General features: G+C 43.5%; 2 protein-coding genes and 2 long non-coding RNA genes across 12 annotated transcripts; 2 read left to right on the top strand and 2 right to left on the bottom strand.

Annotated features, from left to right (window-relative positions):
- Window positions 1-2900: 2900 nt before the first annotated feature.
- CLTA (clathrin light chain A) lies at window positions 2901-16121 on the top strand. Of its 4 annotated transcripts, XM_038170925.2 has the most exons (7): window positions 2901-3174; window positions 8774-8811; window positions 10659-10776; window positions 11817-11928; window positions 13316-13369; window positions 14601-14636; window positions 15685-16121. In XM_038170925.2, exons 1-7 carry the CDS (start codon window positions 2961-2963, stop codon window positions 15854-15856), a joined length of 744 nt encoding a protein of 247 aa, XP_038026853.1. In that variant the 5' UTR covers window positions 2901-2960; the 3' UTR covers window positions 15857-16121. The 4 variants fall into 4 exon arrangements, with proteins under 4 accessions (XP_038026853.1, XP_038026855.1, XP_038026854.1 ...); XM_038170927.2 differs by lacking the exon at window positions 13316-13369 and having other exon boundaries at window positions 2902-3174; XM_038170926.2 differs by lacking the exon at window positions 14601-14636 and having other exon boundaries at window positions 2902-3174.
- A 4750-nt stretch (window positions 16122-20871) lies between these two features.
- Window positions 20872-49758, bottom strand: GNE (glucosamine (UDP-N-acetyl)-2-epimerase/N-acetylmannosamine kinase). Of its 6 annotated transcripts, none has more exons than XM_072030732.1 (13): window positions 42415-42449; window positions 40964-41033; window positions 36061-36269; window positions 34284-34735; window positions 32845-32997; window positions 32197-32409; window positions 31374-31461; window positions 30064-30274; window positions 28831-28960; window positions 25778-25999; window positions 24586-24768; window positions 23804-23920; window positions 20872-23101 (listed from the first exon to the last, which is right to left on the bottom strand). In XM_072030732.1, exons 3-13 carry the CDS (start codon window positions 36222-36224, stop codon window positions 22866-22868), a joined length of 2169 nt encoding a protein of 722 aa, XP_071886833.1. In that variant the 5' UTR covers window positions 36225-36269; window positions 40964-41033; window positions 42415-42449; the 3' UTR covers window positions 20872-22865. The 6 variants fall into 6 exon arrangements, with proteins under 6 accessions (XP_071886833.1, XP_027302128.1, XP_027302127.1 ...); XM_027446327.3 differs by lacking the exon at window positions 42415-42449 and adding an exon at window positions 37013-39316 and having other exon boundaries at window positions 40964-41565; XM_027446326.3 differs by lacking the exons at window positions 40964-41033; window positions 42415-42449 and adding an exon at window positions 49559-49758.
- Window positions 49759-58054: 8296 nt separating this feature from the next.
- Window positions 58055-71997, bottom strand: LOC119714478 (uncharacterized). Its single transcript, XR_005261728.2, has 3 exons — window positions 71754-71997; window positions 60501-60678; window positions 58055-60414 (listed from the first exon to the last, which is right to left on the bottom strand). It is a non-coding gene; the product is annotated as an uncharacterized lncRNA (long non-coding RNA).
- On the top strand, window positions 70319-99733 carry LOC106019582 (uncharacterized). The gene is made up of 5 exons (XR_005261725.2): window positions 70319-70469; window positions 79794-79959; window positions 81293-81367; window positions 84651-84787; window positions 97294-99733. It is a non-coding gene; the product is annotated as an uncharacterized lncRNA (long non-coding RNA).
- The last annotated feature ends 22163 nt before the right edge of the window (window positions 99734-121896 follow it).

Genomic DNA, 121896 nt, shown 5'->3' with positions numbered 1-121896 from the left:
GGGAGGGGACAGACCCAGGACAGGTGACCCCAACTGGCCAAAGGGGTATTCCGTACTGTATGGGGTCATGCTGAGTAATATTTAGGGGTGGCTAGCCAGGGGAGTGGGGTCAGCTGCTTTGGTATTGGTGGGGCATCGGTCAGCGGGTGGTAAGCAATTGTATTGTGCATCACTCGTTTCGTACCCATTATTATTAGTAGTACTATTATCATCATTACTGTTATTATTATTATTATTGCTATTATTATTTTCCTGACTTAATAAACTGTCTTTATCTCAACTCACAGGCTTCACTTTCCCGTTTCTCTCCCCCATCCCAGCAAGGGAGCAGGGAGTGTGAGCGAACGGCTGTGTGGTGTTTAGCTGCTGGCTGGGTTAAACCACAAAACTACGTTGAGTCAGTGATGATTCCCGCAGCCTTTGCTGAAGATTCGCTGGGTGATGCTGTGCAAGTTACTAATTTAAGCTTTTCACAGAAGATTTCAAATTTGAATTCCTCGCTTTGTGTCTGCGTGATTTGAGGCATTATGATTTAGTCTATCCAAGTGCTGATTTTGTGCAGCTACAAATCAATAGAAGTGTGCTGAACTACACAATGATCATAAAATACCAGTCTTTGACATCTCTAAATAGGCATTGGGAATAAATAGACACTTTCTACCCTCATCTCATTGTATTTTAGTTCTGCCCTGTGTGTGTGAGTGTACTCTCTGTAAATTGAGGACAGGGAGGGGAGGAGTAGTTCTCTCTCTCCTTGCTGAGAGGTGTGTAAAAGTAAATTATTACTTCAAAAATCCTCCACACCCCTGTGAAAGGTGCAAAGGAGAGGCACAGGGGAGCAATTAAGAAATCTGTTGTCAGAGCAGTGTTTGAAAGGTATCTAGTGCAGAAAGCCTTTGTGACATGCAAAAAAAACCCACATTGAGAATAAACTTAGAAATACTAATTAGTGTCAGAGTCCAGGAGCCCAGCAGCATCAGCTTAGCCTGGGGGCCTCAGTCCTGCCCTAGTGAGAGCTGGGACAGTTTAGCCTGGAGAAGCGATGGTTCAGGGAGATCTTACCAATGTGTGTGACAGCCTGATGAGGCTGCAGGGAGAAGGGACATCCAGGATCTTCTCCCTAGGGCCTACTGACAGGACAGGAACCAACAGGCACAAATAAACATAAAAATATAAGAGCATTCAATCTAAACACAAGAAGACACTTTCTTACTGTGAAGATGGTCGAACAATCAAAGAGATTCCCAGAAAGGCTGCATTCTCCATCTGGGGAACTACTGAAACCGCAATTGGACACAGTCCTGAAGATGGAGTTCTTGGTGATGCTGCTTGAACAGGCATGTCAGAGTAGACAACCTCAGGAGGTCCCTTTGAAGCTAAACAATTCTGTGATTCATCTGCCACTTCTTTTGATACAAAAAAGCAACTCCTAATGTCTCGTTCCTTACAAAAACCTCTACATTGCGTTCTATTCTCTGGGCTGTTTAGCCTCAGTCATTCCATTAAAAACAAGGTCTCATAACCTCATGTTCCTCAGACTTCAATTTCATGGTTTTACATCTGTCAGTTGTATCATTTCAAGCATTTTGTGCCCATCATTGCAAAGATGGCTTCTATACCACTCCTGCCCTGCCTGTTGTCATAAGACTTTTCTGCTTCAACAGTCTGTCCCTCTCTCTGTACAGTTCATCTTTGTACAGCTCTGAGCTTCCCTTAGGCACTGGACAACCTCTGTCCTCTACACTCTACTTATTTGTTTTTTTTCTGAATACCATGCACTGGTTGTGGGGGCCTTGTAGAAGGCGACAACATGTCTGTCAGTGTGCATATGAAGTAAAGGCGAGACACTTCAGGCCTGCTTGCCTGGCTGGCGAGCCAGTGCTCCCCATGGAGTACACCTCATGCTCTCAGCTCCATGTGCCTCTCCGGCCCGTTCTCCTTGGCTCCTGTGACTTGTGGAGGTGCAGCAAGCAAAGTAGCTGTCACCTTTCAGACGCAGGAGTCTAGTTGTAAAAGATTAGGTTAATTTAAATGGAAAAAAATGATTATTTTTTTCAAACTCCTGTCTGTAGCTTGGTGGTTGCGAGCCACCAGCAGGTCGAGGGAGTCTTTTCATTGATTTCAATGGACTTGGAGCAGACGCCAGGCAGCGTGTGTGTGCCCTGCCCTTCTCATCACGGGAACCACCAGCTCCCAGCAGGGAGGCTGCAGCTGGAGAGGCTCCCTGAGAGCCGCTTCCTGCCCAGATGTCAGTGGACGCTGCCTGTCTCATCTGCATGCTGAACGGGTTAACGGGCAGCTGAAAGCACTTGCAATTTTACACTTTCTGTGCTGGAGAGGTCTGTTCTACCAAATCTTTAATTTCAGAAATCGAAACTGTTCTGGAATAGTCAATGGGGATCCCGTCACGCTGTTGAAATCATTTCCTTAAAGCGCTAGAAGTGACTGTAGTCCCTTATTTTGGTTAAGTGCTTGGAAACACCTTGTGAAACAGAGCACGGTCGGTTTGGGAATGAGACTTATGCCTCATCCCAGCGCACAGAACGGGGAGAAGCTGCTCTGTACGGGCGGTGTTTCGCAGTCTGGTGGTTGTTGGGTCCTTTTTGTTTATTTATTCCCCTGCCGAACTCCCCTCAGCGTGACACAGGAATTACAAAGGGCGCTTAAAATAGCGCAAAAGGCGCAGCGATCCCAATGGAGACCCCCCCCTCACCCCCCTGCTCCCCCTCAGGGGCAGCCCAGCGCCAACGGCCGCTCCCCTCAGCCCTCCACCCCCGCGGTGGCGGCCGTTAACGGCCGCCAACGGCCGGCCCCGCCCCCTGCCTCACCGCCCATTGGCCCCTCCCCGGGGCGGTGCCGCCCTCCCATTGGCTGCGGCGGAGGCCCCGCCCCTTCCGCGCCGCTGAGTGGCCGGGGCGCGGTGCCGGAAGCCCATTGCCGCCGCCGCCGCCGCCGCAGCAATGTCGTCGTCGGAGGCGGAGGCGCTGGGCGCCCAGGCGGCCGGGAACGGCAACGGCACGCTGCTGCTGGACGGCGCCGAGGAGGACCCGGCCGCCGCCTTCCTGGCGCAGCAGGAGAACGAGATCGCGGGCATCGAGAGCGACGAGGGCTACGGCATCCTGGAGAGCGGCGAGGTGCCGCCCGCGCTGCAGGCCGCCGACGGGTTCGCAGCCGGTACGGCGCCGCCTCAGGGCCGGCCGCGGGGGCCACGCCGCGACCTTCGTACCCGGCGGCGAGGCCTGCCCCTGGGGGGGCGGTGCGGGACTCGGGAGGAGGTTGGATCGGAGGGTTTGGGGCGGGGGGTGCGAGGGGGGTCGTCAGGAAACTATCCTGGGCTGGTAGGTGCAGCTTGGCTCCCTTCTAGATAGGGCAGAAACATCGCCCGGCTCCCCCTTCCATACACCTCACACCCCACTTTTTGCCCCCCTCATAAAGCCCTTACCTACCCTTTATATTCAAAACAGATGCCAGAATATAAAAACAGCTCCGTGAGGACTGAGTGCTTTAAGGGAAGTTGTGGGATGCTGGCTTCTGCCAGCTGCTAGAGCCATCTAGCCCCACCACCTTCCCCAAACGTGTGCAGTGTGGCTCATGCAGTCTGATTTATTCTCAAAAAGTCAGCTCGCTAAATGCTTCCAGATCGGGTTGAAATGTTAAAGTAGTTAAGCTGTGTTTGAAGAAGCAAAACTGCTATTGGAGAACTTGTAGAAAAAAGGTAATCATAATGGATACAATAACTTGACCTGCAAAGTCTAGGTGTGATCAGTATGTGGTCTTGCTGCGTAACATGTCTTGGGATTGTGTTTGTCCTCTGGCCTGTTACATAGGCATAGCAGATTGTGCTTCTGAACCTTTGGTGGTCTTCTTTTTAACACAACCTTCATTTGTTCATTGTTGGAGCTTGTACTCTACCAGTTAAAAAAAAAAAAGTGCAGATGGCAGCAATGCAAAATGTGCTTGTTCAGCCATGGGGACGTATGAATTAATGACTTATGTTGGCATTTGTCTTTGGGATTTCTTGTGATCTAGTCAGCATCCTAACAAACATCAGACAGCTCTAGTCCATGCTAGTTTATTAAACAATTTTGTAATTAAGTTAATTGAATGCAATTTTCTTCTTGATTTTATTATAAGTCCTTAAGTAAGTCCTTAAGCACTGTGGTCAGGGATTTGTGGATTTACTTTTTTTAACCTTCTTGAACTCCTGACATATGGATCTGCTGCTGGATAAATTTTCTTATTGATAGCACGGCAAGAGCTGTAGCAGAGGCAACCCTCAAGCGGAGTTTGAAGACCTTAACTAGATCTTAACTTCAACTATTGAGAAGCAGTCACAACTCCATGTAATGTACTTCTGAGGGATGTGCTATCTCACACAACAATGTGTTTACACTGCAGCCTGTTTAAAAAAAAAAAAAAGAACAAAACAAAAACATTCACAAGGACAGTGGTGAACTCCAGGAACTTATGCCCCTGCAAACAGGTATTAGTGTGTAGTCCTGTTAATTGTAGTTACATTGAATACTGAGTGAGTATGGGGGAAATGGCAGAATGTTGCCAGGCTCACTAGGTCTCACAGAGCACCACTTCATAGTGCTGTGGTCAGGCTGGACTGCTGGCCTGTCCCATTTGACCACTTACCATATAAGTAGCTGTTCTGTCAAGCTTCCTGGGCGCATGAAAATTAATCTCGTTTTCCCTTGAAAGGGGAAGCATAATCACCACTTCAGAAGACAAGATATTATAAAGTAATATAAAGCTGTTGTCTAGGTATTAGTATCTTGGTCTCTTGTGGGATCCCCTTCTCTGTGATAAATCAGTTACAGCAATTCACTTGCAGGGTTCTTTCATCAGGAGTGGATGTGTTTGGGTTGAAGTGTCTGCCTTTTGGACCCTGTGTGTCAGTGTAAAGATCCCATGACAGCTTGTCAGGTAGTTTCTTATTGAGAAGAGCATTCAAAGGCAAGTGTTTTTGTGTGTTAACAATAATGAAAATATTACTCAAGTTTGATGTAGGCTGCCTAGTCTCAAACAGCTTCAGTTTTGAGCTCTGTCACTTTTATGTGAACTTGAATGAATGATGCCTCTCCACCTCTGGGAGAGGCTCATATTCCTCTCTAGGAATGAAGGAACTTAATTGCATTTGGTGGTTTGTCCATAAACCATAAGAGCTCATAACATTTAATGTTCTCTCAGGGACTGAATATGAATTTGCTTGAAAATATCATTAGGGAAAGAATTGTTTCCTCCTTTCTCTATTTAGCACCACAGACCAAATGAGTTGGTGACTGTTGATACTTCTTAACAGTTTCAACAGTCATTGCTGTAGATTTTGTTCTGCAATCACCGTCTTTAGGCTTCAAGATACTGTAAGATAGCATTGAGAAAGGTGTAATGTATTTGGAGAGGTATCTATATTGCTTGTATTTGCAATTTTGTGGTTATAGTATGTGATTGTGAATTTCATGGTAGAAAAATCTATTTTGCCTTTTATAAGGGAATGCTGTGCCTACTGGAAAGTTTGGCACATTGTTACTGCACGTAGATGTGTGCAGCATTACTGCCTGGAAGTGTGATCTAGGATCAGCCTATTAAATATATTGGAAGTGACTCTAATTATTTTCGCTGTGACAGCAGCCTAGAACTAACAAGGAAATAAGCCCTCTCCCTGACCCATTTGTCTTTATCTATTTCTCAAGCCTGTGTGTGAGATAGAAAACGTATTTTTTCCTCAGTTTCTTGCATCACTAACTTAAAATCCAACAACCAAACCAAAGCAACCACTTTTTAGAAGATTGTTTTTATACTCTTCTGGATGAGAGATAGGTGAAAGGGAAGTTACGTTCTTCAGTTTTAACGATTGCTGCGAGCTCACTTGAAGTAGCAGTGAAGAAGCAGAATACTCAGTGTCTAAAAGGGATATCAAAAGTAGCTTGTAAGTACTACTTTTATATGTATAGTCATACTGAAGTTGATTTCTTCTGCATGCAGGACGTTGCCCAAAGTGTAGCCAAATACAAGGACTTCAGGAGGGGCTAATCCATGAGGTAGGAGCTGCTTGGACTTGTTACAAGTGATAACTCTGCACAGTCCTGCCTCTGACACTTCTGGTAGCACACATCTATTGCATCATCAATAAAACTTAGGGAGGCTAGTCAGTAAGGCTAAGCAAACGGTTTTATACCAGGCAGAGTGTAATATTACTTAAAAGCAATTCCTTGCAGTAGCTGATGGCCATTACAGCAGCTTGTTTACTGTCCACATTCAGTATTAAGTTAATATGAAAGGAGGAGCATGTTAGCTAGCCGTTGGCTAAACCTGTCTTGGAACTGGTCTGTAGCTCTTGCATAGTTCTACCAGAAAGAGCTCAATGCCGAAGGAATAACTTGTATCCAAATCCAGGGTCAACTGTTTGGTCTGCCCTGTTAAGTTGCATTAACTTCCTTGGCTGTTCCTTTCAGCTAGAAGCTTAATCTGGCAAATTCGCTGCTTGTTGACTTGTAGACCTAAAGGGACAAAACCGGTGTGTTCCTCTTCAGGCTACCCAGACCTTTCTTCAGTAAGCTGTAGGACATGTGGAGGGCATTGATGCTAGCTGTATGTCTGGCAAGCTTGGCTGCTGTTTGTCTCCTGTCTCTGCAGATTGCTGATACGGCTGAAGCTCTCACCACCAGCCCAGACTCTGAAAACGTCTGGGAAGTTGGTTACCCTGTTGTCAGCACCTTGCAGAACCACAGAGGCTTGGACATGTTCTGTGGTTATCTCAAGTCCAGAAGCAAACACTGAGGAATGTGGGATATTTATTCCTAATTTTTTTTAAGTGTGATGTTAACTTCATGAGCTTTAAGATGCAGTACTGTGTTGGGGTTGGATGGACTCTGAAGCCAGTAGAGAACTCATTGTTCGTGGTTGAAGAAAGCATGATAGTGATAATGGCATTTAGGCTTTGTCTGGAGGAAGCCAGGTACAAAAAAACATATTTGGTTTGGAAATCTGGTATGTATCTAGCTTTGCTTACTGAGATTAAGTAATTCAGACTGAATTACATGAACACCAAGACTGGAGAGCTGAAAAGAGAATATTTGACCATTGGTTCTGTTCCAGTTAGTGTGCTTGTCTTGGCATGTGATAGGATGTTGATACAGAACCATCTCATCTTCAGCTGGCAGTATGCACAGTCAGCATGCTGACTCGGCATCTTAATCACAAGTTCTAGGGAGCTTAAAACAGATGGGAAGTTTGTTTTAGTATTTTTAATGCTTCTGACTCGTGTACTCTCTGAAAGCACTTTCTGCAGCACCAATTAGCTGCTGTTTCCAAGCAGAAGAAAGCAGTCCTAAGACAAACACATCTGTTCCTCAGCTGCAGCTCTCAGCAAGAATGTTTTTCCTTTCACCTACGTGGTCTACCAGCCTGAGTGCTAAAGACATTGATGAATGCTTTCTCTTTGTTAGGGTAACAAGACTTACTTGTATTCTCATGGTTCTTTGAAAAATCTTCAAGACTAAACCCACTTGCCTAGCTGGTGAGTCTGTGCTCCCCATGGAGTACGCCTCATGGAGCAGCTGCCTTCGTGCTGGAGAGGAGAACCACCTCTAGTTAAAGGCTAACCTGTTTTGGGTGTCGAGGCAACCAAATTCTGACTGCAGAGTGACTGTCTGAAGGGGTGAGCTGCTCTCTGCTTCTCCCAGGTCAGGCAGAGTGGGCAGCTGGCTGAGCCAAGCTGCTCCCGTCGGAACGAGTTACGGACCCTGGCTTAGCTCTAATTCCAGCTCAGCAGAAAAAGGTGAACAGCTGTGGCATGTTTAAGTGGTGTGGAGTGTCAGTGTATTTCCTTTGTGGGTTGTAGTCATCCTAGACCTATTCAGCAGCGTTGTTACTTGCAGCTGACACTGCCCAAGTCAGCGCGTGCTGGATATCATGTGTGAGGCGAAGCTGTTAGCGACATGACTTATTTTACACAGACAGGTGTAATGTACCAGTATTCCAGAAAGGTGCCTTGCTGAGACTTAGCAGCTACTGAAAATCTTAGTGCCTTTTGCATAGTCTGGTGATTTAAATGGTTTCATAAACTCAAATGTTTGTCTCAAAATTGATGTTCTCACATCTTTGTTTCAAGATGAAAGTCTGAGCTTCCATGGCAAAGATTGCAGCTGGTCAAGTTCCTCAGGCTGTGCTGCCAATGTCACTTTGGAAGGAATAACGCTGCAGCTGAAGTAGAGAGCTATAAAACATGATAGCAAAAGATAGCTGAGTTGTTTTTTGGTAGGAATGTTAGCTGTAACTTCTGAATTAATTGGGAATCAGGAAGTATCCAAATGATGCTAATATTTACAAAATGTTGCCATACTGGATTGTTAGTTTTCCAGGTTGATGTATGAGTAGGTCATGCTGCTTAGCTACTGAACAGTTGTCTAGTACTCATTTTCGAAGACAGGAGAGAAAGTGGGAATAATTTGTGGACATTCCCTGTAGCAGCTGTTCAGTAATACCAGTTCTGCTCTTCATGTGGCCTGTGGTGTGATCTTGTGGTGAAGAGCTGACTTTGTATTGTTGGTTTCAAAGGATGATGGGTCACTGTCCCTTGTGCCCCTCTGGAAGAGGAGTAGAAGTGCAGAGATAAGGAAATGACCCTGTGAGGTATCAAATGACAAGCATTTACGTAACTCCCACATTGGATACTGCAGTATAGCTTTCCCTCAAGTTACAGTAGTCAATAAATCCAGTGGTATTGTTTTTCTCGAGTAGCTAAACTACAGTTATTTCTTTACAGGTGCAGTTGATGGAGTGATTAATGGAGATGTCTATCAGGTAAGGTAGAATTAGTCTTTATTTTGAATGTGCTGTTCTGCTGTAAGCATTTTACCTCAGAATAGGCTCATGCTTCCCATTGCCCTTATCTAATTTGCTTGTACCTCATGTCTGAAGAGGAGCTTCTATTCTGATAGCTCATCTCATGTTATGCACATATTGTGCTCTCCTCTGAGCTTGCAGTCAACTTAAATCAAAATGGACAGCTGCTTCATGTCTGAACCACTCTGAGCAAGTTGACATGTTGTAGGATGGCTTAACATTGACTTGCCACTGGCTAATAAACTGAACAATGCATGTTCTGACTACTTTAAAGCAGAGATTTCTAAATTGCTTATTTTTTAAGGATAGCTCATATATCCTGGTTCTCTTATCAGCCCTGGTCTTATAAGGAACTGATTGAAAACACTGCACACTTCTTAGTGACATAAAGTTGCATGAAACTGAACTGCTGGCTAGATAGCTCTTTCGTATTATGAAAGCATGTTATGCATGGTAAACAAAAGGAGATGCTTGCTTTATCAGTGTCAGGAAAAAACAGGGCATGTTAAGGCAACTGCTGCATTGTAGCTGAATTTAAGACAAGTTTGGCTAAAGCATGGTTGCTTCCTGCTGTGGGAGTTGCTTGGATAGTGCTGCTTAAGTGAATGCTTGGAAAGGACACAGCGTATGAGCTATTTTTCCATAGACTTTTAAGTGAACACAGACTTCTGGAGACATAAGCTACTTTCACTGCTACTAATATTTTTGTCCCCACTGTTGCTGTGAGATTGGTAGGAAAACTGCTTCTTAATGTTCCTCTGTGCCTAAAAGGTAGATGAAGTATTTTGATTACTTGCAGTTCTAATCAATTGACTGCTTTATTTGATGGAGCCTCCTCTTAATGTGGAGGAACAGACTGAATGGGCTATATGTAACTTCTTTCAGCCACCTGTAACTCATTTATCCCTGTGACTGGCCAATTTATTTTGTTTTGAATTCAGTGTGAAACCTGGTGCTGTTGTACCAACCTTCCTCATTATCTTTGCAATATTCCTTCATTTTGAGGACTATAAGAGGCCCAAAGAAAGCAGGATGTAGCCACACCTGCCATGAACTGCAATCTAGTACTATCAGCAGTGGTATTTCATCTGTTCAGAGTAGAGTGAACCAGTAAAAACTGCTGGAGTATGCTCTGCAGCAAAAAGCACCATATTCATTAGTTTTGGAAGTCTGGTGCTTTAATAACACTATTCATTACAAGTCTTTGAACTATTGTATGGTAAAAAGTATGTTAGTACTTGCACTGTTTTGTTGCTTAAGTGTTAAACTGTGTCCTGTTTAACATAGCTGCTTACAACAATACAAATTCTGTAATTCCTTTGACTGATATTAAAAGCCAATGTCCTTCAAGGTTTACACATTTTTTCTGAGGCAGACAAATGCAAGTTACAGAGAACACTTTAAACTCCTGTACACAAAACCAATAAAAACTGAAAAATTACTGTTATAGCATGTATTTAAGGTGAAATGAGCTGCAGGATCTGTAGGCCTGCGACTGCATGCTGAGGCACTAGGCACTGTCTTCTGCTTTCTTCAGGCATAGAGCTCTGGTACAGTTTGAATTCCTCGTCAACTTGAATTTGTTTGATCCTAAATTCCCAGAGGCAGCCCTATATTAATTTGCATCAATCCTGCTGTAATTTGTGGCAAGGAAATTTTCATTGTAATGGTGAAGATGTGGTATAGTGTAAGATGAACGTCATGTGCTCAGTTCAGATGGTGTCTACTTTTATGTAGCTTGCAGGCAATTACCTGAAAAATTCAGCTGTAATGAGTAAATGACGTGATTATTTCTTCCCTTAAAGGAGAGTAACGGTCCAACAGACTGCTATGCTGCCATATCACAAGTAGATCGACTGCAGTCAGAGCCAGAGAGCATTCGTAAGTGGAGAGAGGAGCAAAAGGAGCGCCTGGAGCAGCTTGGTAAGGAGGGTGTTTGTTGCAGTAGTGTTCTTGCTGGTGACTCAGAAGTGGCAGTTTCTCCAGAAGGTGAACTTCTCAAACTGGGGTTTCTAGCTCTTCAGAGTGTAACTTGCCTCTTGAGCTTGAGCAGGAAGCTTGGGGGATGAGTCTTCCGGTAAGGAGACTGTTAATAGTGGTGTAGGTGGGATCCAGCAAGCAAGTGTATCGCTGAACCTTGATCCAAGAATGTTCAAGTGGCTTGCCCTTTAGTAACCAATAAGCTGTTCCTCAGTCCTGTAACAGAAAACTATCAGCTTTTATCAGCAGAAAACAGTGAGTTAATGCAACAACCATCAGCACTTGTTTTTCTTTTTGCAAGGGAGAAGATTGCTCTTGCTCTTTGAGCAAGGGAGAAGAATTTTGTCATGGAGGCCATCTGTTATGTAGCTTTAACCTAATAGCTAACTTAAGTAATGGACTTGTAACTAAACCACATTATCAAATTAAGTGACACCTACCTGTGGACAGCTTTTAAGAGCCACCAAACTGGTGTGCTTTACAGTTCGGTTTGGGAGGAGACACTGCCTTGAAACTGTTAGGAAAACTTTGTATACAATGTGATTCCAGATAGAGCTGAGCCTGTTGTTTCTCTTCTGTACTGGTTACAGCAGATGAGTTTGTCCTGAACAAATGGGCTGGGTGTAAAAGCAAGCTGAGTGTCACGCTCCCTCACTTTGTCTAATGCAGAGGCTTTATTCTAGTACTACTATAGCAAAGTGACTGTTTCTGAACAGTTTGCAGACTTACTGAATCTGAATTAGTCTATGGATTCTTAGCCTAAGCTGAAGTAGGCTGTCTGCAACACAGGCATTCTGTTTAGCTAACCCTCTGAATTCTGAGGGCATTGGACTTATCATGGCATAAGTCAGAAACCTTCTAACCCTTATTTGAATGGATCAAGCAACACTCTGCATTAGGGTGCACTCTGAACGATCAGCTGGAATGTCTGCAAGATCTAAGTGGAACAAGTGTGTCTGACAGATCAATTCTTAAATCTTTAGATGCTAACTCACGAAAGCAGGAAGCAGAATGGAAAGAGAAAGCAATAAAGGAGTTGGAGGAGTGGTATGCCAGGCAAGATGAAAAGCTCCAGAAAACAAAAGCCAGCAACAGGTAAGATTTCTCCAGCCATTTGAAGACCTATGCTACTGTGAAAGTAATTGGGTGGGGGGAGAAGTTAGAATGTCTAGCACTAATCCTTCATCCCACTTCAGTAACCTCTCTAATTAAGAGATGGGTGTCCAGTGTTAGACTCTTCTCTAAGTTATCTTAAAGTCTAGATGTTGTGTCCAAGAATAGTAAGTGAAAGTGTTAAGATAATGAACCAGAATATTTATGTCCTTAGGACAAAATGTTTGAACTTGGCCAGATATTATCAATCTGCCTCCTTATTTGCATGTACCTGGCTGCACAGGTCTTCAGTGACTACCATGCAACTAGCAATCTTACTTGCAACCTCTCAAAAACACAGAAGTGGCCTTCTAGTTACTCTGCTGCCACTTGTTCCATTAGATATCTTAAAACCTCAGACTGTTTCATGTGGAAGTGTTTGAGAAATACACAGAGTACTGCTAGTAAAGAACTAAATGATGACTATTTAAAATATTACATTTAAGGCTTGAATTGTTATGTGCTGTGGAGCAGAAACTAATGGCTTAGCTGCAGTCTAGTCAATTCTTACATGTTCCTTAGAAGCTCCTTGCAGAATTTTGACTTCTGCCTACATAAAGGTAAATATGATAGTCCTGACTTAGATCTTTACTTCTGACTTAGGGCTGCCAGTGTCATTTTGTCCAGGTAATCATCAGGGCTACTTTATACATTGGGAACCCACAGTCATCAGGCTGAACTGTTTTTTGAAATGCCGTTTTTCCTATCTAAATTGCCAGCAGGCTTGTCAGAAGTAGTCCTAGTGTACCTAGGACTACTAGACTTCCTAAAGGAAGAAAGGAGGCCTATGTATCCTACAAAATTATGGATTTGATGTTTTCATTCCCTGAGGTACGGTTTTTCTGATAGGTTGAAGAGGAAACAGGATTGCCACTCGTACAAGCAGTGGCAAGATCTCATGATATCCCCATAGCTTTATCTTGATGCAGTTTGAGCTCATGGTGTGCGTTCAGGAGAAAGGCCCATCTAACGAGCTGCGATCACAAAAGCACAGCGTTTCTCTGAGGGTGTTTGATATTCTCATCAGCCTGGTGAGACCTCCCTAATTAGTCTCTGTCCACTGGAGGTAGTTTAATGCTAACACTGGGGCTAGCCCTAGGCTAGCTGGTCCCAGTTTCTTAGGTTATAGAGCTTTTATGCTGCCCCTGTGAGTCAGTGGCCTTACTGGTACATTCTAGGTGGTGGAAGTGGCCTCCCTGTGAGAGTGAGGTCTAGGCAATATGAGATTAATGCACTTTTTAAAAACTGCCTTCAGCTGTGTTCTGTACTTCTCATCCTTATCTCTTTTCTCCTGCCTGCTTGCCTGCCTGTTGGACTACTTGCTACCTAGGGTGGCAGATGAAGCTTTCTACAAACAACCCTTCGCTGATGTGATTGGTTATGTGTATGTTGCTTAACTACTAATTCTGTTTGCTAGTAACTAGGTAATGAGGAGGATCAGACATGGTGCTGAATGACCAAGTGTGACTTCTGCTGAATATCTCAGGCCAGTAGAAGCTAGAATACATGAACAGCCTCTACTTTCACACAGCACTTAATGCTGCAGGTCAGAGTCAGTTTTCCTGTGGGAATCTGCACAACACCCAGCACCTTTAAATTAAGTCATGTAGTACACATACCACTGGCATTTTGCTAGTGAGTTCAGTAGTCTGTAAGGTACAGTACTTCACAGTTCACTGGTTTTATAGGCCAGTGAATGCTGCTTAGCACGATGCTTTGTATGTACGGGTTAATGTCACATGTAGCCTCATGTGGGTGCTGTATTTAGCTACCACAATGAAGTACAATGTTTAACTCTGCATTCTGTGTAGTAGGCATTGTGCTCCTGGTCTGTGCCATTTGCCTATATAATCAGAAAAATATTCAAGCAAGCCTTGCATGTAATGCTCTGCAAACCAAAGAAGATGGGAAGGACTCAGCTGCCAAAAATCAGGATAGAAAAGGTGCCTGTAGAACTTAGGGTGCTGTTAGAACAGATGAGAAGGACAAGAAGGTGGTATTGGAAAATCAGCATTAGCTGCTGGCAGAACATTTATGAGCACTTATTTGTAGACCTGTTGCCAGACTAATGACCAGTGAGAATTCAGCCATGACTTTCAAGCCCCAGTGAGTATGCGAGTTTCTGCAGGGTGGAAGGATTGCAATGTTCATTGGCTTGTTCATGTCTTTTAATTTCTTCCCTTAATTTGTAGACTTGAATTGAAAGATGGCCATGTCACAGATTCTAAGGTGACACCTTTAGAAGGTGTACTGGTGAGCCATGGTGTGGCCTTGAGTGCATTTATATTGAAGGTCCCCTGTGGAACTTATTACCTAATTGTAGATGGATGTAAAGCAAGACTTGTGAAATGATGGATTTACAGGTGGTGTTTGACTTTGTTCTGAAGTCTTCTGGAGCTGACTTAGACCTTCTAATAAAACACTTATTTTCCTGTAGCCATTGCAAATGCGCATTGCAAGTGCTGCAGAATAAAATTGGCAGCATGTTTCCTGAATGTAGGCCGAGCTACTAGTGCATGTTGAGCCAGCTGACCATCTGCATTAAACTCATTCTCATTTTCTATATCTGACTTAAACTTTCTCTCCTTGTTTCTTTTCTTCTCTTCACCTTTAAGCACAAACATAAATCATCCTTGCTACAGCCTAGAACAGTTAAGTAAAAAATCTTCACTGCCCCTTAAAAGTGTCATGTCACATAAAGTAGCAGTGTTGTAGTGACCCTTGTCTTCGGTGGTGTCTGTAACCTTACCATCCCTGTGAACAGTGCTGAACCCTCATGGGAGAGTCATCCTCACTGCTTTCTCTGTACCGCTTGTTGGAGTAGATGGATTTGGTTTGATCTCTCGATGCTTACTGCTCTTGCACTCAGGCAGCCACCAGGGCCCCACAGATCACCTAAACTGGATGCTGGAGTGTTACACATGCGTTGAAGCAATGCTGTTGGCAGCATAGAAAAACCAAAAGGATACCGCTGGGAAGGCACTGTCACTAACCTGTCCGTGTTGCAAAAAGCCTCCTTAGAGTATCCTTCGGGTGAGAGGGAGCAGACGAAATGTGTTTATCCTGCTAGCTGACTCCAGATGAGTCACCCTCTCTGCCGAGATGTGCTTTAGACTACAGCACCCAGAGGCGTGGGATTTGTGACTTAAATTCCTTTTGATTCATGCTGTTTCACGACAGCATTGGGAATCATCAGCAGATAGTTTTTTGATGGCCTGGAGGCCTTGGGGCTGATCTAAATCCTCAAATGGAATCTGTTGTAAGACGTGCTTGCAGGGAACTGTAAATTTCTAGTTGGCAAGTGTCCAAAGCAAGCCATCAAGTGGCAGAGGCTTCAATAGTTGAGACTTGGGCATTTCTTCATAAATACATGTAAAATGCCTACATAGGAGTACCTTGCTTCCTGGCGGTTTGTGTGGTGACTCCTGTAGGCAAAGACTCGATAACTACTCTTAAAACCAAACACCTGTATTCCAACATTTTACACAGCAATCCTCTGCACTGCTTGTGCACAGCATACTATTGCAACCTACTTCCATCTCCAGGGTTGGGGCAGTGGGAGCTTAAATAGCCATAATGTTCACAAGCAGCTGTCAGGTCACATTTCTTACAAAACATACTGAAAGAAACTGCATCCTGTAAGAGGGAAGGAGTGCCTTATGCTGGGCATTAACACGAGGTGCATTGCGTTGCTTTCAGGGCAGCTGAAGAAGCCTTTGTGAACGATGCAGAAGATGTATTTCCGGGCACTGAGTGGGAACGCGTGGCTCAGCTCTGTGACTTTAATCCCAAGTCTAGTAAGCAGGCTAAAGACGTGTCCCGCATGCGTTCAGTCCTCATCTCACTCAAGCAGGCTCCGCTGGTTCGCTGAAGGAAAGCACAATGGAAACACTACAAATGCAATATCTTAACCTTACTCAGAGAAGCTGTGTTTGCAGTAATTGGGTTAATTGTTTCAATGTTTTTTTTGGACCAAACCTCATGATGTATCTAGAGCTGATCTTTGTTTGATTGCATGTTCTTCCTCATGTTTCTTTTGTGTCTGGGAGGACCTCCAGAACTGTAGCCTCTGTGCTGTTTGCACTGAGATGTCACTTCCAAAAGTACTGATATTAAAGATCTGTTAAACTGCAAAATGTGTTGACTTTGGATGAATTGAGAAGTTGTCCTGCACCTTTTCCACGGGGAGTCTTTACATTGTGTGTGAGTAAACATATCTATCAATTGATGGGGATTTTACTGTGCTGGTGAATGACTAGCCAGCAGCCACTCCTCCTGGTTTCTTAGAGGAGTCCTGCTTGTCTCTGAGTGTTCTTAAAGCTCCTGAGAGCTTTAGTTAGAACTGCTTCCTTATCCAATTTATTACACAAGACAGGAGCTTTGGGAAACTGGAGCAGCAGGCTTGTTAAGGAGCTTACTTCTCTTTTAGTGGAACTGAGGACACTACCTTCTGCAGGTAAGCAGTTCTGGGTAGTCTTCTGCTAAGTGATTCACTCCAGATATAGATCTTTGGCTAGAAATGCAGTACAGGGCACTGAACAGTTAAAGCTGCTGACACTTCTGCTTGTTAGACTGCCCATTTCACTGAGTAAGTATTCAACACTGGTTCCATATGCAAAGCTCTGCTGTGTGGAGGCTGTCTAAGCTGAGCTGTCAAGGAGGGAGGCAACGCTGTGCTCTGTGGCTGTAATGAAGTTGTGTGTCTGCAACTGTGTCCTTGTCCATACTGACTTGCAGATGCTTTTATCGTGGTGCTGGACAGGAGATTCAAAATGTGCTCCTGCTGCTGCTTCTGTACCAACTAGACTGGAGCTCTCCCAAAGTGGTTTGAAACAAACACATCCGCAGTTTGTCCTGTTCCTTCCTTGGCTCTCCAGCCTCATTCTGCATTCAGAGGAGCTGTTTTCAATCATTTTCTGGCAGATACACCACCTTAGCTAGTGTGTAGGAGGGCTACTTTAATACATTCTGGCATGAGCTGGAAGCTTAGTACAGACAGTGTGAAGGGGGCTCCAGATGCTGACTAAAACTTGCTGAGTTGTGGAGTTGTTGCACAGCAACTGGTTTATTAGCAGCTCGTTGCCTTGGTGGATAATACACTGAAGAAATGGTTGCCAGTTGGGCCTCTAGTTGAAGTATGCTGTGTCCTAGCGTTAACTACAGTAGCTGGGACTGTTCTCATGTTTGTGAGTGTGCCCACAAGGTACAGCTGAGCAGTGATGGATGAAAGTGATAGCAGACTACAGCTGTGAAAGCTTAATACCGTACAAGATTAAAGGAAGAAAATATTCTCTAAACTACATGGGAATTCCACAGGTGAGTTTTAAAGGACTAGCAAACAGAGGAAGCTCTTTGAACACTGATACAAGGTGCTAGCCTTGACCAATTATGCATTCAGCTTGACTAAAATCCTCATTTCTTCCCATTACCCCAACATTCTACAAACATGGGCTTTTAAAATAAAATGGCAATTTAATAGTGAAAACTTCATTGCATAAAATACACACATCTACAATGTGCTATGCTAAAATAGATGCTCATTGGAATTTACTGTCATGTGAAAGAATGAGCTATGGAGCTAGTTGATCACCACATGGATCCCATCAGACGTTTTAACAGTGGTAAGTGCATAGCATAGCTTTGTGCTGTAATTGATAAAAACTGCCAATGGCTCCCAGATCTGAGGCCAAAACAATATTACAAGAGTTAAAGTAGTGTTTTATGAGCTGAGTGCTATCAAGGGGTCTGCAGTTCTTGTGTATACCATCCAACTGGGACACTCAATGAGCATCTTTTTTTTGGATTTGGTTAGCTTTTCTAGCTCTTACATTGAGTTTCTGTTAATTCCATCATTTTCCTTGATTTTTTTTTTTTATTCAGTTATACAAGCTCACTGCCTTTCTCTGCACCTATGCATAAGCGGGGCCACCCAGAGCTGGCTGCCCAGGACTGTTTCCAGATGCCTTTTGAAGATCTCCATGGAGGAGACTCATAGTCTCTCTGGGCAGCCTGTGCCAGTGCTCAGCACCTGCACAGCACAGAAATGCTGCCTGTGTTCGGAGGGAACTTCCCGTGCTCCAGTGTGTGCCCACTGCCTCTTGTCCTGGTGCTGGGCACCACTGAAGGTAGCCTGGCTCTGTACTCCCTTCAGGTATGTGTGCACACTGATAGATGCCCATGAGCCTGCAGGCTGAGCAGCCCCAGCTCTCTCAGCGTTTCCTCACAGGAGAGGTGCTGCAGTCCCTCAGTCACCTCTGTGGTACTCTCTCCGCTATGTCCATGTTTTCTCTTCTACTGGGAAGCCAAGACCTGGAGTCAGTGCTCTGGGTGGGGCCTTACCAGTGCCATGCTCAGGCTGTGTCTGGGAATTATTTTAGTTACTACTCGTGACACTGAACAGAACAGCGAGCTTTATTTGGGTGAATCCAACCCCTTGTCTGTTTCTAAACACTGGCATTGTTGTTCTGGAGCCAGCTTCTGTCACCGTGCTGTGACTACACGTGACGACGCTGTGCTGCATCTGGCCTCGCTGAGCGACTCAGTGCTGCTCACTGCCCTCCCCGCCTTGATGCTTATCTCAACAGCAGTGATGTGGCTGACAGGAAGGGCTGTGGAAGGGCTACTCAACGCTGCTGAGCAGTTTAATTTGGTGTTGCATCAGTTCAGGGAGTGTCACTGGTGGTTGGGTGTGATGACAATGACTGCAGTGCCTGCGGACTACGGGTATTTGCTTTTGCCTCCTCTGGCAGCTGTTCACCAGCTGCAGGTATTTCACCCAGCACAGTCAGGTGAAAAAAGGCATGAGGTATGGATGGGATAAAAATCTTACCAAGCATTTTAAACAGTACTGTAACCATACTGATATCACATGCTTGTGAAACTGATAAATGAAGGAACCTCTGGAAATTAAAAACAGGATATTTCTTTAAAGTTTCATCTTAAATATACTCTTCATGCACTTCTTAAACACAGGTTTAGCACCTCACACAGGAATTTTAAATGCTGATAATGTGCTACATGCAAAGAAAGAGCTGGAAAGTCTAGTTTGGAAGACATTTAGCTACAGGAATTTGTAGCAATGGTGGTCTCATTTTAAAAGCAAGGCAGAAATGGTGTAGAGAAGTATTTATCTCTTTTTAGACCTATGGAAAAAATGTGAGTTTTCACATGAGGCCTTCTTCAACTGAAGTAAAAGCCCAGTATTAGATTTGGTAAGGATACTACTGACATCTTCATGAGATCAGCAGGAGGGCTGTGTGCCCAAAAGCTTCCCTCAGTTATGATAGCAGCAGCAAACTGTCTGCCTCCTATATTCTTGTTGCCTTGTTCATTCTGAAAAAGTGGTCATCTTACTCTGATTTTATACCAGAGCACAGTGTACAGGCAGCGAGTGTTTTGGGCTATAGAAATTGTATATATGAAATTGTATGAAAAGTATACAATTTCACTGTGTTTTGTGTGTTCTTGCCAGACGAATCAATCTGGAAGTGCTACACTGGTGTGTGAAAACTTAATCCAGGGTCTTTTGCTTTGTGTCTTCTTCAGAACATCACGACCATTTTAAAACACTTCATGGGCCCACAGTGCACAGCATTTGCTTTCAGATTATGAAATAAACATAGCTTGGTGCCAAACTAAAACATAGCTGCACTAAATACATGGCATTGGCAGGTGTTTCAGTTAACAATTTCTTCTGCCAAGTTCTTCTCCCAGCCTGTCCTCATGTTTGTGATTGCCCCAGCCCAGGTGCAGCACCTTGCACTTGGCCTTATTGAACCTCATTAGGTTCACGTGGGCCCAAACCTCAAGCTTCTCCAGGTCCCTTTGGATAGCATCCCTTCCTTCTGCTGTATCAGCTGCAACACTCAGCTGGGTGTTTGCAAACCTGCTGAGGGTGCGCTTGATCCCACTGTCAATGTCATTGATAAAGACAGTAAAAAGCACAGGTCCCGTGACAGACCCCACAGGGACACCACTCATCACTCGCCTCCACCTGGACATTGAGACATTGACCACCACCCTGTCTGTGGCTGTCAGGCCAATGCATTGAGTATCAGAACATAAAGCCTGTCTGTGCTTTACTGTCCAGTACCTTATGTGTTTCTGTGATACAACGTGACAGTTTCTCTGCTGGTAACACATGCAACTTCCTGACCATTTCGGTACATTTAAGTTGAGGAAAGACACTAGGAGAAGGCTGAGGCGTTTGTGAGTCTTCAGTCTCTAGACAGTGGATCAGAGACAGAAAATAGTAACTAAATTTGCTGCTCAGGAGACCAAACAAAAACAAACCAACTTAGCTCTGTAGCTTGCAGTGTATCAGCACAGATGTGCAAGACAGCTGGCAAAACTCAGCCGGCCTGCTCACAGACCCAAGTCCTGGCTCTCAGTGGCCTTGTGCTTTGCCAGGACTGTGGTGGACAAAGCAGTCTTTTTCCCCCAGGTGCAAGGATGAGGAGCAGTGCAGCATATGCACTGTTAGAGGTCTTCTGCAGCAGGTGGTTGTAACAGACGATGCCCATAAGGTAATGAGAAGGCAGTGCAGGATGTCTTACACGTCTGTAGTGTCTGTTAACAGCTGGGGACAGAATGTCAGCTGCTCGCTTCTGCTTTTACTCCCCTTCTGCCCTCCTGGCAGTGGATACAAAGGCTGGTTTGCCCTCTTTGACTTTCAAGGTGTGGGGTGCCTTGAAGTGCACAGGGTCAGCAGCAATGAACCAGACACCACAACACTGCTGATGTTCTCCCCCTGGGAGTGTGTACAACTGCGAGTCAATGTCCAGAAAACCTTTGGTACACAATGATGTGTCTGAAGCATGGGGGGTGTTTCTGAACATGGAATGAAGAAGTAATAAAAAAAGCAGAACAAAAATCACCACTACACTCTTAAATATGAACTTTTTTTTTTAATTTTACAAACCCACAGATGTCGCAGGGAAAACCAAGGACTTCTACACCACTTGCCCCAATGCAGCAAGTTCTTGTTCAGTTGCCAGAAAAAAAAATTAATTCAAAGGCATTTGAAGAACAATTTTCTTGAAGAGAATAGACTTTAAAATGTTTAGTGTTATTTTTTTTTTTTCAAGTATTTTAAAATGTTTAAATACCTTTCATGTTTTCTATCTGCCTCAAACATCCCTTCACCTGATAGGGAAAAAACATGTCTGGAGTCTGAGCTATCAAAATGCTGTTTGCATCAGGAGGTCTGAAAAGCAAAAGCCTGGTCCCACTTTTAATCAGACATCCCTGTGATGGGAGGAGGATGGAAAGGTCAAACGACAGGGATCCTCTCTGTTAGAGCCTCAGCGCTGTTACCCCTGCCATGAGATGCTATCACTGTGGAGCAAAGCACATTTCTCCTCGACTTGCTCATGGAGCTACTGCTCTGGTATTGAAGTTACTGGGATTCACTGAGTAAATAAAGGAAAAGGAACACTAAGAGACCTTGGTGACATAACTTTGCTATGTTGTAGTAGGCTCTAAGAACCAGTGCATCCCTACTTGCTGATTCTGTGAAAGAATGTGGCACAGAGGGTTTAGGTCACTACGTGAAGGACCCAGGACTGTTTCTCTGGCAGGTGTCTTCTTTCTGGGATAGCCGGTCAGCTAGATTGTTCTGTTTCTCAGTTTCTCCTTCTGTGAACTAATTGTCATTACTAGAATAACTTTAAAGTGTGCTAAAAAAGCGGATAGATAAAGGCAGAATTATGAATCAAGAAGAACTAGCTAAAGAAACCACCTCCCTTAAATGTGGAACACGACTACGCTGTGTCATCTTAAGCCTCTCCCTAGGTCAGCAAGCCTTTGCTGGTAGTTATATACTCTGCTCCAAGGCCACTGGGTGCCTTGAACACGAGAATGAGGCTCAGATTTGACTTTCCATCCGTGAGATGATGGTGAAAGCAGGACAGTGATACCGTACCTGCAGCCACCAGCACTGCTGAGGAGACGCACCGTGTCGCTCTGCAGTGGATGAGATTTCTCAAAAGGTAGTCTTTACGCTCAGATGCAATTTAAAATCCATTACCGCATTTTAGCTAACTGGCCGCTACAGAAGAAAGTCCCCTCTCTGCTAATCTGGGAGACAAAGTGGTGGACTAAGTCCCTTGAGGAAACCCCATAAAATAAAATTAACCCCAACAATACAATTCAAATAATTTACTGCTGGCTAAAGCCAGAGCACAAAGATGCTCAGTGCTACGCTTGTCAGTTTGTTTGGACTGCTTTGGCAGTCCGTAAGCTCACTAGGCTGTGGTCTTTTTCCTTCATTTGCAAAGCTTCTAAAATGGGACTCTGCCCTTTAAAGATGATGTAATAAATAACTGCTTCCTCCAAGTCCTTCAAAAGCCACAATTTCCAAATGCAGCTTTTTTGTTTGTTTGTTTGTGGAGGCACCTTCCCTTGTTTCCACCCACTGAAACTACCACCTGCTGTTGGTGATTATTTTGCATTTACTTTGTGGGCGGAAGCCTAGAAATAAAAAAGATGGTCACACTGTAGACTTCTCATTCCGCAGAGGTGGGAAATGAGATGTGTATCCCCAAGTATTAGCTAATAATTTGACACAACATGTATACTCCCTACCGTACGTCAATATATGCTCATAAATAATTCAGCTACACTTAAAAGCAACATCTGGGCTTGCCAAGAGAAGTGATTAAAAACAACAGAATTGCACGTTGATTCCTCTGAAGTCAGATGAAATTTAGAAAAAATACAAAAAGAGAATACCTAATTAGGAAATGTTGAAGTAGTCACTAACTATTCAGAACATTACTCTGATTCTGTAGCTGCTCTGGTCAAAGAAAAAATTTTGGGCAAAGTATTCGCTCCACCCATTATTAATTTAAACAGTCCATTTCTGCTATTCTTCCAGGTACCTAGTATATTCTACGTGTAGTATAATCTAGTACCAGGCTAGCAGCTCCAAGAAGAGCAGGATCTGCTAGATTTGAGACCACCACATCCACAGTTTTAACAGAGGACAAAGCCTGTCGCTGTATCACATCTTTGACAGTATTGACGTAGTGGCTGGCTAGGACGCCAGAAAGGATCACCAGAGAGGGGTTCATGGTGTGTAGAATGTTCACAACTCCGAGGCCTAATGCTGTACCAGCTGAAAAAATAAAATAAAACAAAATTAAGTAGAACACTCAAAGCAGTCCAAACATCATTTTTTGCAATAGGTCTGTTAGCAGCTAATAACACATTAGTCAGGAAATTGTTTTATTCCATATGGCAGAACGTTTTTAATTTGTTATCACAAGTGTTAGTTTGCCATTACTCTTTCCTTCAAGGAAAAAAAAAGGCAATTTTATTGCACAATAGTGCATTATTCAATGATATGGATGTGAAAGACCAAGCAATGTATTACCACACTTGTAATGTAAGAGAAAATAGCAAAGCATTATTCTACTTTCTCAGTGCTATCAGCTATGTATGAGGAAGGGGACTATGTCTGAAGCTAGTAAAATAGTAAATTATCCAATGTAAAGTAATGTGAATTGCCTTTGCTTGCTCAGACAAGACATTCCCTTGACTACAACAGAACGTCCCCAAAATTTCCAGTATGAAAATCCTGAGACCTCACTTCTTTTTTTAATTTAAAGCCAAACCTGATCTTTGCAGGAACACAGAGACTCTTCAGGACATCTTTTGCTCAAGTTTCCTATACCATTGTATTTAACTTTTCATTAAAGTTAGTAATTATACACAGAGAGTTCCTTGAGTCTAATGCAGGTCTGTTGTTTGCAGTGGTATAGTGTATCCCCCAAAATCTAACCATATAAGGGTTTTCTGCCTGTGGCTGTCTTCTTACCTGTTCTGAGAATGCTTTCTGCTTTTGTGTTCCCAAGTTTAGCTGCCTGAATGAGATGTGCAGCACTAACAACTTCCTCCTTCTTCATTGACATTCCTTCCACTAAAAGCAGATCCGCTGTTTATGGAGGAGAGAAAGCCAAGAGAAAAACATGGTGACGTGGTAAGTCAAGAAATGGAGCGTAAACAGGCAGTTAAGATTTTTCCATCTCTTTCACTTTCATACTGAAACCTGAGCAAACTGGCCAGTCTTGAGTTTAGCAGTTATATGCATATTCAGGAAACTCTTTGCAGAAGCAGGACATCAAATTTGTAGCATGGTAATTCACTAGTCCTATCATCTGCCCCAAAATTTCACCAAATAAGAAAAAACGTTCTCAGCTTCAGTCGACAGACTGAGAAGCTGTTGCAGAAAGATGATCCCTGTGAAACTAAATCTCTCACAGGCTCCCTGTCCAGTTGGCTACCTTACAGCACACTTAAAAAGGAAAAACTGAACTGTACGACATGATTATTGCACTTCTGAAGTTAGAGGTTCCAAGTATGGCTTTCCTGCGTATTGCAATCACTGAAATATAATTGTATTGTACTGTACAGGCTGTGGCAGCTCACCCTGGCCATACACAAGAAGTCTAAGCTCACTGTCTTTATACCTGTTGTCTCCTCCTCAGAAAAGATGGCAGGTCTATTCTTTCTTTTTTATGTCTTCTTTGCATTTTTTTTAAATACACTACAGCTTAGGAATCTATCTAAATATTAAAAAAAAATGAAGTACATAGATACCATCATGCAGCTTCTTAGCTTCTCTCTGCAATGCTATGCCAGAGGCATATGCTTCTATACATCCTTGGCTACCGCACAGGCACTCCGGTCCATCCAGAGATACAACAATGTGCCCAAGCTCAGCAGCACAGAATGAACTGCCATGGATCAATTCGTGCTGGTGAACGATTCCACCTCCAATTCCTGCAAAGATACAAAACCGGCCATGAGTAAAAAAGACAAAATACAGTTTTTAAAGGCCCCGATTCTGTAGGACATTGAAGTTTACATATTCTAATACAGACAAGATAAAATATGTGCATCCATGATCCTCTATACTGAATCCCCAAAAATGACTGGTTACTGAAGAGCTCTTGTCTGTTCAACACACCTACTAAGCAAGCTCAAAGCTCCCTCCTATTCATATAAAACAAACCAGTAAGCAATGCTTATTCTTTCTTCCAAGCTTATATTAAAGGCCTATGGATAGTACTGAACTACTATGACAAATCTTTAAGAGCTTGTGGGTCATGCCCTTTATGCACAAAACTAACCTTCCAAGTGGCCGTAAAATTTTGCATTTCAGATGCTTCATATATTTTAGCAGCACAGTTTGACAGCTGTAGAATGACTGTGAACTCTGTGCTGAAGACCCAGGGCATTTAAACCCAGTCCCCTGCTGCCCCTTCACAAACGCAGGTGGGGATTTATCAGCCAGTTACTATTGCCACCATTCTAAAGGACTTTAAAAAAAAAAGTTGCACACATCTGCTTTTGAGATATTGTATGTCTTATTCAGGTGCTTATCTAGCTGTTCTACATATATGTTCTGATCTGACTTCTATTTCTGCAGATGAAAGAGAATTAACTGATCTATAAAGCTGAATAAAGCAAAAATATTCCAGCTAAAGTTGGTCAGATTTTGCTTATTTTGAAAAAACTGCTTGCCTGCATAACTGTATCAGCAGAAATTCTTTTATTGAGAAGCCTGTACCGTGCAAAACGTTTAATTTGCCTGAATAAAAGTAAAAGCACCCCCAAAGGAACAAATAAATGCAGTGGCAAAAGGACTTTTGGTTTAAGAAATTAATGTATAAAAGTTTTACAGGCACAATGGTGTTGTTTATGCCTTTAATATCAGATGAGACTCAATCAGATGAGTGATGCTAGTGATATTTTGACCCTGGGTTTCACTGAGCTGTAACATACCCACCTGTACCAGTGATGAGCGTTACAAAATTTTCTACTCCCTTTCCATGACCAAATTTCCTTTCAGCTAGAGCTGCACAGTTTCCATCGTTGTCCACCCAGACTGGCAGGTGCAGAGCATCAGATATTGGGGTTCTGAGATCCACGGAGCTCCACTCCTGAATGAGTTTTGTGGAGTGAAGCACAATTCCTTCTCGGGGGTTTACCCGTCCACCTGTGGAAATACCTAAGTCCCAGAAATACAGGAGAGAAAAAACAAAATTAAGTCTACATAAAACTTTGAGTAAAAATATTTTTTTCCTCTGTGCATTGACAAGTATTTATATTTCTAATATAGGCCTTGAAACAGAGTGCGAAAATAAAAAATTCCATGTATTTCTGGCAGTGCCATTTCTGACATGTACAGAGAAGTCATAGAACTCCCTTGCTCTAGTCATGACACACCTAGTATCTTAGGACTAACTAAATGGGCAATGGTTGACGTTAGTCTTCCTACTTCAGGCAAGATTGCAAAGAATTTTAATATCTATGTTTATTTTTAGCTATGCATGAAAGATAATACAAGAGCAAACTGTAAAAGTGTTCAATTTCTCCCTAGAATTAAAAAAAAATTGCAACAAAACCTTACTTAATAGTTGCTAAGTCAGCAAAAGCTCGTTAAAACATACCTACTTTTTGTCCTAAGTATGTAATCAACGTAGACAAACATGGAAATAGCAGAAGCCGTCTCTTCATCCTCTTTTCTATCAGCTCCAGAAAGGTAAGTTAAATACTGCTGCAGGCATCTCTGCTGTAGTCACGTAAGTGATTCTCAAGCAGACTGGGATACCGACAGCAATCTACTTCTGTACTACAGAGTGCAAGCTAGGTAATGCATTTTTGGTAAATTTACTGTCCAAGAGCAGTGAGTGGATAGCTCTCATAAACATCTCAAAGCAAGATTTGTGCATACAACTGTATCTGCTTTGGCTTAAAATTTGTGTTTGGTAAAAAAAAAAAAAAATCATTAATAGCTGCTGGTGTTCTCTGGAAATGTTAATCTTTTCCCTCATTTTCATAAAGCTGTTTCTAATACAAATTCTTTGAGTGAGAAAAACCACCACGACAACACAAAGACAAAAGCATAGAAACTAATTACACAGCTGTTACAATCTAGACTTAACGTGGACATCAAGACACAAAGATGTTGAAAACTATTTTTTTCAGTGTTCTGCTTTTTAGTCGCTCTTTAAACATGTTTTGTATTAATGGGAGTTCTTCAATACAAGTTACGCTCATGTAGCTATTTTTTTGAGTGATGACCAAAAGAAAGAAAAAGCTTTTCTCATAGAGCTATTAACAGAAAGCTTTCTTCTCATTTATTTCCAATGATTATTACTTTTACCCTTGCCTATGACAGCTAGCCAGAGTTACTGATAATGGCTCCAGGATTAAGTCTGACCCTTTCTCTTCTGCCTTGCAAAAATTCCTCCAAACTTATAGGAACACTCCAACTTATGATTATTAACCTTAAGGAAATTACTATCATCTAGCAAATTAATTATTCCCATAGGAATTTTATGTCTTTCTCTAAAGAGAAATCTTAATTTCAACTAGCATTCTGATTCAAACTGTAAGGCTGAATGAGGCAAGGAGCAGCTAACAAAAATAAAGTAATCAGGTAAGAAATTTATTGTATTCTGTAGCACACCTCCTCAGTGGGCTGAAGAATAAATAGGGATGTTATCCTGGTAGAATGACAAACAAAAGGAAAGCTTTTTCCCCACATAAAAACTCTGTAAATTGCTACCTTTTCTACAGGAAGTTTGAGGCTTGCAAGATTCAGCACCTGGGCACAGTAAAACAGTCTGGCTGGTTAAGTCATGTGTGTTACCAGACAGGTAGCCTGAAAGATTTGTTGTGTGTGTATATATCTTATGACAAGAAGGACATGGACTTGTTAGAGCAGATTCAGAGGAGGGCCACAAAAATGATCAGAGAGGTCTGGAGCACCTCTCCTATGAAGACAGGCTGAGGGAGCTGGGATTGTTTAGCCTGGAGAAGAGAAGGCTCTGAAGGCCACCTTACTGTGGCTTTTCAGGACATATTATAGGGGGCTTGTAAGAAAGACAGGACCTTTTTACCTGGTCCTATAGTGGCAAGATGAATGGCAATGGTTTTAAACTGAGAGAGGGTAGATTTAAATTGGATATAAGGAAGAAGTTTTTCATGATGCAGGTGGTGAGGCACAGGAACAGGTTCCCCAGAGAAGCTGTGGATGCCCCATCCCTGACCGTGTTCAAGGACAGATTGGATGAGGCTTTGAGCCACCTGGTCTGATGGGAGGGGGGTTGGATGAGATGATCTGCAAGGTCCCTTCTAACCCAAACCATTCTATGATTCTGCTACGTAATAAGTAAGACGGAAATGAAAGAAAAGGTTGCCTTTATCTCTGTGAGCTGCAAAACTGATCTAACCTTCTAGCCTTTTTATTCTGCTTTAGTGTAACTGAGGATTCTGCTGCACAGTTGATCCTAGCCATAAAGAAAGGCTTATAGGCAACAGTGGAAATTGGACTCAGCTGCAGTTACGTTTCAAGAGCTGTTTCAATATACACACAGCATCTGGGTCACAATTCTGAGACTGCAGTTAACTTAAAAGTCCACTTCTGCTATATACCACAGACTTTACACAGGCTTCATTTAGAGAACCTGTAGAATGCGTCATTCAAAACCACAATCATGAAGCTCAGACACAACACAAACAGCAACCTTTTAAGTAAAGTGGGAGCCTCTCCTCTAAGTTTAATCGTGTTGGAGGTTAGGACTTAGGCGCTGTTAAAGCTTAGCAGATTGCATTCCTGGCTGCTACAGACTAGGGCAACTTCAGTTTTTATAGCCAGCTTCTCATTTTCATAGTCACTTTAAATTTATTTTCTGTGTGTGTTAGGAATGTAATTTAAGTGTTTAAAATACACAGGATCTGTTTTAGAGAAATATTTTAAATTAATTGATAGTGATTTAATTACATGTTACAATCAGATGAAAATACAAAAGAAGGTAATATTTATTAACTTACCTACTCCCAAAATTCTGCAGTTCAGTTGTACTGCCTCTGATGCAGCTTCTATACACATCTTTAGAATTAAACCTAGTCTGTCTTCGTAAGTTTTAGGGTTGAGCTGTGTATACTTCTTAACTATTTCACCCTAGAAAATAAAAATCACAAACATGATGCATGGAAATGTACTTTATGATGAAATTTCTCTTGAATTTCAACACAAGTCAACCTAAAAATGGGAAGTCACAACTTTTCTCTTTTCATAAAAAAAAAAAAGGAAGTATATCTTAGGTCTTGGTCCTACAAACTGTTCTGTGTAGTAAGATTCCTGGTGACTATGGGGGACAAGCTTGCAAGATTAGGTCTTACATTATGCTTCAACCACCTGTCTGAAATAAAATACATAATGAACATGTGGGTTGTGTAAGAAAATATTACAGGGCTTGCTGGAACTATTGTTAGGAGTTAACTGTGATACAGCAGTGTTGTTAAGCTCATTTTTGAAGTGTTAAAAAGATCAAGAGAATAACAAATAGTAAAAGGACATAAAATCCACAGGACTTTAAGAATAAAATGTTTCCAATTTGACTACTTGGAAGTTTGAATGGTTTCGTAGACACTGCTACTTTACCAACTAGAGGCGAGTTAGATAGAGAGAAATACCTGAAATTTCAATGTATAACTTACCATCCTTTCAGAATTAACATTTTTTCTAAGCAGTTATGATTCTGAGTCACTTGAAATATTTCTGGAGCACCATCTACTGTGACGTCTGACATATGTGGGAAGGAGGTCCCAAGAGAAAGGGACTGTTTTTAAAGCCTACCAGTCATGCGGTGGCAATGAAAAGAACTATGCACACCCGCATCTGTGGGTACTAGGGAACCTTAGTGTAATGTTAATATTGCAGGATTAGGACAGGAAAATACAGAAGACACATCAGAAAGTTGTCCTGTAGTTCTAGGACTTCCCACAGAAAAGAAGTAGCTAGGAACAAGTACTAGCAAATGGGCTTTGCTAGTTTAACAGCAGCTTTAGAAAAGCAAACCAGCAAGGCAAGTTGCATCAAGGCTGGATGAGAAGTCCACCCAGTTGGGGAAAATCTACTTTATCCCTCAACAGCAAAAGCCAGTAGGACTGCTTGTTTTTGGAGGTCTTTTGTGTTATACACATATCCCCACCACAGGATGCACAGATGCACAAAGCCCAGTAGAGTTTGCAGAATAGCTAAAAGAATAACAGGGTATTTACCTTCATACTGACGATTGCTACTCGGAGATTTGTTCCACCTAGATCCACAGACAAAGCACTCTGTGTCTCTAGAATATGGTCTATATCTTGAGAGATATTATCTTTGACAGGAGGAAAACAGAATTTCTTTTGCAATGGCTCTTTGAGATTGATGGATTTGAGGAACTTCAAAATCCTTGGAACAGCATTACCATCTCCATATATTTTTGAGCTGTAATATGAGAAAAGAGATCAATTTAAATGTAAATAACACTGCAATCTATGAAGTTGTTTTTTTTTTTTTTTACATGATAGGATACTGTAATACTGTAACATTACAAAATTTTGGTATGACTATTCTGACAATGCTGCACCTCAGACTACTCAAGTGAGTCATGGGATATGGTAGAATACAGTAGTCTGAATATCATACACAACAGATTATGCAATTTGGCATTAGCTCCATTTAGGAATGTGGAACACGGAATGTAGAAGAATGGAAGGTTAATCATGCCAAAAAAAAAAAAAGAAGAAAAAAAATTAAGTGTTTAATGAAAGGACACACACATAATAAAGTTATAAAATTACATAAATTAAGAATTTGATTTCCATATATACCACATGCCCAGACAAGATGTGCTTATCAGAAAGATGACAACTAAGTAACAATTAATGGTACATTCATGCCAGTTTGCTACAGAGAAGTCTCATTTTAAAATATTGCCATACCTAAAGCACACATTTGTTATTCCAGAATTTATTTTTCTTACTTTACTGAGGTTCTTGAAAAATATACTCTTGAATTTTGTCCTTAATTAAACACATGTAATCTCCTGAAGCTTTTAAGAACTCAGTTATTTTAGAACTGTGAGTCAGTACTGTATGGCTGAAGAGGAATGAATTCATCCAGCAGCTCCCCTGGGAGCTTGCACTCAGGGCTCTCTGTGTATCATGCCTGAAGTCAATCCAGCTATGAAGTAACATGTCCTTCAGGCAGGAGTTAGGGGCAGACAGTCAGGATGTTCTCCCTCATGCTGCTACGATGGAGCAAGCTATCATGTTAATCTAAGCCTCACATATGAATTTCTCAACTTTCTGTTGAATGTTAAATTTCTAGTTATACCAAAATAATCCTAGCAACATTTTGCTCTCCAGACACAAATCCCCACACCAGAGATTGCACTATGACTCTGAATGAGCCATGTAAAATGAAAAATAATTTGCAACCTCAGATTAGTGCACTGGAAAGAGTGATCAAATATGACCATGTCAGAACTAAAAGCCTATTTCTCTACTGCTTTAGCATCTCAAAGGAAGACAACGGTACTTACCATGGGTACTGTTTACCAAACTGAAGCTTCAGAGCATGCAGAATCTTATCCTGTGTGTCAGCATCACGAACATGAAGAACGTTTTCACCTAGACAGCAAAAGTTAACAAAATAGGACAGGTCAGCTACTTTTAAGATGTTAGAGCATAAGAAGAGATCAATTTAGAAATTGCTTTAGAGATGAGTATGTATAATTATTTTTGTTTACTATGAGCAGGAAAGACTGCAGCCAAATGAACACTACTCTTCAACCTTTCTGTGCCTGCCCTTGCTCCCAGTGAAGCAACACTGACTCCTATAGGATGCTGTCATGCCTTACAAAACACTGGAGAGTAAAGTACCTTTCAACAGAATACTACTATTAAATTAAAAGAGCACTGATGAAAAGAGGGAGGCAAATAGCTGTTTGTGCCATATCTGTGTCACTGAAATACCACAATACAGTTAATTCCTGAAGTAGTGATGAGTTCCTGTTTTTACAGTGAAAATTGTATGCACACAAAACACTGAACTAAAGAAAAAAAAAAGTTGCCTATTCTGCTACACTCCAAATGGAGATATATTTTAACTTGTCCACAGTCAAAAGCCTAATTATTTTAAGCAAAACATACAAACATCACTAACATGGTACAGGAATAGCAAGCAAAGTTTTAGAATAGGTCAAAAATTATTTTGCACCGATACTGCAGGATGGTCTCTGTAAAACATTTGGTTTACTTTATTCCATAGAACAACAAAAAAAAATCAAAACGAAACAGAAATATAAAGAAATTAAAGTAGTTATGTAACTATAAAACACAAACCTGTAGTTATAAAACACAAACCTGTTTCTCTTCCTGTCTGACGCGTCCCCAGGTTGATAACAGGTGTACCAAATGCTCCCACCTCTCTGACACCACAACTGCTGTTGCCAATCATACAGCCAGCATGAGCGACTAGCTGAATGAACTGGTCAAACGGGACATGCTTCACTGCCCGAAAATTGGGATGATGTTCAATGCCCTTCTTCCTCATCACCCGAACCATCTCTTTGCTTCCTACAGAAAAACAAAAGGCACAAATAAATGATTCAAGTTCTGCTGCTCTGCTGAAAGCCTCAACACGCAAAGGAGCTGAAAGCAGTCAGTTGAATTGTCACCTCAGAGCTGTTTTTGTTCCCTTTCAGGCATAAAAGCCTAAGTGTGATCCCAAAATCCACTATAAAAAGCCTTCCTGTAATATTTTAATTAGTGAAGGAGGCATTGAATGTTGCTTCTGCATGTCACATGGTTTCCCTTCATCTTCTTCCTGAATGTGGAGAAGATGTTCTCCAGCACTGTGGACATAGAGTTGCAGTGGATGCAAGCCTGATGCTGAAATCGTCCAGCTCCATCCTGCTGGAGGTTCTGGGATAAAAACACTCTGTAAGAACCAGTATATGCTTTACATACTATCTATTCTCTGTCCTTCTGTCATGCAGGCGTTTTACTCACCTGCATCCACGTTGGGGAACAGAACAAGTGTTCTCTTGTTGAAGGAGATGAGTGCATCTAGAGTCAGCTCAAACATCTTTATGGAATGTTTAATGTCCGTGGTTACAGGATGTTGCAAAGCAACTATATAATCTCTGGGTTTGACATCTTCACCTGTTCAAATGGAAAAAGAATAAAAGGTTATGTTTGTTTGTTATTTTTTGTTGTAGTTTTGTTTTTTGATTGTTTTTTTTTTTTAATTGGTAAAGAATAGTATGAAGAAGAGACGACAGTTCTGAAACTACTGACACAAAAGCCTCCACAGTCAAGGCACTGAACGGGATATCTTACATGTAAATTTCAGTGCTACAATAAAACTTGAGGGGTAACAGGAGGGTTTAGCTTGTTACTTGCTTCTCTAAGTAAAACTCATAATTTTCACCTTTCTCTAAAACCCAATACACTGTTAACATGCAGGCCTCGATCTAAAGCATTGCAAAAGACCACGACAGAGTGGAGAGCCTGTTATGACATCACTCTAAATCTGGAATAACATGAAAGCCCTGGAGCAGCTCTTAACTTTCACTAATGGCTTTGAGAAAATAATGTCCTGCAGTGCTGTTTCACAACAGCAGGTGGACAGGTATGATCATTCTTACAGCAGTACAGAATTCTCATTATCACTCATTACTCAAGTTTTCTGTCAGTTCTTCATCATCAGGCAAAGACTTTATTCCCATTGCTTTAAAAATGTGAAAGCCGTACTTGTTTTAGTACATTTGTTAAACAATTTATCTGCTACATATTCACCTGCTGATCTAGTAAGATTCTACCTTCTAAGTACACAAGTTATTGTGCCAGATAGGACATTGCTTTGTCAAACACAAAAAGCAAACACAAAACTCCACTATTTACCAAAATTACTTTTAAGCAAATTAACACGAATGGCCCTGTTACAGTGAATTCCTCAAAAGAATATTCAAAATATAAAATCCCTTTGATTTTTTTTTTCTGTAATTAGTCTTAAATAGCTCAGATTCTCTTTTGATACATCCTTTATACCATCATAACTGTTCACATAGGAAAAAGTCTATTTTTAAATTGTTCATATCAAAGAAGTAATCAATTTAAGGAAGGGTTTTTTTTTTGACTTTGTAAAAGGATCAGATGTATTTGCTAAGACAGATTTGTAGCAATACTTGATACAGGGAGCAAACATACTGTTTTTTTGTTGTTGTTGTCTGTGTTTTTTGTTTTGTTTGTTTGTGTGGAAACACGTTCATAATAATACCCAATTAAATAAACTAAAACCTGCTAGCAACAAGCCTGCCTGTTGCTTCCTGTACTCTACTCAAAGCCACTGGTCAACAGATCCCCAAGTCCCTGTGGACCACAGATTAATAACCCAGTCAGAGTTTGTCTGAAGTCACAGGAATAACATTAAGAAGTGGACTGCTTACCTAGCCACACACGTATAACACTCATGTAGTCTTTATTTTTGGCAGAGAGGAGCTTGTCATACGAGGGACAGCCCGCTAAAAGGATGCGGTCGTGGTCCTCACACATGGCTATCAAATGCTGCTCCGCACTCCTGGTGCAGCACACATGGTAGTGGGCCAGTTTGGTGATAGCGTGCCTAATAGAGTCATCAATGGTCCCACTGACTTCCCCGCCTTCAATGTGAAGAATGCGGATATTCATCAGGGCTGCAGATGTGGCTAGTGCCAAAGCATCAAATCTGTCACCGTGAACGATCATTATGTCAGGTTTCAGGCGATTCAGGACATCTGGTAACTTCACTAACGCCAGGCCCACTGACTCTACCATGGCTGCCTCATCCTCCCCTCTCACAATAGTGTGCAGTCTTGTATGAATATCAAAGTCATCCTGTTCAATCATGCGATAGGTGTTCCTGAAGATAAGAGAAAAAGGGTTAGAGGAAATGCAACTTGGTTTTACAGCAACACAGCTTGACAGAATAATTGCATACTAGAAAACTGTAACAGTGCTATGCTTGAACAAAGGCCTGCGTATCCTTCGCTAGGCAAACAACAAATGTATAAATACAAAACGGACAAATGTATAAATACAAGAGACAATGCAAAGCTGAGGACTCTATGTTCAAGTAAAATACCTTGCTGCTATCATCTAACAGAAAAAAGTTTTTTTTTAATTATTTTTTTTAAATCAGGTTAGTTTTACAGTGTTGAATACATGTACACCTTGCCATGTTACTGCATGAAAACAATGGCCAGTATAAAGCAGAGAGCATAAGGCTGAGAATGTACAGTGGTGGAACTTCACTCCTTAGCAGCTTCAGGTAACAGAACTTCCCACAGTCTCACAGAAAATCGCAAGTCCAAAATGTGTCTTTACTTGAAGATATGCATAGCATTTCTAAAAGTTTAGTGATGCTGGCATGCTGAGGCCCTTATGCTAACATCTACCTTTGTCTTGCAAAGTGTTTTCCTATCAATTTCATTTAACTGAGCTCAATCTGATAAATGCACGCAGAGAAAAGCAGAAACCAACCTCAGCAATAAACATGCTTTTCTTTCTGCTTTTCTCCATTCCCTCAGCAAAGCATATACTCACCTGGGATACAGGAAGTCCTTCCAAAGGAAGGGATCCAGAACAAGACATTCCATTTTCCCATGAAGGTGATCTGACTGCTTACATACAGGGTGTTATGGAGGGGACCCTCATCTCCCTTGCCAAACCATACGTAATATACCTATTAGCTACTCATTTCGTCAGAGTAAAATGACCTCTCCCTTTCTTTCCCTGCAATCCTGGATGTGAAAACTTAACAGTATTCAACTGTGATACCAAATATATAAAGACTTTAATCAGTAAATATGCAAACTGGAAGAGCTTCAGCTTCGAATGACTGCAGACTATCTTTTCGCTGTGAAAATTCAAAACTGTAACACACTGTTGTTTGATAATCATCAGATTCTGAGGGAAATTTGAATGAATTTCTCACTTCATGAGAAATTCTATGATTTGGCTGAAAACTTCAGCTACAGCATTTACTAAGCTGGTTTGAAAAAAATATGCAATCTCAAAAGGAGCTGGGAAATGAAATAAAAAGTACTTGAAATGTCTGAAAATTTATATTTAAAAATGTTGTTGTTATGTGCATTCATGATGACAAGTAGTTTGTGACCCAGCATTTGTGATGTTATTGCCAACACAGCAGAAACAGATTGGGAGAGGTACAAAAATCCACCTTACCCATAATCATCAATCAGGTGGGAACCAAGCACTACAACGTCAAGCTCAAAGAACTGTGGTTCTGCCTTAATGCCAAACATAATGGGAGCTAATTTTGAATAATCAGCACGGTTGCAAGTAGCAACACAGACACGTAGTTTGTGGTTGTTTCCATTCTTCTCCATGACTTCTTTTTGTTTCTGTTTTGAAAGATTCTTGAAATACAGTTCCTGAAAAAAAAACAAAAAAAAACAAAAAAAAAACAACATATTAATAATAATCTTTATAGCAAGTATATGGTGTGCTTAGTGAAAAGCATAAGTAATTGCAGCCCAGAACTGTAGGCGCATATCTCACCCATTGATAACAGACAACTAATAGCTTACAGTACCTATAATTAGAAGATTTTTGGAAGTACATTTTTTAAAAAATCTAAATGTCACAATTTTAATACCTTATAAATAATTCACATATTCTACATAAGCAATATTTAAGTATTAGTGACTTCAATTGTAATTAACCTTTGGAAGAAGGGGCAGGCAATGCAGGAAGACTACAGAGCTATTGTCAAGTTGTGCAGATATAAAATTGGAAGTGCCAAAGCCCAACTGGAACTCTGTTTGGCTAGTGCAGTGAAAGATAACAAAAAATGCTTTTTAAAATACTTCAATTGCAAATGGGGGATTAAGGAGAATCTTACTGGATGTGAGGGGGAACATAGGGATGAAAGATGAGAATAATGCTGACATACTTAATGTCTTTTTTGCCTGTCTTTATTTGCAAAAAATTATTCCCAGGGTATCCAGCCCCAGACTTGGAAGTCAGTGGTAGGGAGGGAGACAAAGCACCTATAATATGATGAACTGTGGGTGACATATTATATCATTTGAACGTTCACAGGACTATGGGGCTTCACACAAGCGTAGTAAAGCAGCTGGTGGAAGTGCTCGCCAAGCCACTCTCAGTAACTTACCAGCAGTGCTGGCTGACTGGGGAGGTCACAGTTCACTGGAGGCTAGCAGATGAGACTCCAATCCACAAGGGGAGGAAGGAGGATCCAGGGAACTACACCCATGTCAATCCGACCTGGGTACTGGGGAAGGCTATGGAGCAGATCATCTTCAACTCCATCTCATGCACCACTTGGTAAGGAATGCAGGCTGCATGGGTTTATGGAAGACAGGTCCTGCCTGACTAACCTGATCTCCTCCTGTCACAAGGTGACCCACTTAGTAGATGAGGGACAGGCTGTGGATGCTATCTACTTGGGTTTTAGTAAAGCATTTGACACTGTTTCCCACAGAATTCTCCTGGAGAAACTGGCTGCTGGTGGCTTAAATAACAGGTCACAGGTCACTGGCTGAAGAACTGGCTGGGATTAGTCATGGTGAATGGTGGCTGGTCACCATCAGCATTCCCCAGGGGTCCTGGGAATGGTTTTGTTTAACATCTTTATCAAACACTTGGAGGAGGGGACGGAGTGCACCCTCAGCAAGTTTGTGGACAACACGTTAGGTGGGACTGTCAATCTGCTTGAGTGTAGGAAGGTTTTGCAGGGTGTGATATATGGAGTAACAATTCGTGTCAAGAAGATGGTTGATGTTAATAAAGAAGGGGGAGATGTGGGAGTGTGGCCATGGGGGTCGGCAAACGCTGTGGTTGGTGATAACATCAGACTCTTAACGATGAGGCCATCAGGAATGTAAAGAGTTTAGAGGGGCAGTCTCAGGTTGCTTGTTCTCCAGCCATTAAGGCATGGAAGTTTCTGGGTGTTTGCTGTTGCCGGGCCAAGTTGTTAGACCAACGAGAAGTTATTGGAAAAGGACTGCTGTGGAAAAGGACTGCTGTGGGGAGAAGGGTGTAAGAGGGGAGCCTGTCATGTCATGTTGCATTCTGATGAGAATGCAACATGGTATAATGAAGTTATGTCATCAATAAAGAAGTAGAAAGGGACAGGGACATTGATCGCCTCATGAAGACATGTTTGGCCAAACTCAGTGAACCCCTCAGAGAAGCTTGTACCAAAAGTCGCTGGAAATGGGCGCACCGGAGCTGCAGAGAAGCTCACACTGAGAGAAGCGGAGCCGTGCACACAACTGCCCCTCGCTGGTAAGCAGTTGCGCATTATGGAATCATACGTCCTTAGAAACAAAGACTGTCCTGGTAACCTTATGGCTTATTCTCCTTCTTAACAATCAGACAGTTTATGATCCTGAAATATGGGACCAAACTGAGGTCAAGGCGTGGGACTCTGCAACTAAAAACGACAAGGTTGCAGTGGGATTGCTCGGCACCTGGCGAGCAGTCTCTGAGGCCTTAAAGAGCCGTGTGGGACCACAGTCAGACACGTGTGGTTTGCCAGACAGTGAGGGAGCTGCAGGCTCGTCCACTGATCCTTCTGCTACATCATCGGCCAAATCATGGGACATATGGGAGCACTTCAACCAGGGTTGCCAACTCCAACTGTGCTCCCCCAGTTGTGGTCATTAATAGTAATACACTTAAAGGATTGTTTGTTAAACACTTGCCTTTTAAAGTTTTGCCATGTTTATGTTTCAATTGATACCTTTTCTGATTGTACATATGTATAGGCGTACTCGGGCTTACTGTGTAAAAGCCATGTTCTGTATATTTAGAAAGTTCGATGTTGGTGTGTGCGTGTTGGTAGAGCGTAGACTCCCCGCGCACCCAGCGCTGTTTACTTGCCTTTTATAAATATTACTAAATTCAGATTGAGTTGAGACTTCATTTATAACCAGGGGGATCTGGGTAGGCTGGATCAATGGGCCAAGTCCAACCACACAACATTCAAAACTACTCTGGCTCAGAGGGTTGTAGTAAATGGGGTTACCTCTGGCTGAGGGAACTGGGGGTGTTTAGTCTGGAGGAAGCTCAGGGGAGACCTCGTTGCTTTCTACAGCTACCTGAAAAGAGGCCACAGTTAGGAGAGTGTTAGTCTCTTTTGTCAGGTGAGAAGTTATGATATGCAAGGAAACAGCCTTGAGTTACACCAGCGGAGATTTAGATTAGACATTGGGAGGACTTTCTTCATGCAGAGTGTGGTCAAGCACTGGAACAGGCTGCCCAGGGAAGCGGTGGAGCTCCCATCCCTGGAGGTATTTAGCAGGCACGTGGATGAAGCACTAAGGGACATGGCTTAGTGCTAGGACACAGTAGGTCAAGTTGATGGTTGGACTTGGTGGTGCATCAAGAAAAGAACTGAAGGTCTTTTCCAACCCAGATGGTTCTGTGATTCTAAGTAGCAGAATGGCTTTCCCTGTTCAAATGGAAACTTTTATGTAAAAAAATTATTGGTGCCTTAGTAAGTTATGAAAAAAAAAAAACTATTCAAAAACACACAAAGGAACAAACTAGTAAGAGCTACATCCACTGACAGACTCCAGTAACAAAAAAAAAAAAAAAAAAAAGAAAAGGTTTTGGTCAAGTCAGTTTACGTATCTGTTAAAAACACTTTGGTGAAGCAAAGTGAGTTAAATATTGACTCATAATCCCTTTAATCCCTTCCATACTATTTTGCAGGCCAAAGTACATCACGATATTAAATAATACAACATTAGATTACACACAACTTTGGGAGATAGTAAGGATAATAATAGTAATTGTAAGTTAATAATAATCAGAACTCCAGATCACCTTGATTATCATTGTCCTTATTATTATTATTTTAAAGGGTTCCTGAGAATTAACATTTCCCAGGAAGTGACTGACTATTTTTACTAGCAACATCAACAGTTACTGTAACAAGACATTTCCTCCCATTAACTTTTCCAGCTTGTAAAGTAGCTGATTAAACTACATTATGATGTTTAATGTTTACCTGTCCCATGTTAATCATTTCACCCTGCTATTTTCACAACCCTCCACCCCTGCCCGAAACGTAAGAACCGGGAAAAACAACAACAATAACAACAAAACTTTAGAGAAAAATATGTCTTAAAAAAATGATATAGGAACTAAAATTGCACTGCCACCTCCCCTTCTTCTCCCAGCTGTAACCAAGTTAGTATCACAGAATATCAGAACAGATATTTATAAGTTTTCTGTACTTCTCCTTCTGAAAATAAGTGGACTGAAAATAACTGGACTTCAAATTAGTACCATCCTCTGGGTATGAAATCTAATGCTATATCAGATTTTTACTGCATTTTGGTAGCAAGTAAACTCAAGTTAACTTTTTCCAGCTTAATGGACATGGATCACTTATCTCTGACTAAGACACAGCAGTATCAATCTTTCTACTCATTTTGATACCTAGGGAAGCTCTTACTACGCAGCTGCTATGCAAGCATGACAACAACACTGACTGTCCAATTTCATGCTCTTTTACATTTATTATTATTATTTTTTTTACACTGCAATAGAAGTTTGTGGTGAGGAAAACAGAGAATTACTTCCACAAGATATTAGCTATGATGGAAGGCCCAGATTTTATTCTTTTGGTTAAGACTCAAGGTTAGATGATAGTCTGGAGTAGCATACTGTACACCACACAAATAATTTAAAACAAAAACGTTTTCAGTAATTTTTCCAGTAAATTTTTAAAATAAGGTCTATTAAGCTATTATTATTAGGCATCCCACTCCCATGATGTATATATAAAACTTCAGCAACTTTTTAAAGATCTCCCTATTTTTAATGCTTATTAGGTTTTATCATACACAATGAAAAAATATTTTGCGTAAAGTCATGTCAGGACTATCAGGAATCTGTCCTGAGTTGACAAGGGTAAAACATGTTTCTAGTCTCCACTTGCAAGCTGTAAGGGCTCTACAAAACTCTAACTGGCATGGTGATTTATTTTTTCCCTAGCACAACTCCAACAACAGTGATTCCTGAGTCGTTTACCTTTCAAAATGAAAATAAAGTGGCAAAAACCAGTGACATCTGGCATGACTCAGCTCACCAGAAATGCAATTTCTCATTCACCCCAGCAAAGCAGCAACACCAACCAACTTCAGCAGAACAGACACAACCTGGAATTTCAGCAATTGATTATTATGACAAATTAAGCTGAGTTCTATGGGTTCTGCCACAAAGTAATAGATATTGTTTTACAATGAGCAGAGATACCTTGTATTTTCATTAGCATTTTGCTTCAAAAATAGTATGTTAATTAACTACCAGTTTACATTTTCAAAGGGTTAAAAAATAATCGTTCAGACAAAGTACTTTCTCCTGCTGAAAACTGCAGTTATGTGTGTGTATGCTTGCTGTTTTAATTTAATCTTCTCTTTCTTTTTGTCCAGCAGGCTTGAAGTATTTTAAGTGTATGTATGCAACTCAGTACTCAATGTCAAAAATGTAGAGAAAGGGTATTTGTAGAGTTCTAGATGACGTATAAATTTAGATCAGAGAGGGCGTTACCCTGCATCACTGACTGAAACCTTAAGCTAGACAGAGATCTAACTGCACTGCTTTTTTTTTCTAAACAGACCGCTTTTTGGAGGTGCTTCTAAGCAGGACATCCTGTCTACTAATTCTAATGAAATCACACTGAAGACGTGAAGGAAACTTCTGACATTCCCGTAAGCTTGCCTTTGAACCATCATGAATAAGGTTCCTATAATTAGAAGCAAACCTCTCACAAGACCTCTCAAGCCGTCCGCTGCTGCGTACATACCCCATACAATACAAACTGAGAAGCCAAGGCAAAAAAGGGCACAGAACAACGAGTCTGTACGCTGCCCAAAAAACGTCAAGGCTCCCCATAACTACAGGTCAAACAACTACAGGTCGAATCCCTACAGCCCCAACCTTTATGGCCCCACATCTTGTTACGGCGGCGACACCAGCCTCTGGAAACAACTTCCGAGGCAGACAGGGCGATGCACCAAAGGCGTACGAGCCGGCAGGCCAGGAACCAAAGCCACCCGTGCCTTTTGTGCATTTCCCCTTCAGCCAGGGCTGGGGGAGCCCCACAACAGGCTCATTCCCAGGGGTCTGCCTCTTAAGTTTTATGAGGAAACCACGGAAGGCCTTGGTGCAGGGGCAGCTTTGGTATCGCTGCTGCTTATCTGCCCTGCCGGAACGGGCAGCTGAAAGCCAGACGCGTGTTAAATAAACCCAAAGGGGGACAGCTGGCACTGAGGGGGCGAAGGGCTGCGCCCCTCCACAGCACCCACTCCCCGCGCACCTACACAGATATACGCACATATATACGCGTATATGCATATATAGGCACGTATAATCACATATATACAGGTAAATGTGGATTTATGTGGATATATGTGGATTTACGTGGATATATGTGGGTATATGTGGGTATATGTGGGTATCTGCCCCCCCGCGGACGCGCGCTCCCCCCTCACGCCCCAACCGCCCCCCCCAGCCGTTGGGGTGCGCGCTCCCTCTCACCTGCGGCGGCAGCAGCCCCCCGCGCCCGCAGCACGCGCATGCGCACACCCCTCCTCCTCCCCCCACTCCGCCTCAGCGTAGGCGTGGCGGCGGCCGGCACTGCCTCAGCCCGCGCGGAGGCGCCGAAATAAAAAGTGTTGCCGCCTAGTGACACGTCGCCCTAGTCAAAAAAAGCACAAAACCTAAAGAAACACACAGGCAAGACCCACCGTAGCAGTGGCTCCCGTGGTCAACACAGCTAAAATAGATGCAAAGAACGGGGATTTTTCTTCTCCCATACTTGAGGAGAAAAAGTCTCACAAGGCTCTGAGGAACAAATATTGAAACCTTCAACTAAAAATACCCCAAGTGTCCATTGTGAAAATATAGTTTGTCAAATGAAACAAAAAGAGGCGAGACTTCTCCTTGGGGGTGTTTCAAGTTCTGTCCCCAGTGCCTGCTTCCCAAGAAAGGGATAAAAAGCATCGTACAGGGCGGTTGGGAAAGTCCTCAGAGGGCTGTGGTGCCATGAGTCACAGCTCCTCCAAGCCTCAGTGTCTCGGGAATAGGAAGAGGGCAGCACACCCACGTCTCAGGTTTCTGGGGTGGTTTTTGTGCTGACCAGCGGTAGCAGCAGCTGCTGGGTCGCACCACAGCTTCAATTCACACCTCCCTTGGTTTCACTCTTCTGTGCATCACTGGATTTTCTTTGTATACGTTGCTCAAAAGCCCATGTGCACTCTGGAAATGTCATTATACGCAGGTCTGAATTGTCTCCTGCAAGGGCTTTTGGGTTGTGATCAGTTCACCAGAGCGGCTCCAGCTGGTTTCACTGAAACAGAATCAGAGCCACAGGCCCACAGTGTGCCTGGGGCTGACAGTGACATCTGCGGGCCACATGGACCAGCCCCGGCTCCATCAGGATCATCCAGAGCTGGGAACCAGGCCCAGACAGCTTCTGAAGATCTCCACAAATGGAGAATCCACACCCAAAAGAGTCCTGATCATAAAAAAAACCATTTAACTTTAACCTGGTAAAATGTGAATCTCCTTTTATTCTAGATGTAGTTGTGACTTTGTAAAGTTTCCAGTTGTGCCAGCAAGAATTTCGGTGAGGTTTTCTCACTTCCTTTTTGCACTTTGCCGGCAACGTGTTTTAACTAAAATCTATATATAGTATTTAAGTTATGAAATCTAGGTAGAAAAGTTTTGTTTTTCACCTTTCATCTAGCTTAAAATTTCAGTGTTTATATATTTAGATAAATTCTCCTTTGAGATTTACAGTGCATGAAAGTTTTACCTTCTGTTTTTACACATTTTTATGAAAGTAAAGATCTTCCAAAGTTTCTAGTTCTTCATTTAGAGTTTTGTTCTGATTTTCCAAGACCACGACTCAATCTTCTAGACATTTAACACACTCTTTTCTATGGCATTCTGGAGCAGCTTCTCTGTTCTTCTTCAGCATTAATTCTCATTTCAACTGTGGATTATCTGTTTTATTTATCTGTCAATACTGAGGAACAGCCTGAATCAAACAAATGAATGTATGGTTGAGTGTAGACATTTATAAATTCTGAATTATGCAAGTACTTATGAAGCTAGAAGCAATCACATTGAGGGTTATTCTTAGCACGGCATCATTGCATCCCTTGATATGTTTTCTCCAGAAGTGTTTCAGCATCTTGCAGCACAAACTGCAGCACAACGGGCAAAGTTTATGCTCCTGTCACTTATTTCTCCCCCACAGACCTCACACTGCATAAATCGGACAAAATTTCTCTTGCACTGTGGAGTGAGCCCTGCCCCAGTCTCTCCAGCAGAGAGATAAAGACTTGCTAGAGAGCTGAGATGGGAGGAGAAGGTTCAGCCATAATCTGCCTGCTCCTGTCAGCCCCCTTTGCTACCTGCAATCTCTCAGGGCTCAGAAGATGGCCTCTGCTCCCACCAAGTCCTGAGGGGAGTACTGGGGCTCATTAGGGGACCGGGACCTCTGCAGTCACATTAATTCATTGCCACCCTCTGCATTAAAAAGCTATGCAGAAATTGGGGCAGCTCTGCAGGACATTGATACGCAAAGAGCTGGGAAACGCGGAAGATGGGCTTGCTTCTTTCCAGAGAGGGCACGCTGCTTAGGATTTTAACAGAAGGAGCAAGATCTTGCAGCTGGTTTCATGATCACCCTGCCTGGGAAACCATCCCAAATGAGGTGACAGGTGCTAAAGCGCAGTCTGGACTTGCACCAAGGGGCCTGTCAGTGCATAGCTGCACTGTCATGCAGTGTGGGCAGACTGAGTCAGTGCCACTGCCATCTTCTGCACGGAGGTTAAGCACAGGGTTACTTCCTCATGCCTGAAAGCAAAGGAATATGTCTTTTTAAATCAGCATCTACATCAGGTGGGGCTTTCCTTAACTCTTTCCTTAACTCTTCATTTACATCGATTCTATTTACATCAAAACCAGTTTGCTGAGTATAAGGAAGTGAAAACTCAGTCTAAAATTTTCAAAATTACCTAGAAGCAGCTGCCCGTGTCCATTCTGCACCGTGCAGCCAAAACCACTGGCAAGCAGCTTGGATTTTAAAGGCAAGGACATCGGGGTGTCAGAAGAGCAGGTCCTTCTGACACAGTAATCATTTCCAAAGAAAGTGGCCACAGTGCTCAGCTGCTGTGAATGCACTCTGTTACGAATATCCTGTATAGGAAAAGAGCAGGCAGTGCCTACAACACGGTGTAAGGAGAATACAAGCTAATCCACACAGTAGGGAAAGCGTAACAAGTTATTGCCTTCCTGTTCTTTCTGTTTGTTCTTCCCCGTTAAAACTGCCAGGTGGGCAGTGCACAGTCAACAGTAACTGTAGGTGACCACAGCAGTGCATTAGCTAGGTCAGCATCATCACATCAGGGGCCTGCAGCTTCCATCTGATGCTTCAGAAGAATGGGAAGAGAGGGAGGATGAGAAAAAGCCATTTATGCTACGCAAGGGAGATGTGGGGCTTTGTTCCCGCCTCATCACAGCACAGATCTCTCACATCTTTGCTCCGTATCTTGCACCGACACAGACAGAGGACATACGGGCACAGCGGTCAAGCAAAGAGCTTTTTGCCAAGGGAGAGGAAATGCAAAACTGTGTGAAAATCTGTTCTGTCTTGGGAAGGTTACCTTAAAACCAGGCCCACCAGAACCCCAGGTAGGAAGGAGAGTTGTGATTCTCGTCGAGGTTACTACGGATGGGCTACAAAATACCACAAGAATTTCTTTAGAGTTGCCAGTGATGTGTAACAGATCTTTCTCATTAGAAAGATGGCATATGCTGATACCTGGTGCTTTATGGTGTGCTTTATATCTTCTGATAATCTATGAAATTTGACTCAAGTTTCCAGTGACTGTGGGCTGCAATAGATGTGCGGTATGAAAGGCAGCCTCTGTGCTGGGGGACTCCGTGCACGGCAGGAGGATACCATCTAAAACCAATGCAAAGCAGTGGAAAGAGTGCTGACACCCTCGAAGTGACTTTTATCACGTCGTTCAATCTCTAACAATGTGAGCCGTTCTCTTCATTTCGGCTGACAGAAATGCTAAACTTTTCTTTGGCACTCTTTCTCTCTAAAAATAAGATAGCGGGACTGACCCACTTTCTGCTGCCGTCATGTGATGCTGCGTGATCTCGGCTTGTGTGATCTGTCCAACTCTTCAACGGGGCCTGCTTTCGCTGCTTGGGTTAAAAGCTCTTACAGACACGGCTTGTCTGTCTCAAGCTACACCCCTGTCCGCTTCTGCTAGAATAAACTCGACTGCTGTTGCTGATTCATGCTTGCTGACACACGTCAAGCATGCACTGGGGAATGTAGCACAGTTTAACATACCCAAGCTGGCCTCGAAGCAGTTGGTCCTGAACAATGATGGCAGCCGAGCTGGGGTGATGCTCGTAGCGGGATTTTCACTCAGGACAGCTCTATGCACTCTGCTGAAGCCTGTGCTGCGTGTCCAAATTGATTAATTAATAGAGAAGATAGTCTGATTAACACTAGGTGGGGCATATTCAGTCAGCCACTGCACACACTGAAGTGTATTTGGACAAAAGCTGGGGAGGAACCGACTTGGTTGCAAGATGCCACCACTAGGGGAGAACAGCAGGTAAGCCTGTCAAGTACCAGATCCCCCGTTACTTTCAGGCAGGAGACAAATGCGTCAGGCAGTTTGGGTCAAGGCAAACATGCCGCAGAAACAACCACGTCAGCTGGATGCAAATGGCTCTCAAATGTGAAAGACAAGAGAGCGAAACCAAGTTCTTCCCATAAACGTTCTCAGTTCTGGTCACTTTTGGCTTTTATCACAATGGCAAGTTACGTATTTCTCTTTAAAGAGGGAAGCGTACAAGACTGAGTTTAATTCTCTATCTGCTTTCAGCGGAAGCTAAAGCTACATCGTTTCTCCTTCAGGCCTCTTGTATTATCACCCTAAAGATGCGAGATACCAAAGTTTCTGTGTTCCAGTCGTGTCATGGTGCTAATCCTGCCTTCACCCTCCACCTGCCAGCCCTCTGCCCTCGCTCCAACCTTCCTCTCCACGATGGAGCGGGGCTGTTTGTCCCGGTGGTGTGGGTGCAGAGAGACACAGGGTGGACTGGGTCCACCACGTGTGGGTCTGTGGAGGCTGCGAGCTCTGGCAAACACACAGAGAGCTGTGCTGTCACGGCGCGGGAAGTGCAACAGGCCAGAAGCTAGGAGAAGGGGGCAGGAACCACAAATAATCATCTAGTGATAACACCGCCTATTTTTTTTTTCCCATTTAAATTGACATATGGCATTGAAAAGGATGGTAAATGGCTGGCAGTAAGGACTACAATGTCGAACTCTGGCCTCCTGTTAGCATGAATACTTCCTGCACTGTGAGCAGATCTAGAGGTTCCTACTTGTTCTTCTTGTCCAGCTACTGTGTGTGTGTATATATGTATATATGCATACACATACACCTTCCTTATCCTTCCTAAGGTGCTACAGCATCTGTCTTGCTTGCAGCTGTGTTTTCAATGTGGGAAAACTATCAGCTCTCAAATATTAGTCAAAGACAGCAGATGTGCTCACGAATATTTGGTAATTTCTAATTTCTAATTTTAAGGGATATTAATGCTACTACATTGTTACAAAAAAAAAAAAACACAACACAAACAAAACAAAAAAAACCACAACCAAACAAAACACCACCAAAAACTGTTAATCAGGCAGTGATCTAATGTCAAGAATAAAGAATGATGTTAGTAAACACGTATTTCCTCCCTTTTTCAATATAAAATAAACTTGGTTTGTGTGTACATTGTGAACTTCTACTTTGGCTATTAGCTTTGCTAAGACCAAAAAAAAACAACAAAAAAAGTGATGGAAAAAGAAGAAGAATATTTGATTGTAAAGATGGTTACGCTACACAATACAGTTTACAATTTAAAAGATGGCGGGGGAAATTTTGAAAGACAGAATATAAAAAGGGCAAAGAAATGATTTATTTTTTTTTCTCCTGTAGCTGTTCACTAAGAAAAGAGCACATCCTTCTGTCTTGGAAGCTTGTAACATACCAGATTTCATCACCTTAGGTAGGTAAACATCACCTTTAATTGCGTGACTTTTAGGGCAATCTTAAATCCTACACTATGGCTGTTAATGGCTGTTACTAGTTCCCGAAACAATTTCATATTTTCCATTAGAAGATGCTTGTTGGGATGTCGTGGAAGGATCAAATGCCAGCTGAAAGCACATTGTTTTCTGTATCAGGCACCGTATAAAAGTACATGTTTGTTTTTAATTCTGGGTCAGGAATGAAGCGTCCTCATTTTTTGTTTGGAATATCTGTAGCTCTTATTTTCCTTACCAGCAACCTCCAGGAACGGTTTTCTTTTCCAAGCAACAAGCAAAAGTCAAAGAAAATTACAAGCAAGCACACAATTTTAAAGGAGGTACTATCTCTAAAGACAGTATGAAAAGCCTGCCACAAACCTTCTGTAAATGTGTTTTACTTGGACAGGAAGCCAGAACCTTGTATATGACAAAGAGAAAAGCTTCAGAGCTCAGGATGACATTTAGAAAGAAAGAAAAAATAATGGTTTGGAAAAAAAACCAACACAACAACAACCATGGTAAATGGTAATTTACTTCTTTCCTTCCTTCCTTTCGATAGTTATCTGAAACAGACACTCACATAAAAAGCATCTGAGTAATGCTCAGTGGTTATTCTTACTTAACCTACAGGATAGTCTCATTTCTCAGTTGGGTTGGCTATCCGTGTTATATTTTACGAGAGCTTTGATTTAACACGCGGTGTTTGAATGACAGACAGTCCGGAATCACACAGAAGTAAAACCAAATGCTGCAAGGCTCCCTGACTTTGCAGGAAAGCTCTCCCGACAGATGCTCTGACCTCAGCGTGGCACGTCCACCGGCTGCGCCGAGTCCCCCTGGGAAAGTCCATACACCTCAAACACCACCCAGAGACAAGCAGCCCATTTTTCCCGGGACGGAGTGCGTGCCAGGATGCAGGAGACCACCCAAAATCGTGTGGTTAGAGAACACCTTTCCGGCAGCGTGTGTCAGAAACCAGCCCAGTCGTCCCTGCCATTGGGCTGCTGAGGCTCCACGCTGCGAGAGGTGCTACCTCTTACTTCCCCTGCAATTTGAACAGGATTTTCCAAGGGGTATTTAGGGCACTTAGAAGGATGTTTAGAGGCACTTTGTGGGAAAACCCCCACGAGTGGCTCCCACCACAGGACACCACGCAGGTTCACAGAAAATGCCCACGGGGTCCCCGGCTCTACCCTTGCCTCAGTTTCACGCTAACCATAAAAATCCCCTTTCCCTGAGCAGCACATGCACCGATGGGCATCCCACTTTCTTAATCTATTCCCCACAGCGTGGGCTGCCATTCCCAAGGCACCATACATACCCTGGGCTGGTGCCTTCTCCACACACCGAGCCTCCCTGTCAGGGCGGCCAGCCCGCTCCACAGGTGGCGAGGCGGCCACGGCCACCTTCAGGGGGCTCCGCACCCTCCCCTCACACCACAACCCCCCCTGGGACCCCACCGGGGCAGGGGGCTTTACCTCAGCCCCCCTCATTCCCCCTCAGCCCCTCTCAGCCCCCTCAGCCCCCTCAGCCCCCCGGGACCCGGCCCCGACTTACGTGGGGGCCGCGGGCGGGCGGCTCCCTGCGCGGCGGCGCGTTGGTCCCCATGGCGGCCCCTGACAGGCCCGGGGAGACGGCGACAGGGACGAGGATGGGGACGGCGATGGGGACAGGGACAGCGACAGGGACAGGAGAGGCTCCAGGGCACCGGGGAACGGCGGCGGGGCCACGCCGGGACCGCCCCGAGCCGCAAGCGCCGCCCTCGGCCGGCGGGTGGGCGAGGGGGAGGCTGCGGGTGTTGGGGTGGAGGAAGGCGGGCAGCGCCTGTCCCCGGCTGGCATCCACCCCTCCTGGGGGTGCAGGTAGCTGGGGGGGGCAATTAGTGGGTGTCCCCAGCTAATTCCTGCCTCTCCCGGTGTTGTTGATGCCGCCCGCAGCTGCTCGGAACAATAGGAGAGCGTGGCTGGCAGCGGGCGGTGAGCTGGGAGAGCTGTCACGGCACTGATGCTGAGCAAGAGGCTCCTCCAAACACCGCTCTGCAGACACAACTTTGGGTGGATGCTTCCCCGTGCTTCTGGCTCCTGTGTGCCCCGTTTCAAGGCTGCATCCTGCCTGCAGCGCCGCTTTTCTGCCCTCCTTTCAGGGCCCGCACACTGGGCACCCCATCCCAAGCGAGCCCGCGGTGCCCTGGCATCATTTCGGGTCATTTTGGGGTACCCGCACTTTGCAAAGTGTGTTTTGGTTTTTGGTATGTGGGCCTTGCTGTGTGCAGAGAAATGACTCATCTACAGCCATTCCCTCCTTTCCTGTTTTTTATTCCTTTTTTTCTCTCTCTATTTTTTTTTTCCTGAAGCAAACATGTTCATCCTTACATGTTTACAGCAAAAAGCACTCCAGTAAGCAGATCAGTGTGCAGCACCTGCAAATTCAGTCAAGTGGCTCCTCTACATCCAGATTTACGGCTACACACATATCAACAGCAGTGGTCATGGCTATTGCTGAAAGATTTTCTTAGCTCGGGATCAACCTGCTGTGCAGCTAGCTGTTTTAATTCATCCCTTTGTAACCATGGCAGTTTATCATTTTTTGCATTTTGTTAGCAGTGTGTTTCTAGCTGCTCATTTTATCCCATTACATACCTACAAGGCAGGCTGCTGCATAAAGCATCAGAGATGGAAGAACAATAAAGCAGCAACAAAAAGCTTTAAAAGAGCAGGTACATGGAGAACTAGAGAAAAAGGAGGTACTTTGTTAGTTTGCTGTGAACTGTATGTTGCATTATTTTCCCCGTTTTCCCCACGTATATCTTACGCGTTTTAACTGTGAGCACATTTTCTATTACGCTCTTAGCTTTTTCTCCCTCAGAAAAATATCCAATTTTTTCCTTCTTCAGTCTAATCTGAACCATGCCAGTGTAACACTCTTCTACTGAAATCACATCCTCCCTCTCCCCCCATGTGCTTGCAGCTCTTAGTATTTCTTGGCACTGAAATATTCACTTAATAGATTTTCTTCTCCTAGGGCTGTATTATGCATGTGTATATGTTTCTGCATGTAGATCAGTATATATGCAGGTGGATTTTTTTTTATTTTTATTTTTTTTAAATTTGCCAGGGAGATTTCAGAAAACAAGCTGCGTTTAAATTTCCCCGTACCAGATACTTGTCTGCTATAATTTCCCCATTGACAAAGGCCATTAGAATTGGAGCTGGAGGCTCTGTTTTTCCCCTGGGACTACACTACAAAGCAGAGAAACAAGCAAACATACAAAAACCAAATCCCCACGCACCTCCTCGAGCCAAATTCCCCTCTTACTGTACTTTTCCACCTCAGCAGAGATTGGTCATCCTGCTTCTCCAAATCTCACTTGCCTCACATGTGGCCTTTACTTCCTACTCTCCTGATGATTAATCCACCTCCAGAACAACTGGCCTTTGTTCTGGACTGACAGTAATGCACGTTCATTCATCTAACTCAGTTGTTCCTCTAGCACTGTATTGTACAGCACTGTGGAAAACCCAAGTCTGGCAGGAACTGTGTCTGGTGGGTCACTGCCATGAGCTCTACACCCAGCATTAGGCCTCTGACTGTTGGCTGGGTCTTTTTGCCGTTCCCAGGAGCAAAGCAGGAGTCCCAGAGCACTGGGCATCAGGCTGAGGCATTCCTGAATCTGCTGTGAAAACAAACCAGCCGTCTGCAGACAAATGAGCTTTGCAAGGACGGTCAGAGGTTCTTTCCCTGGCCCCTTGTGCCATGCAGGTTGTACTGCTGCGTTCCCCCATCTGCAGGAACACAGCCACTGTGTTCAGAGGTGCACTAAAGCACCCTCTAAGTGCCTGATGCTGTGCACAGAAGCTGTCTGAGCAGCTCGGTGTGTGTGCCTTTGCCTTGGCTTCCCCAGCTGAGGGGTCACCAATGCTCCCATGGAGGTTCTGCAGTCATCCTTGTGACTGTGGGCACCACAACACACGTGTGCAAGGCCTCGTGCAGGAGGCATGGCTGGGACATGCACAAATCAAACCTTTGACAAGGTTCTGCTTGCACTGCTGGCCTGGTCAGGCAGCTGGCACACAGCTCAACACATTCCTGCTGTCTGGTAACAAGGGAGTGGAAAAACAAAGGCTTTGCCTTTGCACAGTTGCATGGGAAATTAGTATGAGGGATAGTAAAGTGATATATATATGGTATGCACTGACAGCAACAGGGTTTCAAAAATCCATGCCCACCAGTGCTTCTCCACACCTCTCCCCTGTCATTTCCTACTGGGAGGCAGGCAGCACCTCCTTTTCCCTGCTAATTTCATCAGGGCCCTCAGCAACATCTTATGGGTTCGCTTGATCTCTCTTTGAAGTTTATATGGCCTGGAGTCTCTGCCCTGCCCAAGTGAGGAGGCATTGGGTATGGAGAGAGCTGAAACTGGACCTGGGAGTTTTGTAGGCTTTTTTCTGCTCCCACGTGGGAATCGAGAACCTTGAGCTGGTGGTGCAGGAAGCTGAGAGTAAATGTCAACTTCTCTGACCCCTTGCTTTGAGGCAAGGAGGGCCAGAAAGCACTCTGATTAAATAATTAACCTCACTATACCAGCTCTTCTTGTTCTACCCTCCTCTCTGTCCTTTTACTTGCCCCTAGGCTGTTCCTGCTAAGCAGGCATGTGAACGAGAGCTCTCAGAACAGGGCAGACACTTCTATGTAGTTCACGCAGTCTCACTTACAGAAATGCCACTCGAAACAAGGCAGGAATTCAGTACAACAATTAGGACAGTGGAGTTAGTGGAGGAGAATGGAAGGATCTGCACTTCCAGTGTGACAGAAGAAGAGGAGGTTTCTGCCAAGCACTGCAGTGAAGAGCTGTGGACACCTCAGGCCAATTGGGGCTCTCCACTGGCATTCTGCAGCCCTCTTGGGGCCAGCCAGCTTTTGTGGATGAAGTAGAGATGAAGTAGATGACGTAGTGGACAAGTCCCTTTTCATCTTCTATATATAGAGCCTGGCCAGACAGGTTTGTCTGGACAAGAGTGGAAAGGGGATCTTGAGCTTTCAGCAGTGGGGACTCTGGGTTGAGAGGGTGGGGAATGGGAGAGCTCCATGTGGAAAATCTCTGGGCTTGTGGGCTTAATAAAACACAATAATTTGTTCTGATTCAGACAGAAGATGAATATTAGCTCATTCATTTTTATTTTTATTTTTTTTTTAAAAAAAGGCCAAAGCCCTTTCCTAATGTCCAAGGGTGTTAACATGGCAAAGGTGCATAGGTTTCCATCGCCAGTGGCATACAGCGTGGTCAATGTTTAATGTATCTAGTTAGCCACAACTCATTAAAAGTGGAATCGATAGCATCTGAAAATCTCTCTGCTACCAGGAGCAAACCACCAAATTTATTTCCATGTCTGCAGCCTGTTCCAGCACTCAGTGAAATCAGATATTATCCCTGAGCCAGGTTTTAGCAAAGTCCTATGTTGTAATCCCAATAACACGACCCTACGTAATAAAGTTCTTGGAATAATATTTTAGTGCACAAGCTATGCTATGCCAGAGGAAAGCATGCTTATTCATGCATTGCTAATTTCAAAAGCTTCAGGCTCAGCTACACCTGCAGAATCCTGCATAGGTGGAGCTCAAGGAAGTATTTGTAATGTAATAGCGATTATCTTCTGACTGTTTATATAGCATTGAACTACAATCTCCGAGATTTCCTTGTGAAGCAGAACTCTGGAAACATTTGCTTTGTATACATGAAGATGCATGGAAGCAGCCTGGAGGAAGGATTCACTGGGGATGGTGTGGGATGTTTACTTAGAAAACAAGAAGGGTGCATCAGTGTCATGTATTAAAAATAAAAAGTAATTAAAAAAAAAAAAAAGAGATTTGTTTGCAGCTTTTTACATCAGAAGACTCCCTTCTACCTTGGAGTCTTATAGATTGACACTTGCTCTGCTGCTAGAAAAGACAAATGAAAACAACAGAGAGTTTAGTGATTAGCTCAAGGAAAGCCATGTGGATTTCAAAGCTCTCTGAGAGCTTTGAGACCAGTGGCCATAACCAGAAGTCATGAGGTCTAATTAATCCTTCAGGAAGGAGATCCATGTGACTGGTAGGCAAGCTCATGTGATGGAGAGAAAGAACATGCAGAAAAGAGCACTTGGTTGTCACGGAGACAACGTCACTGTCAGGGGATGCTCCTCAGACAACCTCTGCCCTTATCCGAACTTCGGGAAGATACCTCAGCCTGCCCTCTACATCACTGCTGTACAGCAGGGGGCTGGCCACAGTCCCGTGCTTTCCAGTGAGCCCTGGCTCTTCACAGAGCTTGCTGCTTGTGAAGGGAGCAATGCGGTCAGGTAGCCGAGCACAACACAGCCCTGGCTGATGGTCTCAGAGCTCCTGGCAGGTCTCATCCAGCACAGCAGTGAGGAGCACTGAACACTCCCATCCCAGATCTCAGAGAGGTGCATGCTGACTGTGGCTCACCCCTGTGGCAACCTGCATCTGAGGTTAAAAAGTGTCCCTGAAAGATTTGGCAGACAGCCCTGGTATGGCATCCAGTCACTCCCTGTCCTTGGTCAGAGCAGGGTTAGTATGAGGTTTTCTTCCACAGCTGAAAGCACCCAAGCAGCAGAGAACATCTGAGGACTGGGGCGTGTAGTGCTTTAGTTAACAGCTGATAGACAAGAGAAGCTACCTGCTCCTGATAGAGGACAGCAATGATCCAGATGTACACGGGTCATTTCTTTGAAGAACGGTGGTCATGCCGCAGTTAGCAATGAACCTGCTCCCAGCCCCGTCTGGAAAATTGTTGCACTGAGCAGACGAGGGCACAGACAGGCAACAGACACCACTGTTCATGCTGTTGAGCTGTAAATCCCTACTTCTGCTACAGAATTCCTACTTCTGGACTGTGCTGCAGTCAGTTCACAGTGACTGCCTCTTTGCTGGCAATGCACAGCTTGGCGTTCGCTCATCGAGCTCCTTGGAAGTAATGTTTTTGTTCAGAAGTCCACAGGAGTGGGGTGGAAATCTGGAGCAAGGCAGATGTACTCTTGGTAGAAAACAATCAGGTCATGGAATACTTAAATGACCAGGACACTGGCCGTAGGCCACGATGGGATGCACCCATCAGTGCCTGATGTCATTGTGAAACTCCTCGTGATGATCACAGCAACTGGGAGAGGTTTGTGAGGACTGGAGGAAAGCAAATGCCACTCCTACCTTCAACAAGGGTGAGAAGGAGGCCCCAGGCAAGCAGAGGATGGTCAGCCTCACCTTGATCCCTGGGAAGGTGATGAAGGAAGGTTAATGGTATTGTGGACTGCATTAAGCAAACTATATCCAGCAGGTCAAGGGAGGTGATACCTCTTCTCTCCTCAGCACTGGTGAGGCCACGTCTGGAGCACTGCGTGCAGTCCTGCAGTACCAGGGAGACATGAAGGTATTCAAGTCATCTGGACGTGGTCCTGGGCAACCTGCACTCAGTGGCTCTGCCTGAGCAGAGAGGTGTCAAGGTGACCTTCAGAGGTCCTCTGCAACCTCAAACATCCTGTGATTCTCTGATAAATGTTGTAAAGAACTGAAGACTTGTAAAAGGTCCCATAGGTCATGTACTGGCAGCTGAATGCCTTAAGTGGTGCCTAACAGTGTCTAAAATGACACCGGGCACCAGGTTTAAACACCTGAATTACTCTGTGTGTCTTGGCAGTAATTTATACATTTGTTCCACTCAGTATTGCACCATTGGATGGAGCAGATGACAAAACAGGTTCAGGATGTGGATCCTGTTGAAGAGGAAGAAGATATTTGACTTAGAGGTGTTGGCTGGTGTGGTATGTCAAACGACACACTGCAGAAATTGCTGCAGTTCTTTTCCAAGCCTCAACGTTTTAGAGTTTCTTTCTTTCTTTCTTTCTTTCTTTCTTTCTTTCTTTCTTTCTTTCTTTCTTTCTTTCTTTCTTTCTTTCTTTCTTTCTTTCTTTCTTTCTTTCTTTCTTTCTTTCTTTCTTTCTTTCTTTCTTTCTTTCTTTCTTTCTTTCTTTCTTTCTTTCTTTCTTTCTTTCTTTCTTTCTTTCTTTCTTTCTTTCTTTCTTTCTTTCTTTCTTTCTTTCTTTCTTTCTTTCTTTCTTTCTTTCTTTCTTTCTTTCTTTCTTTCTTTCTTTCTTTCTTTCTTTCTTTCTTTCTTTCTTTCTTTCTTTCTTTCTTTCTTTCTTTCTTTCTTTCTTTCTTTCTTTCTTTCTTTCTTTCTTTCTTTCTCTCTTTCTCTCTTTCTCTCTTTCTCTCTTTCTCTCTTTCTCTCTTTCTCTCTTTCTTTCTTTCTTTCTTTCTTTCTTTCTTTCTTTCTTTCTTTCTTCCTTTCTTCCTTTCTTCCTTTCTTCCTTTCTTCCTTTCTTCCTTTCTTCCTTTCTTCCTTTCTTCCTTTCTTCCTTTCTTCCTTTCTTCCTTTCTTCCTTTCTTCCTTTCTTCCTTTCTTCCTTTCTTCCTTTCTTCCTTTCTTTCTTTCTTTCTTTCTTTCTTTCTTTCTTTCTTTCTTTCTTTCTCTCTCTCTCTCTCTCTCTCTCTCTCTCTCTCTCTCTCTCTTTCTCTCTTTCTCTCTTTCTCTCTTTCTCTCTTTCTCTCTCTCTTTCTTTCTCTCTCTCTTTCTCTCTCTCTTTCTCTCTTTCTCTCTTTCTCTCTTTCTTTCTCTCTTTCTCTCTTTCTCTCTTTCTCTCTTTCTTTCTCTCTTTCTCTCTCTCTCTCTCTCTCTCTCTTCCTTCCTTCCTTCCTTCCTTCCTTCCTTCCTTCCTTCCTTCCTTCCTTCCTTCCTTCCTTCCTTCCTTCCTTCCTTCCTTCTCACACTGACAATGATGAGTGAGAGCAGCCATGGAGGTGAGCTGCCACTTAACATTTCAGAGAAAGCAAAGGAAAGAGCAGCTTTTCTGTTCTTGGCAAAGTCTTCACAAGGACCTGTGTGGATGGCACCCAGGAAAGTTGAAGCCTACATACACGTAGAGACTATTTTTTTGAGTTCACCTGCAAGAACAAGCGAGGCCCCTATTTCCATCAGCACCCTGCTTACCCAGAACTGCAGGTTGCTGTACCAGCGTGTGCTTTGGCAGTAGTGGAGCTCTGTGAGTAGGCAGATCATACACTTGTATCATATTTGCTCCGGGAGCAAAATGTGGTATCCCAAGAAGAGCAGAGGCCTGAGAAGTAACTTAACACCTCCAGTGATGTCTGCAAACACTGCTCTGTTAATAGCACTCTTTATCACAGTCCTGCCCCTCAGAGCTGTGCTGGTAGAGGTGTCGGTCTGAAGCTTCCTTCTAGGTCCTTCCCTTGCAGACCTATGTCAGAAACTCATATGCAGCTCCTTGTTGTTGTGGTTCAGTCTGGTGCTTTCACCGTGCTTCTCCCCTCTTCTCAACATCTGTTGAAACTTTTTTTTTTGATGCAGAGTTGAAGAAATCCTTGCCCTGCAGCTGAGCTGCTCTGTGGCTATGCCCTGCTGAGCTGAGGGATATCCTAACACTCAGTGCCACCGAGGAACCACCTGGAAGGCTCTGGAGAAACTTCTCATTCATATTCTGTCCTTACCAGGCTTTTAGCCCAAGTGAAGACCCTAGCTGACTCCAGGCAGGTCTTTAGGTAAGGCCAGCAGCCCGGAGCAGAGGGAGGCTTTAGGAAGCGGAGGTGACAGGTATAAGTGACAGCTCTTCAAAAATCCTGCGCTGAAAGCCTCCCCACTGACTGCGTCAGGCTTCCCTGACATTCACTGCTGTGCAGACCCAAGCACAGAGGAAGTCCCAAGGACTCTCTAAATCCCTTCTAAGCCTTCAAAGGAGACTCTGTTCCCAGTGCCCCAGGGTTTCATATTCTTAAATGTCACAGATGTGCATCCTTTTAGAAAGGATAAGAAAGCATGTGTGGAGTGCACCAGTTTCAAGCTTTCCTAACATTAAACCTAGTGAAAGATTTTATTTTATTTTATTTTATTTTATTTTATTTTATTTTATTTTATTTTATTTTATTTTATTTTATTTTACTTTATTTTATATTTTGTTTTCTTTCATGTGTCTTAGAATTACTTATGCTTGAGATTTCTGGTATCTGAAAAGTTTTTTGAGAATATTGTGTTCTTCACATTTTAATTACCTCAAAATAGCCAAACTGAACTGCTTCATAAAGGAGAAAATTACACAACCTTTGAGGGAGTAGAGTGGAACATTTCAGACTGAAGGATTTTGTTTGAGCAAATTAGGTGCAGTGAAAGGCAGAGGTGCTGAGACATGTACATCAATCCTTCCCAGCCTAGTTCTGAGAGCCATTTTTAGCAGTTAGGTCTTGCTGAGTTTTGTCTGAGAGAGGGCAACTTTTTAAAGCTACTTTGGCACTTAATATGTAAAAGATACCACTGGGACTTTCAAATACACCTGAGAAATTGCTGAAATTCAGGACTCCTCTCCCCTCTAGCACTTAGCCCATTAGGGTCTAACCCAGCCAAGACGTTCCTTCAGCTGTAGGGGCCACAATGTTTTTGAGAAGGTGATAGGGAGGCCCCCAGCTTTGTCCTGGAGAGCTCCAGGCTGTCACAAAACCAACAGCACAGTCATTCTGGACTGCAGCCCTGGCTGGAGTCAGGGGAAGTATTAAACCTGCCAGGGGACCGGCACCACCCGTGTGGGCTGTTTTCCCCCGTGCCAGAAGACTTGCAGCAGGGACACGTCACGGCGCAGCAGGAGGCAGAGCACGGTGAGCGGCCCTTCTTGCTTCCTTCTTCCCTTTAGGTCACACAGTTATGTTAACAAAGAGGTACAGCTCTCGCACCAAACCCCAACTCCTCCCTCCTGTGTAAGCAGTCCCCCGGCAGCACCACGCTGTGTTGGGCGCCCAGTCCGGTGGGGTAGAGATGGGGGGCTGCTTTGACCCCGTGTGCATGGATGGCTGCTCTTAGGGCGCTATTTAAGCTGAAAAACTCAAGGGCACATAGTTGTCTCCATGAAGGGCAAGCACAGCTTTGCTGTGTGCCAAAACACTGCTGCATTCAGGGAGAGATAGCTGTAGTATTTGTGTGAGAATGGCATGCCTAACATCCAGCAGCGCAAGACTGCGTGTCTTTGGCTGAAATCTACAGCATGTAACACGTGACACAGACCAGTCTTTCACTTCTTGACAAATCCTCGTGATGAGAAATCACAAATAGCTCACAAGAACTGCTTCAGACATTGCAGAGAAAGCAGGTTTAAGGGCAGGGCTGTGTTGCCCCCAGGTGTGCTGTAGCTGCAGCTGTAGCTGCAGGTGACAGGGTGACCTGCTCCATCAGGCCTGTGATGTCCAGCACCACCGCACAGCTGGCTGTTCTTTTACACAGCCAGTCCGTACAACACAGCTGAGATACACATTTAACCGAAGCTGGATGACTATTGCAGCCATCCATATGCACTTGCAAGTTATGATGGCCAAACAGAGTAAGTCTTTGGAAATTAACTGCTTGAATTTGAGCATATCCTTAAGTGATATTGAAACCAGTATGGGGTAAACCCATAAGCTGCATTTTTTTTTCCTCTTCTTTGAGGATTTTAAAAAGCCATTGTATGCAAATACCTTACAACTTCAATTCTGCGTGTCTTCCTCGGTCCTTAGGAGCTCTCTCCAGCATAGCCATTCGATGGCTGTAGGATGTGGCTTTTGAAACCTAGAGACAATAAGGTATGTGCATAACACTCCCTTATCCATGCAATTTTATTACTGTGTTCATAGCGAAGAATGTGTTGTCAGGTGGTGTCATTCACGTCAGAATCAACACCAGTTTTATAACTGTACACACTTTTATAAGCATAGAAGAGTTTGTACCTAAGTCCAAGATTCTCAGTTATTGAAGGAGGTCTGTTGAATAAAAGTCCCAGATGAATAACACTCTCAGAGGACCCAAAACAAAGAACTGTTCCCACACTTCCACAGGAGATGCCATACTCCCCCTGCCACCCCATTCTGCACCAAAGTCCTGATAGACACTTTTCATTGCAGATGGAAAATAATTCACTCCTGAACCCAAACTTAGCTTGGTGATTAATCTTGAGTATGTGAGCAGGATATACGAGGTTTTTGTCAGAGAGAAAGGAATGTTACTTCAGGACAGGAGGCACTTCATTCCCTTCCACCTCCTAAATCCATGGGCAATAGAAACTTCATTTTATTTATCTCTTTATTTACCTGGTCTCCAGGAACCTCCACTTTATGTGTTCCAAAGATGTCAACAGAAAATGACTCACTTTTCCTTTTCAGCAGAGACCCAGCTGGCCTGTACCAAATGTTTGTTGTCATTCCATTGGTACATTAACCAAGGTGTGTTGTGTTTGTCCTTTAATCTTTGTCTCTTCCATCGGGTTTTTCAGAAGGGGTCTGAAGAATAATACACTCTCTAACAGAGATCAGGAGGGGTCTTCTTTCTAGAAATGAAGCAAATAAAAAAATGCATGGTGTCAAAATCTTCCATTGCCTATTTGGAGAATAGAAAAATAAAATATTGAAGTACCTGGGATTCTCTTTGCATCCCCATGCTTTCTTTGAGTTCATGCTTTCTTTTGAGTTCTTTTGAATCCAGTTTCTCTTTGGGAGGAGGAACACAACTACATTTCCTAAGACTGTAAAGACCCTATGATCTAAGAAGATTGTCAGAGAAAACCAGTTCAGTATCCTGAAAGTCTTCATACCTGCAGGTGCAAGAACAAGGGAGTCCTTCAGTGATTCCCTAATGGATTAAATTCAGGGACAATTATGAACAACTTACCATGGCCTTCCCATGGCTGGGAAAGATGGGTGATGGACCTCTGAGAAATGCTGTGTAATGGGATAAGGTGGGGACTTTCCTGTGAATATGAAGATCACAGGACAGTTTATGGAGAAGAAGACCAGCTAGCAAGGGGAGTTGGGAAAAAGTTCACTTAAAATGAGTCTTTCATGTTTGGGAAGTTTGTGCTGGGTTTGGCCAGGGATCATCACCAAGAAGCACACTGTTTTCACAGAATCCCAGAATGGTTGGGGTTGGAAGGGACCTCTGGAGATCACCTAGTCCAACCCACCGCTCAAGCAAGGTCACCTAGAGCACGTCACACAAGATGGCATCCAGGTGGGTTTTGAATATTGCCAGAGGAAGACTCCACAGAGTCTCTGGGCAACCTGTTTCATTGCTCTGTCACCCTGACAGTAAAGACTCAGTGTTAACAGGCAGTGCTAACAACCTATGTGCCAGTCTCATGATACCTAGTGTTTCTCACAAAGGTCTTTTGCCTGTGACCGTGTCGGAGTTTTGACTTTCAACAAGCAGCAAAATGCATTTGTAGCTGTTGGGTATACGAACGTGTTATCTGAAGGTAAGAGGAAAGGTGTAACCTAAAAGGACTCAAAATAATTATGAAAAAATAAAATAAAATTAAATTAATCTGGCTGTGGCTGGCATTTCTGTGATTCCATTCTCCTCATGTCTCTGGGTGAGTAATCCTAATTTCCTGCCCACGTGCTGCCAAATGAAGCAAGTGTTAACCTTCAAGATAAAATAAGAACCCACATACTGGACCTTTGGACCTCTGAGAGATAATTCCGATATGGAAGGAACATCATGCAGTCCAGGGGAACAACAGCCCTATTCACTGGCAAAATGGTGAGGCTCAGTGCTGAGTGTGCTAAGAGGCACAGCTCACCGTAGGCTAGTCAATGCCTCTTGACAGTGGACTGACTCGAGCATTTTTATAGCACTGCTCCTTTAATCTGCCGGTCCAAGATTTTGTTCCAGCTTCAGCAGCAAGCACTGCACAACAGAAAAGCTGCAGCAGTAATACTTACTGGTGAATACAGGGCTCGGAGGACACTTCTCTTTGACTGTGGAACAATGGAGCTGGTGAGAGCTGTGAGGCCGAGATTTTATTGTTTGCAGGACAGTTAGTGAGCAAAGCAGTGATGAGATTGTGGAGACATGTCGTGACCTCAGCTCCCCTGAGCAACCTTCACTGCCAAACAGGAGCTGGCTATAGAAGATGAGATGCAGCTGCAGCATTTTTCATGGGAGAGCCCACAGCTGTATGGAGTTTTTGGGCAGAAGGTGCCACTAAGCATCAGGTTGTCCTTGCTCCAGGGAGAACATTCTCATTGACAGTGTGTAGCATGCTGGTACGTCTGTTCCAGGGCCTGCCCTGAGGCACTGAGGACACACTTTACCTGTCACATATATCTATCTGTTGGGACGCTGCTGACTACAGCTTGCAAGACCCAAATCTAGGAGCTGGAACTGCATTTTTTTTCTTGTATAAGTTCATCCAAAGGGGAAAAGAGGATCGACCACCACGTTGCTGCTTATACGACTGTTAACTGGGTGCTATCCTAAACTACCCTGTCAGGGACGGGTCATTCTGGGCACCTGAGGATTGAGGATAGGACATACAATCGAACTGCCCAGCCCCTCCTAGGCTCTGAAGAGCCTCTGGCTGGTAGCGTTTGGCAGGGTTTAACTTTGCAAAAGCATCTTCCTGGGTATTTATCTTTGAGGGTAAGGTAGTGCATTCAATTAAAGTCAGTCAACACAGACAGACTCCTTGGAACCTGCGGCCACCTGAGGAGGCTCACGAAAGGTCTTGATGCTGTTTCTCTGCCCCAGCCTTCACTGTTTCATTAAATGCAGGAAATGACACATTCTAAAAATGCATCTTTTTGTGGGAGATTTTTTATCCTAAAAGCTCTGATTTTTTTTTGCACCTTCTCTTCTATCAAAGCAGAAAAGAAAACTAAACAGAAAACTGCTTTTGAAACTTCTGGAGACATTTGCTTGCATAGAATTGAGCATCTGCTAAAAACTCTGAGACATCAAGGCAATTAACGGTCTTCTCCTCCATTAAATTTGTTTTACATGACGTTTTTCAGATGTTTACTTACATCAATCTTTTCTGCATTGATTATCCCCACTTGTAAATGTAAAGCTACATTTTCCACTCTAGGTTTTATTGATACGGTATTTCTGAAGGTGACAATGGTGTCCTATGATGCAAGACACAGACAGCAAATTCACATCACAGCTCCTACCTCAGACAGCAAACAGACCTGATACCAGAGCTCCCATCATGTGGATAGGCCAGATGGTGAGAGCAGGAGAATGAAATAACATATGGACCTTGGCAGGAAAGGTCTTAGCTCCTCCACAGGAGTCAATGAGGACAATGTTTAGTTGTCTAGAAATAGTGTAAAAAGGTCCCCAAATGCGGCATTTTGTATAGTCTGTTTCCACCTCTAGGCAAGGTGCTACACTACTGCTCTGTTTACCAGGTCCTGGACCATTTAATAAATAGTCCTGATTGCTACTGTCAGTGAGGGCAATCTTTCCGCTTCTCTAACCACCAGTTCTGAGTAGTCAATTATTGAACTCTGTGAGTTAAAAATAAACACAATGCAGTAGCTCCGAGGACACCTTCTGTTTTACGCAAGGTAACTAAATGGTGTTTCTTAGTTGGTGTCAGTCACGCAGGCAAATTTTCAATGCAAGCCAGTTCTAACTGGGCTTTAAAGGTCATTATTTCTGTGCAAATGTTTGTTTAATAGTGTACGTGTAATTTCCGGTTCTGAACCTGTCTCTTTGGCTCCTTCTCAGCTTTTTCTTGGCTGCACAGAGAGGTGAGACGGCGTTTAGGCCTCTGCAAGACAGGCACCAGAATTTCAGGTGTCAGGTGCCTGTGCCAGCCCGCGAACCACAGTCCCTCCTCTTGTCCCGTGCTGGCTCTGGGGTGGTGGGCAGGAGTCTGACAGCTCCTTGCCCAAGCTGGGGAGCAGAGCAGAGGTAAGGACCATGTGCAGCAGCAGGCTGCCTGTGCCCAGGAAACACCCAGGTTGGCATGTCCCAGGCACAGACAGAAGTATTGCTTGCTGCCTGTTGGTTGGATCACACCTTAGCGGGGTATTCAGAGCTGGCTGAGGCTGGCTCTTCAGTCCCATTTTATCTCCAGGACCTGTTTTTTTCCCTCTTCATCTGTTTAATTTAATCCTGTGTACCTGCTTTGCCATTTGACGAGTGTTTATTTTATTGGGACTGTCTTCATTTTACACTTGGATCCCCACTATGCCTTTCAGTTCTTTAGTATTTCTATAATATTTCTGTCTGGAGACCTAATTCCGGAGCAAATAGTTTATTTTTAGCTTGTATACTTGTATAGGACCAACCACAGTGGACAAGAGATTGGTGAACATTACTAGAAATGGATTATTTCACAATGAAATTCATAGAATCACAGAATCATTATGGTTGGAAAAGACCCCTGAGATTACCTGGTCCAACCATCCCTCTACCACCAATGTCACCCACTAAACCATGTCCCTAAGCACCACGTCCAGCCTTTCCTTGAACACCCCCAGGGACAGTGACTCCACCACCTCCCTGGGCAACCCGTCCCCATGCCTGACTGCTCTTTCTGAGCAGAAATGTCTCCTCACTGCCAAACTGAACCTCCCCTGGCACAACTTGGGGCCATTCCCTCCGGTCCCATCACCAGTTACCTGTGAGAAGAGGCCAACCCCCAGCTCCCCACACCTTCCTTTCAGGCAGGTGCAGAGAGCAATGAGGTCTGCCCTGAGCCTCCTCTTCTCCAGACTAAACACCCCCTGCTCCCTCAGCCGCTCCTCACAGGACTTGTGCTCCAGGTCCGTCACCAACTTCACAGCCCTGCTCTGGCCATGCTCCAGGGCCTCAATGTCCTTGTAGTGAGGAGCCCAAAGCTGAACTCAGTGTACTCAAGGTGCAGCCTCACCAGAGCAGAGCACAGGGGGACGATCACCTCCCTGCTCCTGCTGGCCGCACTGTTCCTGACACAAGCCAGCATGCTGTTGGCCTTCTTGGCCACCTGGGCACACTGCCAGCTCATGTTGAGGCAAGCACTGACCAACACCCCCAGACCCTTTTCCTCTGCACAGCTTTCCAGCCACTCTGCCCTGAGCCTATAGTGCTGCATGGGGTTGTTGTGGCCCAAGTGCAGGACCAGTGCAGCCCATAGCCATGTTGAACCTCATCCCACTGGCCTCTGCCCATCCACCCATCCAGTCCAGGGCCCTCTGACGGGCCTTCCTACCCTCTGGCAGACTGACACTTCCCCCACCTTGCTGTCATCTGCAGACTTACTGAGGGTGCACTCAGGTCCCTCATCCAAATCGTCAATAAAGATATTAAACACAAATACAACAAGAAGCAACAGGGACTTTCATTTTAATACTATGGCCAAGCTGAAATTTATTTTCATTTGAGGTGGCTGAAAGCTTACCAAGTAAAAATTTCCATCTTGTTGACCACCTAGAGCTCCTAAGAGTTTTGTTTTGGGACAAAAAGTTTCATTTATCTCATTTTTGTTTAAGATTCAGCTGAACTAAAGTAATGAACACTTGATTCAGAATGAAAATGTAAACATTTTTGATGCAGTGAATATCTGACATTATGGAGGAAAACAAAACATTTGTTTCTTGCTGACTAGATTTGCATTTCAGTAAATGATTATTTTCAGTGAAATCTTTCCCTTTTTCAGAAAATACAAGTTCAGTTGAATTTTCTTGTTCCACTTTGCATTTCAGTAGGGGCTTAAGAAAACAATTACCAGCTCATTCTGGGAACAGCTGCTAACACCCCGCCTGGCACAGCAAATTTGGCTTCTTCAGCTATATTTTATTTTCTGCAAATTCAAGGAGGGTGATGTCATATAAAAAGCTCCCTCTCAACAATGAAAAGATCTATGTATGTGTAACAAACCAACCCAAACCTATGTCGTTGTCTTGTAGGATTCGCAGTCCTCAGGAGATGAAGCCACAGCCCGAGGCAGGAAGGCCAGAGAAAATTTCAATGTCTGAGGCTGTTCGCAAAAATGATAGAGGCTTTTAAGTTACAGCCAGGGTACCGCATGGGTCTTTTTTTCCTCTTGCTTTTGTCATAATCCTGCATAAACACTCTCTGTGCTTTCATATCTAGCAACCAGGAACTGTTGATGAGATACAGATGTGTGAACTGGCTGCCCATGGAAGTGGTGGAGTCACCATCCCTGGAAGTCTTTAAAAGATGTTTAGATGTAGAGCTTAGGGATATGGTTTAGTGGAGGACTGTTAGTGTTAGGTCAGAGGTTGGACTCAATGATCTTGAGGTCTCTTCCAACCTAGAAATTCTGTGATTCTGTGATTCTGTGAAGCCAACTGTTGTCCCGCAAGTGCTGGCAATGTAGAACATTGTTGTGTCTGTAACACCAGAATGCTGTTCTGATTATGTCCAAGACTAGCAGAAAGCCTGTCTTGCAGTTCTTTACCTTTGGATGAGACATGGAATAAGTCAGCTCATGAATTTAAGTTTAGTTTATACCTCCTTAGTGTTAGGATCTGTATGTTTGTCAGACACTCCAACATTAACTACTGATAATTAACCCAAAGACTGTGACACAAAACATTGTACTGCAGAACGCTTGTGCTTGCATTGTAGTCTGCCATTCAAAGAGGAACTGGAGAAGAAATATTCATGAGCTCTGAGAACTGCATTCTGAACTGTGTATCATTCTCATACTCTGTTCAAAGAGTACCACTAAATTCAGCTTAGAAGCCATTACCTGTATACTGTGAGTTGGTTTACAAAGTTTCCTCCTACTAAGAAGAAATAGGTCAAAACTGGGTACCTCTGAACCTCAAGCATTCAGTTACTTTGCAACATATTTTGATTTTTCTGCTGTGAAAAGTACTTTCAATCCTCTGCATTCAAAAAATACTGGTACTTACTTAAAAATGACAGATCAATGTATTTTTCCTTCAGCTTCCTTTCTTTGAGTTTTTGAATCTTTTGCTTGCCCTCCTTTTTTTTTTTTTTCCTTCAAGATTTCTCTGCAAATGTGATGGTTAGAACCTTAATTTTTGGTTAATAGGGAGCAAGTCAGATGATGTGACTTGAGGAGCTGGGACATTTGGAAAAAATGGATCCAGTGTATTTAGTAGAATCTTCTTCCCTCTTCAAACAGTACCACAGTAAGTATTTGAGGGTCCATATCAGGCTCCTGGAATGGTGTGAATTGTCTGTTCAGTGGACAATGTGTCTCAGACCATGGCTGTTTAAACCACAAAGCAATTGCCTCTGCACAAAGCATTCCTTATTTTTATACAGAGAGCAGAAACTCCTTTTTGAGTGCGGTAACAAACAAACAAACCCTGCCACTTTCCCAGGGTTAACTGAATGGAAAGCTGGGGTGACCCTGCCCCAGCAGGGTCTCATTTTGCAGGAGAAGTGGAACACAGCGTCAGCTTTCCCCTGTACTTTCTCACATCAGCAGAGACAGGAACTACATGTATTACTGTAAGGTGACCCTTGTTCCTGTAATGGCACTGTGACCACCCCCTGGGCACTCTTCAGCCCAGGGCAGAGCAGGCTGAGGGCAGGCCTCATGGCGCCCTGCAGCTCCCTCACGAGGGGAGCGGAGGGGCAGGCGCTGAGCTCTGCTCTCTGGGGACAGCGACAGGACCCGAGGGGACGGCATGGAGCTGGGACAGGGGAGGGTCAGGCTGGGGGTTAGGGAAAGGGTCTGCACACAGAGGGTGGTCATGGCACTGGGATAGGCTCCGCAGGGCAGTGGTCACAGCATTGAGCCTGCTGGAGTTAAGCAGTATTTTGGACAACACTCTCAGACACATGGTTTGATTTTTGGGTGATCCTGTGTGGAGGAGCCAGGAGTTGGACTCGATGCTCCTTGTGGGTTCCCTCCAACTTGGGATATTCTTTGATCCTATGATTCTCTGCAGATGGTGCCATAGCCTGGGGAAGGCTGGCAGAAGCTAGAGGGTGTCAAAAGAAGGACTGGACTCTGAAATTTTGCTCCTGTCCTCTATCCCCTCTCTGTTGTTCACTGGCAACGCAATTCTTTTCTCAGTCTAGAAGGGAAGGGGAAGGGCTTTTCTCAGCAAGTTAAGTGAGATTCACTCCAAAATATTCCCCAGTGGGGTGATAAAAAATTAGATCTCTGTTGTAGGTTAAGACCAACACTATGATTGTCACACACCTGGAATGTGGATGGGAGAACCTCTACTGCCAGAGTGGAACCTCTCTGCTGGAGCCTGTGGGCTGTCTCTCAGACAGCTATATTTGGGAGGGAAGAAGACTTGCAAAGGTCTCCCTAACAAGCAACAAACTCCAGCTGAATAACTGCCCTTCTATCCCTTTCTTTCTGCAGTCAGGCAATAGGAAATGGAGGATGTCTGGGAACAGCTTTCCCTCCTGTAAAGGCAAACTTATCCGGCAAAATCAATTCAGGCAGTGTGACAGGGGACAAAGAAACCTTATTGTCACAGCAGGTTGTGATTGCATCCAGACTACCAGAACACTTTGGTATTGGCTTCTGCAGTAAGAAAAACAGTAAAGGCTTTGAATTTGCAAGGGAGTAAATAGTGACCCAAGAAGTTTGTCTTGAAAATGAACTGAGACATGTTTTGTTGTTTCACTAAAACATATTAGCGAGTTGGAATTTCTCCAGGAACCTACCAATCCATCCAAGTCCAGTGAAGCATTGACGAGGTTGTGCAAACATGTCCTGTGGTACAGTACATTTCTCTGAAAGCCTCCAACAGAAGTCTGTCATTGCTGTACTAAATGCTGTGAATACACCCAGCTAGCCTTTTCATCAAATGCTTGCCTTTGAAAGAGAAAAAAAACGGGGAATGGCAGGAGGGATGTAAAGCCATAGAGAGAGTAAAATGTTTGCCTCAAAAGTTAGTGACTATGCCAGGAGCATGGCCTGCATTTCTAGACTTCAGTCATCAGCCATTCTGTTGAACTACACTTCCCTCATGGTTTTGTGTTAAGGTTGTGTCTGAAGCCACTAGAATCATACCCGCTCTTATGAAACACTTCTGTTGCTGAATTAAAGCAGTATGTTTGGTTTCTGTCAGGCTTAGGTCTCTAGAGGGAGAGCTAAATGTCACTGTGCATTGACTAGTCAGGAAGAGAAATAACTTTGCTTTTGGCTTTTTTTTTTTTTCTTTTCTTCTCTCTCTCTCTTTTTTTTTTTTTCAATGATAGGTCACTGAGAGCTCAATAGAACATTTCTGTCAGAGTAATACCTTCCGGGAAATAAAGTTTTGAAGGAGTGATCCATGAAATTGCTACAGTTTCAACAATATTTAATTTAAGGAAAAATCCAGATAAAAAAATGAGCCTAAAAACTGTGATCTCTCATGTGAATTAGTTTTATTTGACGACGTCTATTTGAAGAAAATAGAAAATGGAGATCGGTGTTGTAGAAAGGTGCTTAGAATCTACAGAAACTAAAAATGTTTAGGTTCCAAAACGATGTTTTCTATCTCAATTTGGGATGAAAAACTCTTCATATACAATGCCAAGTGTTTACCATAGCTTTTCTCCCCATTGTAGGAGGTCTGAGTCACTACAGCAGGTACCCTGAAAATCCATTTTGCTTCCTAGGAATGGACAGCCAGTAGACCATTTCATGTAGAGCATCACTTCAAGAACAGAAACAGCATGTTTACAATAGATGTTACAAGTTTGCAAGAAATATTTATTGCAGATTTGTGTTTTGAGACCTGAAAGGCTGAAGTCCCTCATTCAACGATGGAAACCCTCAATCAAGGCTTCCTTCTCCTTTTCTCCCAGCATTCTGCGCTTTGTCCAAGTAGCATTGAATCACAGAATATTTCCCTCCTTGCCAAAATCCATTGCCAATATGGTGCAATAGCACATAGCAAGAATTTTTCAAGTAACTAGTCAAGCAGAAAATGAGACTTTCATTGGTTATCCTGCTCCATTGAAACCAGACAGGCTAGACAGTGAAGGTGATGGTGCAGGTATGTTGGGTCTGTTGTGCCACTACAACCAGGGTGGTATTTTGCAAGTGACAACAGCACTGTGTGATGGTCATCTCCTAGGGTGCTCCTGGGACCGTGAGTCCTGGGATGCGTATCTCAGCCATGAACATAGCAGAGTTATTTTCTGGTGTTTGGCACCTGTGCTTTGAAGCTAGAGGTCACAGGTGTCTTCAGGTGATTACAAGAGTCTAATGGTGGAGGGTTAAATGAAACACAGCAGAGATAACATCAGAACATGCGGAGGAGACCTCCTGCTGTGCAAGGGGAATGGCTGGTAAACTGCTTTTAGTGATCTCTGGTGCCCAGCAGTGAATTGACACAGCTAACTCACACCTTCTCGTGTTTATTTTCAAGGAAAAGCATCATATTTCTCTTATGTCTTATCAAAATAGAATTCCCAAGGACGAATGGTTAGTCATCTGGAGCAGGGCCAGGAAAAAAAGCTAACTTTTGTAGGCAGGACTTCAGGGTTTATCCAGAAAGACCTGTATGAAAAGCACACAGGGCTGATTTCACTTATTGATGAACAGGGATGGCTACTACTGCCCACGTGGCAGCACAAATGTTTTTCCACACACTCAGGCCAATGGAGGAGTGTTTTTGTAGGGGGTGAGGCTGCGGAACAGGATCTAACCTCAGTTAGGTGAGTATGGGGAAATTACACAGGTTCCTGAATGCTACTTTGATTTTCCGATGGTGGGGTGTGCTACAGAGGGAGTGGAGTTTATTGGGTCCACATTGCTATCATAGGGGTGTGAGCAAATCCCTTCTGTGGGGGCTGAAAACAGCTGTGTTCAGTGCAAAAGACTCCAAAAGTTGTGGGGATTCATCAATTTGTTGTGCCCTTATCTGAGAAATGCTATGCTGATGAGGAGACACAGGCAGCAAACCTCTGTGCTGTAAGCTAGTGGAAGAGAGATATTTTCAGAGATTTCTCAGCTCCCTTCTTTAAGGGTATTGTTTAAAAGTCCATTAATTGTACTGAAAATAATTTAAAATGTGTAGTACTAATGAAATTAAAGAGTTTAGCTGAATGCAATTCTGCTTTTGACCTTTTCAGTTTGCTGCTGGGAGTCAAGACAGTTCTTGGTCTTGATAAAGCTGAAGCCTTTTATTTGTTTTGGCAAAAATGATTTCCTGCCTAGCTGGCAAACATACCATTCCTCCCACCTCAGGTTTTCAAAACTCCATGACGGTGCTCAAAAATGGTACTCAACCCACACATTTCTGAACCCTCAGAAACTTGTTTTCCATTACCAGTGTGAGAAAGCTTATTTATTTTTATTTTATTTTATTTTATTTTATTTTATTTTATTTTATTTTATTTTATTTTATTTTATTTTATTATTTTATTTTATTTTATTTTATTTTATTTTATTTTATTTTATTTTATTTTATTTTATTTTATTTTATTTTATTTTATTGTTTGAAAAAAAGAAGAATTGTTCACCAGAATGGGATTTTCTTAAAAATTCACAAGATTTGTAATACCAGTTGCAGAGAGCTGAAGGTTGCTTTGTTAGGGGACCAAGCAGAACTTGAGTATGCTTCCCATAGTCCAACAAACTGGTCTCCCTACTTGCACTGGAAGGCTTTTCCAGAACATTTTCCGCACCAGGAGGAGGAACGAAAAACAAGAGTCAGTGTGTGGCTGCCAAATGGAGCCCTCCCTCTGTACATGGAGCCAGGGGATGGCGCCTTTAGCTTGCTGTGAGGAGCTGGCAAGCTGTCCTCCTTGCTGCAGACAGGAGGAGCAGGAAGTTTCAGCTTACACTGGGCTTGAGGAAGAGCAAAGCAACAGTACAGCAAGCCAAAGTGGAAGCAGAGACCAGACAGCTTAGCCTGGTGGAGAGTCCCCTCCTTCCCTAGGCTGCTGGCTGTGGAGAAGGAGGTGGAGGGAGAGGAAAGCAAGGACACTAGGCCTTACCTTGTAAGATTGGCAGAGCCTGCCCTCTCAGAGGCACAGGGAGAAACCATCAGGTGTGTGAGAGTGAGGCACAAGATTTTGGTAGCTCACCACTCATCCTGCAGAGTCCCTTGGCCCATGCTTCATGCAAAGCACGTCATGGCTAGGCCGGGCTGGGCCTCAGGAAAGTTGTGGTCACCACCCTCGTCTGATTGCCTCACGCTCCCTGATGCTGTCAGAAAGCTGGAACAGAAGGGGCACCCACCCAGACGGGGTCACATTCCCACCCATAGCACAAACAGCAACTTCTGGGAAAGGCAGAGCTGGGCACAGAGTCCTAGTTTGAGGGTAAGCCAAGAAGAAGTGGAGAAATTAGGGTTCAAGTGATGACTGTGGGGTGTGGAGGCTAACACAAATATCTTACCTCCTCTTGTGCTCTAGGATAGGTATATGTTATGCCTCCTTTGGAAATGAGATCACAGATTTACCATCTTTCCCATTTACTTTATTTTCTTACTGCAACTATTTTGCAAGGCCTTAGATTTTGGCTAGTCACTCTGGTCATAGGAAGCAGACACCCCGAGGCTGTACATAAATGAAAATTAGGAGGCGCCGAGCTGCCCCAAACTACTGAAACTGAATCTGTGCAGGCTCCTGCTGAGTGACAGTCGGGCTGTATGTGTTCCACCACAAATTTCGGTCCTACATTTTGTGTTCTTCTCTCTCCTTATGCTCTGTTATTTAGTTCAATAATGATCTCTGATGCCAGGATTTCCCTTAGCCTAAGTCCTCTGTAAAATGCTTTACAGCTGTGGAACCGAACTGTTGTCAGGAAAAGAGCTTCTATTCTACATGCCAGCGCCAGCCACCTTGGATTTCTTGCATTACTGCACATAAATAGCACACTTTGGTCTTCAAAGGGCTGATACACCACCAGCTGGGTGAATTCTTCCCTCCCTCACTAACTAAGGTTTACTTTGGCACAGCTAAAGAATTTGATTGCAGGATGGCAGTCCTGCATCCTCTTGCACCTAATTCATCAGAGTGCTGTTCTCTCACTTGAGACATGTGCTAGGGACTGTGGCAACCCTTTGTCAATAACATGTCAGGGTGCTGGGCACCCATGGTACCATGTTTTGTGGAACAGGGCAGCCAGGCCTGAGTAGGGGAGGTGTTGCAGATGAAGAACATAGTGGAGTAGGGTGGAAGATTATAGGTGAGGAATGGGGAAGTGATGATACCAGGAAGTGCCTTGTGAAGACCTCAGCAGTCACTTGGGATGGCAGGACCATGGGATGCAGGTTGGACTGTTTGGTCCATGGCTTGGCTGGCAGGTACAGAGAGCTGGGCCTGAGGGGGCCCAGGCCGCTTCCCGCTGATGAAGAGGCCACCCTGAGCAATAGCACAGCTGCAGTGTGCATGGGTGAGACATTGCACAGTCTGTCCTGTCACGGGACGTGCAAACACACACACCATACCGGGTAATTCTCACAGGAAGGCCACAGTCCTATTAATGTGTGTTTCTCCAGGTTTGCCCTTCTTTCCATAGAAGAGAGCCTGCTCGTCTGCTGGTGGCTCACTTGAAACACCCGCTCAGCAAACTAAGCTGAACATTTAACCCACCTTAAACTCCAGTGATCTCCCCTTACGCCATTCCTGCCTTGTAATTATTACCTGTTCTTCCAAATACCTTACTCCTTTCCCCCTCACTTTCACCCCCTCCAACTGTCCCAGTTCTTTAAAAAAAAAAAAAAAAGAGACATCTTCCCTGAGCAGGTGCAGGAGTGCCCAAGCAACCCCAACCCGGTTCCTTTTGTATCTGTCATTAACAGCGTAGCTACATTTCCAGGCTGAAATTACCAACTCTCATTATCATGCCTGGCAATTACATCTTGTGGTGTAACAGTGACACCCAGTGGCCAATAAACGCAGAAAGTCACTTTTCCCTGAAAGTCTTGATCTAGGCTTTCTTTGAATTTCAGGGTCCTGGGACTCCTGAGTGCTAGTCTTAACATTTAAGACTGAAGCAAAGAAGGCATCGAGTACCTTGTCCTTTTCTGTGACCATTGTCATCATCGTTCATATTCACTTCTTCCTAGCCTTCCGTTTGCTGTTTATGTGCCTGAAGAATCTCTTCTCATTGCTCTTCATGTCCTTTGTCAAGTTTATCTCCAGATAGTCTTTGGCTTTTGTAATCCTATTCCTGTATGATCAGACAGCATCTCTATATACCTCCTAAGCCACAGCTCTTCCTGTTCGTAGGTGTCCTCACAGAGAAGCTTTCTCCACACTTAGAAAAAACCCAAAACTCAACACTGATGAAATTGGTGGTGTGCTGAGACTGCAGCTGTTGACACTGACTACCTAAAAATGCTTCCCCCAGGCCTCTTCCTATCTCATGCTTGAATGCTACGCTTTAGAGAACTGGGATGAGTATTTTTTTCTGCTTTTGTATCACATCTACCACAACAAGGTCAAGGAGGAGTTGTCACAGTAGTATAATACTAAAATAAGTAGTATGAGGTACACAAGTAACACTAAGTATTTTTTTCTCTTACTGATGTAGAGAAATGATATGCAGACTTGCTCCTTTGTTCATGTCTTCACTTAAGTCATAAGGAAAACAGTATTTGTTTGTCTTTAGTTCTGCCACAGAACCACAGTGTCATCTTAAGAATCATGAATAGCGGGCAGGTAAGCAGAAAGGGCTGACATTCTGGAGTATGCTTTTGGCAAAAGGTGTTCCTGGGAACAATTCTCTCCTATTCTTTAGGTAGGGATGATCTGGTGGAATTCCAAAGGGTTTCCTGCTGTGCTGCAAGTCAGACACTTCCCTGCCAGAGAGGAAACTGCAGACTTTGAAAAAAGACTAGATCTTTTTTTTTTTTTTTTTTTTTTCCCCCAGAACTGCTAGATGACAAACTCTGTAACTGCTTAAGAGGATCTGAAGGGTTTTGCTATTAAATAACCCAAAAGTATCCAAGGAAGACAACTTTCCAGATAGAAAAAGAAACTACTGTAATGTTTGCCAGAAAAGTTAGGAGAGAGTTGTCTTATCTGTAGCTGTACCTAGTTATGATGTGCCTAGGATATCCAGATTTTTTCTTTCATTATAGCAGCTGGATTCTTTTCCTCTGCAGGGAACATATCCCTACCCCATTAAAAAAGCCAGTGGGATCATTGCTACCCTGAGTGACATATGCTCCAATCCAGTGACTATAAATTATTCTGTAGCTCAGAACCCAATTCACCTCACTCAACTCCAGCAAAACTGTATTAACAGCAAGGCTGGAGGGAGCAATTCAAAATCCAGCTAATGAATGCTGCCGAGAAAGGTCACTGCTCATGAGAAGTTAATTTTAGCAAATAATTTTATTTAGGCCAACTCTAACAGCCCCATTTGTATTAGCCATTTTTATGAGGTATGGTCTCCCTAAGCATTATTTAATTTGGTTTGGTGCTCACTAAACTGCTGATGAAACTGGAGTTCAGCACTTGTTTCTGAAATGTATTTTAATGTCGTTTATAAAATTCAGCTCTGCTGAGGTGTAGCTGCACATTCGTGTTGTGTTGGTGCTGGCTGACAATGATCCTGCCAGCAGGTTGGCTGAGGGGAGGCCTCATGGCGGCCTGCAGCTCCCTCACAGGGAGCGGAGGGGCAGGTGCTGAGCTCTGCTCTCTGGGGACAGCGACAGGACCCGAGGGGACGGCATGGAGCTGGGACAGGGGAGGGTCAGGCTGGGGGTTAGGGAAAGGGTCTGCACCCAGAGGGTGGTCGGGCACTGGGACAGGATCCCCAGGGCAGTGGTCATGGCACCAAGCTGCCAGAGTTCAAGAAGTATTTGGACAGCACTCTCAGACATATGGTCTGATTTTTGTGTGGTCTGTCAGGGACCCAGAAGTTGGATGTGATGATCCTTGTGGGTCTATTCCAACTCAGATGTTCTGATTCTATGCTTTTATAATATCTGATGAGCATTTCTTGCGTTGTAACTTGTACACATTACCTTTTGTACTATCCCCATGCAACTCCATGAAGTCTGCCTCTGTCTTTTCTGTACCCTCTGATCTTTTAGTCGCTGACAGCCATGAAGCCACTTCACCTTCTCTTTTTAGGCTGAACAGATCCAGTTCCTTCAGCCTCTTAAAGAATTGTAGAATTTTCATTTTACTGCATGCCCACCTGAATGATTCCTGACTCTGCTTTTTTTCAACTTGCAAGTGCCCTTGCTTCTATTTCCTGTGCACCCTCACAGCACCAAGACACCAAAGATTAAGCATACAAATGCTATGAAGTGACTTTCTGCCCCCCCTTCTCACACTGAGAGCTCATGTAAGTTTTAGAATATAAATGCACCAAATTGTGGGCTTATACTCATTAGGTTTAAGTGGGACTATCACATGAGCTCATTTGATCTCTTGAGCAGAAAAGTCTGCCTGAACTGAATTTACCTCTGTGAACAGTTTCACCAAAGTCAAAGATACGATTTTTAGAATATAGTGTTAGCTTGAAAATGATAACCATTTCATTATGGGATTTGATGGAAGACAGTTATGAAGTATGATTTTTTCCTTGGATTTTTTCCTGGTATGTTCTGCAGCCTAAACGATTTCTCAGAAGTATCACAAAAATAGGTATTTTTGAAAAAGAAAAAGAAAAAGAAAAAAGTATGTCTGTTTTCTTGGAAGTTGAAGAAATAAGATTTCCAAGTCTAAAAAGCCCTCTCCATTACTGGGCTGCAGAATCTGGCTTAACTCTAATTTACTGTAAGCTGTTCAAGGCAGTTTGCAAACAGAGAAAAAGATAAAATTCATCATCTGTAATATTTACTCTGAATTATTTGCTGAGCTCCATAGAGGGAGCTGATATTCCTGCTAAAGCTCTCTAACCTCTGCCTGTTGGTTTTTCCTGCCAGACTTGTATCTTTCAGATATAAGTAAATAATGACTTACAGGGAAAAATTTATATTACAAAATACACCTCCCCCTGCCCACCCTTCTAGTTCATGAATTGTCTGTGAATGGATAATGAAATCTTATTTTATTTTTTATTTTTTTTTGGCAAGCCTTTTTTGAACTGTAGCTAACCCTGATTCACAGAATTGACAACCCTCTTTGATCAGTCCTGGAGGCCCCACTGGAATATTGAGTTAGTTCCTTGGGTGACTGAAATTATGAACAGAGTTTATGAGAATTTCAAATGATATTATAATTTCTGAAAACTAAGAAGCACTAAAAATGGATCTTTATATATAAAAGTAAAGATTAAACTCCTTAAACAGTCTGAAGGCTGAAAAGAAATATCTGTGGAAAAAGAGGTTGGACTTTGATAGGTTTACACCAAGTTCATTGTAGGAGAATGAAGGACTGTAGGGAAATAAATAGAATAACATGTAAACTCTCAGGCATTTATAATAACACATGGACAAAATTTATATATGACATTACTTAATAAAAAATGAACACCAAAGTATTTGTCCCTGTCTCTCAGTCACTCTCAGAGTCTACCTCTGTCTCTCCCTCTATTTTCTCTGGCTCTCCTTCTCTCTATTTACTTTTTCTCTTTCTCCCTCTTCTTTCTCTTTCTACCCTTGTGTTTTTCTGTCTGCTCTGTCACCCTTTGTCCCTTCTCTCTCCTTCTTCTCCACTCTGTCTTCTCCCTTCTCTCCTTCCTCTCTTTCCCATGTCTGTCTGTCTGCGTCAGTGTCTGTGTCTGTATCTGAGTGTGTCTGTCTGTGTCTCTCCAAATGACTGCCTAAATGTGGAGAACTTCTGCGCCCCAGAACTTCCTTGTTTTTCTTGTGCTGCTGGGTGGTCTTATTAAAAATACTTTTTCCTCCTTACAACCCCACCTGGCTAAGCATGTTGTAAGATGACCAGAGAATCATGGATATTTCAAGCCTACAGGGGATCAAGAAACAACCGTCTCAGTTGAACTCCCTTCATTAAACACATTATCCCCATCAAGAAAGGGATTCTCAGGAGTGAGACCCTGCAGCTGAATTAAATTGTTTGATGAAAATTGGCAAGGTCAAAATGGACTTTGGGAGGCAAAGTCTCCTTCTCCTAGTACAGAATATCCGGTAAAACTTGGAAGCAATCTACAGAAAACTGATGTAATTAACTTGTGGTAAGTGTAACTCATCTAGAGGAACCTGGCTGCATGGTCACATAAACTGAACAGTTATCAGAACTCATGAGATCCCAGGCAACTGGAAAAATGGCTTGTCAAAGCAGTTGCTGCATGATCCTTTGCTCCCATTTTCCATGTGAAGCCAGAGTGTGAAAAACCTGAATGTTGAACAGCTGGAATTCAGGCTGAGATCTGAATCCCTGCTTAGAGAACATTCTCTGTCTTTACAATGTCCTTGTTCAGGTATTTCCTTCATCACATAGCTTTGAACCAGGATTTTTCTGAAATTAGCACATGAATTTGTCAGAGTGGGTTGATTCCTTTTTTAAACCCATCTATTACTGAGACTTCTACTTTGTCCCTAATTATCGCTCTTGATAAGATGTCTACATATCAGAAATAGTTTCAAGTCGTTCCTCTCCTTCTCACACACACACGCCTTGCCAAGGGTAGCAGCACCTTTCCAAGTAGTATTTCCCAGGTATTTTCCAGTATATTCCCCAACGAATATCCATCTTCTGCTTTCAGTTTTTTTGGGCCCCACCCATTTGGATTTTATTCTCTTGGGCTCATTCTTGCTTTTACTCCTTCTGTTTCAAAATCATTACTTCCTGACCTTGTCTTAATTCTCTTCTCGAGGATATTTCCAGCTGGGTTTAGTGGAAATTGGTCACAGGCCCATTTAGTCTGACCCAGATTTCTTTTCTGCCTTGGTGCTTCGGGTAATTAAAGGCTGTGTAGAAGGAGCCTACATGGCAGTTTTTCTTGATCAAGTGAAACATCACTATTAGATATCATGGTGCTGGACAGAAGGTCTTGCTATGCTGTGTAGGCAGTTGTCCCATATCGTATTTCCCAAATGGTCCCAAATGGGTAGTTCGAGTACTACACAACTCCTTCCCCTCCTGTTTCTGTAGTGATAGTCCTGTACATCTCTGACTGAGACCTTCCTGGCAACTCTCTGTCCCCAGTGCCTCTGACTTCTCCAGACACCACCCAGAGCAAAGTGACAGAACTGGCAAATCACTCCTCGAGCAATCAGCATCCTGACACCTCCTCATGATTCAGCTGTTGGTGAAATAGACAGGGCTCTGGGCTAGTACCCAAAACTGGCTGCCAGTGTGGAAACTGTAGGGTGATTTCATTTGCTTCTATCTGACTCTGCCACTGGTGTGAGACACTTGTTTATGTGAGGGCGATTCCCTAAATTTTCCCTTTGCAATGGGGTGGGCTAATCCTGCCTTCCTGTAAGGAGCCTGAAAAATCTTTCGAGATGCATGCATATTGACAAGTCAAGTGCCAAGGCAACCCGAGAGCGAATGCTTCACTTTGGGGGTATTTTGGGAAACTGCTGCTCCCACACATGCCAGCAACCTGTTGTATGTCCCTGAGCAGATCTCTTCCAGGAAAGGACAGGGGTACCAAAGATGACTTCTGCAACAGAATAACATCCCCGTGCAGGACTGAGCCCTTCTCTCCTTTCACCTCTGCCCAGGTGACCCAGCTCTGGGTGGAAGAGCAAGACAGGGTGATGAGGCTCTCCTTTTCCAGCTTGTCACATTTTTGACATAGGAGCTTTGGCAGACGGGGTGTGCAAAGTCTGCTTGTGCTGCAGATGTTTGCTAGAGGAAAGCAAGCACTGCTCAGAGGAGCACTGCAGGAGAGTTACCCATGTATGCAGAAGCTCTTGGGACATAAAGTACCAGCTTGACATGCAACTGCAAACAGTGACCTTAGTTCCTATGTTTGGTGAGAGACTCCTATGCTATCTTTGTCTTCCTGATAACAACACCCTGCTGCAGAATGGGGCAAAAACAGTGCTTGCGTGGGTGGATCATGTCCTCACCCGTGTTGGCAAATGTCAGAGAAACATGCAGATGTTATGGTTCTGGTCATGAAGGGTTTGCGTTTGGTCTTCTCATATGCAGCTCTAGTCCTCCTTCTGTGCCCAGTCAGGAAACAAAGTCACACCTTGGAAAGTCCTGGTAACACAAAAGGATATACTTGTCTTTGATGGAAATGTCTGCAGTGCGTGTAACACCTCTGGGAATTTGGCAAAGAAAAATCGTCATTCAAGTCTGGATGAGTGACAAGGTCAGTCTTACAGTACAATTACCACTGCTGCAAACGATCTCTGTTATCTCTGTACACGAATCCAGTCAATCTTTTCTCTGAAAAGAAAGAGTGGTTTGTCCTCAGGGCCCCTCTTCTTTCCAAAGTTAAAAAATCTTGATGCTGCTGTCAAAAAGAATCTTTACTTGTTATCCTTTATTATTCTTTAAGTGAGCTATGCATTAAAGTTTTACGTCATGACCAAAGAATATTAGAGATATCTGAAGTCTTTCCATGGGGTTACCTTCCTGCAAGCTTACAGGCTCAGAAACCTGAGATCTGTTGCTGGGAATATAAAGAGGGGATTTGCTTCTTTACAAATAAGGGATTCAAGTATATTCAGGCTATTTTTTAAGCTGCCATGGTAAATCAGAAAAGACAATCTGAAAAAAAATGAATTTATATAACACAGGGAAAAAGTGGCTTTTAAAAATACCTCCCTCTGAAGCAGCATCTTGCATTTCAACTTCTGAATCATTATTCTCAAGTATCTGCAAGTGCCCAGTGTGATGGAAATTCACCATGACAACCATCACACCTTATTGTATTTTTATATCCAGGGCATTAAAATCCTGCTATGGTTGTGATTTCTGATACTTCGGTTGATATGTGAAATTCCTGTGGATCCAAACCACCTCATTCATGGACTGCATCAAGCTGCCCGTGCAACACTTAAAAGTTGCCTCTCTCACAGTACACTGTTTCTTGCCTCAGAACAAAGATGCAAAATACAAGACAACTAAGGACATTTGGAGTTTTAGTCACACGAGGAGACCTCTTCTGGAAGTGGATTTTGAAACACCGAGTTTCCTACTTGTTACAGTTATGTTCTTTGTCTAAAACAATACAAAACAGGAGATTATCACCTCAGCTTCCTGCGACCTGCACATCCTATGCTCCTGCTGTATATATCTCAGTAGGGAAATCAAAATAGGGATTGGTGGCAAGGGCACAGTTTAAAGAAGCAAATCAGTATCTCGATCCTTTCAGTATCCTTCCTGCAAACATCTGTGCATGGGCAGCAAAATAAACACCCTGGATATTTCTGCCTGTCTCCTCTGCTGGGCTGTTTCTCCCTTTTGGGAGTACTCAGTCCTCAAAGGACACATGGATTAAATTCAGCCAAAACTCTGTGTGAAGTTTCTGGCATTGCCTCAGTGTAAAAATGTCAGTCAATGAACTTCCAGAGACCTCCCCTTTGGATGACCTCCCTGACATGGATGGTAACTGCCTCGCAGTTCCACTTATTCTCCCCTAGAAAAGATATGATAATCAAATTTAGGATTGATCCTTATCTTTCTTCTTCGTTCCACAGAGTCTGGAAGCTCAGCGTCCATGCCACTATCTGCAGGATGTGTAGATTTTATTCAGCTTTGCTGGACGCCCTGAGGTACAGACCTTTGGAGGCTGGAATAATATCCTGAGGAAGGATTGCTCTGGGCTTCCCGTGTTCTACAGATATCCACATATCTGCAGAATGAGACCCTGGGCCAGATGACCTTTGGATCAAGAGCTGTGCTGGCTGGTGTTAAGTTGCAATATTTTACTATAAAGCCTTATAATTCAGCATTGCCTTTACTAAGTTTGTAAAGGCAATAGACTGAGACCTACCAGGAGTGCTTTGCCTGGACTTATCTTGATATGCCTGCGACTTGTTTCACTTGATTCATCAGTAGCAGCATTTTTTCTAATTGAGCGATTGTCTATGGCTAATTTGTTTTACTTTTGTTTACATTTATATGATTTTATCACTTTGACATACTGATGTAGCATAGAGTAAAAAAGGTTTGCTATGACAAAAAAGGTCTTGAAAAATGGAGACAGAGGCTGTTGTGTAGAGGACCACAGGCATGCGATGATAAGAGATGTACAGGGCTGACAACAGACAGCAGTTGAAATGAAGACCTGGACCTGGACAGAACTGGTTGTTTCAAGAGTAATTAAAAGAGCAAATATTAATGTATGTGAAAGGCACCATCTATAGTAAATTAAGTAGTAATCTAGAGCTGCAGACCAATAAGGAAAAAGCAGGGTGTAAAAGCATAGTAATAAACATACAAAAATAACCCTGAGTGGATCCTAGCCTGAGGAATAATAAATAAACCATCAAGATCATATTCCTTCCAGTAAATGATTCCCCCCCTTGCTGATAACTTATACTAACACTCCCACCACTGCTTTAATTAATAGATTAATTAAAATTAATCTTTTAAATAGTAGGACCCAAGGAGCCATGCAAGAGTGAGCATAACAGCAAGAAAGAGTACAAATTAAAACAAACAAACAAACAAACAAACAAACAAACACACCACTGTGTGTATAAATATTTTAACTGTACTGTAATTCTTATAATTCTAGCATCATCCACAGAGTTCAATGCTCCGTGACCTCATACTCAGAGCCTAGGCTCTGAGCAGCTGCTCCGAGCACTGAGGACATGAGGGCTAGCTCTGCTCTGGGGCAGCAGGGAGAAGGAATTGGGGAACCACGGAGGCAAAGCCTCGGGTCTGTCATGTCTGAGCCCATACACAGCTCAGTGATGAAAGAAGGCCCAATACGGTGTAGAAAGTCTATTTTTTTGTTGTCAATGTATAATAGAGAGGGACTTGATAAGGTAACTCAGAAAGCACATCAGATGCCTCAGGCTCTTCTAAACCACTTGCCCTGCATAAAAATACAAGAACAGTACACAGTGGCTATACTGAGCCTGACTCTATCAAGCAGTGGGTGGTTTACATACAAAAATCTGTGGGGGCAAGCAAGTGCTCCTCTTCACAATGTGGCCCTGATACTGACAGCTGATACGGCAGAGGTGTGAGTGTAACAGGAGCAGACAGAGTGCCCAAAACTGTAGGTGTTGAGTGGGTGTTTGCTCAAAGGCTGGCAATGCCACAACAAACGCAACAGTGATTAAATTGGCTAGAGAACGACCACCAGCCAGATTGAACAGTAACCAAAGGGGTATCGAGATGTTTTTTTAACAGAGGAAGATTCGGCTAGAGAAGTAGAAAATGTGCATGAAAATATGTTGGTGGGGTTGGCCCTCGGAAGGGATCAGTAAGGCCAGGTTTGGTGGTGCAAGAAGTGGTCCTGTTGGTCTCACACCCTCCTGGAAGAGCAGCCAGGTGTGCTGTACTGCAGCTCGTGGGCTGCACGACGAGGTGCAACACGTGAGGACCAGCCCTGAGTGTGCCGAGGGACCTCACAGCGGCTGTCACACGGGTGCGAGGATGCTTGGACTGTGTGGAGCAGCCTGGGCACAGCTAAAGTTCAAGCACCCTTGTTTCTCTGCCACACACACAGCTTGCAGTGGTGTGTGTGTGTAGTAGAGAAACCACATGGCCAGGAGAGGGGATTGCGTGTAACCCTCACGCCCTGTGACTGGGGGAGTTGCACATAGCCATGTGATGATTGTGTGTGTGGGTGTGAGGTGTCGGGACGAGGTGTTTGAAGTGTGTTTGCAAACTGGTGGGTGTTCACCAGCATTTAGTAAGGGTCCTGTACTCTTTTTTACCTGTTGCTGACATGGTTTGTGAATGTATGATTCCGTGATTGCTAGCTAATTGCTTGTTGTTGATAAATCAGTAAAACACTAACTCTCCTTGGATTGAAACCAAATGAGTTGAGCGAATCTTCCAGGTTGCTTAAGTCCATTCCTTGCCTCTGCTAAAGCTGCTCCCTGTCCTGGCACCCTGTCAGTAGGGGTCCTGCCCTCTTGTTCTCTGTCTCTTTGGTCTGTCCAGCTGTGGAAGGGAGGACCTGGTATTGCTGAGTGAAAAGATTAGGGTCTCGCAAAGTTTTTCTTCTGTATCTTCCTGCAGAGATTTTAATTTAATTGTCCATTGAAATCCCAGTTACAGAGTTCTTCCATACTCTGACACCTGACTTTGCAGCCTAGGATTTTTATTTATTTATTTTTTTCATCACTGAGAACTTCTTTTCATTTGCCTTTTTGGGGAAAGGTTGGAGATATGACATATGTACTGCTTTGTCTGGTGTTATAGCTGGAAAATACAGGTCATATTTGGGAAGCAGAAATAACTTTATTAATACTGAACTTTTGGAGAGCAAAGATGTACAGAGCAGGAAACAAGATCCTAATGAAGTGGGACAGTGAAATGGCAGGAATGTATCGTTAGATTTCCGCTGTCTGAGAAACCCTTTGTTCGCCTTGCTGGTCCAAACATTTATCAGCATCTACTTTGCAGTGCAGCATCACAAACCACCAGCCTGCTTCAGATAAAAAAATAAATAATCAAGTTATCTGCCTGACAGAAGTGGTGCTGGAAAGAGGAGAGGTGAAGTGGTGTGAAGGGAACTGGGGAGGAGTACCCCAAGGGCTTGCTGCGCTGGGCAGTGTGTGGCTGTACACCAGTGTACACCAGTGTAACAGCACCAGCACGCTGGTCACAGGCACAGAGGCTGCATGTGTATAAGTGTGGGGACCACAGGACCGCAATCCTGTTTGTTCCTGTAGGAGATCATGTAAGAGAGAGCAAGTGCATTTTTCAAATTGAGAGCAAGATCTTCTTAGTTACATAGGTGCTTAGTTCCTCTGGGAAGTGGTTTCTGCCAGGCTTATTGCAACCACTGCGCCTCAGTTCTGGTGGGGAGTGGCCAGGGTACTCGGCGTACCTCAGTTTCTTTCTCTAAAAATCTGTCATCTCATCCAGGTTGTCTAGCGCTTCAGAAGACCAGGCCCCACCCCTTGAAAGCAGCTCAGTCCAGGCGCCTAAGGCCTTTGAGATGGGTTGAAATGCTCTCTTGTCATTTCTCTTCATTTGTCTTGGAGACCACTGAGAGAAGGGAGGTAAGTTTCAGCCTAAGAGGCAAGACACATTAATGGTTTCCAGATTTCTGATCAGGAAAAACATGCGCTCTTTTGTTGCTGTGGGTCTCAAAACCACCTGCCAGGTAAAGAAACCAGCCTTTCTCTCTTCCTTCTTTCCCCAGGGTGCTATGATGAGAAGAGTAATAAAAACAATGTGCTCTCAACTACTGTGGTGGTACAGGCCACATAAATGTCAAGAATAAATTGTAATAATACTAGCAATAGAAAATTACTCTGTTACCAAGGTTTCCATGTTCCATCACATAAATATGGCACAAGCGAGGTGACGTTGAGATCTTCTCTGTGCAAACTGTATATTATTTCCAAATGCTTCAAAAGCATGATTCAGTCCTGCCAAATATTGAACTAATTTCTAAGGGGAATGCTCATGGTCTCCTGCTCATGACACTAGCTGATATTGAGTCTTTTTGGAGCAAGTCTTCAAATGTTTGTCTCTTAACCACATAGACTAGAAATATGGACTAGAAACGTGGACTTAAACGGATCATTCTTTTTTCTTTTTTATTTTTATTTTTAAGTAATAGCTAGATCAAATGTTGTGAGCTTTTCACCAGGTGTAAGACATGAACTGCTCTTAGCAAGATAATCTCTGAGGTAATGCATTGAGAGGAGCTTGTTGCCTCAGTGTGTGGGTACATTATGAAAATTGTTATGTTACAGAGAAGCAGGAGTTCTCTGCCAAAAGTGGTTAAGAAAATAAGCCTCAGAAACAGCAAGGGTCCTCAAAGGCATCTTTTTATCCCACTGTTTTGCCTTGACTACCACAGAGGAATAAAGAGATGATTATTTACATCCTGCCATGGTCCTGGGGATTGGGTATCTGTGTCATTGGCCTGGTGGTTTTTGCCTGCTGCCTCTGTCAGGCACACTTGCAGCTAAGAGTCCCTGCTGGACAGGAGGCACCCCAGGTGCCCAGATCTCAGTTCTTGATGTGACTCCCAGAAAATGTGCTTATTGCCTCATTAGTGGCTCTAGTTCATCTATGTTGAATATGTTCCAGAAATCACCACAAACCTCTCCTCTGCTTTTCAGATGGGCATGTTTCAGGGAGAAGCAGATTCCTGTAGCTTCTTTGTGTGTTACTAATGGAGGGTGAAACCTCTCGTAGAATAGGCCTAATGCTAAGATGTGCTCTCATGTCCTGTTAAAACCCTAAGGCAGCCTTCCATCAGATGACCTATCTTCCAAATGTCATGCATCTGCTTGTCTGGATTTATGGCTAGGTTTTGTTTTATGAGGGTAATGATGCAAACACTCAAGAAACAAAATCTGATTTCAGAGTTAGAGTATGGTGGAAGTTGATGGGGAAGGTGGTGAGCCTGGAGTGAAGGCTGCACTAGTTGAGGTGGATGGGGACATCAGCACAGAGAACTAAGAAACCAAGAGTGTGGTGTGATCCTGTTCCACAGATCCATGAATCCACCTGCATGGTGTCATGGACAGAAATCCCAGCTGTCACCAAGGACATGATTGTACAGGATTTTGCCTAAGAATGAGTTAAAATCCCTGCCTTGATTTGTTTGCCATGGGTCTTTGGTGAGTTGTTTGGTGGACAAGGGAGGAAAAGGCATTTTGTTTTGAGTCCTGTCTTCCTAAGGGGAGGGTCTACTTGAAGAAGACAGGTTTTTAAGAGCTCAACCTAGACAAAGTTCTGGTAGAAAGGTGTCACTGAAGGAATTAGCATAGTAGAAACCCACCAACAGCAGTGGTGGCCCATTGCGGACCTGACCAGAAGACAAACTTTCTGTTTCATCAGAAAGCAAAGGGTTCTGAGACCTGTTTTGGCAAGTCTGCTGAGGAATTTCCAGGTCTTATATGGTGACACTAAACCCTCAGGTACTCCCTATAGTATGATCCCAAAGCCTTTTGAGAAGCCTGCATTTATGTCTCTGTTCTGTGTTTTACTGTTGACCACACTTGTCTGAAGTGGGTATAAAATACTAATTCACTGACAGTATGCAATGTGGAAGCTTTTCTCTCATCTGGAAAGACTCAGAGGGCTCCTCACTGTGTGGAATATGACTGTCTTAAGCAATGAGAAGATTAGATGTCTGATCTTCACCCATCATTAAGGGCCTTCCAAAATGCTGAGGATTAGATAGATAGATAGATAGATAGATAGATGGATAGATGGATAGATAGATGGATAGATGGATGAATGGATAGATAGATAAATCACAAAGAGTATCTTGGATTCTAATATCCTATCTAGAGAAAAGACACTTGGAGAATGGTCTTGCCTTCACCTGAGATTAGAAATCAAGATTCTTTTAGGAGTTTTGAAGCAGAACAATGGAGCGAGCTTTATGTTTCTGTGGAAAGAAATAATGAGGATATCCCTAATAAAAAAGAGACACAGCAATTTAATTCTTTAATAGAAAATATGAGCACTGAGTGTATTTGATATTGAACAGGTAGGCTTGAATAGAAAAAGGAATGTGAATGTAATGTAATTTGATTGTGGCAACATCAGTTGTGTATCGGGAGTCAAAAGACAACCAGGTGAACCTGTGGAGTTGGTCTCAAGGGTTAATGGTGTATTAAGAGCCTTGCAGAAGACATCTAATCTGAGGAATTAGTGATCTTGAATAGGCCATGCATACTGGGCTTTGCAGTTAGGGTCTGAACAGCCCATATGCTAGCACGAGTGTGCCAGGCTGTGTTTGCAACCTGTCAGGAAACTTTCTATTAGCTGAACAGCTTGCTAATATAATCTGTAATTTATAATACCTTTGAGAAATGTAAACACTATGTGGATCAAGGGGTGAGATGTATCGATACTGATTGGAAGACTGTTGTACATCTTGGAGCTAGTGATCCACACAAATAAACTCAGCCAGCTCCTTGCAACAGAGGAGCCTGCAGGCAGCTCCTACTTGGTACCAGCAATTAGGACACCCACATGTCCTTGCCTTTACCTACAAGAGCAACAAGAAGCTGTCATGTAAAAATTCTTTATAAATAGAGATGTTTTCTCTAAAAAAAAAAAAACAAAAATCTAAAGAAAATAGTATATCTCAAATGATCAGAAAGAAAAAAATTTCTCCCCACAGATGGGATCTTCACAGTTTGCTGTGTGAAAACCCATCAGGGTCTGCCCAATGCTGCATGAATGCGGGGTTCTCAACATCTGAAAGGACATAAGGTTTGCTTGCTATTTCTATTCCTGTTTTTATTCTGTCTTATTAAAACAGCTGTTTTGTAAGTCATTTGCTGTCAGGCCTTGCTGAGCTGCAGAAAGAGCCCTGCCTGGTCTCAGCTGCTCTCACCCCTGCCCCAGCTGATGCAGAACAAGCAGCACTGCATTGACATCTGTGAACTGTGTACAACTGAGCAGTGAGCAACACACGCGGGAAAAAAACAGGGGAGTGTAGGAAGCAAGGGTCATGGTGCACTCAACTCACCCCGTCTTGACCGTGCAAGGATTGCACAAGGTGGGGGCACCAACTGACATCTCTTCCTTCAGTGCATAAGCGGTAATTGTGCTTCACGGGGCAGCAGACTGCTTTGCAGGAGAGTTTTGGGGTATACTGAGGGAAAGCAGTGAAAAAAGATACTCAAGCAGGGATGATGCTGTGGAAAGGGTAATTTCAAGCTGAACAGCTCTGAGTGAGCCGTTCTTGTCTGCTTTTTCCATAAGCAGTTTGGGATTGGGAGGAGGCAAGAAAACATCTTTCCTTTGAAAATTTACCTCAAGGGTATGTGCTGGTAAGTCAGCTGAGCATCTGTCCAGCTACCTACCATATTTGTAGCTGCCAAAGCTTTTCAGTTGAGTGTGTCTGTGTGTATGTATAGCCACATGCATGCACAAACACACACACACATGCTGCTTTCTGAAAAGATATATTTGGAAAGTGAATTTGTTCAGCTATCTGAGTTTAAATGCTACTGTTTTCTGTATGGAAATTGCTTCTCTGCACCTCTGTGTGCAAATACATCTGCACAGTAACTAAACACGAGCCACCCATCAGAGAGCCATTCCCTGTGACGCAGTGGGAGCACCTGAGTCTGCAGCAGAGAGGACCTCTATACAGCCTTATGCAACATGCAGCAAGAGTTATTTATTAGTCCTGCAGCTCAGAAATACTGTTTTGTTCGTTTTGTTTTGTTTATCCTTAGTGCCATAGAAGTTGCTAGTGTGATTTCATGCATCCACATGCTTGCTTTTTGAGGGTGTTTATGCTGGTACCATAGCAGACAGAGTCTCTGTTGGGAATCCTATACAATATCAAGTATTAAACTCCTAGGCCTTTAAATTATGCTTTGTAGTCTCACTACTTACCTTGAGTCATTTAATCTTGCTTTGTCTAGGTAGCTGCTTTGTGCCTGCTTCCTCCTGGGAGCTAATCCTCATGGCATCTCACTGCAGTTGAAATCACACTGCCAGCCAAAGCTAGGCTGGGTGCTTGTGCTTTCTGATATCATCTGTAGTTAGAAAAGCAGAACAGATTTTGGGGAGCGTAGATTTTGGGAGGGGGTAGGGAAAAGAGATGCCATCACAAGATCTGTTTCTCAGCTTGACTTTTGAGTGACCTTGAAGCAGGGCCAGAAATAGAAATGTTGCATAAGAGTATTTATCTGGGCTCAGTGCTGATGGCGAACCCTTGTGCTCCTCCACCACAGCAAGCTCAAAGAGAAAGCCACCCATTAAACCTGTCTCTCCTGTCCTGGGCAGTTGGAGACCCACCAGGTCTTGAGAAATGCCAGCAGCAGGCATTTCAATCATAGGAAGTGCAGCTCTGAGGCATGCTACGTGTGTTTCTGGGGCAATAGGCACAGGATGAGGGATGAGCTTTGCTGCTGGTGACGTTATGGCTGTGCTGTAGTCACCTTTTATTTCTGGGTAAGGCAGATTTATGGTCTTCTCTGGCCTGCAGTTCCTCCTGGCATATGGCCATTGCCTTCCAAGGGAGACCCTATCCAGGGTCTCAAGCATGTGGGATGAAGAAATCAGGCTGCTGGCAAAGGGATGGCAGAAGGGAACGCTGGCTCTCCATGTGCTGATCGGTTTCGGTGCTGTGCAGGGAGGCTGCGGTGATGGCTTTGCAGGACCTCTGCTGGGTCCTGTCACTCATTCAGCACCTGGCACCTTGTCCAGGGTCAGCTTCTTGGTGGCACAGGAGCTCCAAGTGTGTGACCTGACATAATTCTTTGCTGCTAAGGAGCAGCACGATGAACCCATGACTTTACAAATATTTATATGATCTCCGCACTACCCCACAAGCTGGTGTGTGTGGCATGCATTAGAAACGGAGGTAAATGCATGGAAATGGGATATTACCTGTCAGTTTAAGGCTGGTTTCTTATTCCTTTGAAGCTGCATGTTTCTATTAACTCCAGGTGTTTATTGGATGCACAGACAGCAGGGAGCAGTGACTTTAGGAGACTCAGCACTGTATCAGGCCTGTTGTGGCCTGTTCAGTGTGAAAGACAGCCAGCGTCAGACAGTTATCCTGCTTTCCAGCAGCAGTTACTAATTTTACAGTTTTTTCAGTTTAATAGGGATTTCTTTCTTCCTAGGAGACTCAATAGGGTAGTCCCGTAACAATTTATGCAATTTAACCATGACTAATACCTTGCTCTCACTTACACGGTTTATCATCCTCATGGTGAAGCTGAAAGACAAGCACTTTGATCACAGTTGCTTAGCTCTGTTTGCCATCTGCTGATGCATGTCTTCAAGCTGTTAGAAATGGTCACAATTTTTCAATTGGAACACTGGTTTAGTAAAGAAAAAAAATTATTTTATTTTATTTTATTAATTGTAGCTATGTTAATTGTGCTAGATGTGTCTACTCTCTGTGGGCTAATTCAAATTTTACTGTTGCACATCTGTAAGCACAACAGTATCAAGAACATAAGCATACCAGCACTGCCTTGGATGAATGCCTCAGATGCCCCTCTCACTGGCCAGCCTCTTAGTGCATACAAAAGCACATGCTGAGGGAAGAATAAGAACAGGGCAGGTATAATTGACACTTCCTTTGAGTAATCACCAGCTTCCTGCTATTTCTGTCTCAGGGAACTCCCTGAACATGATGTGTTTTTTTTTTTTTTTTTCTGTTTAGTAAGTCTGATGCAAACGCTCACCCATTCTTCTTTTAAGTGTATGTCAGTGTTTTTCACTTCAGCAACAAGTTTCACGGGCCTACTGACACCCTCGTTGCAGTTTCAACTGTAAACATCACGAAAGTGGTATTTTTTTTTCCAGCTGTATTCCATTTTGCCATGTATGTTCAGCCTTTCTAAAGTGAGTACATATTCTGCATTGTAAACACGTAGGACTAGCATGCTTTGGGGAAGTATTGGCAAAACCAGGAAGACTGAATTTAGGAGGGGGTGATACACATTTCCAGCTTTGTAAGTCACTGTATTTCATCAGGGGACTGAAACAATCCATAAATCAGGTGCAAATGCAAAATTTTCAGCATGGTTGTTTCTCTCTTGCTATCCAAAGAGCAGCATGAGGGGGCTGCTTCACAAGGGAAAGGAATATGGGAGCTGAGGGTGGCCACAGCACAGGCAAGGACGCTGACCTCCCTGATCAGGTGCGGAAACAGAGTACGTGAAGGAGGAGAGCACGGCAGGTCTTGTGATGCTGACCAGAGGCAGACAAGAACCCTGTGCTGGCCAGACAAATCCGGAGATGGAGCAGGTCTGAACTCCAGTGGCAAGGTAGATGGTCAGGGTCAGCACATGGTCGAGCACAAGCATGAAGGTAGAGTAGCGTAGGCATGGAGCAGTGTAGCTCCCAAGCCAAAGGGTGTCTGGTGTCTGAGTGAAAGTCCCAGATGAGGCTTTTCACAGCTTTTTCTTACCCATCTCTTTCCCAGCATCCCAGCTTACACAGATGTACTACGTCCAAGCTGGATTTGTACACAGGCTGCCAATCCCTTGGAGAGCAAGAGGTTGTGGAGCCTAACAGAGCACTTAGGGTTCTGATTCTCATTTTCCAAACGGCTGCACATTTTTCTTTTCCTGCTAGGTCTCTAAAACCAGAGACGCTTAACCTTTTTATGCTGCTGTGATTTAGTGTTTTTACTGAGAAACAAGAATGAAATTTTCTGTCCAGATGGAATGGTGGCAGCTCCTGTTGATATATGTGTACACTGGCAGACCCACGCTGACTGATGGGCCAGCTCACAGAACAGTAATTGTTACAGTTATGACTTTGGCTTTATGGCAATGGAGACTCTAATTTGAACCCCCATACCAAGGTACTTACTTTGAAGAATTCCATGGGAGCTTTACACTTTGGATTTTCCCATGCCTGAAATATGCTGAGGCAGACAGATAACAAAACAGTTATCTACTTAGGGAATCAGAGCCTCTGCCTACTGGTGCATCCCCTCATGTCTCTGTTTTAGTGGGCTGAAGCTTGCTGAGAAAATGAAAACAAGAAATGACTGCAAGGAAGAAAGAATGGTTCAGCTCCTACCTCTGAAAACATGTTTTTGTCAGTGTGTAAACCACTAGGAAGCTATGTACTTCGGAGAATCCCCTTCTTTAAAGGAAAAGTAATTGCTTGGTCTTTTGAGGAAAGATGAATAGTCTGGTTCTGACCAGCAATTATGCAGTCTGCAAAGATGCATGTGATTCTGTGAATGAAGATTCTGGGAACAGTTTGGTAGCTTTATACCAAACTAGGGAAAAAAAATTAAAAAATCTGAAGTGCTAGGGAAATGGCCATCTTATTAGCAGCTGCCAGCCTCATGCATCTTCCTCAGTATAACTCCTAACTGAGAGACAAAAGAGGCCAGCTAAATTCTTGAATGATTTTGGTGGCCCCCAGACTAGTAGAAGACCCCAAGTTCTAAGTCACAAACACAGGAGTGCTAATGAGGAGAAAAAACCAAACCAAACCAAACCAAACCAAACCAAACCAAACCAAACCAAACCAAACCAAACCAAACCAAACCAAACCAAACCAAACCAAACCAAACCAAACCAAACCAAACCAAACCAAACCACCACCGACAACAAAACAAACAAACAACAACAAAAAGACCTCTACAACATTTAGGCCATTCATGTCTTCAGCCCCTGTCACTCATCCAAGTTACTGGGAACATCCTGTGAAACACCTCTTGGGCTGCAGAACATTGCAGCATGATTGGTGTTGATTTGAAACTATGAATGGCATTTCCTGGCTTCCAAACTATCCAAGCTTCCTCACTGAAAAGAGCCTTCCCTTCTTGTCCTCTCCTTTATGTCCACAAGCAGACATTTTCTAGTGTGAAATCAACACTAAGACAAATAATAACTTTTTATATATTTTTATATTTTGGCATGGGCCAGTGGGGTTGTTGAGCATGTGGTACTTTTTTATATTAAATGTAGGTTTTATCTGTGTTTCAGTAGAGGATGGTGTTAAAAAACATTGCAAAGATATAAAGTGAAAAAAAAAAAGAAGAAAGTTTTCCAATTAAACTGCAAACCATTCTACTTGCAGATGGCTGAAATTGACCAAGTTATATTAGGAATAACCTGAATTATTCACAAGTCTAATTTTATAATTCTTATTAATTTTGACACGGAATAAAAATGGCAGTATTTTCTCAGCTTTGAATGGTTTTCCATAACTACACGCACTGCCTCTTCAGTGTCTATTAATAGCTTGAAGGACATCATTTTAATGAGATTACTAACTACCTTTTGGTTGGAAATGTCATTTAAGCAGTCTTTTAAGAAGCACATTAAAACGATTAGTCTGTGTCCTTAGTTGGAGCTGGAGCTTAAATCCTTCACATGGATCAAAAACAGTTTAGAAAGTGATCACCACAGCTTTTCTCTTTTCTCATGAAGACTGGTGCATATGTAGGGAAAATTCCATTTTCTTGGAATGTAGGAAGTCTGTTTTAACATCCTGGCTGCTTCCATGCTAAACAACCCCTCCTGAAGCAAACTGTTGAGGAACCGAAGATACTTTGCTTTCCATGCCTCATGTCTTCTCCCTGCTTCAGAGGATTTTTCCATAACTTCAATTTTTGTTTGTTTGTTTGTTTTACTCATGTTGTTTGCGGTGTGGCAGGACTCTCCTGGCACCCTGTAAAGGTGTTCTCAATGCTTTCCTATAGTACCAGGGACAACATTTCCTAAAAGACAGGCATGTGCTTCACCTTCATTAGAAGCTTCTATTAGAGCTCTTTTAATGACACCTGAACTCATTGTAGCTTATTGCATGTGACTTAAAGTGGGGAGAAATGAGCAGAACAAGGTAGAAAGACAACTGGGCATGCAAGCACCAGAGAACTGTTTGACAGGGAACAAGTAAGCTGCACAGTATGGTATGTTTCCAAGTCTGGAGAGAAATGGTGGGAGCAGAGGTCTCTGTGTGGATGATAGCAGCAAACAGCAGTTTGTAGTGGCTCATTGCTTGGGATAAAGGAGGCATTCAGGGACCGTTCTTCCTCTAATTTGTTCATTTTGCATAAAATGATGAAATGCCCATTTTGATCTGGTAATTTCATTACCCTTTTTGTTGTGTTGATTACCATGGCAGCTTCCTGAAATGAACTGAGAGATGCTTAGCAGCTTCTGAAGATGTTTCAGGAACACTTTGAAGATCAATTTAGACCAATTCTTGTCTAGATTTTCTGAAGCCATGAGAAAGAATTATTTCCCCAGTCATTAAAAAAAAAAAAAAAAAGACTCTAGTCAAAATCTCTGATTTACAAAAATAGATCTTATTTAAAATGCTCTTGGCAAATTTTAAAGGGTTGATTAAACCCTGAACATAAATTAAATTCACATATGTTTCATTTTATTTTATTTTTACTGTAAATAACAAATGACTTTGGGTCATTTAAATAACAGATGAGTTATTTAAATATACTACGTTTCAGCATTCAGTGGTTAACTTTGGTCATCTACTGAGTGTGAAAACTATTAAGTTTCTATTGCACATACAAATTTATCATTTTTAATGAGAAATCAAAGTTGTTGGAAAGAGTGATTTCTATTCCTCCTCCTCTGCTGTCACTGTCATGATCCTAGATAAAGAGGTTAGTTAAGGTACTGGACCAGGAATGGCAAGAGCTGTGTTTCCAGCTCTGCAAACAACTCCCTGAATCCCTTGCACAGATTGCCTGAACAATCTGTTCCTGCAGGATGTGAACCACTTATGGTATATGGCAACTTCTCCTGAATAGCATGAAGAGGATGGAGTCATATTCTGTCTTAGAGGCATATCTGCAGACTGAGATCAAGAGTTTGCTTGATGGTAGCTATTCACAACGTACTTGGATAATCACATTTTGGAGACTGTTGCAAGAAAAACAAACAAACAAAAAAGCACGTTACTTTTCAGGTCAAAGGAGTACAACTGAATACATGTAGAAAAACATGCTGGAAATAGCACTATGCTCTTGAGAGAGCCTGGCCTTCACTGGCCACTAGTGGGAGTGAGCTGTTCAAGAACTGCTTGTGTCTTTGAAACACAGCCTGTGAAAATGGAAAATGCTTGTTGTTTATTTTATTTTATTTTATTTTATTTTATTTTATTTTATTTTATTTTATTTTATTTTATTTTATTTTATTTTATTTTATTTTATTTTATTTTATTTTATTTTATTTTATTTTATTTTATTTTATTTTATTTTATTTTATTTTATTTTATTTTATTTTGTTTTGTTTTATTTTATTTTATTTTATTTATTTTCTATTTCTTTTTATTTTATTTTATTTCTTTTTATTTTATTTCTTTTAATTTTATTTCTTTTAATATTATTCGTTTTTGGCGAACCTGGAAGGCACAAGACCCCTTGTGTGGACTTTGGGGAAAGAATCAGCTTCTGGTTTACTTCTGTCATTTTTCCAGCTAAAGAAGCTGGTGAAATAAGAGAGGTGGGTTGAAATCTGAGTGCCTTTCCCTAAAAAGACAGATCTTGTATCTCCAGGACTGTATGGGAGAACTCTGTCTGCTATCGCAAGGTTTATCTATCTGTCTCCCAGCCTCTTGACTGCTCAAGCACAGATCAATGCCTGTTGTCCTCATTACACCTTCCTGGACTAATAGTCCCTAAGTTTTGTCTGGCAGTAAGGTCTACTTTCTTCTTAGCAGATGAAGAACCAGAACGAGTTAGGGATTACATTGTCATCCCTATTTTCCAAACACTATCCAGAGGAGTGACTGAGGTTAAGAACTAAGAGCTGTGTCTCCAGCTGCTCCGGAGGACAGAGCTGGTAATAACAATCACTGTCTTTCTCCAGTGGAAAAGCCTGGGGCTTTGGAGAGGAGGCCAAGTGGCCAGGCTGTTCTCTGACATGGATGCAAGGGCACGCCAAAGGTTGCTGATGAATCACAGAAGCACAGAATCACAGAATGATTGAGGTTGGAAAGGACCTCTGGAGGTCATCTGGTAAAACCCCACTGCTCAAGCAGGGACACCTAGAGCAGGGTCCCCAGGACCACATCCAGATGGCTTTTGAATATCCCCAAGGAGGAAGACTCCACCACCTCTCTGGGCAACTCAGGTACCTGCACAGTAGAGAGGTGCTTCCTGGTGTTCAGAGGGAACCTCCTGTATCCCAGTTTGTGCCCATTGCCCCTTGTCCTGGCAGCGGGCACCACTGAAAATAACATGGCTCTGTCCTCTTTGGAGAATACCTCCCTTCAGGTATTTCTATACGTTGATAAAACCCCCTTGTGCCTTCTCTTTTCCAGGCTAAACCAGTCCCAGCTCTCTCAGACTAGGGCTTTAGGAGAGGGCAGCATGTGGATTTCTGTCCTGGTGCTAGGAGGAGCACAGCAGACGTTTTTATTTGTGTTAACCCTCCCACAAAGCTCCTTGAAGTGGATGGAGGAGCTCCCGCTGACTGTAGCAGGCATTGGTTGCTTTCTCAGGTGTACTTCCATAAGGCCCCAGAACCTGAGCCTTCTGCCCAGTATGTCTTCTGGAGGGAAAGTGCAGGTGGCCTGGCAAGATCAAATGAGGTCAGGAGGGTCTATGCTGCTGTTCAAACCTTTAGCACCACTGTGGTAAAGCACTTCCCCTTCCACTTCACCTGTTTTTGTTTTCTGCCCACGAAGGTTGTTGCTGTGGTGTTGTGCCTTTACATTTTCCATGTTAGAACACAGGGGAGAGTTCTTTTAGTTACAAACAGATAAGAAACATCTGTGCAGCAAATCTGGACAGAGCCAATGATCCTTGCTCTGCAGCAAAGGAAAGAGGAGAGGTCTCATGCAGCAGAAGTTTGGATCAGAGTTGGTTTTACAGTTACGGGCACTTTTATTCAGGCAGGAGACCATGGGAGATTTGCAGCCCTAGGAGCAAGTTCAAGTTTAAGAATATACTTCTAAATTCTAAAAGCATAGTCTCTGTGCTAGGAACATGCTCTGAAAGAAAACTCCTTTCATCTCATTAACCTGTGAAAGACCATACCAAATATTGGAGGCTTGGCACTGCTTCTGCTACTGGCTTGCTCTGAAACTTCAAGAAAATCATTTTGCATTCTTTTTGCAGGTTTGTCCATCTGGACTGGAAGCTGTTCAGAACAGAATTGCTTCTGGATAGCTGCACAATGCTGAACTGCAAACCTATATGCATAGAAACATAACATAAAACAAGGGAAGAAATCTGCAAGAGGTGTCAATGTCACAACTATGTCAAAGTAACCAGTCATATCTATTGGGATAATATAAACAGCAGAAGTGAATCCTGAGATAAAGAAATCCATCTGTTGATTGATTGTTGAGTGAAAAGTGAACAGAGGAGTTCTGGATCTTCTGATTTCCTTCTGTGTGAGTGATTTCTCCAGAATGCCTTCAAGGCAGATGACTCTCAAGAGCTGTCAGCAAATTTATTTAAGAATCAAATTTTGCCTGGTGAAGAAGGTATGCTTCCCCTTAAGTTTCAGTCTGCTAATATCAGACAGCTTTCCTCCTGAGGTCTAATGTCCGTGACTCAATAGCCAGCCAGACAGTATCATTTTCTCACTGCTGACAGTGTGATTTCCTCTCCAATTTGTGGTTACACAATTTGACAGATTCACTACCAGAAGTTCCAGGCAGTGAGGTCCACTGTAGCCTGAGGAGAAGTGAAAGCTTTCAGTTTCCAGAATAATCATCTTACCTCATGCCACCTCTTGCCATAGAACATAAATTCAGCTTTGAAGTGTTGAAACTTTGGTAGCTTTGAAGCTATGGATGGAGAGCCGTTGTACAGCATGGATATCTCCCCATGGAACAAATAAACCAGCGGTGTGTTGTCTTTTCAAAAATATTTTCATTTCATGGAACTCGAAATAACCATCTGTTGAAATAGGTGTGATGTCAAACAGAGAGGACTGACTAGGGAGGAGATTCTTTGTGTTTGCTGTTTCTGTTGCTGATTCTTTTATTGCTAACTGTAGGTAATAATATATACTTGTAGTCTCCTGGGAGGTGTTTGACATGCTTGTAGGACTGATTCTGTAGTCAGAATGAAGATATAAGGTTCCTGAAGTAAACAGTTTTTCCATGAAAGGTCAATACTTCATTCACTTCATTCAGTAGATTTGATATGCCACTCAATAGCTGGGACAGTTGTGGAGATGTCCTGAGATCTCTCCTGATAACAAGATGTATTTTCTTATGGCGTAAGGCAATTGGTGAAATGGCAGCTCAACAGTTGCGAGTCAGAAAGGATTTCATCTGGTGAAACCCTGCTTTGCTGAATGTCAAGTGAAAATAGAAGATTTCTATAAAAGGAGGAGGAAGTGCTCAGGTTTTTTGTCTTCTGGGTGAAAACAATCTCCTCTCTCAGTGGGATTCCTTTCACAACCAAGAAGGTGATGGTTAACTCTGATGCTGCATCCATCTGACTTTCCCCAAAGCTTTGATAGCCAGCATTCATCCCTGCACTTCAGCATGCAAGATCAGGAGTGTGCTGAAATGCTGGTAACCGTTTGGGTGGATGTATAGCCAACCATTTCGTATTTCCATAATAGTGCCATGCTCCTGTGTGAACGAGCCCAAGCACCCATCCGATTAGTTTACTCTCATACTGAGATCCCAGCCTGTTCCCTGTGCCAAGGTCTCACGCTGTGCTGCATGGGAGGTCATGGTGTCCTTACCTTCCTGTGAGCCCACATCTTCTGCTAATTTCCTTCTGCTGAGGTGTCATCGTGCTCTCTAAAAGTTGTTCACTTGCTTGTCCGGTACCAAGTAAATTCTTTTGAGTGCAACAGAATGGATGACACTGGGTTAAAAAGCATGTCCAATAAAAGCAGTCCTGACTTCAATTTCAAGGGTCTAGAGTACTGTATTAACAGAAAGTAAAGGTAGCAAAAGCAGGCAGTGAAAATAACATGATCGAATGGGGTTCTTTCATATAAAATGTCATGCCTCTACATTGTGCCTTAGAAAGTACTGAGATAAAAGTTTCCAGTTGCTTTAATGGCTTCTGGTATTTGAAGGTTGGAGGAAGCTTTATGTTCCGTACCCTCATCCACCGTGTACAAGCAGCAGCTGTGCTCAGCGTTTTTGGCACCGCTGCATTAGTTCCTCTCCCTGAGCTACAGCCGCAGACGGGGAGCCTGTGGGCAGGGGAGCAGAGGAAAGGCTGACTGCAGAGCTGTGAGGCAGCTGCCCTGCTCATGTAAACAGCGACATGTGAGTGTCACGGAGTGGTGCTATGTGAGCTATAAATTCTCCACCCACCCCAGATCCAGCCTGACAACAGCCTGACCTCAGTTCCATCATGTGAACTACTTTAAGCAGAGCTTTTCAGCATAGGGATATGCGGGGATCCTGCCAAGGCTTACAGAGACTCAGGCAGAGAGAGATGAGATCCTCCAGGCTCCAACTTCTATTTGTAGCTACCAGCAGAGCCCAGAGGACAGGCTACAGTGTTAACAGAAGGGTACACCACTCTGATCTCTTCATGCAGTCCTGTGTGATTTACAGCATAATTCTGAGGATACTTAAAGAATTCACTTAAAGAATTCACTACTTTTTTTTTTTTCTTCTTCCTTTTTTTTTTCTTTTTTTTTTTTTTTTTTTTTTCCCAGGGTCAGTTCCCTCCATCTGCCATGCAGTGATAGAGCAATGTCTGTAAATCCCTCTTCTACAATGGCATGAGCCTCCCCTATGTCGGGTAGGTCTGCTTTTTCCCTTTTTGCTGGCCCTGTCTTTTGCAGCTTTCTCCTTCTCATGTGACTAGTGCAGGCATCTCACTTCTCACTTGTGGCTGAGATCCAGGTGAAAAGCACAGGGAAGGGAACAGGCTGTAAACAGAAGACTCCTTCCTGTGCACCCCTGTGCTGGCTAACAGACGTGAAGGTTGCAGGTAACTCCTGAAAGCCTCCCACGTGCATCCCACGCCTCCCTCCTTACTCTCCAGCACAACAGTGAACACAGATGAGGAAAACGTGTCTGGCCTGGCCTGGCAGTTCTAATATTTCTGAAGAAATCAGATTCCCCTCCCCCCCCCCCTTTTTTTTTTCTTTTTTCTTTTTTTTTTTTCTTTTTTTTTCTTTTTTTTTTTTTTTTCTTTTTCATGTGTTTTTCTCTAGGGAATCACGTAAACAAACCGTACGAACACTTACAGGTGCCTCTACCACAAACATCACGCAGAATTACCATTTAGAAATATATGTTTCCTTTTTGGGAGTGTGACCTGAAAAGTAACAGGTTATATTGGATTTTCAACTGCCATCAATCTCATCAAGTTTTCCCGATTACACAAGTTGATTTGTCACTGCAGTATTCTCCTACAGGACTAACCCTAGCATTTACTGCTGCTCGGAGGGGGTCTTCTCCTTTTTCTTCTGTGGCAGCAGTCGTCTTGTTTTGTGGCACTTTTGAAATGATGGTTGTCAGAGTTTATCTCTAAAAAGACAGATGCTGAGGCAGTGTTGGTCTTACTGGTGCTAAAAATAATGTAGTTTCTAATAAATAATCCCATGTCCTGGAAACCATCTACATTTATCTTCTCAATGATTTCTGTCATCAAAAATGTCTGTTTTTTAAAATCTATGATCTGCATGCCATGCTGAAAATAACACTCACAGAGGAAAAAGAGACATATGCCAAACAAAGGCTTACTTCAGTAAGTCTTCAAAAGAGTGCTTTGTGGTCTTGCTGGTCTTCAGGATGAGGTAGTTTATGAGGAGCTGAGATGCAGCTTAGGGATACAGCAAAATGCAAAATGGAAAATAACCAAATCACCAGTCTCTTTTTTCAAATCTTGTCCTGTACTAGTACTTCGTTTGTTGATGCTGTTGCCCTTTCTTGGACTGATTGGTGCATAAAGTGATGCTCCAGCACTGGAAACTGGTGACAACCAAACCAGGTACCCAAACTCCCAGACGAGTGACCTGACTGCCAGGGCATGGCACTTACAGTCATCTGCTATCACAGTGGACTTGCTGGGTCCTACACCTTTAAATTAGGAATTCCGGGGTTAGACATTGGATTGTTCTTTTTCCAGCTTCCCTTCTATATAAAGTCTGTGAAAGGTGCACCTTTCTGGTATGTCAGATCAAAAAAAAAGCAATGTGCTTTTATGGTCTCTTCAAGTAACTCAGGAAATATCAGCTCCCAGCTCCCCTGAAGGAAAGAGAAATCTGAAGTGCGTCCCTCACGCTGGATCCTGCTAGTTTATGTTTCATCTTGAAATAAGTTCCATGCTTTAAATCCAGAACTGGAACTTTCAAGTTTCACTCTGCTAGCAAGAACAAATGCTTTTGTATCCTTTTACAAGTGCTTGTGCAGGCAGAAATGGCCAGCCTTAAGAACAGCTATAATCTAAACCCCCTTGTACTAATTATGGCAAAACATTAAAAATTATACCTTGTAGACTTAGCACTTATTTTTAACAATGACAAGATAATATACACCAGAAGAGTGACAAAAATAGGACAGGAAATACTCTTTAGTTTGGCTGTGAAGGTTATTTAATAGAAGCCAAGCCTTTCTTGTGACTGACAATAATTCCTATGACCTGAATAGAGCTCCCTGCCTCTAAATCTCAGTGCAGCTTACAAAAGGTAGGTTTCTTTATTGCCTTCTCGATGCAGTAAAACAGAGGCATGGAGAAAGTCACTCTTCTGAGGTCACAAAGAGGACAGAACTGAGTATCCTGAAGTTTTGTGATCCCAGGCTAGTGCCCTGTTAGTCAGATAGCAGCACAGTGGCAGTACTTGAGTCTTGTGGTACCTGAGGGGTCCCCTGTTCCTAGCTCAAGGAGATGCTGCCTGTGAAGAATGCAAGTTATCAGCTATCCCCTCTTTCAAAAGTAAGGGGTTGTGACTAATTCTTCACAGAACGATATTAAATCCACTGGTTTCTGTAGTTACATTTGGGCAAGTCTGGAGCAACAGAGCTACATTTGTTTTGTACCTTTCAATGTTATTGCCTGAAAATCTGATCTTGGCAGAGATGTGAGCATGTGAGAGATATTTTGCCTTCCCTTCTCTGCTGTATATGACAAAGCTAAAAGGTAAGGATCATCTCTTTCATGTGGAACAATCGATGGAGCTACAAGAAAACTTTTAGCAATTTGTGCTGTACGGGAATCAAACTTCAGGTCTATTGTAAAGGCACAAAATTCTCCCTGAATTTCAAGTGTAACAAGACAAAGAGATCGCCAAGTAAAAGGCAGTATAAAAACTGGCAAGTTGCATGATGCTGTAACTGCCTCACACTGGTTCAGGAGGAGGGAAGAAAATTACAGTTTTGTTTTACAGTAGCTTGGGAGGATTCTTAATCTGTATTTTAATGTCCAATAAGGGTATTCTGAGCATTAAAAAAGTAATCTTTCTGTTACTTTTAGTACATTTTTTCAGGTATAAGGGGTTCTGAATTTTGGTTTCTCTTTCTCTCTCTCCTTTTCTTCCCCATGGAGCTGATCTGAATTTTGTGCCACCAACAATGAGAACCTCTACACACTGCCCAAGTGTTGACAAGGAAACATTTTATCAATCCGATCCAAGTCTCCTCCTGTTAACCTTGATTATTTCTGCTCACAGGGGTGCTCAGTACCCATGGTTAATGCCAGTTAGATAAAATCCAAGCAAAGACAGATGTTATTGTTATTATTTTTTTTTAATGTTCTTTTAAATGTGTCTTGTGCACTGAAACATATCAAAGTTGTATCCATAAAAACCTGCCATGGGTAAGTAACTTGCATTGTGTACCACAGAAGAAGCAATAATCCTATATTTCCTTTTGTGATACTCTATTTTGAATCTCAGAAGCACTTTACTCTTTGGAGTTTGTGTGTGTGCCAAGGGAAGTATGAGAATGGACCAGTAAAATGTTTGGGACTTTTGCTGAAAGATAGATAGCCTCCATTTTCTTCCTGTTCTAGTTCACTTGTGTGCTGAATGTTTCATGATGTGTTCAGAAACAACCTTATGGCTCGTGCTTTGCTGTTAATTCTTCAGTGCCCTTTCCAGAAGCAGACAGTTCCTAGATTATCAATTAGAATGCCTGGAAAATTTACTTGCTTTGCTAGTAAATGTTTCAGTGCAAATGCTTTCATTTTGACCAAGAGTCATTTTGAGTCATATGACCAAGAGTCATAAAGCATTTTTTCTTTCTTTTTGTTTTAATTTTGAGAAGAATATGAAAACAAATGGTGTTTTGTGTCTGAGTTTTTAAATATATATATATATATATTTCCAGCAGCATGTACACCTCCTCTTTTTAATATACATTGTCTTTTGGAGAACTGTAACTTAGATAGAAATTTATTCACCAGAATCAGTGGAAAGTATTTTTTCCTCCCTCAGCTGGATGGCTGTTTAGCTGCTGCCTTCCCAGACCAAAAAGGATGTTTCAGCAGAAGACGCTTTGAGATCACTTGGGCTATACTGTGACACATGGTTTCTGAATTTGGCATAACAATGCTAGGAAACGGAAAACATCTTTCCAGTCTGGTATCATTGTTTCAACCTACCCCTTACCTCAGATGAAGAACCCGATTAAACTGTTTTTGTTGAGGTTCCAAACCTTTACTCAATTTTGCAGAGAGAAAACGCACACACACACACACACACACAAACAAAACAAAACAAACAAAGAAACAAACAGAAAAAAAAAAAAAGAGAAAAAAAACAAAAAGAAAAAAACAGAAGGAAATGTAGCTAAACAGAGTTTAAATTTCTGATGTTTTCCACCTGGGTGACTTGAATTTTCACATCATATAGATGTGTAATTGTGCTGTGCTGTGTTCGTTATACTTCATGACCACTGCCCTTTGTCTTCCTGGACTTTTTATTTACTTCTTCTTCCTCTAGCTGGCAAGTGAAACTTTAAATATATGGGAAGCTGATATCACATTATCTTCTTTTTATATCTCTGTCCCTATGTATTACCATAATTGCTGGAAGTAATTATCAGGGAGAACTACTTAAAGAAGATCTTTGTGCAGAGAACATGTAAACTCATGGGGTATATTTTGTGGGGAGGGGTCTCTGCTGTCTCACACACCTAGTTAAGCTCAAAAGACATTTGGATGGGTGCTTCTCAGCACACAGACATTGGTTCTGTCCTCTTCTGTAGAAGACACACACACAAAAAAATAAAGAAATAAAAAGGATCCACTGAGAAATAACTAGCTATTCATAGAAGAAGAGAACAGGGTAGAATAACTGACTTCCTGGTGGGAGGGCTTTTCAAATCTCTGCGTTTCATACAGGTTTATATAATGCCACATTTCTCTTTATAACCAAAGACTTGGAAAAGAATCCAGTACCATTTCAAGAGATTAAAGTAACTTTTAAAGAAGCTTTTATTTTGGATAACCCCAACTCAAAATATACAAAACAATATGTTACACGCGGTGTTCTTTCAACCCCTCTTCCATTGACGCCAGAACAAATTCTTACCTTTTTTAACATTATGTGTTCTGAAAGCCCTTTCTACAGAATCTCATTATTTGTTCCATAATTTGTTCCCCAGCCAAACAGCTGTGAGATAAAAGAAAATTGGAGTCATGGAAAGTCTCTAATCATATTGAATGCTCCTGTAGTTGCACTGAAGGTAGTCAATCACCCTTTCTAAAGGCAAGGGATTTTTCCACTGAAGGATGCCTATTGTATCAGGTATTTCTCCTGCTTCACACCCTGTTATTCATTTACAATGTGTGCCTTTATGTCAACCTCCTCCACTGAAATATAGACTGGTGATGGGACACGGAGAGGGCTCAGTCAGTACAAACCCTGCTCTGATTCTCTGAGGCCGGTGGCAGCTGCCACATGCAAGGCTGAGGTGACCCAGTGAAGAGCTGCAAGGGTTTCCATAAGCTGCAGCTGGTCATGCTGTGCAGCAGCAGAAACAGAGCTCTGTATGTCTGATGCCATTTTCTGAGTTTTTTCCCTAGCTCTGTCTGTTTGTGGTTTACAAACATTATTCATAAGGTGTCACATGATCGTTTACATAAGATAAAAGCCTTGAGGGAGGAAGATAGATATAAAAAGACAAATATTTACCCCCTTCTTCCCTAAGACAGACATATGACTTTGTTTCCACTGCTAATCTTCCATAAAATCCCTTTCCTGTGCATTTAATTAATTCCTTACACTCACTACCCACAGAGGCGGCTCATTCTCCCTAATAACTCCACAAAGCCATTATGCCTTCAGATTTTTGAAAGATTTCTGAAAACATGAGGATTGCCTGAATTCACACTAGAGCCCCATGGTTGGAGGGGTAGGGTGCAGGTTGCTCTGCAGTAGTCTCTATTAAAGAACCATCCCTTCTGCTTGCTGGAATTGACAGAGGAAACATTTACTTCCTACAGAATTACCCCTACAAGACCAGTGCTGTGGGCGAGGTGCTTGTCTTGAAGCTTCCTCTGTTATTTACACACTTACTGCAGGCACTTACATGTAACTTCTTGATGAAACTGGCTTTATATAAGTCGCCCCATGAGGTTGGACTGGTGAGGGGCAACCCTTTTTCTGACCTTTCTCTGCCCTTCTGCTTTTCCTGTCCCCCCAGGAAAGGATAACCAATACAAGCAGCCAGAGGAGGCATGGTGATCTTTTAGCTGTACAGAGGAAAGTTAAAACAGGTTCCATCTCCAGCTGATTAGAATAATGGGGAAATAGAAAAAGGAGGGATGAGGATGTGGGGAGGTCCCAGTAAGTAGTTCTTAATTTTTTTTTTTTAATTACTTTTTTAATAATTTGGGAATTAAAAAAATCAGGTTGAACAAGGTATTGTAGATGAACTCTATTTAAAGGATTTATTTAGGGATAAAGACAATAGAACTACCTTTCAAGATAACACAAAAACTGTAGCTTAAACAAAAGTTTTGGAAAAATCTATTTTAAAATACAGGCAACCATGTGAATCTGACTCAGATTTGTAAAACATTTTCATGTTGCAGGAGGTTTGTCCAAAAATTCTGCACAGAGCTCTACTAAAATCTGTGTTTTCAGACCTAGCTTTTGTATTTGCATCTCAGTCTTGGCAACTGAATTTATTATGCCCTTTCATTAGCAGTCCTCTACCTCTTTCAAGCCATTGCAGCATTTAATAGTGGAGGCTGGACTTGTTGGATAGGGAAAGAGTACCTGTGTTTGCAGCAGACCAACTTCAGTGGAAACTGCCTGGGTGGAAACTGGCAGTAAGGCAGGGCAGGATGCTGGGCATGGTCTTCACTGCAGATCAGGTATCATGGCCTGGGATTTAGCTAAGACTGTGGAAGCACAGGATAAAATGTCCAGTGCAGGGGATGTTTTCTCCTTTGCTTGGAGTGTGGCCGGGAGGCTGGGGGCTCTGAAGTTCAGGACAGTGACCTGAGTGGGTCCCTGAAGGAGAAAAAGTAGGAAGACGCAAGGATTCAAAACCTGGGTTTGAGCTACCACCTTCCTAGGGGCTGTATTCCAACAGTTCAGCCTTGATCCCAAAGAGGGAGAAATTAAATAATTTCTCAGATGAAACCCCAGAAAACAAGGTTCAAGACATAGCTCAAAGTTAACTGAGTCTGTAAGGAGAGTTGGGACCAGGTGGCATGTGTTATTCCTAACTTGCCTCTTTGCACAGGCTGTAAGAAGCACAGGCTCCCACTTTCATACCCTGCCAGTCTTGGCTGTTCCAGCAGCATGGAACAAACCTGTACATTTCAAGTGACAGAGACAGTGTGGTATGAGTGAGAAGCAGTTCACTGGATTCATCATTCAAGCTTTTCCCTTCTCTGACTGCATGTAGAAGATTGTGATGAGCTTGGTCCGTATTCCTTTCCTCCTCTTTGAGGCATTGTAGGTATGGTTGATCTGTGCAGTTGCAGATATTGCTGGACTTGAAAGCATTACTAGTATAAGTTGTGCTTAGTTATAAATGGACCCTGTTTTTCACATGTGCTCTCTCAGACAATACAGTGCCTTGTCAGATCTGTGTGGTGCTACATTGTCTGTTAGATGTTTGTCAGTTTCTGAGGGGAATTTGTTGGGACCTGGGGGTGCTAGTTGATGAAAATCTCAACATGAGCTGTCAGTGTACATTTGCAGCCTGGAAAGCCAGCCATATCCTGGGCTGCATCAAAAGCAGCGTGGCCAGCAGGGCTGGGGAGTTGATTGTCCCCCTCTGCTCTACTCTTGTAAGGCCACACCTGGAGCACTGTGTTCTGCTCTGGGGCCCTCAGCACAGGAAGGACATGGATGTGTTAGAGCGAGTCCAGAGGAGGGCCCTGAGGATGATTGAAAGGATGGAGAGTCTCTCCTATGAAGACAGGCTGAGGGAGTTGGGGTTGTTCAGCCTGGAGAAGAGAAGGCTCCGGGGAGACCTCACAGTGGCCTTCTAGTACCTAAAGAGGGACTACAGGAAAGCTGGGGAGGGACCCTTAGTTAGGGGGTGTGGTGACAGGGCAAGAGGAAATGTTTTTAAACCAAAAGAGGGTAGATATAGATTAGATATTTTGAAGAAATTCTTTCTCAGCTGGTGATGAGGCACTGTAACAGGCTGCCCAGAGAAGCTGTGGATGCCCCATCCCTGGAAATGTTGAATGCCAGGATGGACAGGGCTTTGAGCAACACGGTCTAGTAGAAGTTGTCCCTGCTGATGGTGAAGGAGTTGGAATTAGATGATCTTTAAGGTCCCTTCCAACCCAAACCATTCCGTGGTTCTGTGATCCTATCATCAGATAGAACAAGAAACAGTGTAGCTACAGCAGCATCAGGAGCTGTTAGATGGACTCTGGGAAATACCATTCTCTTTGCCACATTTGGAAGGAAGCTTTGAACAGCTTCGAAGATATTCTGAAGCTTGATCCTGAACTCTTTCCTCACTTAAAGACGCAGCAATAGTTCAAAGCAATAGAAAAATTTGGAAGGGGCTAAAAGAGCTTCCTTTCAAACCCTGAACTTTACAGGTGTTTACCTCCACACAAGATAAGGAACATAATGTATCATCAGAGGAAATCTGTTTGTGGCTTGCTACATAATGAATGCACAGGACAGAGTTCCCAGAAGGAGGGGAGCTATGCAGCAGTGCAGTGGATGAGGATGCACCACCTTGAAGGGTCCCATTGGATGGTAGCTCTCTCAAAAGTAGTCTGGAAAAGCATCTCTGGGTTCCTGACTTTCAGCTACAGGCCCATTTTATTATACAATGTGGTGCAATATATTAGGAAAAATTTAATTACCATGAGGCTGTTCAAACGTTGGAACAGGCTTTCCAGTGAGGTGGTTGGTGCCCCATGCCTGTTGGTGTTCACGAGGGATTTGGATAATGCTGTCAATAATATGCTTTAAGCTTAATTTCAGGGCTTCTAAGATTAGCTGTGAAGTGGTCAGGCAGTTAGACTTGATGATCTTTACAGTCCCTTCCAACTGAAATATTCAAAATATTCACCTGTAAATATTCTAATCCATATTTGATCATTAATCAGAGATAATGGTGCATGGGAAGGGGGGGGGGGGGGGGGTAGGAGGGGGGGTGGGAATCTCCATGTACACAGGTGAATGGAGGTGTGGTGGTTTTACCCTGCTGTGCAGCTGAACACAACAACCACTTTCTCATTCTCCTTCATCAAAGCAAAAGGGGGAGAAAATACAATGCAAAGGGCTCAGGGTTTGAGATAAGGACAGGGAAATCATTCAACAATTGTCGTCATGGGCAAAACAGTCTCAGCATAGAGAGATTAATGTAATTTATTGCCTATCACTAGCAGACTAGCACTGAGAGACTAAAAGCAAATTAGAGGCACCTTCCTCCAATTGATCCTGTTCTACCTTATCCCCCTGAGTGGTGCAGCGGAACAGAGAATGGGGCTTGCCATAAGTCCCTGACACTTCATCTCCACCACTCCTTCTCGGTCCCTCTCTGCCCCTGCTCCACGTGGGCTCCTCTCCACGGGCTGCAGCTCCGGCCCGGGGCCTGCTCCTGCGGGGGCTCTCCATGGGCCGCAGCCTCCTCCAGGCCACATCCACCTGCTCCAGCGGGGGCTCCTCCACCCATGGGGGGGCTGCAGCGTGGAGATCTGCTCCATGGGGGACCCATGGGCTGCAGGGGGACAGCCTGCTCCACCAGGGGCCTCTCCCTGCACAGCCCGCAGGGGAACTGCTGCTGCCTGCCTGCCTGCAGCACCTCCTGCCCTCCTGCGGCCCTTCTCTTGGGAGCTGCAGGGCTGCTTCTCTCACGCTTTCACAATCCTCTCTCCCAGCTGCTGTTGCACAGCAGTATTTTCCCCCCTTCCTTAAATCTGCTCCCCCGAAGCCCACCCAGCAGCACTCCCTGCCTCGGCTCTGGCCAGCAGCAGCTCCTTTTTGGAGCCATCTGGAGCTGGCTCTGCTCTGATGCTGACAAGATGGGGCTGCATTCATTTCCAAACTGGCTGTCATAAAGGCCTTCACCTTTGCATTACATTGAGGCAGCGGTGATCTCAGCCTTATTGTAGTTCTCTGCGTAATGTAGCTCCCAAAGAGATCCCAAGGTCCAGAACAGACATGGAAATAACTGGGGGGTTGTAAGGAAAACAATTGTATTCCATCCTACAGCAACACCAGAGCTGTCTGGAGAGTTTAGGAGTCATCTGAATTTTGTTATTTGTGTTTGATCTGAACTAAGGAAGAAAGGACCAGTTACTAGAAAAGAATGCATGCCTGACAATGATACAACCAGATGGGAGGCTGCTTGATCTGGGTCTGTGGGTTTTGGATCTGTACGCTGTTGAGGAGATTGTTGGAATTCTGATTACAGAATCAAGAACCTCCAGAAAGTGCAGGACGCCAGTGCTGGATGGAGAGCACGGCTCACACTTTGACACTTCCTGGGACTGCCTAGCACATTAACAGGTCTCGGCCCAAAATGGCTGTGCTTCAAAAAGGTTGCCCTCTCTCAAGCATTTGCTGCTCTGCACTTCCTTTTCTTTCACTGGAGAGTCAGATCAATTGGTTGCTTTGCACTTGGACATGTTCCTTGGAAAGCTGCTTAAACTCTCTTCAAACCCTGGACTACCTGGGAATTGATTGCTTCCTCTAACTGGCACTGATGCTGTAGCTGGATCCCTCGAAATCCCATTTGACTGCTTCTGCTTCCTGAGCAGGTGACAGAAACTTTCACAAGCAGAGAGCAGAGAAGAAGGAGTTGGACTTCTGCATAGGGGAAATATTTGGAAGTTTTGAAGATGTTTCCCCTGCTCAGCTGCCAACCCTACGTTAACCAATCACCTGATCTTTTGCATTCCAGTGTGAGGAAGGTTTTAGCAATTCGTGTCAATAGAGAGCTTGAAGGGAAATGCGTTCCTTTCATACATTGTAAACTTTGATTCTTGCCCTATTTGGAAGACTGAGCCATTTATGACACCAGCAAAAGTCTCAAATCAGTTAGGAAGGAAAGTTGGTTCTGAAAATACTCAGTCACCTCGATGCATGCCAAACACTTAATGGCACTGTGCAAAATGGAGATCGCAGTGATGAATCGCGTTGTGGAATGAATGGCAACATACATATTTGGCTCCAGATCCAAAATGTCACTTCTTTGGCCATTTTATTTAGGGTAGCACTCCCCTCCCCTCCCATTCCCTCCCTGGCCCATTCCTTACTTCCCACCAATACCCACCCCCTCCCTCCCCTCCCCTCCCCTCCCCTCCCCTAAACTCCCCTCCCCTAAACTCCCCTCCCCTAAACTCCCCTAAACTCTCCTCCCCTAAACTCCCCTCCCCTCCCCTCCCCTCCCCTCCCCTCACCTTTCCTAAACTCCCCTCCCCTAAACTCCCCTAAACTCCCCTAAACTCCCCTAAACTCCCCTCCCCTAAACTCCCCTCCCCTCTCCTCCCCTCTCCTCCCCTCCCCTAAACTCCCCTCCCCTAAACTCCCCTAAACTCCCCTAAACTCCCTTAAACTCCCCTCCCCTAAACTCCCCTAAACTCCCCTAAACTCCCTTAAACTCCCCTCCCCTAAACTCCCCTAAACTCCCCTAAACTCCCCTAAACTCCCCTAAACTCCCCTCCCCTCTCCTCCCCTCCCCTAAACTCTCCTAAACTCCCCTCCCCTCTCCTCCCCTCCCCTCTCCTCCCCTCTCCTCCCCTCTCCTCCCCTCTCCTCCCCTAAACTCCCCTCCCTTAAACTCCCCTCCCCTAAACTCCCCTAAACTCCCCTCCCCTAAACTCCCCTCCCCTAAACTCCTCTCCCCTCCCCTAAACTCCCCTAAACTCCCCTCCCCTAAACTCCCCTCCCCTCCCCTAAACTCCCCTCCCCTAAACTCCCCTCCCCTCCCCTCCCCTAAACTCCCCTACACTCCACTCCACTCCCCTATGCTCCTCTACACTTCCCTCCTCTACACTCCCCTCCCTACACTATCCTCCGCTACACTCCCCTCCCCTACACTCCCCTACACTCCCCTTCCCTAGACTCCCCTCCCCTACACTCCCCTAAACTCCCCTCCCCTACATTCCCCTACACTACACTCCCCCAAACCCCCCTACACTACACTCCCCTGCACTCCCCTCCTGTATGCTCATCTCCCCTACACTCCCCTCCCCTACACTCCCATCACTATCCTACACTATCCCAACACTATCCTACACTAGCCTACTCTCCCCTACAATGCCCTACATGCCCCTGCCCTGCCCTGCCCTGCCCTCCCCTCCCTTTCCCTCCCCTTCCCTCCCCTTCCCTCCCCTTCCCTCCCCTTCCCTTCCCTCCCCTTCCCTCCCCTTCCCTCCCCTTCCCTCGTCTTCCCTCCCCTTCCCTCCCCTTCCCTCCCTTCTTGTCCTTTTCTTTCCCCCTCTCTTCTCTTCTCCCCTCTTCTTCTCCCCTCTTCTGCTTCCTTTCACGGATCTGAACGCAGAAGGGGGAGAAGCGTAACTCCACATCGCTTCAGTCGCTCTGGCAGCTTGTGTCACTGGCTGATCCATGGGAATCCATCAGCAGCAATCGGAAGCCTTCCAGCTGCTGTGGGACCAGTCAGGGAACAGTCTCAAACTGGGAAGCGCTGACTTCCTTCCGCGGCTCAGACAGGTGACTTTCAATTTCGCCCTGGCTGGGTTGTGTCCCCTTGCTCTGTCCCCACCTACGCTGCAGTTTGGTTTAGAAGCAGCAGCACGGTTTGGAAGTAGTTCCACTACTTCCATTTTCGGTGATTTGGCTTGGCTCGCCAAGTGGTTTCTGTCAACAGAACACAAGAAGGAGATTTTGGTTAGAAACAACTACATGAGGAGCTCCTTTCCACATGGGCAATGAATATTTATCCTTTCCTCATGGAGACTACAGTGTAAGAGATAAGGACAGATCATTCCGAGAGATTTTTCAGAGAATTGTCCCTTGGGGGTGCTTAGTCCAGAGGACCAGAGTTCATCTGTCCAAAGTACACCATGGAAGCACTCTGAATTACTTCCTAACAGAAGCATGGCCTTACCATGTCTGATAGGGCTTTGGCTGGTTTCAGCGTTCTTCTTCACTTCATAAATACCTACATTAAGTACTGTCCCATCAAGCAAATACCTTATTCTCTTGATATCTCTGAGTTGATGGAAGACCCAAGACACTTGGCTCTTCACATCATTGGAAGAACCAAGTGTACTTCCAATATTCACAGCTTCGGAGGAAATGGAGATGAGGTTGAGAGTGGATGAAAAACACCAAGTGTTCTTCCCATCTTCACAGCTTCTAAGCAAGTGGAGATGAGGCTGTGCAAGAACCAAACAAACTGCTGATCCAGAAGCAGCCTAAAGACTGTCTTTAACCAGGGCCTTGCATTCTTCATCTTTCTACCATTACTCGCCTTCAAGGGCATGATCCTTATCTTATTGACTTCCTACCACTACAGCAACGCACCTGCTTCTCTCACAAAACTTACGGGTGGGAACTGGAAAGATTCACCAGCATTCTGGATTTCACTCCTCATCTCAATTCTCTTTTGGCCTGCGAAGCTTTTCAGATCAGAGATGAAGATCAGATGTAATCTGGAGTTTGGGATACTGCAAAGGAAAAGAAGAATCATCCTGAGAACTCTTTTCAACCTCACTTGCAAGCGCCAAAGTCAAGAATACCAAAAGGAAAAAGGATGCCACTTGATCATGGTAAGCATAAATTTGAGCACAGGTCTCCTCTAACTGAAGCAAGGTTAAACAGGTTCCAAACAAGGTTAAGGAGCACACCCACAATCATTTCCATAAAACTGTGTTTTCAAACAAATGGTTGAAAGATTTAGATTTTCTTATAAGCGACGAATGAAAAATAAAGAAAGAAAAGAAAATGACCAGGACATGCAGTCTAGCTTACTCTAGCTTACTTTGCCGAGTTCAGAATCTGTGTCTTGGGTCACAATCAGGAAGCAGCATTGTGCAGAAATGCCAAAGCCTCCCCAGACTTGTTCTATCTTCATCAACAAGGGCTTTGATACTGCTGCCTCCTCAGCAACATCGGCAATTGACTAGGAAAGTTGGTGTCCACCAGGTCAAATCAGGACTAGGCAATCCCTCTTGCCACAACTGCACACTTGCACCAGAGTTGGCAGGTCAGAGCGATGGACAGAGAAGCATCTAGAAGAGTGTTAGAAAACAGACTTTAGAACAGATTTCCATCAGCCCAGGAACAATTACTTGCTCATCCCTTCAGACTGAACTCCAAGTAGAAGCAGGTGATCCCAAGCTGCATTCCTGACATCTATGCTGCAAAGTCATCAAACGTGACATGTTATTCTACCAGTCTGTAATGAACATAAACAAGAGTTTGAGTTGAGGATGTTGGTTTAGAATCAAGCTCAAAGTGTTAGTCCTTGGATATGTTTTTGTCTGCAAGTGTTTTCACTGTTTCCCAGACAATGTCTCCAGCAAGCTAGCCGTTTGTTTCATTTGTTCTGTTCTGTTTTGTTCTGTTCTGTTTTGTTTTCTCAGTAAGGTTTCTTAGAGAGATAAGATTGAAGTGATCGTATTGCATGCCCATCCATCCCTCCCCTTTGCTTGTCCAGAGCTTTTACCTTGTCTACCACGATGCATGAACTTGGTCATAGGCACAGTTGTTTCAAAGACATTCTGCTGCTCGACCTGTTGTGAAAACAGAGAGCTAAGTATTTGGACGAGAACATGCTTCCACCTGCACTATGACCTCCACAACTAGATATGGAGCCATATCAGCCAGAAGGAAGTTTCCTTCACAGTTGCTGCTTCTTACACTATCTGGACTCTTACTTTTACTCTTACTTGCCTTTCCTGCATTAGCACAAAAAAAAAAAATAAAAAAAATTTTGGAGATTACCTTTGCCATCTGATGTCTTCGTTTCCAGAAACTACCCTGAATCACCTTTATGAGAACTGTCCCACACTGCGAGCATGGGTGTTGCAGTCAGGCCAGATACGTCCCTTCTACGTCAATAACCAAATCTGTCAAGTTAAGAACATGGAATTAATGAAAAGGAAATCCTTCTATTTTGATCTGAGTTCACTTTTTTTTTTTTTTTTTTTTTTTTTTTTTTCTAGACCAAGAAGAACCAGCAAAAGTCGGGTGAAAAATGAAATGAAAAATGCTAAGGCCAGGCAGCTTGCTCACTGCAAGTGCTCATCTGAAAGCAGATGGAGTGCATCTTCATACACTCCATCCTGAGACACTCCACTCAACAGGCCAGCCCAGCTGATGAAGTGCATTGCTGTCCTGAAGTTTCATGTGATGGGCTACTTTTAAGTCTCTTGTTTATGCTGTACTACTTGAGGTCTATGGCAGGACCACAGCACACTCTTATTTGTCTACCCTTCTTTCTTGATCATGTGTGGGAAAGAGAGAACGTGCAGAGGCCCTCAGCCACATGTTGCACCTGTCACTCTGTGCAGCTACATCACTGAGCCAAAGTACCAAACTTCATGCTTGTGAAAGGACTTTACACAAACTACAGAAATCTAAAACGAAGCATCCAAACACTTACAGAAGGGTGGGCCCCCTCGATGCACCTCAACGTGGGATCCACAAGTCCTCACGTGGTTTCATCCAGCACACTTCTCTGTCCCTCCTCGCTAAACTTGCTCAGAGGCAGCTGTTCCCAAGGTGTCACAGTGACATCATTCAATTCTGTTGCTGAAGTCATCACCGTAGGCCCCTGGCAGCGGCAACACAACACTCTCTGTTGCTAATGCGAATGTCTCAGAAACAAGTAGAGAAGTACCACTCTCCTCAAGCTGACTTTAATTGGAGTAGTTCCAAAATTATTCTCTGCCCCCCTACATCTGTGGAAGGTGTGTGAGAAATCTTTTCCTTAAGAAAGGATTACAAGCCAAAAAAAGCTTGCTTCTGATACGTTCCCCTTCCTTTTAGAGCTGTTCACCTTTGATTTCCAAGGAAGAAAAAAGAAGGTGAAATCAACAATTCTCCTCCTCCGAGTTGGGAATATGAAATAAGCCCAATTATTTAGGAAGCCCGAAAAAGGAAACGATACATTTCCTTGTTAAACACCTTGTTGCTTCTGAAAACTTTTCCAGTCCTTTGCAGCTGCAGTGCTTTTCGGTGGGTGGGCAGCCGAGCTCCATCACGGCCACTCTCTCCCTCCCCCTCCTCAAAGAGAAAGGGAGAGAAAATACGATGCAAAGGGCTCAAGGGTTGAGACAAGGACAGGGAGATCGCTCAACAAGGATCATGATGGGCAAAGCAGACTCAGCATAGGGAGACAGGAAGATTTCCTGCCTAACTACTACTACTCCCAGGCTAGACAAGTGAGAACCAAAGGAAAGAAACCAAAACCACCTTCCTTCCCCCCATCTGAGCTCTTCCAGCTCCTCCCCCCATGCAGCGCAGGGGAACAGGGGGACTGGACTGGGGGTTGTGGTCAGTCTGTAGCACTTCATCTCCACCACTCCTTCTCGGTCCCTCTCTGCCCCTGCTCCACGTGGGCTCCTCTCCACGGGCTGCAGCTCCGGCCTGGGGCCTGCTCCTGCGGGGGCTCTCCATGGGCCTGGGCCGCAGCCTCCTGCAGGCCACATCCACCTGCTCCAGCGGGGGCTCCTCCACCCATGGGGGGGCTGCAGCATGGAGATCTGCTCCATGGGGGACCCATGGGCTGCAGGGGGACAGCCTGCTCCACCAGGGGCCTCTCCCTGCACAGCCCGCAGGGGAACTGCTGCTGCCTGCCTGCAGCACCTCCTGCCCTCCTGCGGCCCTTCTCTTGGGAGCTGCAGGGCTGCTTCTCGCCACTCTCTCCCTGTGAAGCAGCCATTTTTGTTATTTTTTTTCCCTTTCTTAACTCTGCTCTCCCAGAGGCCCACCCAGTGTTGCTCCCTGGCTCAGCTCTGTCCAGCAGCAGGTCCCTTTTGGAGCTGTCTGGAGCTGGCTCTGCTCTAACATGGGGCAGCTGCTGGGCTCTGTTCAGAGAGGCCACTCTTGCAGCCCCCCTGCTTCCAAATTCTTGCCACATAAACCCAATACAGGAGGCTAAGAAGTAGACCTGAGATTAATTCCTCTCTTATGCCTAGTTGCTTTGAATGAGGTGTTACCCTGTGCTGTGTATTCCCCAGTTAGGAATGCTAGGCAGGGTGTTACTGCCCTTACTTCATGGGGCTGTGTCTGTGAGTGAAGATGATGTAGTTAAGAGGGAACCATATTGTACAAGGAGCACACATAGGAACAAAAGCCTCCCTGCAGTTTTTACTGCTCTCCAGACATCTATGTACTCATTTGTCCTCTGGTGCTCTTCTGGAGTGAGCCAGTCAGCTCTCAAAGCAGACAGAGGCTCAGACTGTCTGTCACCAGCCTCAGAAGGTCACATAATCAGAGGGAAACATGAGCTGGCCTGACTCAAAGCTTTTGGTGGCTCTGTAAATCTCTACCTCCCTTTAAGATGATGTACTGTGATAAGATACAGTGTAGACTGGGGACATCCTCTTGAGAGGATGTACTGTTTCACTGTTAACTTTTAAATATAATCACCGATATCAATAGTTCTTAATGGTATTATTGATTATACTTGAGTTAAACAAGGTCATTGCAAGGGAAAGAACATATAAGTCTTAGATGAAGCTACTGCAAACACAGACATGCACTCACTCATATTCTCCCTTAGTCTGTGTGGTTCATTGATTTTGGCTGTCCATAGTAGACCTTGGTAGCCAGCCAAGGCATTGAGATGTGGAACTGTGTCTTTGGAAGGTTCATCAACATTCAAGCAGACAGTATCCACATATTAATATTAATGGTATTAATATTAATTATACTAACCTGGACAGCTTTCATGCATGGAAAGCACTGTGGGAGGAAATAGAATCCTTCTCAGCTGTGAAGTTCTCCTGAAGGTTACAAGGCTGCTTCTTTCTGGCTCCTCATGTTTTTAGAAGCCTGGGCCGCTTTATTCATTCTGTATAAATGCTTCAAGAGGCCTTTTCTTACTCTTGTCTAACAAGGACACTGCCAGAAGAAACTGAACAGACACAGTCCACAAACACTTTGCCATCTCGGATTTTCTCCTACTCCGTAATGAGACGTCACTGCATCTCAGCTCTTCATTGATACAGAGGCAGTAGAGAACACAGCGATGGGTGTGTGTGGGGCTTGGGTGTGTGAAGCACAGTGAGATCATGAGACTCTTAAGCTAAGTGCCTCAGACATGACAGAAGAGGTATATCTTTAGATGTATCACAGAAAGTAAATTATAGTCATTCTTTCTCCCAAGGAAGAATAAAATCTGTTCAGGAAGAAAGGGTGAGTAGAAATGAGGCTGGATCAAGGGGAAATCATACCTGTGGCTGACAGAACCACCAAAATGTTATCCTTGCTTTTGCTCAGGATGTGAAAATGTATTCAGTGAGACTATTTATTAACACATGATCAGTGTAAAACACGGATTCATTCAGGACTGTGGTTTCCCAATGACTCATTCCACTACCTGCTGGGGAGGGCTCCAGTGTTCCAACAGCTCACTGCAGCTTTAATTTGGCACACCAGGAAAAACACTCTCACCGGGGGCTGAATGTCATGGACAGTGCTGCCAACACATTATGGCCATACTAGCTATTTCACAGCTCTGCACCGTTGCACTAGCATTTTCTACAATGGGATCCAGAAGACTGCTTATAAGGTCAGAAAAGCATACAATATTTATCAGCCAAAAATGAAAGCTAGCATGCGGTATTTGTGTGATGCACAGCCAAATCTATAAGGGTGCTTTATCTCATATATTTTCTACTTCCCTCCAAGAGATACAGTATAAATACAGCAGGTTATTAGTAAGAGATGCAGGACCCAGGGAGCAGATGAGAGGGAGAGCAGGGACTGAGAAAATAAACCTGTCCCTCTTTCTTGTTGATACCTTACTCACAATGTCAGTCTTGACCTCTGTGGAATGTAGTTCTTGTCCTTCATCTCAACCTGAGAGAAGGTCAAAGCTAAAACAAAACATCTGAGGCATACTGAGCATCAGGTTCAAATTTCAGGGCTTAGAAACATGACAGTACAGTATACTGGGTGTAGGTTTGCTTGATGGGGCTGTCAGCAGAGCAGAGCATGGGACCAGAGAATCATTGAATAGAATGGCTTGGGTTGGAAGGGACCTTAAAGGTCATCAATCCCACTGTCTATGTTATTGATGAAGATATTGGAAAACACCAGTCCCAAGACAGACCCCTGAGGGACACTGCTCATCACTGGTTTCCTGTTGGACATAGAACTATTGACCACCACTCAATAGTGGTGAGGCTATTGAGACAATTCCTTATCCACCAGATGGTCCACCTTTCAAAAGTCCTTATTCTGTTTCTGGGGTTGCTCCCGTATGTGTCAGGCTAAGATGCTCAGTAGTTCTTCCTTCCAGAAATGTGGCTTGTATTCCCTTCTCAAGCCTAGCTGAGACAGTAAATTAAAAATATCCTATAGATTGATGGTAACCAAGAGGTTGAAATTACCTTAAGATATACTCTAGTCTCTGCAATCAGTGTGTTCATGCCAATGCACAAGTTCAGAGAAAACATTTTGAGGGTAATGTATATGTGAAAATGACTTTGTTGTTGTTTTTAAGAAAAGTACGAGAATTTAGGAAAGCATTTCACTGGGTAACCTAAGAGAAATCTTAGAGTTAATAATGATATGGTACAAACCCCAACGGTATTGTCTGGCCTTGAGAACAACACATAATACGTAATTCAAGTATTCTCTTTTGTTGGGATATCTGTGCAAGCAGGTGGCTGTGGTAGACAGGTCAGGAAATCCATCTCACTGTCATTTTTATCCCTCCAAATGTCTCAAATGCTGCCTTTCCAAAATGAGGTTAGTTAGCACCTGCAGATGGATGGAGCAATAAGTTTGAAAGTGTTGTTTTCTGGTCAGCAACTGATGTGGTTACAGCTCCTCATGAGGCCTTTGCATGAGTAGACAGCTTTGAATTTATTGCTGGGTCATGAGAACAAGAAAATAGGGGGAGGGTGAAGTCTCATATGCTTCTTAGTTTTTCCTGAGGCTAGGCAGCTGGCTTTGAAAGAACAAACTTTGAATGTATCAACGATATCAATTCAGTCTTAAAATTCAGGCTCTTTAATAACTGTGTTCTTGAAATTCTCCTCTTGACTGGTTTGCTATTTTTCTTTGTAATTTAGATTGAAGTCACTTTTCTTGGTACCTGTAGATTCTACCAGTTCTTTCCAAGGTCCTCCCACCCACCTACCTTCTGCTCACTTTGCAGTTACTTTTAAAGGGAATTCTTTAATACTCTGTTGGAAATCACAGGAATCCTTTCTATTCTATAGCAGATTAAAATGTATCTGTGATGAGAAAAAAAATGCACTCCAACAAGTGGTTGTATCAATTACACAGTTTGTCTTTTGTTAGGATACTGGAACAAGCCCAAGATTTTATCAACTTTTATAAGTAACATATAACTTTTATTAGGAGAACATTATGTCTATATACAGAATAATTCATCTTGCATTTTCTGTCTGATGGGATTTACTATATATATATATATATATATATATATATATATATATATATATATATATATATATAGGTAGGACTGTAATAAATGGATGCAAAAACTTTTGCTATAGAAAGGTCCTACCTTTCTTATAACATTTACCTTGTGGACATAAGAAAAATAATGGAATAATAATTTATAATTAACAACAGTTTAACAACAATAGAATGACTAATGACTCCAGAAGACGTATATTGCAATTTATGGGCTGTAAATGAATTAGGTATCCTCAACACCCTATAACATCTTCTGGTTACTTGACGATGCAGAATAGATGTCATCCAACCGTCAAAAATAAAGCAAGTCCTATTTTCTTACTTCATGAAGAGTTGCACAGGCTATCTTGCCAAAGACCTGCCTCCTGAAGATGTGAAGAGAACTTTGGCAGCTGACCAGTGTAGAGAACTCTGAGGATCTCAAATGTGTGAGGGCTCTGACAGCGGCAGAAGATGTGCTGACATGTCTGATACTGAAACTGAAAGCAGAGTTGCAATTTGAACCATATAAATCCTTCCTTATGTGCTCTCCACTATGTTGGGCTGCAATGGCAGCTAGCTTTCTGGCCAGAGGAGTCTCAAGTGGATCTAATACTGGAGATTCTGTTTTTCAGCATGTTGCATGAATATTGACTAGATATGAAGTGATATTTTTCCTTTTCATTAAAAACAGAGAAATTGACAGCTGAAGTGCAAAGGTAACAACTGCTTTGTGTGTTCTTTGGCTCTGGTGGGATTTATTTATATGAATGGATCTCTCCTTGGTCTGAAAGACTACACAGTTTACACCAGGATCACCAAAAATGTGCATGATTAGAGAATCACAGAATCACAGAACCATTAAGGTTGGAAAAGACCTCCAAGATCATCTGGTCCAACCATCTCTGTACCAACAATATCACCCACTAACCCATGTCCCTAAGCAGCATGTCCAACCTTTCCTTAAAACATGTCCAACCTTTCCTCATGCAGGGCTTTAGCATTCCTGATTTTTTTTTTTTTTTTTTTTGTGTGTGTGTGTGTGTGTGCATATGCTGGCATATTCCTTGTACTCTCCCTGAGTTTCAGGCTACTGGGTCTTTGTGCAACATGTACCTCTCACCACATGTCTGGCCTACCAGAGGAATGAGGTCTGATCCTTGCTTAGTAGGAAAGAAGTTGTTCATGAGCCAGACTTTTTGGTTCTGACCATTGCTAGACCTCTGGTCTTGCGTGATAAATACGTAACACAGGTAAGCTGTTCCTCTCAGCCCCTCTTGGCAGTCGTCATTCACTTGATGTGTGAGCCAGCTCTGAAAGACTTAGATTTGCAGCACATTGATACACAGTAGTCATCCGAAAGTGGGCAGCTCTGTCTCCTTATATTGCAGAAAGGCTCTGAAATCAGTCACCTAGCAGGGGTCAAGGATTGTGTGGAAACTCCATGTGAAGCACAAGACATAAAGATAAAAATATCTGCAGCCAAGGTGCTCCACATCAACTGCTTAGCTTAAGAGGACCCACACATAGCGAGTGTTAAGCAGTGTTGGACTCCAGTGTAGAAAATTACACAATGTAGTGTAGAAAATTAAACAGTGATGTCCCAACTCAGCCTTCAGACAGACAAACAAACTCAAACCTACAGCCTGGCTAGCACAGCCCAGTTAAAGAAAAGGCAAGGTCTGCAAGGCTAACAGCATGAAATACCACAATGTTTTGAGAGCAGACTTTGCCAGTCAGATGGGCCTTGCATGCCAGCTCCACCTCTGGAAGGCTGT

This window comes from Anas platyrhynchos, chromosome Z (assembly GCF_047663525.1).
Source record: "Anas platyrhynchos isolate ZD024472 breed Pekin duck chromosome Z, IASCAAS_PekinDuck_T2T, whole genome shotgun sequence".
NCBI classification, from domain to species: Eukaryota; Metazoa; Chordata; class Aves; order Anseriformes; family Anatidae; genus Anas; species Anas platyrhynchos.
The sequence above is the reverse complement of the archived record's forward strand: the minus strand, read 5'-3'. Positions and strand labels throughout refer to the sequence as shown.

What these genes read in the sequence shown, in the direction of transcription:
- GNE (XM_027446326.3), bottom strand. Translation starts at nt 49,609, where the DNA reads ATGGGGACCAACGCGCCGCCGCGCAGGGAGCCGCCCGCCCGCGGCCCC. An exon ending in CGCCCGCCCGCGGCCCCCAC is followed by an intron (nt 36,270 to 49,558) that starts GTAAGTCGGGGC and finishes TTTTTTTTTCAG; the next exon opens with GAACTGTATTTCAAGAATCT. An exon ending in TCAGACAGGAAGAGAAACAG is followed by an intron (nt 31,462 to 32,196) that starts GTTTGTGTTTTA and finishes TTTGCTGTCTAG; the next exon opens with GTGAAAACGTTCTTCATGTT.
- CLTA (XM_038170925.2), top strand. Translation starts at nt 2,961, where the DNA reads ATGTCGTCGTCGGAGGCGGAGGCGCTGGGCGCCCAGGCGGCCGGGAAC. An exon ending in TTAATGGAGATGTCTATCAG is followed by an intron (nt 8,812 to 10,658) that starts GTAAGGTAGAAT and finishes CTTCCCTTAAAG; the next exon opens with GAGAGTAACGGTCCAACAGA. An exon ending in CCTTGCTACAGCCTAGAACA is followed by an intron (nt 14,637 to 15,684) that starts GTTAAGTAAAAA and finishes CGTTGCTTTCAG; the next exon opens with GGCAGCTGAAGAAGCCTTTG.